This window comes from Heterodontus francisci, chromosome 3 (genome assembly GCF_036365525.1).
Source record: "Heterodontus francisci isolate sHetFra1 chromosome 3, sHetFra1.hap1, whole genome shotgun sequence".
In the NCBI taxonomy this organism is placed as follows: Eukaryota; Metazoa; Chordata; class Chondrichthyes; order Heterodontiformes; family Heterodontidae; genus Heterodontus; species Heterodontus francisci.
The window spans coordinates 104,512,520-104,652,291 of record NC_090373.1 but is presented as its reverse complement, the minus strand read 5'-3'; the positions used below and the strand labels follow the sequence as shown (position 1 = coordinate 104,652,291).

General features: G+C 43.8%; 1 protein-coding gene and 1 long non-coding RNA gene across 4 annotated transcripts; one reads left to right on the top strand and one right to left on the bottom strand.

The window, feature by feature from the left end:
- The first annotated feature begins 69,473 nt into the window (after positions 1-69,473).
- LOC137352569 (uncharacterized) lies at positions 69,474-130,814 on the top strand. 3 transcript variants are annotated; one of them, XR_010969735.1, is made up of 3 exons: positions 69,474-69,566; positions 116,069-116,297; positions 130,084-130,814. It is a non-coding gene; the product is annotated as an uncharacterized lncRNA (long non-coding RNA). The 3 variants fall into 3 exon arrangements; XR_010969734.1 differs by having other exon boundaries at positions 116,069-116,461; XR_010969736.1 differs by lacking the exon at positions 130,084-130,814 and adding an exon at positions 127,962-128,399 and having other exon boundaries at positions 116,069-116,461.
- On the bottom strand, positions 69,733-83,444 carry LOC137353504 (uncharacterized). Its single transcript, XM_068019884.1, has 5 exons — positions 83,219-83,444; positions 82,460-82,592; positions 82,213-82,349; positions 71,145-71,476; positions 69,733-69,757 (listed from the first exon to the last, which is right to left on the bottom strand). Exons 1-5 carry the CDS (start codon positions 83,441-83,443, stop codon positions 69,733-69,735), a joined length of 852 nt encoding a protein of 283 aa, XP_067875985.1. The 5' UTR covers position 83,444.
- Positions 130,815-139,772: the final 8,958 nt, after the last annotated feature.

Here is a 139,772-nt window from a genome sequence, read left to right as displayed (position 1 = left end):
AGTGATATTATCACTGGACTAGTAACCCAGAGACCCGGGGTATTGATAGGGGGCCATGGGTTCGAATCCCACCACAACAGAAATTGGAGTTTGAATTTCATTAATAAATCTGGAATTAAAAGCTAGTCTTATGATGGCCATGAAACCATTGTCGATTGTTGTAAAAACCCATCTGGTTCACTATTGTCCTTTAGGGACTTACCTGGTCTGGCCCACATGTGACTCCAGACCCACAGCAATGTGATTAACTCTTACATGCCCTCTGAAATGGCCTAGCAAGCCACTCAGTTGTACATAACCGCTACGAAGTCAATAAGAAAGGAATGAAACCAGACGGACCACCCAGCATCGACCAAGGCACCAGAAATGACAACGGCAAACCCAGCCCTGTCGATTCTGCAAAGTCCTCCTCACTAACATCTGGGGGCTTGTGCCAAAGTTGGGAGAGCTGTCCCACAGACTAGACAAGCAACAGCCTGACATAGTCAAACTCGTGGGATCATACCTTACAGACAATGTCCCAGACACTGCAATCACTATCCCACCAGGTTGACACCTCATTTTGAGGTATGCTTGGTGCTGCTCCTGGCATGCCCTCCTGCACTCTTCATTGAACCAGGGTTGGTCTCCTGGCTTTATGGTAATGGTAGAGTGGGGGATATGCCGGGCCATGAGGTCTGGCAGGACAGACCCAGCAGAGGTGGCGGGACAGTGGTCTACAGTAGGGAGGGAGTTGCCCTGGGAGTCCTCAACATTGACTCCTGACCACATGAAGTCTCATGGCATCAGGTCAAACATGGGCAAGATAACCTCCTACTGATTACCACCTACCGCCCTCCCTTAGCTATGAGTCAGTACTCCTCCATGTTGAACAGCACTTGGAGGAAGCACTGAGGGTGGCAAGGGCACAAAATGTACTCTGGGTGGGGGACTTCAATGTCCATCGCTAAGAGTGGCTCGGTAGCACCACGACTGACCGAGCTGGCCGAGTATTAAAGGATATAGCTGCTAGACTGGGTCTGCGGCAGGTGGTGGGGGAACCAACACGAGGGAAAAACATACTTGACCTTATCCTCACCAATCTGCCTGCCGCAGATGCTTCTGTCCATGACTGTATTGGTAGGAGTGACCACTGCACAGTCCTTGTGGAGATGAAGTCTCGCCTTCACATTGAGGATACCGTCCATTGTGTTGTGTGGCACTATCACCGTGCTAAATGGGATAGATTTCGAACAGATCTAGCAATGCAAAACTGGGCATCCATGAGGCGCTGTGGGCCATCAGCAGCAGCAAAATTGTACTCAACCACAATCTGTAACCTCCTGGACCGGCATATCCCCCACTCTACCATTACCATCAAGCCAGGAGACCAACCCTGGTTCAATGAAGAGTGCAGGAGGGCATGCCAGGAGCAGCACCAGGCATACCTCAAAATGAGGTGTCAACCTGGAGAAGCTACAACCCAGGACTACTTGCATGCCAAGCTGCGTAAGCAGCATGCAATAGACAGAGCTAAGCAATCCCAGAACCAATGGATCAGATCTAAGCTCAGCAGTCCTGCCACATCCAGTCATGAATGGTGGTGGACAATTAAACAACTAACTGGAGGAGGTGGCTCCACAAATATCCCCATCCTCAATGATGGGGGAACCCAGCATATCAGTGCGAAAGATAAGGCTGAAGCATTTGCAACAATCTTCAGCCAGAAGTGCCGAATTGATGATCCATCTCGGCCCCCTTCTGAAGTCCCCAGCATTACAGATGCCAGACTTCAGCCAATTCGATTCACTCCGCATGATATCAAGAAACGACTGAAGGCACTGGATGCTGCAAAGGCTATGGGTCCTGACAATATTCTGGCAATAGTACAGAAGACCTGTTCTCCAGAACTTGCCACACCCCAAGCCAAGCTGTTCCAGTATAGCTACAACACTGGCATCTACCCAGCAATGTGGAAAATTGCCCAGGTATGTCCTGTACACAAAAAGCAGGACAAGTCCAACCCGGCCAATTACCGCCCCATCACTCTACTCTCAATCATCAGTAAAGTGATGGAAGGTGTCATCAACAGTGCCATCAAGCAGCACTTGCTTAGCAATAACCTGCTCAGTGATGCTCAGTTTGGGTTCCGCCAGGGCCACTCAGCTCCTGACCTCATTAGAGCCTTGGTTTAAACATGGACAAAAGAGCTGAACTCAAGAGGTGAGGTGAGAGTGACTGCCCTTGACATCAAGGCAGCATTTGACCGAGTATGGCATCAAGGAGCCCTAGCAAAACTGAGGTCAATGGGAATCAGGGGGAAACCTCTCTACTGGTTGGAGTCATACCTAGCACAAAGGAAGGTGGCTGTGGTTTTTGGAGGTCAGTCATCTGAGCTCCAGGATATCACTGCAGGAGTTCCTCAGGGTAGTGTCCTCGTCCCAACCATCTTCAGCTGCTTCATCAATGACCTTCCTTCAATCATAAGGTCAGAAGTGGGGATGTTCGCTGTTGATTGCACAATGTTCAGCACCATTCGTGACTCCTCAAATACTGAAGCAGTCCGTGTAGAAATGCAGCAAGACCTGGACAATATCCAGGCTTGGGCTGATAAGTGGCAAGTAACATTCGCACCACACAAGTGCCAGGCAATGACCATCTCCAACAAGAGAGAATCTAACCATCTCCCCTTGACATTCAATGGCATTACCATCGCTGAATCTCCCACTATCAACATCCTAGGGGCTACCATTGACCAGAAACTGAACTGGAGTAGCCATATAAATACCATGGCTACAAGAGCAGGTCAGAGGCTAGGAATCCTGCGGCGAGTAACTCACCTCCTGACTTCCCAAAGCCTGTCCACCATCTACAAGGCACAAGTCAGGAGTGTGATGGAATACTCTCCACTTGCCTGGATGGGTGCAGCTCCAACAACACTCAAGAAGCTCGACACCATCCAGGACAAAGCAGCCCGTTTGATTGGCACACCATGCACAGACATTCACTCCCTCCACCACTGACACACAGTGGCAGCAGTGTGTACCATCTACAAGATGCAGCAAGGCACCAAGGCTCCTTAAACAGCACCTTCTAAACCCGCGACCTCAACCACCTCGAAGGACAAGAGCAGCAGATGCATGGGAACATCACCACCTGCAAGTTCCCCTCCAAGTCACACACCATCCTGACTTGGAACTATATCGCCATTTCTTCATTGTCACTGGGTCAAAATCCTGGAACTCCCTTCCTAACAGCACTGTGTACCTACCTCACATGGACTGCAGCGGTTCAAGAAGGCAGCTCACCACCACCTTCTCAAGGGCAATTAGGGATGGGCAATAAATGCCGGCATAGCCAGTGACGCCCACATCCCATGAATGAATAAAAAAAAAATTAGGGCCTTCATGTCACGCTTGCAAACATCCTCAAAGCGGAGCTTTGGACACCCCACTGGTCGTCCGGCCCCAGCTACCTCACAATACAGAAAGGTCCTTGGGTCTGCAACTGTCTTCCGTCCTGTGGATGTGTCTGATCCAGCGAAGCCACCTCTGTTTGATTAGTGCCAACACGTATGGGAGCTCTGCCTTTATGCTACTATATGTTACCATATGTAACTGGTAGTAATAGATGTTACAATCTAATATCCTACCTGTAACTAGTATTAATCCAGTAATCTGCTTATATTCACCTTGTAACTCCAGCCAAAATCCCCCTGCACTGCTCAAGTTGCGGTCAGGCTCACCAGTCAATGCCACTTTTAATAAGACCCATCTCCTTGGACCCATATTGTGAGAACTGGGAGCTTCATTCAAAGCTTATCTGTACTTGGAGCTCACACATCAAAACTGGCTGGTACAAATCAACCTGAACTAAACCAAAAGACTGCACAAAGGAGTGCAAGCTTGGTGTTTCGGGAAGTTTGCACAGGGGATGTTGTCCTAAACTCAGCTCAGCACAACATTTCTAAACCACTCCCTTGGCTCAATTTCAATGAAGGAAAATGTTCATACAATAGTAATGACAGCAGAGGAGGAGCCCATTCTACAGCTGCTGCCTGCACCACTGCTAACTCTCTCTCCTGGAGCTGCATTGTCCCCAGATTTTTTTATATTCCTCCGTTTCAGCTACTTATCCCATTCCCTTTTAAATCATGCTTTAATCTTGTCTTAATGACCACATCTAGTGAAGCATCCTATGGTGTAATAGCCCTCAGTTCAAAAACTGACATGTCCCTTCTCCATTGCTTCTTTCAATGAGAATCCTTGGTCTTTGCCCCTAGTTCCCTATTTATCCAACACTCTCACTACTTACCTAGAATAAAGTCCCCAGATTATCTCAGCCCTTTATTTGCCCAATCCCCAATCCCAGCTCCCAGTCTCTTCACCCTGCCTGAGTGCCAATTCCTCAAACATTCAGTCCCCAGTCTCCATCTTTCTTCCGGAGCCCTGATCTACTGACTCTATTCCGCATTCCTCTCTTCCCTGTCTATGTTCCCCGGTCACCCTCTCCCCTCCCTTCCCTTCCCCCAGCCCAAGCCCCAATTCCTCAACACCCCCAGTCCCTGGTCACCCACACTTCCACCCCCCCACAACCCCCCCACCCCCACCCCCGCACTCACCATTTAAGGATCATAACTATAGTGTTATAGAAGGAAAGAAGGATTGCAAAAGAAGAGAATACTCCCTGCAGTAACATTAGCTACCTGTGTGAAAGGTTTTTCAGATGCATTTCTGGGAAATGCATCCATCTGAAATTTGTCCATAGTTTCTAAATCCTCTGGTAAAGAAATCAGAACAAGAATATCTGGCTTAATTAATCAGGTGCAAATTGAAACTATTAATTTCTTGGTGACTACTAATAGTAAGTATACTATCTACCAACAAGCAATGATTCAGCCAAATCCCAAATATTCAGTAAAATAAATTGGTTAAATTGGTTCACCACTTCTGAGATCTTAATTAATCAGTAGTTTGGAATACTAAATTGAATTGGCCTGGATTTATTTGACGTGGGATTGGTTTAATGATATGCCACAATTTGGCTGACTTATGACCATAATTTTCAGCAACATTGATAAAGTATCTAGCTTTAACCAAGCAAATCATATGGACTGTTTTTTTGTTTTCAAACTGATTGCATCTTATTCTGTCTTCGGGGAGGCGAATTTTGAGATACTGCTTCAGACTTTTTTAAGTGCATTCCTTTGCTTCACAACAACTGATTGATGTTGAGTGGGAGGTCTTAAACTTTGGTTTTCAGAGCACAATAAACTTAATGAAATTCTTATTCATAATATTTTTAATTAAGACCTTTATGCCAGATTAATTTGTGATGTCATCCCAATGTAAAGCACCAATAACTTTTAAGATAAAGATTAAACCTTCTGTATTATTTGCTTATGAATCCTGAAATCATAGTGACTATATGAGATATTAAAGTACAAGCAATTTGTTCACACTAAGGGCTGAATTTTAACAGCCCCTTGATGTCGGGTGTCGTGGCGGGGGGCCCGTATAATTCTGCCGGGAGAGGCCTGCCTCGACCCCCGACACCGAGAATGCCCCGCCGCATTTTGCCGGCGGTGGCAAGACCTCAGTTCGGCCCCCCCTTCACCCCCCCACCCCACCACACGCCACCACCCCACCCCACCCAACCACACCTCCCCCCCCAACTGCTGCTTGGTGGTGGGGCCTTCATTTAACTATTAAAATTAATTAAAACAAGATGCAAGTAAACCTACCTGGTCCGGGTGGCTGTCCCACTCTGATATTACAGGTGCCAGCTGCAACTCACACACCTTTGGAACTCTGAACGGAGTTCCGAGGCGAGACACTGGTGGGGAGAAGGGAGGACTGAAATTATCAAGGTGGGTGGGGGGGGGGGGGGGGGTGGTGGTGGGGGGGTGAAGTGGGGAAAACGTTTTTTATTGGCTGTGAGGATTTTGGGAAGGGGTTGAAGGGCAAATGTGATGAGCTTGGGGTGGAAAGTTCAGGGTGGAAATAAAGTTGATGTTCGGTATATGGGCCAATTAACAAAACATTGGTGGTTGTGGAAAAGGGCCACCAGTGTTCATTTAATTTTTTAACGCCAATGCAAAACACTGTCGCTTTAAAAATTCAAATGTCTTCTCAGGGCTTGAAGCCCTTTAAAAATGGCTCTGGCACAATGGCGCCAGACGCTGTTGCCGGGGACGGTGCAGGCGGCCCCTCTACATCATCGGGGGCAGCTGCTGCATCCCCTCCATTTAAATGAGCCACCGCACGTAATATCGTGGGGGCTCCGCAGCGGCCGATGGGCGCGGGCACACCGCAGACATCAGAGTGCGCTGCCGCGATGTGAGGGACACTGATAAAATTCAGCCTTAAATGTGTAAACTATCATAGCAAATTTTTTTGTTTTATTCTAAATCATTTAATAGATTAATCTGTTTCATCTAGCGTTTTGAAATCCTGAGCCTTAGTTATTCAATTGTTGGTTAGGGAACAGTTTAGTGTAAAATATTTTGCACTTATGCGAAAATCACATTCTGATTCCGATGTTCTGATGTCGGTACACAGATGGGTTTTGATCTTTTTCTTTTCATGTGATAAACTGACAGCACTTGCAAAAATCCAAGATGTCCTCTGAAAAAACGAAGACACATTGTGATTCCTACAGCTATAATATCGGGGGGAAAAATCCCCCAGTGATGTTGGAAGACCTGAATGGATTTTAAGGATCAAAATTTTGAATCAAAATTAACCGATTTCTGAAATTCTCAGAGAAAGTTGAATTGACTGAATACTGCTGACAGCACCAAAAGAGCACAGAGATTTTCACCTGGGACACTTAAAGAAAGCTGAATTTTTCAGCCCTGTAGCGATTCTTGTGCTGGCGCAGTGGAAGCCCGTAATTACAAAAATGTCAGCCGGACTGCTTCCAGGTGGGAGCTGGTAATATTGCCAACGTATCACACTTCGCCATGTATTGCTGCATCAGGGAGAGAACAGAGTCTCTGTATGCCAGGAGAGGGGACTTCATAGACTCTCTTACCAAAAAGAAGCAGGAGGTGCAAGCATGTTGCTTTGCCAGGCTAGTGGGATTCCCAATGGTGTAGGGTGCCATCGACTGCATATACATGGCTCTATGGACCCCAAATATTAATGGGGAGATCTACCACAATCGCAAGGGCTACCACTCCATTAGCGTGCAGTTGGTGTGCGATCATGCATGGAATATCCTGTCGGTGAATGCCAGCTAATCCTGGCAGCATTCATCTTGTGCCAGTCAGCCATACCTGCCATCTTCAGGCCACCACAACGAACCAGAGGCCAGTTGCTTGGTGACAATGGCTACTCGCTCTACACTTAGCTCATGACTCCCATATACCACCTGACCATTAGTGGACACCTACAATGAGAGCCATGCTACCTCCAGAAATGTCGTGGAGCAAATTATTAACATTCTGAAACACCACTACCTGGACTGCACGGGGGAAGGCCTCCAGTATTCACCAAAGTGTGTATCGATGTTCCTAATGATCTGTTGCATCCTCTGTAATCTCACTGTCATGAAGTCACAGCCCTTACCACCAGGTCTATGGAGGGCAGCTCAGGAGGAAGAGGAGGAAGAGAGGAGGCAACCAGGATCCCTTCCCTCCAGATGAGCTAATCAGAATCTGGTTCCCCAGAAATCTCTTCCCCAGATCAACATTGCTCCACAATTCTCCATATTTTCATCTCCCTGCTATGGACTCTATAGCAACTGCTTGGCTAAAATCCTGAAATAAAAGATACCAGCAAAAACCATTCCATAATAACTTTATCCAACAACACTTACAATGACACATACTAAACTGAATTATTCACCTTTATGCATTCCCTTAGTGGCCTTGCAGTTGTCTTTGCCTGGTCTATAGCTCCTATGCAGTGCTACCCCAGTGGCTGCAGCATGGCTGGTCGAAGGCTGCTGACTCACTGGGTAGAGACTGCTGATGGAAGAATGGCAGTATGGGAGCATGGATGCTGTCATCCTGAGAGTGGGCAGCAGGTTTGTGCTTCGCGGTGCTACTGTCACTCCCCCTGTGTGGGGCCTCTGCAATCCTAGTGATCTGTTGGAGGACAGGTTGCTGGACTGCTGTGTGAGGCTACATGCCCTTTGGAGCACTAGTATCTGCAGTCATGATGGCAGTAGTCTGAGCTGCATGGTATAAGCATGGATCTCATGACCTCCGTCTGAGCTTCCACTGAGACGTTGGGTGGCTTCAGCCTGTGCTGCAATGGAAGCTGAGACAGCAGCCACCAGACATTACATCACGGCTGGGTCCAAAAGTGCTGTCATAGAGTTACCCACCACTTCCATGATGGAAAGGATGGGCTCCAGCCTCTGCACAAAGCCCTCTGCCACATTGGAGGCGGACTCTTCCATGCTCCTTGACAGTGACAGGATGCTGCCTGGAAGGCATGTCAATGCATCAAGCCTCGTGGTTTGCCTGCTCAACAGCATTCTCCTATATGCTGCCCATCGATGTCCTTATCTGAGGCCCTGTAGCAGAGCTCATCTGTAACCTTGCCCTCCGGGGTACTGACACACAAACAGTCCTTTCCCCCCGCCTGGCTGCAGCCCACTTATGCCCGGTGACTCACCAGCCGGGATTTTGTGTGGCCCCCTGAGTTGGGGTCAGAGGCAGGGGGTCACAGAGTATGGCGACGGGTGGCAGAGGGGGCTGGTAGAAGGCTGCATGCAGCATTTGCATCACTGCCAAAGAGGCTGAGGCTCCGTCGTAAATGCAAGAAGCGCCTTGAGCAGAGTCCCCAGAGCCTTCAGGCATATGCTCCTTGACCCTTTCAAGGTCCACCTGCACTCCCCTGCTTACCTGAAGTGGGACAACTGCTGGCAACGGGTCCATGTGTTTCTAAGTCATAATGCCTACTGAGCACTCAGCACTGTTCTATGACGAAGCCATACTGTGGAGGCCAATGTGCACCTCCTGCATCCATTCAGTGTTCTGCTCCATGTGGCTCTCCATGAGTGTCAGCACTCTCTCAATGGAGAAGGCCATGCACTCATACACCAGTGAATGGTGCCATTCATGGTATTGATGGACTCCTCCATTGACTGTGCAAACGGCCTCTGGGAACTCTGACAGATAGAATCATGGAATCAAATAACGTTTGCAGCACAGAAAGAGGCCACTTGGCCTATCGTGTCTAAGCCGTCCGAAAAATGAGCCACCCAGCCTAAACCCACCTTCCAGCATTTGGTCCGTAACCCTGCAGGTTACAGTAGTTGAGGTGCATATCCAGACACCTTTTAAAAGAGTTGAAGGTTTCTGCCTCTATTACCCTTTCGGGCAGTGAGTTCCAGACGCCCACCACCCTCTGGGTGAAAAAGTTTTTCCTTATCTCCCCTCTAAACATTTCTACTAATCCCTTTAAATCTATGCCTCCTAGTCACTGACCTCAGACATTTCACATTGCTGCTCCAGTATCTGCCGCTTCGCTGAGGACTACCTGCTGGCACTAGCTCCCACCTGCCACCTGTTATTGGCCAGCTCCTCCGTCAGCTCCACTCTAATTGGCTACATATCAGAAGATGGCCAATGAAGTCCCACCACCTACCCAACCCACAAATGATCCCAGTGCGGGATGTCGACTGGTTCGGTAAAATCCAGCCCATTGTTTCTATGGTTTACAGATGTGAGATTCACAGTCAATTATGAAATTATCAGTTCAATGGACAAAGGTCTATAACAGAAACTGGGTGGACACATTTTTTCTGCAAAACTGACTTGTTTTTTGTTCAAGGGATGTGGGATGCTGGCTGTGCTAGCATTTATTGCCCATCCCTAATTGCCCTTGAGGAGGTGATGGTGAGCAGCCTTCTTGAACAGCTGCAGAAGATAGTTCCGCAGTGCTGTTAGGTAGGGAGTTCTAGGATTTTAACCCAGTAATAGTGAAGGAATGGCAATATTTTTCATAGTCAGGATGGTGTGTGACATGGAGGGGAACTTGCAACTGGTGGTGTTCCTATGCTCCTGCTACCCTTATCCTTGTAGAGGTTGTGGGTTTGGGAAATACTGCCCAAGAAGCCTTGGCGTGTTGCTGTAGTGCATCCTGTATATGATACACACTGCTGCAACTGTGCACCAGTGGTGGTGGGAGTGAAGTTGAAGGTGCTGAATGGGGTATCAATCAAATGGGCTGCTTTGTTCTGGATGGTGTCGAACTTCTTGAGTGTTGTTGGAGCTGCACCCATCCAGGCAAGTGGGAAGTATTCCATCACAGCTGATTGTTTATTATTGCTGAGAAAGTTATGTACAACTACTATGAGAGAGTATGCAAAATAGTTCTTTTATTCATAATTCCCTTTCCTCAAAGGCCACCTTGATGATATTGGTCCTGTTGTCAATAATTACTTTGTCCCTGGTGGGACAACAGAATGGCTACATGTATCCCATATCCTAATACAAAATTTTAATAGCTGTTGAAAGCCCATATCTGCAGCCATTCAACAGGGTTGTAGGCATTAGAAAATTGTTTCCTCATTAAATATGTATTTCCATAGCAGGATGCTGTCTCTAACAGGAAGTTCAAGCATTTCAGGCTTTTCATGTTACAATTTGTTTTCTTTTCGGAGATAATTGAAGAATTACTGAAAGATCAAATAGGCCAAACGCTTGAAGTGACTCAGCAAAAATCTGACTCAAATCACTGCTTGTTATGGAATAAAATAATACCTTTGCGCCACCTTTGCCCATAAATGGCAGTGGTCCACTAACAGAAAGTTCAGAGATGTTCATAGAATTACTCTCTTCCCCTGCTACTCCTTTAGACGTATAAACTGCTGAGCAATAGACAGTCTTACCAACTGCCAATGCATATTGGATATTTGTGGGCATATTGCCTGCAATCTTCCATTCAAATGGACAGTAAATCCTGCAATTTGCCTGCTATTACCAATCTGCACTGGCAGTTGGGGAGATTCCCCACATCACCAGTGTATAATCTGAAAATTATACCAAGGACTGCAGCAATTCAAGAAGGCAGCTTCTCAAGGGCAATTACGGATGGGAAATAAATGCTGGCCTAGCCAGCAATGCCCACATCCCATGAACGAATAAAAAAAATTCACTGATATGATCCATTTGAATTTTCTGGGCCAGGAGTTTTGGAAAGAATTGTTCTTAGTGTTGTAACTTATTGGTTGATAAAATCAGAACATAAGAATTTATTAGCATCAGCAACTTAAAATACATAACAATTAATAGAAACATGGATTTAAACTTTGTGAGGTACATTTTCGGTTGCTACTCATCCTTTATAGAAACCATCCCATTTTCATGCCATTTGTTTAGCAGATTCCCTTCCATGTCACACACCATCCTGACTTGGAATTATATTGCCGTTCCTTCACTGTTTCTGCGTCAAAATGCTGGAACTCCCTCCCTTACAGTACTGTGGGCGTACCTGCACCACGTGGACTGCAGTGGTTCAAGAAGGCAGCTCATCACCACCTTCACAAGAGCAATTAAGGATGGGCGATAAATGCTGGCCTTGCCAGCAACACCCACATCCTGTTATGATCCTGTATTTTTTTTTTTCCAAGAAGAATGCAGTGTGCCTATAAGGCTGGAAAAGGAGCAGTACTGCTTTAAGGCAACAAGCTCTAGAGACTGAGTCAAAGAATGCATTCTCATTGCCCCATCATTCAGCCACTCAGAGACTATGATTCAAAGAGTGCATTCTCATTGCCCTGGGATACAGCCACTCAGAGATTGAGGATCGAGAGATAGACTTGCAGGTTGATAGGTAAATTGGCCATTATAAATTGTCACTAGTATAGGTAGGTGGTAGGGAAATATAGGGACAGGTGGGGATGTTTGGTAGGAATATGGGATTAGTGTAGGATTGGTATAAATGGGTGGTTGATGTTCGGCACAGACTCGGTGGCATTATAAATTGTCACTAGTATAGGTAGGTGGTAGGGAAATATAGGGACAGGTGGGGATGTTTGGTAGGAATATGGGATTAGTGTAGGATTGGTATAAATGGGTGGTTGATGTTCGGCACAGACTCGGTGGGCCGAAGGGCCTGTTTCAGTGCTGTATCTCTAATCTAATCTAATCTAATCTACATTGTTGCCGATTGACAATTGAAACTAGTTGTAAAACAGGATTTTGAAACACAGTTAACAGAGACAGACACAGACTGTCAGCCAGCATATACTGAAGGAAAAGAGAGCTCTCTCTTGGTTTATTTAAACCCTATTTATTATACTCTCAGAATTCTGATGTCAAACCAGATTAATTTCTTAAAAGACAATAACCAATTCTTTTAACTACTGAACCTAATTGTTGAAATTCATCGCTGGAAAAGAAGAGCATCAATTCAACTGCTGAATTAGACTACAGACTGTTCTACTGTTGAAGAACCTTTTCTCCCCCCATCGGAAGGCTGTGAGGAATTCAAGCAACCTTGGACTATCCTACATTGGAAGATTTCACTTCGACAGGAGTGTAATTATGCAAAGACACTAATTTTTCTATTTTAAATGTTGTTTATATCTAGTAGTGTTTAAGAATTTAGTTTTTCTAATTAAACAGTTAATTTGTTGATCTAAAGACACCTGGTTTAGTTTGCCTAATTTGGGGGTTAACAGATGGTACAATTTGGCTGGGTTTTTCTTTAATTTGGAAAGTTTAAAAATGATATGTTAGGTGATCTGTGGAAGGACTGGACTGAATCAACAGTGCATTTCTCCCACCACGATCAGAATCGTATATTTGAATGGGGGCTTTGACTTGAGCCGTCAGTTGTAACAATCCCATGATTGAATAAAAAAGAGGTTCTATAAAGAACAGAGGATCCACTCTGCCTGTTTACTATCCAGGCAGTGAAAACAAAATCTACCTTATAACATGTGGCTCAGAGGCATGATACACACGTATATGACAAAAGCTTTGGCACTCTTGGTTTAAGGACACACATGAAGCATGACTATCTAGGTGACTTACCAGAGGGCCACCAGCACTAGTAAAATAGTACTAGAGCAACACTGTACAACATCAGAGGAGCACAAGAAAACAAGAGGTGTTTAAATATAAAATGATTTGGAATTTTGAATGAATGATAGCATTTTGATTATCAGATGTTCACAGAGTGGAGTTGACTCTGCTACTAATGTTCCCTAGGCAGAGACATTGGGCAGATTTTCAACTTCATTTTCTGGGCGGTGATCTAGCAAAGCAGGTCACCTGCCCATATGGAATCCATCTGATTTTCATTCCACAAAAGAATGGAAATGGGCGATCTGCTCTGTCAGCACACCACCCAGGCAGTGATGACGAAAATCTACCATCATAACTTAACATGGGAATTGCCACATTTTTCAGTAAAATTCAGGTGTCTGAATTTTTGCAATTTCACCGAATTTTGGACCAACTACAAGACAATGGGAAGGGGGAGATTGCTGGTGTCGGGGGAAATTGTGGGTCTGGGAGGGAGATTGCAGGCAAGTGGGAGATTACAGGCTGAGGGGAGATCACTGGTCAGCGAGGAGATTGCAGCACAGAAGTTGGAAGGAAGATCAGTGGGGAGTGATCGGAACGTGGTTTACCTGAGGGCAGGGAGACCTGATGGATCTGGCTCTTATTGCTTCCCTTCAGCTGCCGCTTGTTTAAGACTATTAAAATTAGAGGCAGGCAGCCTCATTAACATATTTTAATAATGGATCGCCTCTCAAGACCTCCAATGCTCCTCCGTCAAAATTGAAAGTTGTTGCGTTGAAGATGGTTTGGGGACGGATTTCAGATTTTTGAAATTTCAACCAACACCCCACACATCTCCCGCCCATTGTAGGGGTTAAAATGATCCCCATTGTTTATGTTGGATAGCATCCGGAGGGGGTAATTTTGGTCTATTCATTGCCCGGTTTGCACCTTTTTTTTATTCATTCATGGGATGTGGGCTTCACTGGCTATGCCAGCATTTATTGCCCATCCCTAACTGCCCTTGAGAAGGTGGTGGTGAGCTGCTTTCTTGAACCGCTGCAGTCCATCTGGTGTAGGTACACCCACTGTGCTGTTAGGAAGGGAGTTCCAGGATTTTGACCCAGCGACAATGAAGGAATGGCGATATAGTTCCAAGTCAGGATGGTGTGTGACTTGGAGGGGAACTTGCAGGTGGTGATGTTTCCATGTATCTGCTGCCCTTGTCCTTCTAGTTGGTAGAGGTCGTGAGTTTGGAAGGTGCTGTTAAAGGAGCCTTGGTGAGTCACTACAGTGCATCGTGTAGATGGTACACACTGCTGCCACTGTGCATCGGTGATGGAGGAAGTGAATGTCTGTGGATGGGGTGCCATTCAAGTGGGCTGCTTTGTCCTGAATGGTGTCGAGTTTCTTGAGTGTTGTTGAAGCTGCAGCCATCTTGGCAAGTGGAAAGTATTCCATCACACTCCTGACTTGTGTCCTGTAGATGGTGGACAGGCTTTGGGGAGTCAGGAGGTGAGTTACTCACCGCAGATTCCTAGCCTCTGACCTACTCTTGTATGGCTACTCCAGTTCAGTTTCTAGTCAATGGTAATCCCCAGGATGTTGATAGTGGGCGAGTCAGTGATTGTAATGCCATTGAATGTCAAGGGGATCTGGTTAGATTCTCTCTTGTTGAAGATGATCATTGCCTGGCACTTGTGTGGCATGAATATTACTTGCCACTTATCAACCCAAGCCTGGATAACCTGTAAAGGGAACAATTTTAGTTGGGAAACGGAGTGTAATTTGGTTCATCTTTGTAATGGATGCAGTGACCTCTCATCTGAATCAGCTGGAAGTATATATAAGAGGTGGGGCATTGTTCTGTTCCATTGTCTAACTGTCATGCTAGGTCCCCACCTGCCAAGAATGAGGCACATTAATTTTGTCATGAACATTGATTTTAAACTGTTACTGGAGTGAAGAAGGAACTTGTTAAACAGATCAACCATGACTGGAAAAGGCATTTGCATATTGACAGTGTTTGGAAGGCCAAAGCAACCATCCCCTGACACATTCAACCCACAATGGACATTTGATCACCAGACGTTGAAGGTGGGGGAGCTCACATTGCAGGTTGACTGCTAAGATGGCCGAATACACAAATGGATATGGTCAAACCAGCTAGCCAGATCACTAAAAATATTTCAAGACTCTGCTTCCACTACCTTTTGAGGAAAGAGTTCCAAAGTCTCACAACCCTCTGAGAGAAAAAAATTCCCCTCATCTCTGTCTTAAATGGGCGACCCCTTTAGAATATTTTTTGTGTGGCAGCCCGAGCCCTCCAAAGGGTCACTCACTATCTTTTATACAGCTCATAATCTAGCCATAGTGTTTTAATATGTAATCATGATCCAATGATTTAATTGCTGAACACACTGAATACTGTCATTCCAGCACATCAATCACCTGTCAGAGATGAGCAATGTATTATAAAAGATGATATTTCTGTTGATAACGTGGTTAATGTACATTCAATAGCAACCGTGAATTATTTTGTGGGTTCAGATACTAACATTATAAGTTCATTAACAGTTTTTTATTATTAGTAATCCACAGAAATCTTAATCCAAACATTACATTTATCATCAAACTAATTCATTCAAATTCTCTTGGATCAGATATACATTTGGGAAACATTCTTCAGTTATAAAAGTAGCAAACTATGGTTAAGAAACAAATATACAATAAATGCTATTGATAACTTTTATAAATGTCTAATTTGATGTAGAATCAGGAGAATTTAGCATGTTTGCACTAACATTATTTTTATATATGTGTAGGTCACAGAGTATTGTAGGATCTATACATGAACAGTAGGTGGTAGTATGCACCAACTGGGATAAGAGTTTGAAGCAATGTGGTTATGCTTCACTTGAGTACTATTGTCCGCAAACTAGCGTGTGTGTTAAATGATCATAATGTGCATGACAATACAGAGAAAATAATTATTTATATACTGTGTACAGTGGTTATGTTGTTGGACTAATAATTCATAGTTCAAATCCCACCAGGGCAGTTTGAGAACTTAAATTCAGTTTTTAAGAAAAACTGGAAATAAAATGTTGAAATCAGTAAAAGTGGCTATGATATTGTTGATTTCTTGTAAAAACCCAACTGATTCACTCATGTCCTTTAGGAAAGGAAACCTTCCAGTCTTACCCAGATATGTGACTACAGTTCCACACCCATGTGTTTAACTCTGAACTGCCCTCTGAAGTAATCCAGCGAGCAACTCAGCTTTGGCAAACTGCTATCAGGGCAACTAGGGATCTGCAATACAAATATTACCAACAAATCCTGTGAATTAAAAAAAACCTATTTTAAGTTTACAATCTAGTGTGTGTCTGCATGCGTAATTTTGGTATTGGATTTGTGAAGGGATGTTAGTGTGTAATCCTGCAAACAGGTTTCTCATTGTGAAGAGTTTTGTTAATACAGGTACATATGGAATTGTTTGATCACGTGCTTGTCAATGTGCTTATGTTTGCACCTGTGAGTACTCATATATGTTAATGTGTGATAGTAATTTCTTACAGTGCATATTAGGTATTGCTAGCACACTGGTGGAGATATTAGATGGTTGCTTAAGACCTGGGGGTGTACATACACAAGTCTTTGAAGGTGGCAGGACAAGTTGAGAAGGCTGTTCAAAAGGTGTATGGGATTCTTGGCTTTATAAATAGAGGCACAATGTACAAAAGCAAGGAAGTTATGCTAAACCTTTATCAAACACTGGTTAGAAATATTGTGTTCAATTGTGGATGCTATACTTATAGGAAGGATGTCTAGGCCTTAGAGAGGGTGAGATGAAATTTACTGGGAATGTATTAGGAATGAAAGACTACAGTTACATGAAGAGACTGGAGAAACTGGGATAAAACCAAAATACTGCAGATGCTGGAATTCTGAAATAAAAACAGAAAGTGCTGGAAATACTCCACAGGTCAGGCAGCATCTGCAGAGAGAAGCTGAGTATTTCCAGCATTTTCTGTTTTTATTTTATACTAGAGAAATTGGGGTATTTCTTCTTAGAGCAGAAAAGGTAAAGAGAGATTTGGTCATGTTGTTCAAAATCATGAAGTTTTTCAATAAAATCAGCAAGGAAAAACTGTTTCCATTGTTAGAAATGTTGGTAAGCAATGGACACAGATTTTAGGGTAATTGCAAAAGAACCAAAGGCGACAAGAGGAAAAGCATTTTTACTCAGTGAGTTGTTATGATCTGGCATGCAGTGCCTCAAAGGGTGGTTGAAGCAGTTTCAATAATAGTTTTAGAAAGGGAATTGGATACATACTTAAAAGGAAAAATCTGCAGAGTTTTAGGGAAAGAACGGAGGAGTGGGACTAAATTGCTTTCAATGTGCTGGCACAGGCATTATAGGCCAACTCTTTTCCTTCTGCACTGTATCATTCTATGATTCTATGCTAATTCATACAATGTTCTTCTGTTTGTTAGTTCAGTGCTGGCATTAATCTGATTACTTTAAATAGGCTAACACTTTCACTAAAATTGTGGACAGAAAAAATTATACTACAGCCTTTAACGTTAATCCGCTAACATCACCAACAATAAATTGTAGGCTATGGTGTGTGGGTTTATTATGGCTTTGAAATTATGCTAGGGATACAAATATACTAATGTAGAATATACCAATATTCAGATGTATTCAGTTGAAACTTCCTCTCTCCCTCTATCTGTAGTATATTAAAATCTTGTACCTGCACGTGCTCTGTCCATTGTAAATCCTTATATCCACATTTGTAATGGAAATCGCCCGTGTAAACTTGTCACACTGTAATTACATCCTTCTACTCGTGGAGGTGCTGTAGTGGCATATGGACATAGGAATTTGTAACAAAATTACAAAATAACAATGTATGACTTTGAAATGGAGACAGAATTACATCTGTGTGCCCTGATCCAATTATTTTCTGCCCTGATTAACCACTTCACTTGAAGACTACACTTGGTCTTGGCTTCCATCATGCAATATTACGGGAGAATGGCTTGTACATTTCAAATGTATAAACTCCTTCACTTAAAAAGTGGGAAAGAAATTTCAGATGAATGTGCCATGCATTAAATAGTCAATGCTGCAACATTACAGTCCGTGTTAGTATGCATTTGTTGGTTGATGTGTTAATACACATGTCTTCAGAATCATAATATTTTATAAATACAGTGGAGGGTAAAATACAAATAATGATATAATATTTTACGAAGCTGAGAGGTGATCTGGCGAAAGTGGACTGGATACAGCTACTTGCAGGAAAATCAGTGGCAAACCAGTGGGAAACATTCAAAAGCGAGATTCTACAGGCACAGTGTAGGCAAGTCCCCACAAAGATAAAGGGTGGTACGTCCAAATCTAGAGCCCCCTGGTTATCTAGAAGCTTACAGGGTAAGTTAAAGCAGAAAAAGAAAGCTTATGACGATCACAAAAAAACTTAATACTTTAGAAAGTCTAGAGGAGTATAGAAAGAATTAAAAAAGGAAGTTAGAAAAGCAAAGAGAGGACATGAAAAATTATTGGCAGGTAAAAATCAAGGAAAACCCAAAGATGTTTTATCAGTACATTAAGAGCAAAAGGATAACTAAGGAAAGGGTAGGGCCTATCAGAGATGTACAAGGGAACTTATACTTGGATGCAGAAGATGTGGGCAGGGTTCTTAATGAGTTTTTTTTCTCTGTCTTCACAAAGGAGAGGGATGATGCAGACATTGTAGTAAAAGAGAGGTGTGAAATATTAGATATGATTAGCATAATGAGCGAGGAAGTACTACAGGGTCTGACGTCCTTGAATGTGGATAAATCGCCAGAGCTGGTTGGATTGTATCCCAGATTGTTAAAGGAAGCCACGGAGGAAATAGTGGATGTACTGAGGATCATCTTCAAATCCGCATTGGATGCAGGCAATGTGCCAGAGGATTGGAGGTCTGCTAACGTTACACCATTGTTTAAAAAGGGTGCGAGGGATAGGCCAAATAATTATAGGCAGGTCAGTCTGACCTCTGTGTTGGGTAAATTATTAGAATCAATTCTGAGCGCCAGGATAAAGTGCCACTTAGAAAGTCACGGATTAATAAGGGATAGTCAGCGTGGATTTGTTAAGGGAAGGCCATGTCTTACTAAAATAAAAGCAAAATACTGCGGATGCTGGAAATCTGAAACAAAAACAAGAAATGCTGGAATCACTCAGCAGGTCTGGCAGCATCTGTGGAAAGAGAAGCAGAGTTAACGTTTCGGGTCAGTGACCCTTCTTCGGAACTGACAAATATTAGAAAAGTCACAGATTATAAGCAAGTGAGGTGGGGGTGGGGCAAGAGATAACAAAGGAGAAGGTGCAGATTGGACCAGGCCACATAGCTGACCAAAAGGTCACGGAGCAAAGGCAAACAATATGTTAATGGTGTGTTGAAAGACAAAGCATTAGTACAGATTAGGTGTGAATACACTGAATATTGAACAGCAGCAAGTGCAAACCTGAAAAAAGACCTGAAAAAAACAGTGGGTAAGCAAACTGAACAAACTAAGATGAAATGAAATAAATGCAAAAAAAAGATAGTAAAAAATGTAAAAAAGAATGTAAAAAAAAGGAAGAAAAAATAACTAAAAATGAAAGTAAAATGGGGAGCTGTCATGCTCTGAAATTATTGAACTCAATGTTCAGTCCGGCAGGCTGTAGTGTGCCTAATCGGTAGATGAGATGCTGTTCCTCGAGCTTGCGTTGATGTTCACTGGAACACTGCAGCAATCCCAGGACAGAGATGTGAGCATGAGAGCAGGGGGGAGTGTTGAAATGGCAAGCAACCGGAAGCTCAGGGTCCTGCTTGCGGACTGAGCGGAGATGTTCCGCAAAGCGGTCACCCAGTCTGCGCTTGGTCTCCCCAATGTAGAGGAGACCACACTGTGAGCAGCGAATACAGTATACTACATTGAAAGAAGTACAATTAAATCGCTGCTTCACCTGAAAAGAGTGTTTGGGGCCTGGGATAGTGAGGAGAGAGGAGGTAAATGGGCAGGTATTACACCTCCTGCGATTGCAGGGGAAGGTGCCCTGGGACGGGGACGAGGTGGTGGGGGTAATGGAGGAGTGGACCAGGGGGAAGCAGCGATTTAATTGTACTTCTTTCAATGTAGTATACTGTATTCGCTGCTCACAGTGTGGTCTCCTCTACATTGGGGAGACCAAGCGCAGACTGGGTGACCGCTTTGCGGAACATCTCCGCTCAGTCCGCAAGCAGGACCCTGAGCTTCCGGTTGCTTGCCATTTCAACACTCCCCCCTGCTCTCATGCTCACATCTCTGTCCTGGGATTGCTGCAGTGTTCCAGTGAACATCAACGCAAGCTCGAGGAACAGCATCTCATCTACCGATTAGGCACACTACAGCCTGCCGGACTGAACATTGAGTTCAATAATTTCAGAGCATGACAGCTCCCCATTTTACTTTCATTTTTAGTTATTTTTTCTTCCTTTTTTTTACATTCTTTTTTACATTTTTTACTATCTTTTTTTTGCATTTATTTCATTTCATCTTAGTTTGTTCAGTTTGCTTACCCACTGTTTTTTTCAGGTCTTTTTTCAGGTTTGCACTTGCTGCTGTTCAATATTCAGTGTATTCACACCTAATCTGTACTAATGCTTTGTCTTTCAACACACCATTAACATATTGTTTGCCTTTGCTCCGTGACCTTTTGGTCAGCTATGTGGCCTGGTCCAATCTGCACCTTCTCCTTTGTTATCTCTTGCCCCACCCCCACCTCACTTGCTTATAATCTGTGACTTTTCTAATATTTGTCAGTTCCGAAGAAGGGTCACTGACCCGAAACGTTAACTCTGCTTCTCTTTCCACAGATGCTGCCAGACCTGCTGAGTGATTCCAGCATTTCTTGTTTTTGTGCCATGTCTTACTAACTTGATTGAGTTTTTTGAGGAAGTAACATGGAAAATTAATGAGGGTAGTGTAGTGTATGTGGTCTACATAGATTTTAGTAAGGCATTTGACAAGGTCCTGCATGGCAGACTGATCAAAAAAATGAAAGCCCATGTGATACAGGGGAATGTGGCAGGATGGATCCAAAATTGGCTCAGTGACAGGAAACAAAGGGTAGTAGTCGACGGAAGTTTTTGCAAATGGAAAGCGGTTTCCAGTGCTGTTCCACAGTGCTGGGACCCTTGCTATTTGTGGTATATATTAATGATTTGGACTTAAATGTGGGAGGCATGATTGGGAAATTTGCTGATGACACAAAAATTAGCCATGTAGTTAATAGTGAAGAGGATACCTGTAGACTCCAGAATGATATCAATGTTTTGATTGAGTGGGCGGAAAAGTGGCAAATAGAATTCAATCCGGAGAAGTGTGAGGTAATGCATTTGGGGAGGACAAACAAAGTGAGGGAAGATGCAATAAATGGGAGGACATTGAGAGGGGTAGAAGAAGTGAGAGACCTTGGAGTGCATGTCCACAGGTCCCTGAAGGTGGCTGGACAGGTAGATAGAGTGGTGAAGAAGGCATATGGAATGCTTTCCTTTATTGGACGAGGAATAGAATACAAAAGTAGGGATGTAATGCTGGAACTGTATAAAATGCTGGTTAGGCCACAGCTGGAGTATTGCATACAGTTCTGGTCACCACAGTACAGGAAGGATGTAATTGCTCTGGAGAGAGTACAGAGGGGATTTACAAGAATGTTGCCAGGGCTTGAAAGTTGCAGCGATGAGGAAACATTGGATTGGCTAGGGTTGTTTTCCTTGGAGCAGTGGAGGCTGAGGGGTGACTTAATTGAGGTGTACAAAATTATGAGGGGCCTAGATAGAGTAGACAGGAAGGACCTGTTTCCCCTAGCAGAGAGGTCCATTACCAGGGGGTACAGATTTAAGGTGATTGGTAGAAGGATTAGAGGTGACATGAGGAAAAACTTTTTCACCCAGAGGGTGGTGGGTGTCTGGAATTCACTGCCAGGAACGGTGGTGGAGGCAGAAACCCTCAACTCTTTTAAATGTACCTCGACATGCACCTGAAGTGCTGTAAGCTACAAGGCTATGAACCAGCTGCTGGAAGATGGGATTAGATTGGGCGGCTAGATTTCTCGGCCAGCGCAGACATGACCTCCTTCTGTGCCGTAATTTTTCTATGGCTCTATAATGATTCACATATTTTAATGTTCATCGTTTCTACCCTCTTCTGACTCTTGAATTTTGCTGAGATACAGCTCCACTGGCAACTCTCCAATACTTTACCCATTTGGCCATTTTTGTGGGTGAATGTGGACAGTGAGTATTAGCCCCTGAGGACATCACAGCCAAGTCTGATCCTAATCTCACCTCATGACTGCATATGAGTTATCTCCAATAGTGGTTTTAAAATGCTTCTTAAGATCTATCTATTGGATCAATTTTTTTGTCAGCTGTCCTAATATCTCCTGTGGCTCAGTGTCAATTTTCTTTCTGATTACACTCCTGTAAATTTTAAAAAATTCTTTCATGGGATGTGGGCATCAGTGGCAAGGCCAATATTTGGTGCCCATCCCTAATTGCCCTTCACAACTGAATGGCTTGCTAGGCCATTTCAGAGAGCAGTTAAGAGTAAAGGTCTGCTCGGGTCTGCAAACGAAACCTGGCCCGAGCCCTTCCATTTTTCTCATGCCTGACACAACCCGACCATCAGTTAACCTCCCTTCTGTTTTTCACTTTGTTGCTGATCTGCACAAGCTTAAAATAACTGTAACAAAACCACATTTCTAGTCCAAAAATTACATTAACATTGGCCCCACTTACCTGAGGTTGTGATACAGCGTGTCCGCCTCAGCCCGACCCGACCCCAGCCCGAATGCCGGTCCCAGAAGTGCGACCCGACCCGATGCGAACCCGAAACATATTGTCGGGTCCCGTCGGGTTCAGGTCAGGTAGCTGGCCTTTAGTTAAGAGACTACCACATTGCTGTAGGTTTGGAGTCACATATAGGCCAGACCAGGTAAGGATAGCAAAAGTTCCTTCCCTATAGAACATTATTGAACCAGATGGGTTTTTACAACAAACAATGATATCTTCATGGCACCATTACTGAGACTAGGGGCCGAATTTTATGCCGTCCCAGTGGGTCGGATGGTGGGGTGGGGGTGGCATAAAATTGAGCAGGAGGCTCCGGGAGGCCTACCCGCCCCGCTCCTGCCTCCGGGCAACTTTACATCAGTCAGGCGGGGGGAGGGGTGAAACGGCCTGCCCACCCGAAGCCAATCAAGGCCGTTAAGTGGCCATTTAACGGCAACTTAAGGGCCCTCGTCCGCCTCCATGGGTATTTTACCCATGGCAAGCAGGTGTGCTGGGGACATGAAAGGCCGCCCAGCCATAGCTGCTGGACTTTCCGCGTGTCGGGGGTGGGGGGGGGCACAGGATGTCCGATTGAGGGCTGCCCCGCCTCCCAACCCATCCCCAGGATCCAAGATGCCTCCCGAATGACCACTCCAGCCTCACCAGGGAAGGACCGGTCTCCCTGGTGAGGCATGCCCAACTTACCTTCACTTATGGCTCCATTTGGTCAGCTGGGCTGCAGTCCCAGCAGTGGCCACCACTTCCAGTGGCATTGCTGGGACCAAGAGCTGCTGGCCCAGTGATTGGCCGGCTTACTCAATGAAGCGGGACTTCCTCCCTCAACCTGGATCCCCAGGCTAGGCGGAAGCAGGTTCGCCACTGACTTTTACATCGGTGGCGAATTTCCGTCCACATACAGTAAATCCAGCCCTAGCTTTCAATTCCAGATTTTTATAAATTAATTGCATTTAAGTTCTACCGGTCACTGTGGTGGGATTTGAACCTCTCTGCCCTAGCCTGGGCTGCTGGATTATTAGCTTAGTGACTTTACAACTACACCATCATCTCCCCTTAGGGCAGGTTTCTATGTTAAAGGTGCTATATCAATGCAAATTGTTGTCACTGGATGGCAATTTGAGCTAGGGCTACCATCTTTTGCTGAGTCCAAAACCCAGGTAGGGCAGGATTGAAGATGTTTAGCAGAACACTGGAGTGATCTATTTAAGTTACAAACTTTGGGCAATCTAAGTGCTCCTGGTTTATTGTGAGTGGCTAAATTCTAAGGAAAACGTCCCTTTCTAAAGTGAACCAGTTATACTACAAAGTGAAAATGTTGCTTCCCACAGCCATTGGGATATATCAAAAGGCAGCCTGTTCAATTGGTTGAACAGGTAATCATTATGAGGTTAGAAATCTGGTTACATTTGTTTTGAGCATTGAATATTTCTGTAGATTACCAATATTGCAATTGTGCTTCAACTGTACATACATAGAACACTTTTTAAAAATCAGATATTCAAAAACTTCATTATTATTTAGTTTTCAAAACTAAGGTCAATTGCGATATCTTGCCTGTTCTTGCAGCTGAGATCAGCTAATATAACACAGACTGGGAATTGAATCTAAGACCTCCTTGTTTATATAACTTACTGCTAGAATGGACATTGCCTTCACCCACTAGGCTACTATTACCCCCAGCTATGTACTTGATGCCACACCTAAAATATGTTGAGCATTTGTGTCTTTTCTCATCAGTTTTCCAAAGCTCTGATGATTCTGTTGATTGCCTGAGGTTGATTTTAACTGTTCTCACTGGACAGAAAACAGGTGACTGTGGGTTAGCCACCCATTTCACATCCTGCCTGGAATTGTGCGAGGTGTAAAATGGACAACCAGCCCACTGCCACTTTGCAAGAACAATTTAAATCAAACCCCATGTCAGAGTATGGATTTATAGACACCAATATTCATGTGTGAGCCTTAGTAAGCTGTTTAATTACAGTAGGCTTCACAGTTGAAGCTGATCCTGTCCTCCACCAAATTCTATCCTCATGTGCCTTCCACTGCGGTCACTGATGAGGCATCGATTGCAGACTACTCAATCTAATCCAACAATCTTCCTCCATCCTCCTGAGGTCATCTAGCTCAGCATCAAACAGGAATTGAATCTTGGCTTTCCTGACCTGTATGACGCAGCTCTTCATCGTATAAACTCACTGGATCATCCAGGGAGCAGATGTTGAAAATTTAATAACAATATGTTGAACATTAGAACTGTGAAAAGACAAGCTGTGACTTTCCATTGGACCGTGAGGTGTCCTGTATTAGAGTTTATTGAGTCAGTACATCATGGGAGGTACCAACTGATGTGCTTTGACAAATTACCAGTGCTTACCTTTATCTACCATGTATTTTTTAATTGAGGAAGGTAAACCTCAAGTGATAGAAATACAATTGCGCCCAACAATGGGGACACAGGGGCATGGGTGCACTGCGCATGCTTGTTCACATGGTTTATGAGACATGTAATTGGTGCTGGGACCTCATTATAATGATTCTGGCATTCAGCTAACACTACCTGTGCTTTTTATTGGTTACACACCTCTTTTGGGGGTTGGTGGGGAAGGAATTTGGGATTCACTGATGCTACTTCAAGGCAGTCAACCCCTCTTAAAGGGGAGGTGCACTCAGGCTGCAAACAGGAGGGAACTGCTCTGAAGAGAAAACTGGCAGCTAGAGGTTCAAACAGGCCACCTAGGTTGTCCTTGTGGAATAGAATGTGTTTTATACTCTTCCATGTTAAATAACCTTTCTGCATGTTTAACAATGTTTCTTACTCAGCCAAAGCTCAAAAATTCGGTTTTGTCATTGATGCTCTTTTAAAAAAAAAGTATAGTAATTTCCCTGATTGATTTTGCACTGCCTTGTGTGCAATGGAGTCAAATAGACCTGAAATGTCCCAGGTTCAATCGTTGTTCTGTGTTGAGTGAACTAATCTCTACCAGGAGCAGGGAAGCACTACAATTGATCTTAGTCTCTGGGACGAACAGTTATCAGCTGTGGCTCTGTGTTAGTACTCTCTGTGAGTCAGAAGGTTATGGGTTTAAACCTTACTCCAGAGACTTAAGCACATCATCTGACATTTCAATGCAGCACTGAGGGAGCACTGCACTGTCGGATGTGTTGTCTTTCAGATGAGACATTAAACTGAGTCTGCTTTCTCAAATGCGTGAAAAGAATCCCATAACACTATTTGTAGAAACAGGATAGTTCTCCCCGGTATCCTAGCTAGTAGTTATTCCTCAATCAAAATCACTGAAAACAGATGGTTTGGTCATTATTTCATTGCTGTTTGTGGGACCTCACTCTGTGCAAGTGGCCTGCTGTGTTTCCTACATTACAACAGTGGCTATGTTTCAAATGTATTTTATCATCTGTAAAGCAGTTTGAGATGATCTGAGGCTGTGAAAGGCTCTATATAAGTGTAAGTTTTTAAATTTTGCAATGCTACATAATAATACCTGAAACGTGTCAGGGCATTTCAGTCCTGAAAATCATTGGGGAAATGATTGCCGCAATTATGCACCCATTGTTGACCTCTGCACAAACCAATGGCGTCAGTGGAAGATTGCCATATTTAAATATTACCGTTAGGTGCCTGCGTGCTCCAGCATTCGCAAAAGGTCTTGCCACTCAGGGCTGGAGAACAGGATAGGATCTCGAGTCCTCTCTGAAAACATTCTGATGTATTCAGATCTCAGTCTGTCTTCTGTCCTCTGCCAGAGTTACAGTAAGCAGGTGCTGGAAGGGCTAACGGATTTTGGACCCTCAATTTCTAGCTCATACATGAAAAATGACCAGTTGGATCAAGTGCTGGAGGGTGGCTGTCACTTGTGAATCTATATTATGAGTCCTTTAGGAAAGGGTGGGGAATGCAGGAGGGGCCAGGGAATACAATTCCCACAACCTTTTATTTGGCTTCATTTTTGCTGCCATCTGCAAAAACAAAACACTGCTAAAAATAATGTGTACAAGAGTTCAAGAAGCAGAATTGTTTGAATGTGGTAAGATAACTTTAATAGACATGTGCTGCTAATTCATAGGGGATCTGAAATTACACTGTAGATAATAGCTGACCATTGCTTCATGCAATGATCTGAAATTCCATTCTCCTACTATATGAGCCTAAACAAGTGTTAACTCACTTTAGATAAATGGGTGACAAGCTCTACTAAAATAGCAGAGGAATTTCAGAGGCAACATTAAATGCTTGTATGCTAGTATTGCCATAGTGTTGTTTCAGTGCCAGGGCTTTTATTTGGCTTTACACCATGGTTGTGTACTCTGGCATGGTATAATACCATCATTTTGTGACACTAGTGCAGAGCTAGAGAACATAGAAACTGCTGATAGGAAGAATTCCCACAGTGTGGTGACTATGTAGAACAGAATCCCAGTAAAAGCAATTAATTATATCAATTAACTTCTTCAAAAAACCAAACAGCTGGGTAAATATCTGGTTGGAATCAGGATTGAAGGAGATAGGGATAAATATAAACTGAAGTGTCAAATTATCCACAGGACATGATGGTTCTTGTGCTTTAGGGCCAGAAGGGGAATGTTCTCTATGGATGGCAGCCTGCCAGGGTTAAATAATGAAAATTTGGGAATAGATGAATATTTTAGTTTATTATATTTGGGTATCATGAGTATTTACACAGGGCTTTTCCTCAAGAGATTAAAATGAACAGGTTGAAAGAAAGATTGTGCAGAAATCTGTTGTGAACCTGCACCACTGACTTCATCACTACATTCTGGGTCAAGGAGAGGCTCCCTCATCTTAATGAAACTGGCAAGCACATGTGCCATTATGGGAACATCTTGGGAACTGCTGGAGCAGAAGGGCAGGGAAAGCAGTGCTGACCAACCATTCAACGGGTCAGTGCCTTCCCGGCCTGTGGTGTAATTCACAAAATACCTTCCAGCCCCCTTGTAGAGGGAACCAATCAGGCCAGATGGCAGGCCAAAGTCCTCGGAAACATAGGCCTAAATGTTCTAAAATAAAACGCCATAGCTTGAACATCGCAACTAACTACAAGATATGAGAAAACAGGAAAAGTGTCAAAACATCTAATGTGAGATTTTAACTCATTTATCCTTGGAACAAATGAAAACTGCTGTTACACCATTGTCAGAGATGGTGATTCAAGCCTTATCATAGTTTTCTGATTTCTAATTTTACTCCTTCTTTCCCATTTTCTTTACTAGCTGCATGGCCGTGTACCATTCCCTGTCTGAGAAGATGGACGGGAAACAGCTCCTGGCTCTCTGGCAATGGTATGAGGACAGTAGATGAGATTAGACCAATAAAACTTCCCTTTGATTTTCCTCCATACTTTTTTATAGAGAAACAGTTTGTCTCTTGGCACTCCTTCCTCCTGATGACAAGGCTGAGAATTTATCACATGGATAATCTTAAGTACAAACATGGCTTCTACTGCTTGGTGGTACAGATCAATGCTGCTCACAGTATTATAACTTCTAACATATAATGTGATCATTTCGATGAAACATCATTCTACCACAGCATTTCTACCAGGAATTAGAATGATACTATTGGAATCTTTCTTCCTTTGGTGAGAATCTATACTTTGGGCATAGTGAAGGATATTCTGGAAACTGACAAAAGCATATTGGACAAAACAGTGGACAAGAGAAAGTTAGGTTTATTTAAAATTTAAAAGCTTCCCATGAATCAAAATGATGAAATAAAATGACAGCTGAAATTTTTTATCAGGTTACTAATACAGACGTAATAATTTGCTAGTACCCTATGTTAACGGTAACAGAATACTGCTGCATACTAGCTTATCAAAGAAAGCCTTGTACTGAGCGCTGTTACTTCTTAGTATGCACAAACTGTACCATGTCTGGGCAAAATTTAGACTGCTTGTGTGTAAATACAGTAAAGTTATCTGTTTTCATCTTCTTTCATGATTAATGCCAACCAACAAAAACTAGCTGTTGCTTTTAAAATGGCAAAGTGCACTCAACAGTACCCTTCACCACATAAAACACAAGGTGAAACTTAAAGCAATGTGTACAGCAAGAATCTCTGTTTAAATAGCAACAGCTTCTTTGATCAGTCATCAGTCATTTTGAAAATGAGTTTTATGGCCACACAATACACTGGGAGGAACATTTGCTTCAGAATTCAGAAGCTATACATTTGATTAAGTGAGTTACACCATGGTACCTGATATTGTAATCCTTGCCTGTGTTGGGATTCACAGGTTTCATTATGATGGTGTATACCCCATTGGGGAGGATAGAAAACTTCACTAATTTATGCTGCCATGTTTTGCCGTTTTACAAGTGAATCTCATTGTTGGTTGTTGGCTGATTAGAGAGCAGTTTTTGAGCAGCTGTACAAAAGTACCTGAACTGCTTTGATCTCTTGACTAAACAAGTTTAAAGTAGGGGAGCAGCTACATTGGGGAAACTGAGGCATGGGGAAGCATATAAAACAAAAAACAAAAACACCTATCTATTTCTGAAAATCAAATAATTTTCCTTAACTTACAGTAAATCTCCTTTTGAACATTTTGTATTGTATTCCTGGCAGTTATTTATTAAAAATGCTGTTCTTAATTTTTGATGGTCCAACCATAATCTGGAAATTGCCTCATGAAGTACAATGCCTTAAGTGTCTGGGCAACATTATGTTCGTTGAAAGCTAATCCTTTAGATAAGTACAGATATGGTACAATAATTGGCAAAGTGGGCCAGCTGATGGGGTTTCACTGAATGAATGTTCACTCAAATGATCCCTGCAGCCACAGGAAAGCTCTTTGTCAAACACTAGAATTTCATGAGGTTTGTAGTCCTAACCCTTTCCTCTCATGGGAACATAGGAACAGGAGTAGGCCACTTAGTCCCTTAAGCCTGTTCCTCGTGCCTGTCTAGGTGAACATAAAAATTGATCCACATTCAGTGATCTTATCATTGATGGGCAGTGAATTATAGAGTAGTGTCCAGGCTGAATTGAAATATGTACATTCTGCATTTTCACAACTTCTGTCCCACTTGAAATCTGTTGCGTTCTGTATAGCCTTGCACCATATGTCACCTATTAAATAAGGTCATACAATTATAAACAGAATTTTTTTTTAATTCTTCCGATTTTGGGATGTGTGCATTGCTGGCAAGGCCAGAATTTGTTGCTCATCCCTAACTGCCCTTGAGAAGGTGGTGGTAGGCAGCCTTCTTGAAGTGCTGCATGCAATGTGGTGTAGGTACACAACAGTGCTATTAGGGAGGGAGTTCCAGGTTTTTGACCCAGGGACAGTAAAGGAACGGCGATATAGTTCCAAGTCAGGATGGTGTGTGGCTCGGAGGGGAAATTGCAAGTGGTGGTGTTCACATGCATCTGCATCCTTCTAGGTGGTAGAGGTCACAGATTTGGAAAATGCTGTTGAAGGAGCCTTGACAAAGTGCATCTTGCAGATGATACACATTGCCACCACAGTGCGCTGATGGTAGATGGAGTGAATGTTTAAGGCGGTGGATGGGTTGCTAATCAAGCGGGCTGCTTTGTCCTGGATGGTGTCAAGCTTCTTGAGTGTTGTTGGAGCTGCACTGATCCAGGCAAGTGGAGGGTATTCCACAGCACTCCTGACTTGTGCCTTGTAGATGGTTGACAGGCTTTGGGGAGTCAGGAGGTGAGTTACTCGCGCAGAATTCCCAGCCTCTGACCTGCTGTTGTAGCCATAGTATTTAATTGTCTGGTCCAGTTAAGTTTCTGGTCAAAGGATGTTGATAGTGGGGGAGTCAGCCATGGTAATGCCATTGAATGTCGATGGAAGATGGTTAGATTCTCTCTTGTTGTAGATGGTGATTGTCTGGCCCTTGTGTAGCCTGCAAGGAAAGGGAAAGAAAACACATTCAACCTTATGAAATGCTAAGAAGCTTTCTTTTACAATTACTGGAAATTAGATAATAAATCAGTAATAATTTATCACAAAATTGATAACCATACATGAACTGTGGCTGAATTTGTACAGTTTCATAATCACTCCTTTTGTATTAAGTGCTGCTATTTATAAAACCCTGAATTTCTTTTGCCTTTTTTATGTGTTTTCCAACTGCAATCTAGCTTCTAGCTTTTAACAACAAGAACAACAACTTGCATCTATATAAATAGCTGTGCATCTGCTCTGCTACATCACTCCCTGCAATTGGTTAAATGACCAGATAATCTGTTTTTACTGATGTTGGTTGAGCGATAAATGTTGGGCAGGACAACGGCACCTTTTTGAAGAGGTGCCATGGAATGGAATCTTTTACATCCACCTGAAAAATCAGACAGGACGTCACTTTAACATCTCATCTAAAATGCAGCACTCCCTTAACACTGGACTGGATTGTTAGCCTAAATTATGTGCTCAAGTCTGTGTTGGGGTTTTGAACTCACAGGCTTTTGACTCAGATGAGAGTGCTTTCACTGAACCAAGGGTTGACACCACTGGGAAATGGTTTCAGGGAGTGAGCCTTGAGGAAAATTCAACTTTTCTTTACCAAACTCCCAAGATGAGAACATGGATTAAGCACTGGTGGCAAGTAAACCTGGAATGCAGCATTGTACTTGGATAGCTAGCCAAACAATCGAAAAGCTTGCCAGTGCACTGCTCTGGTGAGCTCTAGTTTTTTAGCTGGTTAAACTCTAGTGGCATCCTTGTGTTCGTCTAGGGGTTTCCAAGCTTTGGCTCAACCAATCAATATTCAGGGCATGATCAAGAAGTTTGCAGATGACACAAAGATTGGCTGTGGGGTAGATAGGGAGGAGGATAGCTGTAGGCTGCAGGAAGATATTGATGGTCTGGTCAGAAGGGCAGAAAAGTGGCAAATGGAATTCAACCTGGAGAAGTGTGAGGTGATACATTTGGGGAGGTCAAACAAGGCAATGGAATACACGATTAATGGGAAACTACTGAGAAGTGTAGAGGAAATGAGGGGCCTTGGAGTGAATGTCCACAGATCCCTGAAGGTAGCAGGAGAGGTCGATGAGGTGGTTAAGAAGGCATATGGAATCCTTTCCTTTATTAGCCAAGGTATAGAATATAACAGCAGGGAGGTTATGCTGGAACTGTATAATTCATTGGTTAGGCCACAGCTTGAGTATGGTGTGCAGTTCTGGTCACCTCATTACAGAAAGGATGTAATTGCACTCGAGGAGTTTTACGAGGATGTTGCCAGGACTGGAAAAATGCAGCTATGAGGAAAGATTGGATAGGCTGCGGTTGTTCTCGTTGGAACAGAGAAAGCTGAGGGGAGATCTGATTGAAAAGTACAAAATTTTGAGGGGCCTGGATAGAGTGGAAGTGAAGGGTCTATTCACTTTAGCAGAGAGGTCAGTGATTTGAAGTGATTGGTAGAAAAATTAAAGGGGAGATGAGGAAAAACTTTTTCACCCAGAGGGTGGTGGAGGTCTGGAGCTCACTGCCTGAAAGGGTAGATGATGCAGAGACCCTCAACTCCTTCAAAAGGAGTCTGGATATGCACCTCAAGTGCCATAATCTGCAGGGCTACGGACCAAATGCTGGAAGGTGGGAGTAGAATGGGTGGATCATTTTTCGGCTGGCACAAACACGATGAGCCAATTGGCCTCTTTCTGTGCCTTAAACTTTCTATGATTACAACAACAAAGAACAACAGCACAGGAACAGACCATTCGGCCCTCCAAGCCTGCGCCGATCTTGATGCCTGCCTGAACTAAAACCTTCTGCACTTCTGGGGACTGTATCCCTCTATTCCCATCCTATTCATGTATTTGTCAAGATGCCTCTTAAACATCGCTATCATACCTGCTTCCACCACTTCCCCCGGCAGCAAGTTCCAGGCACTCACCACCCTTTGTGTAAAGAACTTGCCTCGCACATCCCCTCTAAACTTTGCCCCTCACACCTTAAACCTATGTCCCCTAGTAACTGACTCTTTCACCCTGGGAAAAAGCTTCTGACTATCCACTCTGTCCATGCCACTCATAACTTTGTAAACCTCTATCATGTCGCCCCTCCACCTCCGTCGTTCCAGTGAAAACAATCCGAGTTTATCCAACCTCTCCTCATAGCTAATGCCCTCCAGACCAGGCAACATCCTGGTAAATCTCTTCTGTACCCTCTCCAAAGCCTCCACGTCCTTCTGGTAGAGTGGCAACCAGAATTGCACGCAATATTCTAAGTGTGGCCTAACTAAGGTTCTGTACAGCTGCAGCATGACTTGCCAATTTTTATACTCTATGCCCCAACCGATGAAGGCAAGCATGCCGTATGCCTTCTTGACTACCTTATCCACCTGCGTTGCCATTTTCAGTGACCTGTGGACCTGTACGCCCAGATCTCTCTGCCTGTCAATACTCCTAAGGGTTCTGCCATTTACTGTATACTTCCCACCTGCATTAGATCTTCCAAAATGCATTACCAAACTCCATCTGCCATTTCTCCGCCCAAGTCTCCAACTGATCTATATCCTGCTGTATCCTCTGACAATCCTCATCACGATCCGCAACTCAACTAACCTTTGTGTCGTCCGCAAACTTACTAATCAGACCAGCTACATTTTCCTCCAAATCATTTATATATACTACAAACAGCAAAGGTCCCAGCACTGATCCCTGCAAAACACCACTAGTCACATCCCTCCATTCAAAAAAGCACCCTTCCACTGCTACCCTTTGTCTTCTATGACCGAGCCAGTTCTGTATCCATCTTGCCAGCTCACCTCTGATCCCGTGTGACTTCACCTTTTGTACCAGTCTGCCATGAGGGTCCTTGTCAAAGGCTTTACTGAAGTCCATTTGGATAACATCCACTGCCCTTCCTTCATCAATCATCCTCGTCACTTCCTCAAAAAACTCAATCAAGTTAGTGAGACACGACCTCCCCTTCACAAAACCATGCTGCCTTCCGCTAATAAGTTCATTTGTTTCCAAATGGGAGTAAATCCTGTCCCGAAGAATCCTCTCTAATAATTTCCCTACCACTGACGTAAGGCTCACCGGCCTATAATTTCCTGGATTATCCTTGCTACCCTTCTTAAACAAAGGAACAACATTGGCTATTCTCCAGTCCTCTGGGACCTCACCTGTAGCCAATGAGGATACAAAGATTTCTGTCAAGACCCCAGCAATTTCTTCCCTTGCCTCCCTCAGTATTCTGGGGTAGATCCCATCAGGCCCTGGGGACTTATCTACCTTAATGCTTTGCATTAGATTCTTTCTATATTCTCCAGGGTTATGTAAGAGGGGTGCATTCCTACTGGGAAAGAGTGTGTATTCCATATCAAACAAAAGAAAATTATACTTACACAGATCTTTCATTCGTTCGGTTTGGTATGGAGACTTAAACTTGATTTTATGATTTTCCACATGTATTCGTCATTCAGCTGATGAAAAAGAATGTTTAAATCATTCTGCTAAATTGGTAATGATCTATGATGTGAAAAAGTAAAATACATTTTTAAATATTTGGAAACAAGGATTTAATTTCACCGTTAAGATAAATCTGTTATTTTTCTGCAGAAATACATTATAATAGTTTATCTAATTGATACATTCTTTGATAATGTCAACTGCAGATCTTCAAACTGTGAAAACAAGATTAAATCTACTTCCTATTGCAAGTATAAACATGCACTGTGCTGGATTGAGGGCTTCATGTAAGTACTCATTTCAAAACACAGCCAGATTCCCTTTGAACAAGGTGGTAGTGATTTGCTCCAAATTTATTTCGACACTCAGGCATGTAACCAGATAAACTATCAAACCTGCTCACAGTAAGCCTCAGGATATGTTTGAGCGTATGTTTGACAAGGAACCTGTCAAAAAATACCTTTTACAAACTTCCCTGGGCTTCCATTGTCCAAACAATTAAGGCTATAATTTTCTTTCTATTTTCAGGAAGCAAACTGTTCCTTCCTAACTCTGCTCTTTTAACAGCATAGTAGAAAATAGACAAATCAGACATTGACCAGAGAACAGATCAGTACCATTCATCTTACAGCAAGCCTGGAAGTTAGTATTGTCTTTTATTATTTTTAGCAATTTTTCTGAAATACAAACAGAATATTTACCTTCTGTATTTGACCAGTGCTATAAATGACTCTGACATCTATAAATAGCCTGGGAAATAATCTTTTGCAGGATTTGGAGCAATACTCTGTGCTGAGATTCCATCCTGCTCTCTAAATACACAGATACGTTCAGTCTGCAGAGTTTCTCATGAGAGCAGACTCTACTGTAACCTCACTTCACAACAGTTATATATGGAGTTGTATTATGGGATGTGAAATTTGTACCAAGTATTCAATCTTTAGATGGTGGTGGAACTTTTCAAATTTTAAAAAGCGCTGTTCAACATTACTGTCTGTGGAGCAAAATTGATATTTTTTGGAGTCAATAGGCTAAGGGAAAACAAGACGGCAGTAACAATTTTATGATACAATATTTGTGCAATATGTTTGATAGCCTGCCAGACAAGTTAGATGTCTTTCCATTCAGTGCAATATCTTCTACAATTGCACACGTGTATTATCCTTCAGTAATCTATTATTCTGATATTATTTAGACTAACGTGAAAATAAAATCAGCTAATCATAGTTTGTTTTTCAGGCTGTTAGGTAGATAACAAATTTACAAATTATTTAATTTTTTGGAGGGTTATATGTTCTGCTTTTCCCTCATTTTCTCTATAGGTACTATTATTACTCCTCAGCTCACAGAGCAGGCAAAGAACCAGCTTTCAGCTGCAGGCCTCTACTAATAATGTTCCATAATCAATCACTGGGAGCTCCATGAGAACCATAAAATTTAACAAACAGAAGAAAGCCATTCACTCCCTCCTGCCTATTTTAGTGCTTGCACTTCAAATGGAGCCCTTCCCTTGCCCTTGATCCATACGAAAAGTCCATTGTGACTCCCCCTCCAAATTTTCTTCTCATCTCTATGCCACTCTCACAAATTCATCCTGTGCAGAATCACAAGCGCCAACCTTCACTCTACCACACCTGGGCACATAATACTGATGTTACAATGCATTATATCATAACAGTGGTCATTGTCACTCTTATGATGCACCATTACTGCATTTTCATTTGCCTGTTGAAAATAAAGCAATTTGTTCTCACTTCTGTTTAGAACAATGAGGGATTGAAGATGGACCAGTACAGAAGCATTCTGTACTCTTGCACCACATGACTGCCTTGACTACTTATATTTAAAGAATCTTTTTGTCATAAAGCTTGCCCCAGGGCAAAACTAGCCATCTAGACCGACAGCTACTGGTGGTACCTAGCAGCTTACTTTCATGGTCATTTTCCAATCCTTGATACTACCAAGTAGATTTACATAGAACATTGAACATCAGATTAAACTACTGATTGAAGAGAATGTGTGCATTGAAATGATCTAGGATTGTTATGGCTACCCAAGCTGTATGACTTAGAAAATCGCAAAGCTGCTTTTAATAGAGTGGCACAGAATTGGCATTACTCGTACCAGAGTCACATTGTGCCCAAAAGCCATGGGGGAGAGCATTAACAGAAAGAATTATGACAGCTCAGTCTACAATTAGTAAACTTTAAGGGAACATAAAGCATTTTCAAAATATATAAAAATATAATTACTGATAAATATCAAATGATTAAACTTCACTTTGTATTACTTTAAATTGCGGTGTCATTACTATATACATTATCAGTTGTTACATACAACTATGCTGCTGATTGATTTTAACAGTGTATTAATAGTTCTCAACAATTTTCAGACAATAAATAAATAAACCTTACAACTTGTGTGTTGCTAGGAGAACAAGTAATTGATATTACTGTCTGGAATCTTCCCAGCTGCTTGTTTTTGATGCCACAGCATGCTATTTGCTGGGGGCTATGTTTCAGTGCTGATACCGTGGAAATTGTAGCAAACAAATAGGCATCACTTGCACTCTCATGTCAATCTATTGTGTCAAGTCGCTGTCAAACACCAGAGGTTTCTTTCTTTTCTTCTGTGTGAATTGGGTGAGGTTAGGCTAGGGAAGGTGAAACAAGAGGCTCTGCATGGTGGGAGAACACAGACTACCTAACCAGGAGTACATAATACTCTGGACAGAGGTCAGAAAGAGATGGTAGATCAAGAATATAGTGTAGTTTTACTGAGGCAAAAGAGCTTCAAACATAGGAAGAGGGACTGTTCATATCTACTGAAAATTCAAGTCCACTACAACATGCCTTAACAGTACTACTGCTTTCTATTTAAAAAAATGCTATCTCTGCTTTAATGTCCGATATGCATTTTATATATCTTTCATTAATTGCAACCTATCTAAGTTAAGAAAAGAGTAATTGCATTTTAAAAGAAATTTGAATCAAAAATGCTTTAAAAATCAGTCATACAGGTACTTTTTTGGTTAATGTAGACTGGATTGAATAATTATACATTTTGTATATAGAAAACATTTTCTTTGAAATTCAATATCTTATTATTACAATTAAAGCACTCAAAAGAAACTTCTGGTACATATTATACTTTCTGACAGTGAGACGACGTTACCATTTGTAGATTTGTTTGACAACACTGACTAAATGTTGTGTGCAATACAAAAAGGATGCAGCTACCTCCTTTTCTAATTTTGTTGGTGTTTTGAGTCTGAGAGATTTAATTCAGTGCTATTAAGTGCAAGAATTTCTAGCAACTAGTGCTCTGTGTAGAAATCCTAACCCTTATTGATGTTAGTGGCACATGTTCATTTACCTCCAGCAGTTGGCAGTGACCTTTTTGAAGCATTGACTGATTAAAAACAAACGAAAGGGGGAAAGGGGAGGCTCACAGCAGGCAGTTGCCCTCTCAAGGTCTACTCCCACGGCTTCATTACTTATAGATCTCTACATTCCCAGTATGGTGCCAGCCCACAAGTCTGAAACCCAGCCCAGGGTCACAAGTCTTCCAGCCCCACAATAACAGCATAATCCCCTCCCCACTTCCTGCAAAGTGCCAAAGAGGGCCATTGCATGCCAGCTCACTTGGCCTGTGCTGCCAGTTTGCATAAAGCATTGGATATATGGAGGAGTAGTTGGATGATAGGCCAACAATTCACAAGGAAAAAAGTAGGCAGAACCACAGCCTCAGAAAAAGAGAAGGAAAAGATAGATATGTTCTCTGAAAGGTCCTTGAGATTTTATGAGAAACAAAAATAGCTTGAAGGCTTTCCTGGGAAAAAACACTTGCAATTTTTCTAAATGAACTTATAGTAGTTCCCTTGTAAGATTAAATTGTTTATGCTTCAGCAGAGTTTATTTTCCAACACATGATGTGCAGCACCTTATCTGTCAAATGGAGTCATCTGCATAAGGTCGTTCAGAATAAGGCAGAAGGTTGATAGGAAGAGATGTGCGATACTACAAAACATGAGAATGACCTTGTTTGCTTTAAAATCCAAACAGCCTGAGATAATCACATCACATTTTTTCTTGCCTTCTCTTACCATCTTTGCTCAATGCAAAGCCTATAATTTTACTCTCAGTTGTTAGTTCTCTGCATTCCTTTGTAATGACTGCAGACATAAATGTAACAAGAAAGACACCTGGCAGCCACTTCAAACAATGTCCCTCAACTAATTGGTTGTCTTTTTGATATCAGACACTGCACTGAGTCAGAAGAAAATATGCTTACAAATTTAAACGTACGTTCGTTCAACAAGACACAAAACAACTAAAGGACCGCAAACAAATATTCACTGGAGTTTTTTGTTTGAATTCATCAAGAAATGAAATAGTAGACCCACAACATAAATTCTATAATTGAAAGCAGAAAAGAGTTTAATTTTAAAGAATGAACTAGTAATTAAAAATAGTTTTGTGGTTATGTCCATTTTTATTTCATTATGAACAGCAATATTCAAGAAGAGAAATGTTTGGGTAAAATTTTTGTAAAGTGTAACACTGGATTTGTTAAATAATATAAACAGAAAATGCTGGAAATACTCAGCAGGTCTGGCAGCATCTGGGGAGAGAGAAACAGAGTTAATGTTTCAGGCTGATGACCTTTCATCAGATCCTGAACCTTTCATCAAACTGAAACTTCAACTCTGTTTCTCTCTCCACAGATACTGTCTAACCTGTTGAGGATTTCAGCATTTTTTGTTTTTATTTCAGATAGCTAGAAGCTGCAGTTTTTTGCTTTTGTATTATATTTATTATTGTTGCTTCGTCATTAGTATCATTTATTTTGGAATTTCTACTTTTCAGTAACATAGAATTGTTACCACAGATTTACCCCAGTTGACACTTTACTGGCATTTTCTTGTCACACCAGTTGGTTCGAATGGCAATGTAATCTGTATTTTAGCTTTATATAACAGCTTATTTTATGTTAATGTGGTTACAAAATGCTTCTGCTTGAATCAATGACACACACAGGGAGCTGAATTTTTCCGTGCACGGTGAAGTCCCTCTTCAGCGGGCGGCAGGACCCTGGGGCGGTATTTTGCTGGCAGCGGCCAATTAACTGTTCCACAAGACCTGCTGGCCCAATCAGAGAGCCAGCAGCTCAGCAGCCACTGCTAGGGGTGGCCACTGCTGAGGATGCATCACCAGAGGGAGGGCACCTCAACAGTAGGGCACCCTCGAAGAGATCAGTTTTTGTGGGGAAGCTAGGTCCAGGCAGGCAGGCACTGGCTTTTGGCGTGGGGGTTGGTCGCAGTTCACCAGTGGCGCCATTGCCACGGGGCAACCATTGCCCCTGGGGGGCCCTTCATGGGTCATAAAGGAGGGTGTACCCCTCTCCCCAGGAATCTGCTGGGATGTCATTAATTTGATCTCCTCCCCCCACCCCACCTCCGCATTGAGAAAATTACCTCCTCCCACCTCCCCACCAGTGTTGCGCCTCTTTTCCCCGGATGGGGATCCAAAGGCGCGGCAGTGCCAGCCCACCGGGGTGAAGATCACAGCGGGACTTTAGGAGGTGACAGGAGAGTCATTAATGCAGGTAATATAATTTATTTAAATATTTAAGTTGTGCTCCCATCGCCGAACAGGCGTGGGGGCTGCCACAAGACCTCGCTGCCGCCAGCAATATCGGTCTGGGCCCTGCTGGCTTCGAGGTCTGTGGCGAGTCTTTTCGTGGCATTTTCAGCCTCCCACCCCCCCCTCCCCCATCATGGATCCTGACATCGAGGGCTCTATAGAATCCAGTCCACATTAATGTGGTTGACTCTTAACTGCCCTCTGAAATGGCCTAGCAGGCAACTCAGTTGTATCAAACTGCTGCGAAAATGTCTAGGAAGAATAAAACTGGACGGACCACCCGGCATCAACTCAGGCAATGTGATTGACTCTTAAAATGTCTTCTGAAATGCCTAGCAAGCCACTCAGTTCAAGGGCAATTAGGGATGAGCAATAAATGCTGGCCCAGCCAGCGACGCCCATATCCCACAAAAATAAAAAAAGGCACCAGACATGACGAAGGCACAATCAACTCAGTCAATCCTGAAAAATCCTCCTCACTAACATCTAAGCACTGGTGTCAAAATGGGGAGAATTGTCCCACAGATTAGTCAAGCAACAGCCTGACATAGTCATACAGAATCATACCTTTTATCCAACGTTTCAAACTCCTCAATCATCACCCCAGAATATGTCCAGTCCCACCAGCAGGGGCAGACCCGCCATCGTGGCAGCACAGGAGTATACCGTCAGAAGCAGGGCCCTGAAGGCCTCAAAATTGACTCTAGACCCCATGAAGTCTCATGAGGTCAGGTCAAACATGGGCAAGGAAACCTCCTGCTGATTACCACCTACCGCCAACCCCCCCCCCCCCCCACCCCCACTCAGCTGATGAATCAATACTCCTCCATGTTGAACACCAGTAGGAAGGGCACTGAATGTACTCTGAGTGGGCAACTTCAGTGTCCATCAGCATGAGTGGCTCGATAGCACCTTTACTGACTGAGCTGGCTGAGTCGTGAAGGACATTGCTGCCTGCCTGGCAAGTGGTGAGAGAACCAACAGGAGGGAAAAAAACCTACTTGACTTTGTTCTCACCAACCAACCTGTGACAGTCTTGATAGGAGTGACCATTGTGTCCTTGTGGAGATGGCACCCTTCATCATGTTGTGTAGCACTACCACTAAGCTAAATGGGATAGATTCAGAACAGATCTATCAGCGCAAAATCCAGCATCCATGAGGTGCTGTGGGACATCAGCAGCAGAAGAATTTCATTCAATCTCAGGCCCGGCATATCCCCCACTCTACCATTACCATAAAGCCAGAGGATCACCCTGGTTCAATGAGAACTGTAGGAAAGCATGCCAGAAGCAGTACCAGGCATACCTAAAAATGTGTCAACCTGGTGAAGCTACTACAGAGAACTACATGCATGGTAAACAATGGAAGCAGCATGTGATAGACAGAGCTAAGTGATCTCACAACCAACAGGTCAGATCAAAGCTCTGCAGTCCTGCCACATCCAGTCATAAATGGTGCTGAACAATTAATCAACCAACAGGAGGATCCATGGACATCCTCATCCTCAATGATGGCAGAGTCCAGCATGTGAATATAAAAGACAAGGCTGAAAGGTTTGCAACCATCTTCAGCCAGAATTGCCGTGTGGATGATATATCTCAGTCTTCTCCTGTGATCCCTGCCATCACAGATGCCAGACTTCAGCCAATTCAATTCACTCCAAGTAATACCAAGAATGTCTGAGCGCACTGGATACAGTAGAGGCTATTGGTCCTGACAACATCCCAGCTGCTGTGCTGAAGACCTGTGCTCCAGAACTAGCCGTACATCCAGCCAAGCTGTTCAAATACAGCTACAGCACAGGCATCTACTGAACAATGTGGAAAATTGCCCAGGAATGTCCTGTACACAAAAAGCAGGACAAATCAACCCAGCCAATTACCAGCCCATGAGTCTACTTTCAATCATCAGTGAAGTGATGGAAGGTGATGTCAACAGTTCTATCAAATGGCATTTACTTAGCAATAACCTGCTCACTGATACTCAGTTTAGGTTCTGCCAGGACCACCGGGCTCCTGAGTACTGTGACTACAAAGCAGGTCAGCGGCTGGAAATTCTGCAGGGAGTAACTCAACTCCTGACTCCCCAAAGCCTGTCCACCATCTCCAAGACACAAGCCAGGTGTTACGACCAGGTGAGAAGGGGTTCTGGGTTCCCTCTCAGCCTTTGCCTGGTTCAACCGTAACAGGGTTTATTTTTAGAAACACCGTCATTTTAGCTTCCCCTCAGTGAATCCTTTTTCACTGCTCCAATTGTAAGGCAAAAAAATCAGAAAGGTTTCCTTAGATTTAAACAAGAAAGGCAGAAGTTTATTAATCTTAAACTCTAATCCAGTTAACAACTGCGAATATGCGATGTGACCACGCTAGCATGCAGACACGATAAACACACATGCAGGTAGAGACAGAGAAAGTAGAAGGAATAAAGGGGAAATGTTTGAGGCAATATCTGTTAGTTACAGTCCTTTAAGTTCAATGTGGAGTCTTTGGTTGCCGGTAAGTCTTGAAATTCATTGGGACCCAGTTCACGCTTCAACTTGTTCCGATGTAGGAGTCTTTTCTCTCTTGAGGTTTAAGTGTCTTCCGTGGGTCCGTTGGCATGGGAGAAAGCGAGAGAGAGAGAGAGACAGAGACTTCCTTGTTCCAGCATCAGTTTCAAACTGTCCTGTGGCTAGTTCATAAAACCTGGATCAGCCGGTCAGACATGTAACCAGCTGGTTTAACCAGTCCTGCCTTTGTAGATTTCAAAGCTCTCAGTGGAGGTGGGGGGTGGGGGGGGAGGGTGCGTGTAGGGCTGTCTCTTACCCCGACAGGATGTGGATCACCATTGCCCAGCCCAATCTTTGTTAATTGAATCAATGAGCAATTCCTTTGTCTCCACAAGCACCGTCTCTTAGTATGCAAATATCCTTCCAGCCCAAATGTCTGGTGATCTCTTTAACAAGTCATTTTTTCACTCCAGCAAAAGTTTAAAATCAATGTGCATATGACAAAATTAATATGCCTCATTCTTGGCAGGCGGGGGTCTGCATGACACCTCCACACCCAGTGGAATGAAATGCGATTTTTTAAAAGAGCATTTAATTAAACAGGACTAGAGAGAAGATAAGGACAGGAAAACACACATGCATCTCTCTCATTCATTCAGAACCCTAACAATTGTTACCACCTGTCTTTTCTTGGTAGCAGTGCTGCTTTAAACGGCCCTTTTGGCATCCCAATAAACATGTGGTTTTTGGGGAAGTTTTTTCAGTTTGCACATTTCCATGACTGCCTAGGATCGCTTTGTTCTTGTTGAGATCTGCAGGGGGAGGGTTAGATTTAATTAGCCTGAGGTTGGATTTCTGCTCAGGGGCAGCAGCAGTGGACAGTTCCACCCTGAACTCTCTTTCAGTGCTTTGATGAGTCATGCAAGGGCTTTTCACCATAGTGGATGGCTGGTTCCCTTTTTTCCTGACTGTGGAGGAGGATTCTTTGCTAATCTTCCTTTTGTTCTCTGGGACACTCCTGCTTGCAGGTATTTGTCCAGATTCTGCTGAACTCCACTGCGGCACTTTGACTAGGTGAGGCATCACCTTCACAGTTTCTCTGCCCTCTTGAGGACTTTCTTTGCCTCTGCAGGTTCCTTTAAATTCATAGAATCATAGAGAGATACAGCACCGAAAACAGGCCCTTCGGCCCACCGAGTCCGTGCTGACCATCAACGACCCAATTATACTAATCCTATATTAATCCCATTTTTCCCTCTCACATCCCCACCTTCCCTCAAATATCCTACCACCTACCTACACTAGGGGCAATTTTTTACGATGGCCAATTTAACCGCAAGTCTTTCAGTTGGCCACTCTGGAAGGGTGCTTCTAGTGTCTGCATTTACATAGGAGGATGTGGGGTCTAACTTTTCAAATATTTCAGTGTTGCCTCACCAGACAGTAGGGGTTTCCATCCAGGATTTCACCCAGACTTCCTTTAAACTGCCCTTTTGGTCGCATTTTCCCCATTCCTTTCTAACTTGTTGCCAGGCTTATGCCTGCCTGGCCCCTTTTGTTCTCGGCAGGTGTCCCTTACAGTTCACCAGCCCTCTGCTGGAAGCTCCTCCAAATACCGATGCAGGACTTAGGGGTGCAGACTTCACTGTAGGGTGGGGTTTCCCCTCAACCTCGCACCTGTGGCAACTCCTGCAGTACTCCACCACATCTTTCTGGAGTTTTGGCCAGTTAAACTGCTGTCTTATGCAGGTTTCGATTTTTCGTATACCAACATGTACAGCCACTGCAATCTCATGGGCCATTCTTAAAATTTCTCTCCAGTACCTCTGCGGCACTACTAACTGGTGAACCCTGTCCACTCTTTGCTCTCAGGTCTGTGAGGAGAACTCCATTTCCTCATCAGTACCTCATTCAGTAGCAATTATGGACTTCCTCTGCTTCAATTTCAGACTGGGCAGCCTATGCTAACTCTTTCAATACTGGGTCAGCTTGCTGAGCCTCAGCTAGGGAAGATTTATTTAACTGATTCCCTTGGTGATCTAACTTTCCAAAGAAAATCTCGGTCAGACAGACCTCATGGTCATCTGCCTGCAGTTCCAATTCAGTCTCCTCTGGGGGAGCTGGTTTGATCATGCCTCACTCATTACACATTCAGGGAAACTGCAGGGGACCATCTCCTGCCACTGCCCTGTCTCTCTGACTTCCTGCGGTCTCTCTTTCACTACTGGGGGAGCTACCACCTTCATCCCTGCCAGATCATTACCTAGGAGCAGGTCAACCCCACCCACAGGCAAACTAGGGACAATCCCTATGGTCACCGGTCCCGAAACTGGGGCACACTCCAGGTGCACCCGGTGTACAGGTACAGGCATACACTGCCCTCCAATACCATTCACCACCATTTTGGTGTTCACAGCACTCTCTGGGGGAAAGATCAGGCCTTTTCCCAGTAAAAAGGATCTCGTGGCCCTTATGGCCCTAAGCATCACTATGGGCTTGCTTGTCCCACTCGAGTGGTATGGGGTTAGTCTCCCTTCAGACACAAAACGATGATAACCCTCAGGAATCCTATTAAGTCTTCCTGCACTTGCAGCTTTCTGCTGTGCTTTTCATCAGGGTCCCTTCTTCACAGAGCGAGCTTGCCCTGATTAACCCTACAGGTTTTCCTTTCAGTTTCCAGCAGTCGGCTCTTAGATGACCTGCTTTATTACAATGGAAGTACACAAGTCTCTGGGTCTCAATCCTACTTACAGCACCTTTCTTTTTCGCTGGAGGAAGGCCCTCTGTGTCTCTTTCTTTTCTTTCCCTCCCTGGACTACTTGGGCTTCTATCACCTTCCCATCCTTTGTCCTTTTTGGTTTTGTGGAGATGACTAGGAAAGGTTTTCCCCGGGAAACTGACTTATAAATGAGAGCAAACTCATCAGCCAGGACTGCAGCCTGCCGGGCTCTATGAGCCTTTTGCTCCTCCACATGTGTCTTTATGGAGAGTGGGAGACAGTTTTTAAATTCCTCTAACAAAATTACCTCTCTGAGATTTTCATAGCTGGGCTGCACTTTAAGAGCCCTCAGCCACTGGTCAAAAGCCAGCTGCTTACTTCTCTTAAACTCCAGGTAAGTTTGATCAGCTTGCTTCTTGAGGGTTCTAAACCTTTGCCAATAGACTTCCGGTGCTAACTCATATGCCCCAAAGATATCATTTTTTTGTCAGTTCATAATCTGATGAACTCTCATCTAGCAACATGGAATAAACCTCATGGGCTTTTCCTACTAATTTGCTCTGTATCAGCAGAGTCCAAGCCTCAGCTGGCTACTTTAATTGCCTTACTAGTTTTTCAAAAGACACAAAAAACACTTCCACGTCTCCCTCATTGAATTTTGTGTTCAGTTGAGATAGTTCTGACAATTCTGTACCCAGCCCTGAATTACGCTGCTCCATATTGGCCATGCTTTCACTGGGGTTACTCTTTCGGCCCTTAGTTAACTCAAGTCGTCTCAGCTGTCTTTCTTCGCATTCTTTCTCTTTCTCTCTCCTCCCTTTTTTTGGCTTCCTGCCTTCTGAAAGGCTCTTTCTTTCTCTCACCTGTCTCTCTCTTTCTTTCTCCTCAAATTCAAGTTTCCTCTGTTCCAATTGTAGACCCCTGTCGGGGTCTACTTCTAACCCTGCTTCTGCTTCTTCAGATTCAAGGGAAAAATGGTTGGCCACTAGTTTTACGAGTTCAGACTTCCTTGCCTTTCCACGTGCAGTGGTACAGCCACTGCCCAGTCATTTTCCTCAACCCCTCCATTTTTAACTTTTAACTTATACCAAGTTACTTCACCCTGGCTTGGGGAGCTACTGGCTTCAGTCGCAGACATGTTAGTATTCTAGTACACACAACCACAAGAAAACCTGTATTGAAATCTTTTCTCTTTTGTTCAGGATGAATTTTTTGTTTGGCAGCAAATACATGGGAACACCACCACCTGCAAGTTCCCCTCCAAGTCACGCACCATCCTGACTTGGAACTATATCGCCGTTCCTTCACTATCGCTGGGTCAAAATCCTGGAACTCTCTTCCTAACAGCACTGTGGGTATACCTACCCCAAATGGACTGCAGCGGTTCAAGAAGGCAGCTCACCACCACCTTCTCAAGGGCAATTAGGGATGGGCAATAAATGCTGGTTTGGCCAGCACCACCCACATCCTATGAATGAATAAAAATAAATTTGACTTCCCACTTCCAATTTCTCTCATTTGTCTGTGGGTCAAATCCCAGACGAGCACCCAAATTTCTGTTACAACCAGGTGAGAAGGGGTCTAGGATTCCCTCTCAAACTTTGCCTGGTTCAACCGTAACAGGGTTTAATTTTAGAAACACCATGTTTTTAGCTCCCCCTCAGTGAATCCTTGTTCACTGCTCCAATTGTAAGGCAAAGAAATCGGACAGGTTTCCTTAGATTTAAACAATAAAGGCAGAAGTTTATTAATCTTAAACTCTAATCCGGTTAACAACTATGAATATGCGACATGACCATGCTAGCATGCAGACGCGATAAACACACATGCAGATAGAAACAGAGAAAGTAGAAGGAATAAAGGGGAAAAGTTTGAGGCAATGTCTGTTAGTTACAGTCCTTTAAGTTCAATGTGGAGTCTTTGGTTGCCAGTAAGTCTTCCCCACAGTCAGAGGAAAAGGGAACCACCCATCCCCTGAAGTCAAAAGTCTTTGCATGACTCAGAGTTCAGGATAGACCTGCCCACTACTAACTCTCCTGAGAAAAAAAAGAGAAAATTAAAGCAGCACTGGCACCCAGAAAATACCATTCTAATAGGCTTTAAGATTGATGAATGAATGGAAATGAATGAAGGAAATGCATGGTTTTTCTTTCTGTATCTTATATTTCTCTCAACCCCTGTAATAAATTGCACCATTTTTTTTCAAACTAAATTTCATTCCCCTGGGTGTGGAGGTGTCAGGCAAGCCTCCCACCTGCCAAAAATGAGGAAAATTAATTTTGCCGCATGAACATTGATTTTAAACTATTGTTGGTGAAAAAATAACTTGCTTTAAAAAAAACATTTAGAGCCCATGACTGGAAAGACATTTACATCGTAACAGACAGTGTTGGAACAAGGGACCCAGTCCTTGCTTTCCCAATACACAGAAGTAGTGGTTGGACCAGTTTGGTCATTTGACTAGCTGACTGTTGGAGTTTTTTGAATTTGAACTTCCAACAGGGAATTGGAAATCAGAAAGCTGTTTTCTTCCAGACTGAGAACTCCTCTCTCCTGTCTGCTCTCATCTCACTCTCACCAGCTTTGGAAACCATTGAAGACACATAAACCCCAAGAGAGAAAAGTCTCCTACAGTGAACAAGGTTTAAGAAGAATACTGGCCCCCAACAAAAAGCAAGACTACTTACTAAAGGACTACAGTTAGCTTGAAGCACAGTAAACAAGAAACTCTTCTGATATTGCCTGAAACTTCTCCATTTTATTTTTCTTTTGCTATGTTCTGTTCCTATTTGCATGTGTGTATCGCGTGTGCATGCTAGCATGGGTGCGTTGTATATCCGTAGGCGTAAACTTTATTAGAGTTTAAGTTGAAAGTTTAATAAATCTCACTTTTCTTCTTTAAACCTAAGAAAGCTTGTTTGTGCTCATTTCTTTGCCTTATAATTGGCAAGTGATGAACAAGGATTGACCAAAGGGGGAGCTCAAAACACAGTGTGTTTAAAATTAAACCCTGTTACAATAAAACCAGGTGAAGACAGTAACAGACCCCTAGACACCTTTCTCACCTGGTTGTAATAATGTTCATATGACAAAATTAATATGCCTCATTCTTGGCAGGTGGGGATCTGCATGAGACAGGAATGTGATGGAATACTCTCCATTTGACCGGATCAATGCAGCTCTAACAACACTCAAGAAGCTCAACATCATCAAGGACAAAGCAGCCCGCTTGATTGGCATTCCATACAGCACTTTAAACATTCACTTCCTCCACCACCAACGGACAGTGGCAGCAGTGTGTGCCATCTGCAAGATGCACTGCAGCAATTTGCCAAGCCTCCTTCAACAGCATCTTCCAACCCCTCACCTCTACCACATAGAAGGACAAGGGTAGCAAGTGCATAGGAACACCACAACCTGCAAGTTCCCTTCCAAGCCACAAACCATCCTGACTCGGAAATATATCGCCGTTCCTTCACTGTCGCTGGGTCAAAATCCTGGAACTCCCTTCCTAGCAGCACTGTGGGTGTACCCACACCACACAGACTGCAGGGTCCAAGAAGGTTACTCACCACCCCTTCTCAGGAGCAATTGGGGATGGGCAATAAATGCTGGCCTTGCCAGTGACGCTCAATTCCCATGAACAAATAGAAAATAATGAGAATTGAACGTGAGAGGTCTGGTCTGTATTATTCAGTTATATGTTGGTGTTATGAATTGAGCCATCGGGGAGCATTTTTTGTAATTAAGATGCAAAACTACTGATCCTTGATGAGTCAGTCACCAAATACACTATAAGATCTAGTACGGAATGATTCTTTTTTCTTTTGGGCCTCCTTATCTCGAGAGACAATGGATATGCGCCTGGAGGTGGTCAGTGGTTTGTGAAGCAGCGCCTGGAGTGGCTATAAAGGCCAATTCTAGAGTGACAGGCTCTTCCACAGGTGCTGCAGAGAAATTTGTTTGTCGGGGCTGTTGCACAGTTGGCTCTCTCCTTGCGCCTCTGTCTTTTTTCCTGCCAACTACTAAGTCTCTTCGACTCGCCACAATTTAGCCCTGTCTTTATGGCTGCCCGCCAACTCTGCCGAATGCTGGCAACTGACTCCCACGACTTGTGATCAATGTCACACGATTTCATGTCGCGTTTGCAGACGTCTTTGAAGCGGAGACATGGACGGCCGGTGGGTCTGATACCAGTGGCGAGCTCGCTGTACAATGTGTCTTTGGGGATCCTGCCATCTTCCATGCGGCTCACATGGCCAAGCCATCTCAAGCGCCGCTGACTCAGTAGTGTGTATAAGCTGGATATGTTGGCCGCTTCAAGGCCTTCTGTGTTGGAGATATCGTCCTATAAGATCTAGTACGGAATGATATAGACCAGGAAAGTCCCAAATTCTGTCAAAGCTCTTTCATTTCTGGAATTGTGCCTTTGGATTGGAAAATTGCAACTGCCATTCCATTTTTTAAGAAGTGAGGGAGAAATAAATTAGGTAACTATAGACGCATCAGCTAAATAAACATCAATTATGGGGAAGTTGCTAGAATCTATCATCAGAAACAGAGGGGAAAATTTTAAACCCAAGGATGTGCGAGTAAGGGAAGGGTTAAAAATTAAAAAGTGGGAAACCCAACCCCAACCCGCTTCCAATGCAGCAACTTCTGGTTTTAATGGAGGCAAGTTTGAGGGCAGGCGACTTATCTGCTCTCTGAAGGTGGGCCCATCATTAAAATATTTTAAAGAGGCTGTGTGCTGAAGATTTTTATCTCTGTTTAAGATTTAACGCTGGACAGCTAGGTTTCCCAGGCTGTGGGAAGCCAGCCAGCTGAAGGGAGAGAAGAACCGCTGAATGGAATGTGTAGGTGCCTTTCCAGAATTGCTTGTGCGTCAAGAGGAGCCGGAGTGCTTCCGTCCCCCCAGTCCACCAAAGGTACCTGCTTATATTGCCTCGATCGGACCCGCGCGATTGGACCCCACACCCCCATGATCGAAGGCCTCCCTCCTGCACGACCGAATCCCCTAATCTCTGACTCCTTATTCGTCCGATGTTTGACTCCCCCACTGATGTCTGACTTCAATTTCAGACTCTCCCCCCGCCACCCTGTTATTACTGGGTCCAAAGTGACTAAGCACTTGGACGAGTATCAGGTGATCAAAGTGTGTCGGCATTGATTTATGAAATGTAGGCCATGGCTGACGAGCCTAGCTCAATTTTTTTGTGAAGGTCGATAGTATGGAGGATAGGAGAGTGTCTCTGGATGTTGCCCATATGGACTTCCAGACAGCATTTGTTAAGGTCCACAAAATGCATGATTTTCAAAAATGAGAGCCAATTGAATTGGGCGTAACCTTGTGACATGGGTAGGTAATTCGTTGGGAAGGAAGAGGCAGAGAGTAGCGATAAGGATTGGAGGGTTGTGACTGGTAGTATTTCCCAGGAATCTATACTAAGACCTCAATTATTCACCATATATATTAATGATTTGGATGAACAGAGTTGTATAGCAATAACAACAAATTGCATTTATATAATGTAGTAAAACATCCTAAGGTATTCTACAGTAGCGTATTCAGATGAAATTCCACATAAAGAGATATTAGGACAGATGACCAAAAGCTTGGTCAAAGAGTTCACAAAGGAGGAGAGAGTGGTAGGAAGGCAGAGAGGTTTAGGGAGGGAGTACCAGAACCCAGACAGCTGACGGCACAGCCACCACGGAGGGGTGATGAACATTGGGGATGTGTATGAGGCCAGAATTGGAGGAGCACAGTAATCTCGGAGAATTGTAGGACTGAAGGAAGTTACAGAGATAGGGAAGGGCAAGGCCAAGGAGTGAACTAACAAAAGGAAGAGAGTTTTAAATGCAAAACATTGTTGGACCGGGAGCCAAGTAGGTCAGCGAGTCCAGAGAAGATGGATGTATATCCAAGTTTGCAGATGATACGAGGTTTGGAGACACAGTAAGTTGTGTGGATGGAAGCAGAAAATTGTAAAGAGACATAGACTGAGTGGGCTAGATTTTGGTCCCAGCCCGAAGTTAGATTCCATGGCAGCGGTGCCAGAAAATTGGAGCGACAGCGGCCGCCACGGAACCCGATGCCAGGATTGTCGGGCCCGATCTTCCTGGCAGTGGGGAAGCTCTGTGGCGGCCCCTCCACTGCTCTGCGATGGGATCTGACTTCGCATATTTAAATAAGACATTTGCATGAATTAAAATATAAACCGTAGCAATCTTACCTTCAGTTCCCGATCCTCAGTGCGACGAGCGACATTCACACACCTTCACGTTCCTGTCCAGGGAAAGCTGGCGCCACCGAGATGGGGAAGGGTGAACGCTGCACCCTGATGAGTGAGGGGGGGGGGGGGGGAAGGGATGAACTCTGCACTCTGATGGGTGAGGGGGGGGAAGGGATGAACACTGCACTCTGATGGGTGAGGGGGGGGTGGAAGGGATGAGCTCTGCACTCTGATGGGTGAGGTGGGGGGGGAAGGGGTGAACTCTGCACTCTGACGGATGAGGGGGGGGGGAAGGGGTGAACTCTGCACACTGACAGTAGAGGGGGGGGAAGGGGTGAACTCTGCACTCTGATGGGTGAGGTGGGGGGGGAAGGGGTGAACTCTGCACTCTGACGGATGAGGGGGGGGGGAAGGGGTGAACTCTGCACACTGACAGTAGAGGGGGGGGAAGGGGTGAACTCTGCACTCTGATGGGTGACGGGGGGGGGGGGGGTGGAAGGGGTGAACTCTGCACTGACGGATGAGGTGGGGGGAAGGGGTGAACTCTGCACTCTGATGGGTGAAGGGGGAAGGGGTAAACGCTGCACTCTGACGGATGAGGGGGGGGGGAAGGGGTGAACTCTGCACACTGACAGTAGAGGGGGGGGAAGGGGTGAACTCTGCACTCTGATGGGTGACGGGGGGGGGGGGTGGAAGGGGTGAACTCTGCACTGACGGATGAGGTGGGGGGAAGGGGTGAACTCTGCACTCTGATGGGTGAAGGGGGAAGGGGTGAACGCTGCACTCTGACAGGTGGGAGGGAGGAACGGGTGAACTCTGAATTGATGGGTGAGGGGTGGGAAGGGGTGAACTCTGCACTCTGATGGGTGAGGGGGGAAGGGGTGAACTCTGCACTCTGATGGGTGAGGGGGGAAGGGGTGAACTCTGCACTCTGATGGGTGAGGGGGGAAGGGGTGAACTCTGCACTCTGATGGGTGAGGGGGAAGGGGTGAACTCTGCACTGATGGGTGAGGGGTGGGAAGGGGTGAACTCTGCACTCTGACGGATAGGGGGGGTGGGGAAGGGGTGAACTCTGCACTCTGACGGGTAAGGGGGGAAGGGGTGAATTCTGCACTTTGTTGAACTGTTTGCAGGGCTGGCAGCCTTTTAAAAATGGCACTAGCACCTGCTCCTTCAACAGATGATACCATGAACAGCGTCGCAGAGGCTATCCCCGCCATGTGATTGGGGGGCGGGGGTAGTGGTGGTGGCCACTATGAATATGTAAAATTGCCCCTGCCACATAATAGCATCAGCACGGGTCCTGTGGGGGTCGGCCACCATGTTCCACACCCGTCACCACTCCCGGTGGAATGAATACAAAATCCAGCCCAGTGACTGGCCAAAACTATGGCAGACGCTGTTCAATGTGGGGAAAACATTTTGGATCTGAGAAAGAATTATTGGAATATTTTCTTCATGGTGAGAGGCTAGGACCTGTGGAGGAGCAAAGGGATTTAGGTGTCCATGTACATTTTCTCTTTCTTTTACATAGAGTCAACGAAAGTGTTTGGAGTACTTCGCATGAAATAGAACAAGAACAAATCACCAATCAATGGTTCAAAACTAGATGTTACTGGTTTAGGCAGGAGAAATTTGTGTATGTGACGGGATGACATCCTGTGAATATGTTGTGTACATTAAGATAATGCATAGGCAACAACAACAACCTGCATTTATGAAAAACATTCAGATTCCATTAATATCTCTACTTCAGATGGCCTGCCTGATATTATTATCTGAAAACTTAAACATGTTTCTATGTAGCATCTAGCTTAGTAAAATGTATTGCCTCAACATTAATATGCTTTTCAGAATTACAAATGGATTTATTTTATAAGTGGTTTTGAATGAAAAAACACTTTATTGTAGATCGCCTCACGAGTGGGTGGTATATTAACTTGGAATACTGTCATTTTATTTCTGGGATTTGGTTCCAGTTCATTTCCAGACAGTTGTGGCAGGCAGTCTCAGTCTAGGTCCCATAGGATGCATTCCGTAGTTCACCAGTAACTGGGCAATCTCACTTAGGGAAGTTATAAGGATATTAAGTGTGGGAAGTGAAAATGTCACTCTGGTAGTGCACAGGGGGTTCGAGGTTGGACTTAAGGCTTTGGGTGCGGTTAAGAAAGAGTGTTCTGAACTGCATGTTTATTGCCAGGTTTGGTGGTGGCACTTAGTGCACTGAGAAAAAAATCATAAAGTTCTCCTTCAAGTTGATGAGTATAAAGAGTCATCAAAAAAGCTAAAAATAAATGTCGTTGGTTTTGGTCTACATAAAGACTAATATATCTTTTATAAAGCTCATAAATATTCCAAGGAATCATATAACAGCAACGGCTATCTATTTCAGATCCCTCCTCTCCTTTTCTCACAATGACTTATGTGCAGGTGTAATCACAGTGACTATTTGTTTAGCCTGTTTCTCCCAGGCTATTTTCACTAGACTATTATCTTTCGGGAATAATATGTCTAAAAATATTATCCTGCTGTGTTTTTGTTCTATTTTTTAGTTTTTCTTTACCTGAAAATCTTTACAAACACATCTCCTCCTTAATCTTCTCTGTAGACTTGATGGGGGATAAGGAGGCTTTAAAATTATTCTAGCCACTATAAATGGTCTCTTCTTTTCATGCTTTGTATTGTTAGAAGCTCAGGTCCTCAAGGGAGTGTTCACTGTTTATCTGTAGTGAATGTGCCCATAAGCTAAAATTAACAGTGCCATCACCAGCTGTATTAGCCGTCTGACTTTACTAGAGCCTGGGGATTTAGGGAACATGTAAAATAACAGGGTTACTGCTGTAAGGTGTTCATGGAGGAACCAAAAGGCTTTACAAGAGAGCACCTTTGTAGTTTCTTTCAACAGAACCTATTTTGCTTGCATGTTTCAACATTTCTCAATTTTGATTTCATGCTTAAACATTTGAGGAACGCAAACATTTTTCTGGCAAAATAAATGTCTCAATCGGTTTGTAGTATTTAAATAGGCTAAAAATAATGAGCAAATGCTCCGTGTAAAGTCTGCTAGTTTTTTGTTATTTGGTGTTAGGAATTCAGTAGCTATTACCTCTACAAATGTTATGTAGTACAAAATGAGAGTGCTTTGAAAATTGTACTGAAAATTTCAAGCTCAAAGATTTACAGGTCGTTGCACAGAGCTATTTCATACTTTAGAAGTTAAGCATTAATCAAAAGTTCATCTTTTAGCCCCACGGCATCACTTCCTCAAAAATCCACTTGCAGCCATTCTAATCTTGCAAACTATTGCCTATCTCCAACCTCCCTTTCAACAACAACAAACTTGCATACTTGCATGTCTTTATTATAAGAAAAGAAATCCCAATGTGCTTCACAGGGGCATCATCAGCCAAAATGGACATGGAATCATAGAATCACAGCATGGTTACAGCACAGAAGGAGGTCATTTGGCCCATCGAGCCTCTGCAAGAGCAATTTAGCTAGTCGCATTCCCCCGCTGTTTCCCATAGCCCCCGCAAATTTATTCCCTTCAGATGCTTATCTAATTCTCTTTTGAAAGCCATGATTGAATCTGCCTCCACCATAAAGGCCTGCTACCCGACCCGAACCCAAAGGGACTCGACGACATGTGTCAGGTTTGAGTCGGGTCGGGTCGCACTTCCAGGTCCGGCTTTCGGGTCGGGTCGGGCTGGATCGGACACACTCTATCACCACCTTAAGTGACTCTAATGTTAATTTACTTTTTGGACTTTAAAGGTGGTTTTGTTACTGTTATTTTAAGCTTGAGCGGGTAAGGAACAAAGTGAAAAACGCAAGATAAGTTAACTGATGGTTGGGTCGGGTCAGGTCAGGTCGGGTCAGGCGCAGGAAAAAATGGAAGGACTCAGGCCGGCTCGGGCTTGGGCTCGGGCTCGGGTCAGATCACATTTGCAGACCCGAGCAGGCCTTTACTCCACCACCTTTGCAAGCAGTGCATTCCAAATCATAACCACTTGTTGCATAAAAATTATTTTTCTCATATTGCTTTAGGTTCTTTTGCTATACACCTTAAATCAGTATCCCATGGTTCTCAATCCTTCTGCTAATGGGAACTGTTTTCCTCTATCTACTTTGTCTAGACCCCTCATTTTGAACACCTCTATCAAATCTCCTCTCAATCTTCTTGTCTCTAAGGAGAACAACCTCATCTTCTCCAATCTATCGACATCACTGAAGATCACATCCTTGCAAACATTCTCATAAATCTTTCTGCATCCTCTCCAATCCTCTTCCTATGTTGTGGTGCCCAGAATTGGACACAATACTCCAGTTGAGGCCAATCCAGTGATTTATAAAGGTTCATTGAGCCAAAGAGGAAGAGTTACTAAGAAGCTTGGTTAAAGAAATGGGTTTTAAGGTGAAGATGTGGTGTGGTTTAGTGAGCGAATTTCAGAGTATGAGGCCTAAGCGGCTGAAGGCACAGCCACCAGTAGTGAGAGAAAAGGTGCAGAGTGAGAATGGAAAGCTCTGGATGGGCTGTAAGGCTGGAGGTGGATGAGTTAATATTTTCTCAAAGGTCCTTGAATGAGTTGAATGCCTTCAAGATCTGTAACTACCTTGCAACTCTGTATTTGAATCCCTCTAATCAGGTTTCCAACCCTCCTACACCACCAAAATGATGCTAACGAAAGTCACAAAAGACATTTTCTGTGACTGTGACCTTGGTGTATTATCCCACCTTGTCTCCCTCAATCTTCCTGCAGCCTTTGGCACAGGCATCACACTATCCTCCTCCAGCACGTCTCCTCCATTGTCCAGCTTGGTGACACTGGTCTCATTTGGTTTGACTCTTACACATCTGATCACAGCCAGGACAGGACATCACTACCAATGGCTTCTCTTCCCACCACCACACTGTCACATCAGGAGTCCCCCAAGTATCCACTCTTAGTCCCCTCCTCTTCCTCATCAACATGCTGCCCTTTGGGAACATCTTTCGCAGACATAGGAACAGCTACCATACGAACACTGATGACATGCAGTTCTACCTCTCCACCGCCTTTCCAATGTTGGATGAGCTGCAATTTCCTCCAGATGAATATTTTCTTCACCCCAATTTCCTTAAGAAAGAAAAGAAGAAAGAAAGACTTTCATTTATATAGCGCCTTTCATGATAACAGGACATCACATTGCATTTTATAGCCAATGAAGTGTGGTCATTGTTGTAATGTAGGAATATCCTTACCATTGTTTTCATCTCCCTCCTTGGCCACTGTCTAATACTAAACCAGACTGTTTGCAACCTGGTCGCCCCATTCAACCTCAAGCTAAGATTCAAACATCTCTTTCTCTCCTTCGCAAAGACCACCTCCTCTCACCTCCATAACACTCTCCACCTCTGCCCCTACCTCAGCCCATCATCCACCCTATATCACCTCTAGACCTGATTATTCCAATCTCTCCTGGTGGTTTTTCATTGCCCATTTTCCATAAACTTCAGCTTATCCAAAACTCTGCTACTCAGCTCCTGTCCCATTCACCTATCACCCAGTCTTCATTGAAATGCATTGGTTCCCAGTCCCCAACACCTCAAATTAAAAATTCTCATCCTTGTGTTTAAATCACTAAATGGCCTCACCTTCCCTATCTTTTATCTCCTCCATCACCACAACTCACCCCCCGTAAACTTGCCATTCCTCTTACTCTGATCTCTTGTGCAATCCCATGCCTATGCCTTCTTTTGTCGAGATGCTCTGGAATTCTGTCCCTAATCACCTCTGCCTCTCCTATCTATCTCTCCTCCTTTAAGGCCATGCTCAAATCCGGCCTCTTCAATTAAGCTTTTGGTTAACCCCTCCTAACTTCTTTCTTGGCTCAGGATCCATTTTTCTTTATGCCTTTAGGAATCACCTTCTATATGAAAAGTGTTATATCAATGCAAGTTATTATAGTTGTAGTCATAGTGATAGTTATGGCAATTAATAGATCCCCACCAGATGTCAAAACTCCAGCCCTGTGTATTCACTATCACTACTTCTTCAAACAACAATGCCTCTCAGTTGCAAACAGGCAGACCCATGAGAGAAAGGGGTTAAAACATGAATTAAACTTTTCACTTCCAAACTAGGCCAAAAGCAGCAAATTAAGTCACATCATAAATGGAATAAATTCATTAAATCCTTAAAATGTAAGTATAGGAGCAGCAAAACAGTGCATCACTTTGGAACTGAATGTGTTACACTTTGGAATAGATGACCTGGGTTCACACCTACCATCTTCTACACAATGAGTTACCAGTCTCAATCTGTGGTTAGAAGCTGAACCCTGAAACCATAAAATTAGTTTACAAGAAAAAAATTGAATAATTCACTTTCCTCAGAAAACACCTGTAATTTCACTGTATTGCATAAGGATGATGGGCTGCATTTTAAGGGACCGTTGGGAATGGAGGGGTGGGCATAAAATCGGAACAGAAGACATTGGACAGGAAGTCCCATGTCTTTACGTCCCTTCCGCATTTTACTGTCGGTGGCTGACATGGAGGACGGACTTTGCACGAGGGCGGGAAGGCAATTAAGGTATTTAAGAGCCCAATTGACAGCAGTTTTACTCACTGGGTCCAATTTAACTGATGCCGAATGGCAACTAAGGGGCTCGCCTGGTTAAAGCAGGTGACAAAGCAGGGTGGCACAGTGGCGCAGTGGTTAGCACCGCAGCCTCACAGCTCCAGGGACCTGGGTTCGATTCCGGGTACTGCCTGTGTGGAGTTTGCAAGTTCTCCCTGTGTCTGCGTGGGTTTTCTCCGGGTGCTCCGGTTTCCTCCCACAAGCCAAAAGACTTGCAGGTTGATAGGTAAATTGGCCATTATAAATTGTCACTAGTATAGGTAGGTGGTAGGGAAATATAGGGACAGGTGGGGATGTTTGGTAGGAATATGGGATTAGTGTAGGATTAGTATAAATGGGTGGTTGATGTTTGGCACAGACTCGATGGGCCGAAGGGCCTGTTTCAGTGCTGTATCTCTAATCTAAACAAGGAAGTTGTTCAGTGTTGGCATCACTGGGAAGCCATCAGGGGTGGTGGCAGCGAGGGTACAGGAGGAAGGGTATTGGGAATCACTGTCAGGAGTGGGGGAAAAAAGTGACAGCTTGGCAGAGGAGCCATACCAGGGTGCCATTGGGGCCGTGCCACCTCATCGGACATGTCAAGAGAGGGGAAGCAGAGGGTGCCGTTTGCTGTTGAGAGCCTTGCATTCAGGGAGAACCAACCTGTCATGGGCCTCATTCACCCTGGCTTCGGGGCCCACATTGAGGAGGAGGAGCAGCATAGAGGGAGGGAGGTTCAGGCAAGGGCAGGAGCATGCCAGCAACTTGGGGACCAACAGGAGGGCCAGCCTTTGGAATGGGAGGCTGGAGAAGGATGCAGAGGGGAACGCCATCAGCCTCCTGCCTCAGGGAGGGTGTACCAGCGAGGTCTCAACTATCTGCAGATGTCCGAGCGGCAGTGTCTCCATAGACTCCATCTCTCCAGGGAGGCCATCACTGATCTGTATGCCATGATGCAGGATGAGCTGAGCCCCATAGGACTTGGTGGGCATCTGATGCCAGTGTCGCTGAAGGTCACTGTGGCACTGAACTCCAACGCCACTGGATCATTCCTGGGATCAACTGGAGGTATGTGCAGAATCTCACAGTCTGCGGTGTATTGCTGCATGTGTTCTTCTGCACCGATCCAAACAGTCAAGTCGAGAGGGCAATAGGGTTTGGGGCCATCGCTGGATTCCCCCAGGTGCAGGGTGTCACCGACTGCAGGCATGTTGCCATCAAGGCTCCCATAGATCAGACAGCAGCCTTCATCAACAGGAAGGGCTTCCACTCTCTCAATGTACAACTGGTCTGCAACCACCCCAGAAGGATCCTGCAGGTCTGTGCAAGGATCCCAGGAAACAGCCACAAAACCTACATACTTTGTCAGTCCCAGGTGCCAGAACTTTTCCTTCCCCTGCGTGCCTTCAAAGTTATATACTAGGAGACAAGGGTTACCCACTGAGGACATGGCTACTGCTGCCTGTGAGGAACCCATGCCTGAATGCAGAGGAGAGGTACAACACCTACCAGGGGTCAACCCGAGTGACCAAGTAGGTGTGCTCGAGATGAGATTCAGATTGATCTGGCGGAGCCCTTCAGTATGCCCCAGTGAAGGTCTCACACATCATGTGGTCTGCTGTGCATTGCACAACCTGGAACTACGGAGTGGGGAGGTGCTGACCACTGAGGATATCGTGGAGTGCGATGCCTCCCTCGATGATGAGGATGCAGAGGAGAATGCCGCCCAGGTATTGCAAGACGAAGGACCCCAGGGACAGCAGGAAAGGTGCCATGAAATATGCGCCGGGGGACTGGAGATGCCCTTATACATTCATGTGTCCTATGGCCCTTATCATCTTCTGGAACTGCACAAATAAAGCCTTCTCTTCAAGCAGCCCTGTAATCGCCTCTTTCCTTCTGCACTCCAGCATCCAGGTACACATTGCACAGTAACCAGGTGGAAGTGTGGAGCACTCGTGCCTAGGGCACTCACGCCCAGCCCCTTGAGAGGCAGGGTCTACATGAAGCCACAATGGACCTCAACAATAGGAAGGAGATGTAGTGAGAACAACACATATCTTTATTCCCGTTGACACCAAAAATGCAATCCCTGCCTTCTGGAATGTCCCTTTACCCGTGAACTCCTAAGTGTATCTAGGTGATCTTTTAAAATCTTTTCCAGGTGTTCCTACTTGGTGTTCTCCTGCTCTGTCAGCTGAGGTGGAGGCAGGCTGCTGACCTCACTGTTCCATAGCTTGGAATGACCTTAGCGGCCTGAGGCCTGGAGTGCCATGGCATACTGAAGGGCTCTTGCACAGGTGCTGGACCCTCCTCCATCATTCGTGAAGATGATGGCACGGGCGTCACTGGCAGAGTGGCTGAGGAGCTGCTGTGCATACCGGGAGCACCCTGAAAGGAGCCCCCAGATGCGGGAGCCAATCACTCCTCATCCCTTGAAAGGCACCATTGCACCCCTCTGCTAACCTGAGAGGGATGAGGAGCTCGTGGAAATTCCAGGTGCCTTGTCCCCCTTTTTCTGCATCAAGCTCATGGACAAGGTGAGGGTATGCAGGTCTGCATGCATCTTCAGCAGCCACTAAGTGGTCTGCTGGAGCAGGCACTCCATGAGAGTCGTTAATCTCTCGATAGAGGAAGCCACGCTGTTGTGGAACAACGTTAAGAGTGGACCACCTTACAAAGCTGTAAGTGAAGGTCGCCAGAGGAAGTGATGTCACATCACACATGACCAAGGAGTTGTGGGTGTAGTCCAACACAGTGAGATGTGTTTAGATGTGGCTCATGCAATATCTGTTTTTATGTATATATATATGTTCCAGTTAAGTTATAATAAATACCCACATTTTCTTTGGATATTACTTGTGATCCTATGAGTTTTACAATAGTTCACATTCCAAAAGGAAGAGATAATATTATATGGTGGCAGTGATGCAATCTATTTTTCTGAAGACCACTACATATTACATCGTGGCAATATTTGATTTTTCTGAAGAACACACTAAGTGAAAACCAAGAACAGACGATTGCCTACCTGGAGTTGCTGAAGACCCTTGCCAGCAGCTGGCAAGAGACCCCACAACAGTGTAGTGAGATAGGCTACAGGGAGGTCTTGAAATTCTGTGAGTATATAAGGCAATTTGCCAGGGGATCAGAGCTTTCAACTGGTCTGGCAGTGGGTCAAAAAATTTGAAAAGCAGCAGCTGAAGCCATTACCAATATAATTTTCCCATTTTTTGCTTTGTGGGCAGGGACTAAGCCAAAAAGAGTGGGAGCAACCCTACAAAGCCACTGGAAGTCCACAGCACAGTGAGAAAGGCTGGTTGTGACAGCTGCCAGTACTGCAAGCTGCAACCCTCTAAAAAAACTCCTCTGTTTTAAAAAAAAGCTCACAGTTTAAAAAAAAAGAACCAGCCTGTGTAAGCAAAGAACTGCTGTCTCTGTTTAAAAATAACTGGTGTGGTCTCACTCTTAAAGGGACAGGCTTGCAGAAAATGAATCTGACTAAACAAGAAAAAAGTAAATGTGCCTGTGAAAAGGAAAACCTGTAAAAAGTCATATATTTAGATAAAAAGCAGGATCATTAAGTCAATGGCTATCAGATATCCTGTTATAGATTGGAAGCTGTCAGACATAGCATCTGAATTTAAACTGTTTTAACAGCGAATGGAACTGTGTTTCCTGGATCAAGAAGTGAGTGAACCAGAGAAACAAGCTATCAAAATTAGATTGCACTGGGAAATGAGGGCCTGCAACAGATTAATACATCAGGATTGTCAATTGAGGATCAGAAGGACCTTAGCAAGCTATGGACATTCTTGGAGCAGCAACTCACGGTGAAGGTAAATTTCCGAGTGCATAGGCTTGAGCTTATGACCTACCAGCAAAGGCAAGATGAGTCCATTGACCAGTTTGTTGCAAGGTGCCGTGACAAAGCTGAAGAATGGGACTTTGTAGTATAGAGCTAGTAACCACATCTACCCCACGAGTGGTGTTTCAAGAAGATCTGCTAGAAAAGATGAAAGGGCACACCATAGATGCTCTATATAACGATGGAAGGAAATTTGAAGCCATCATGGCTGGGCACCAACAGTTACAACCATTGGGACCGGCTGCCACAATTGGTATGGTAACCAAGGCTCAGAAGTCTGCTTAGCCTTGTTGCAAATATGGCCTGATGCACCCAATTTGCCATTGTGGCATGTGAGGACATTGGGTAATGCAGGGCAGAAGGCTGAATTCAGATATTGCACACAGGAATGGTGACAAATCACATGCAGATAGAACGTCTGCAAGATAGGATGGCAAATGCAACAAAAGGTGTGGCAACACATACCAAAATCCCAAGCAGGTACATCAGGTTGGCAGACAGATTGTCAGGTTGACATGGATGAAGAATACACTCGTGCGAACATCAAGCAAGCATTTCACATAGTCCGTTTGGATCAACATGTCAATGCTATTACGCAATCTGAGGCATTTGCCATGATTGGGATTGTATGTCCGCAGAAGAGTGGCAAGTGTAAGCTCAGAGTGAAAATCAACACTGAAGTAAGTACAAATATTCTCCCAATCCATACACTGAAGGACATGTAGAATCTATGGTGCAACCCACCACAGCTAGGCTGACTGGTTACAATGGTTCTCCAATCAAGTGCATTAGAATAATAACCTTACAGTGCAGCTATGGGAGCTCTGAATAGCTACCACAAATGTTTTATATTGTAGACACAACTGGACCAGCTGTCGCAGGCCTTCCATTATGCCAAGATTTATGAATTGTCACAATACATGAAGTCAGTAATGCACCAAAGATGGTAGAAAATATCCAGGTCAAGCGTATTGGGTCGGTCCATGTAAAGGTTGACTCAAAGACTGGGAGTCTTGACATGAAGAGGTGATATGACCGTATGTCTCTCCTCAGGCTTCAGTTCATTTCAGCAAGTATCCGGAGACTCGAGGGATTGCCAGTGATGTTGCCAGTCATAATTTTTCTAAGCTTTCTAAACAAGGGAAGATGAAAGTATCATAAGGCGCAAGAAGGACCAGAATTAGCTCGGCTGCGTGTAGGACAGAAGGTCAGAGTCCTCAATCATGTGTCAGGAAATGGGTATCCTGCAAAGGTTGCAAGGATATGCAACCAGCCCAGATCCTATGAGGCCCAGACACCTAATGGTGAGATTCGCAGATGGAACCAAAGTCAACTAAGAGCGCTGTACGACAATACTACATGCGACAACCCTATGGTATCACTGACGCATTCAAAGACAAAGTCTGAAGATGAACGTACAGACGCTACAAGCATAGAGGAAGAGCATGCTAACCAGAGTTTTGAGTCACTAGTGTCTCAGAAGAGTCATCAAGAAGAGCTCAGCTCTGGGAAGAGGTTCACGATAACAAGCTCAGGACGAATAAACAAACCTCTTCTATATTTTAGGAAATGTTAAGCTTACTTGTAAATAGTATTTTGTTTTAATCATGTATAATTGGTCCAAACTGCAACACCATTGTACACTGTACATAAGTTTTTATCTTTAGAAAAAAGGGGGATATTGTGGTTCAACTTTAAGAGCCGACCACCTTAAGAAGTTGTAAGTGAAGGTCACCGGAAGAAGTGATATCATGTCACACATGACTAGGGAGCTGTGGGTGTAGCCCGACAGTGTGAGATGTGTTTAGATGTGGCTCGTGCAGCAACTGTTATATATATATATATATAAGGAACGAGTAACATTACACATGCGTGCATCAGTACATGGCATAATTCAAGGTCTGGATGGACTCCTCCATTGTCCGTGTCTCAGCACACATAGCTTCTGGCATCTCTGCCAGACGTTGCCTTGTCTCTCACTGGAGCTGCAGCATTTCCTGTGTTGCCAACGACTCCAGAGACACATCATCAGACTGTCAGTGGCCTCGGCTGTCACAGCCTTCAGCTACTGCTCACACGTGTCTGTGATGTGCTCACCAGGTTGTGTGCCTGAATCTAGCTGCATCCAGATACCCACTGGCATGAATGTATCTGTGCTGGGGAAGGGTGCTGTTGAATGTTGTGATGGTGCATGCTGTGAGGCTCCCTCTTCCTCAGAGGCGGCCAGATGTCCCCCAGACTTTCCAGCTGTTTGTTGCTGTCCATGCGATGATGGACTCAGATTTGCGGCAATCCTTCAATAAGATGTCAACCGTATAGTCTTTGGCTTTGTCCAAAAGATCTTTTCGGTAGAGTTCCATTTATATGGATGCAATTACATGTTCAATGATGTGATCTTCCAGTTTGGAGTCGGTACAACCACATTCTCATCCATTGGCATGACAACGACTGACGAACTGGTCTATGGACTTGCTAGGCTGTTGTCTGAAAGACATGAATTGGAGTCAGTGTACTCGAAAATTGAGCTTGAGGCATAGTTGGTCTTCCAGAGTGGACCAAATTTTTGCAGAGTCCTACTGTTCTTCTTCATTGAGACCAGATATGTTGAGACGATGTAGTCCTTCATTGCCAGTAGCTATGTGAATCTTTACTGTTCGCTTCTATGGATCAGTAATGGCTAGGTCGTCGAAACAAAGCTTGACTCTCTGCTTGAAAAGAAGAAATTCTGAAAGAAGGTGTTACGACCAGGCAAGAAAGGTGGCTAGGGGTCTGTTACTATCTTCACCTGGTCTTATGGTAACAGGGTTTAATTTTAAACACACTGTGTTTTGAGCTCCTCCCTTTGTGAATTCTTGTTCACTGCTTTCCAATTATAAGGCAAAAGAAATGAGCACAAACAGGCTTTCTTTGGTTTAAAGAAGAAAGTGAAATTTATTAAACTTACTTAAACTCTAATACGATTCATGCCTACGGATATAGGACGCGCCCAAGCTAGTATACAGACGCGATATACACATGCAGTTAGGGACAGAAAAGAGAAGAAAAATAAAGCAGAACAGTTTCAGGCAATATCTTGTTACTGTGCTTCGAGCTTGCTGTAGTCCTTGATTGAAGATATTGTCTTGCGTTTCGTTGAGGCCCAGTATTCTTCTTAAACCTTGTTCACGTAGGAGACTTTTCTCTGAGATTATGCATCTTCAATGGTTTCCGAAGCTGGTGAGAGCAAGATGAGGGCAGACAGGAGAGGAGGTAATTCTTGCTTCAGTCCCAGGAGCACATGGCATTCTGAGTTCAAATTCTGTTTTTCCAGTTTAGTTGGCCAGCAGGTGGTCACGTGACCATCTGATTAGATTAGATTAGAGATACAGCACTGAAACAGGCCCTTCGGCCCACCGGGTCTGTGCCGAACATCAACCACCCATTTATACTAATCCTACACTAATCCCATATTCCTACCAAACATCCCCACCTGTCCCTATATTTCCCTACCACCTACCTATACTAGTGACAATTTATAATGGCCAATTTACCTATCAACCTGCAAGTCTTTTGGCTTATGGGAGGAAACCGGAGCACCCGGAGAAAACCCATGCAGACACAGGGAGAACTTGCAAACTCCACACAGGCAGTACCCGGAATCGAACCCGGGTCCCTGGAGCTGTGAGGCTGCAGTGCTAACCACTGCGCCACTGTGCCGCCCCTATGGTTTGACCAGGTCTCTTCTGTGTATTGGGGTGGGGACTGGTTCCTTTGTTTCAACTCCCGGTCTGGTACTGTGCAAATGCCCTTCCAGCCAGGGGCTTGTAATTTTAAGTTTTAATGTTCATGTGGCGAAATCATGTGTGCCTCAGTCTTGGCAGGTTGGGGGGGGGGGGGGGGGGGGGGTTTGCCTGACACAGGTTAGATGCTTTCCAATTAATAGCCATAAAAATGCAACAACTCTGTGTCATTGCAGCTACAGAAGAAAATATAAGCTTTGAAGGCAAATACTAGAAAGACTTGCAGTACCAGTTCTGATAAGACTTGAATGGTGTGGTGCTGTCTTCTGCAATGAAAAAAGTAGTTGCAGTTCCACTGGTGAACTGGTTTGGAGGTTGTGGCGCTGTCTCTTGCTGTGGAAACTGTTGTAGTACCACAAATGAACAGGCTTGGAGGTTGTGGCACTTTTGGATTAGCCCTGCCCATGAAGGGTGGATTTGGCGTAAAGAAAAATCAAAGGCTCAAAACTGTAATGGCAATTTGCCTTGAAAAATAGCAATAGTAATTGCTCCTCCTGAACCACAAAGAAGAAACTCTCCTCCGTTCTATGTCTTGACTGTCGCCCGTTCCACTGTTCACTGACAGATCGTAGCACTCCTCTTACTGAAAATATGCTGATTCTGTGCTTGATTCAATGCCATGATGGCGCTGAACCATCCAACACACCTCGCAAAAGTAACAGGGTCTGTTACCTCTGTATAGCGTTCACTCGTCCAGACTTCCTCAAGTTGCTCCTGATGAGAAACTGACCTCAGAATCATTGTGTTAATCGTGTCAACAGGAGTCTGCATACCTTTAAGAGGTGCAGCTCCAAGATCATGTTCGTCATATAAGAGCTATGATGTAACACACCACGTGCACTGCTTTGAAGATGAGAAAGTTTGAAGGGTTTGGGGTGTTGGAGATCCAGATCTTTGCTGTCACGGCTGATCTTCCAAGAGGAAAAAAGTGTGCTCTCTTCAGAATCGCCTGTTTCTTCCAGGATCTCACCGCTGCCAACATGTTGCATGTTCCTTGAACCTCTGTGCTACTATGAATTGTGCACAAAGACTGACCATTCCAGATGGGATCAGTAATACAATATGGTGAGTTCTTTATTGAATACTGAGAAAGCAGCTACACATGGAGGTGTTGACTGTACAGGTACATCTTCAAGACAGCTTAACACTTAGAATCACGTAGTGTGTTACATCGTAGCTCTTACATGACCAACATGATCTTGGAGACACACCTCTTAAAGGTGTACACACACAACAATGTGGATGATCCTGCTCAAGGCAGCAATGTCCTTTTCTAAACAGGCCCTACAAAATCAGAATCCCTAGGAACTGCAGCAGTGGCATAAACCATGGTAACCCTTTTGCCAGCAGGAGATTTATTTTCAACTGCCGCCACCACTTGCTTTTTCTTACCTGTACATTGTAACTTCCTCAACTTCACCATCTACATCTTTTGGTAATACGTGTCACTGTGCTGGTCCCTTATAAAGGTAGGAATAGTGACACAAAGTGTGAGAGATGCTGCCTTACTTGGGGACACTGGCTGTGATGTCATTTTTTTCTTCCAGATCAATGAAATCAGGAAGAGATAACATGTCAAAATGTTGCTTCAAATAAGTCCCTACAAACAATCCTTTCACTGTGGCATCACTGAAGTCAAAAACATACCTGAGTGTCAGTAAGAAGGGGACAAAACACGAGAATGTAATGCTATTAGCCCTGATTTGGGGAAGGCCTTCCACTTCACTGTCCCCCACAAAATCAATGCTCTTACACCCTATCCAGACTAAGTTCTTGAAAAGCGTTATGGGCTTGTACTACCTCAACCCCCTCCAGTTCTTATCTGTTCCATTCTATGTGCCATCTTATCCTGCAAGTGGATAAGTAGAGTTGAGATTATGCAAGGTAGCACAGACAGTGTTATTCAGCTTCCCATGCTCCATGCCATTCTGTTTCACATCAAGTGAACATGCATCATGCGGCTAGGTTTACTTACAAAGAATTCTTGTGCAAATCCCCTTTAAGAACTTTTACCGCCCACAGTTTGTTTTATATGGTTACTCATTATATGTCACCATGCTGCAGTATCACTGTGCATGGTAAGCATTCAACCTCATAACTGTTCTATTAATGTTCATCACATTTCAACAAAATAACTTACAGTCTTTGAAAGTATATTTTGTGCCATGGCTACTTGTAGCATTCCGAACATTACTTTAGCCTTACCTTAACTGCTTTCTTGAGATCAGCCATCTTCGTCCTCACATCTCTCCAAGGCTGTTGGGTTCTTGAGACTGTTGCAAAAGAAACTTCTGAGGAGGTTTGCCCATCACTTCAATACTGCATAGCTCTCCCCTCCTTGACTAATGCAGGGGTTTAAGTGCCCTTTAATGTAGTTAACAGATGCTGTGCCTCATTATTACTGCTGTTTCTCTTTTGATCAGACTGTTGTACAGCATTTTTTTGCATAATTTACAGCAATATGGGGGTTAATTTGCAGGCTGTAATTCGCACCAAAGCTGTTTGTAACCCACTGTTAACCCCGAATAGCATAGCAACAGCACTTTCTAAGCTCACGAATTTAAACCTTTTGAAGACAAAAGGGTCTCTTTTAGTTATTGAGATACAAATTTCCTTCCCATTAGATTTGCTCTTTCCCAGAATGATGACTTCAAAAATATTAAATATTATAGAACAGTATGGGAGCAAAGAATATGCACATGGGACACATAACTATGTGCAGTGAAGTTTGACAAAAAATGTATTAGTTTTGGATCTGGTTTTGAAATGTAACCGCAGTTTCCAAAAAGTAAGAGAGAGTGAGTGAGTGAGTGAGTGTTAGGGAATTAAATCAACTTATAGAGATAATATTTTAAAGCTCAGTTTTATTAACTACGCAATATAAGACATTTTCTAAGTAAATTAAAATGTTTTGATATTTGACTTGTTCATTTGAATAAGCAGTGAAAGGGGGAATGGAAGGGCCTTTGAGTTAGTAGGGAAAGCAGTCTTTTGATAGATGGCATGTTTTAGGGCAGCTGCAAGTTCCTTACAGTAAGTGGTTGTTAATTATTCTGATTCAATGTGTGAAACTTAAGTGCACATTCAACTTTCGCCTGCTGCAGATGAATGGATTATGACTATTTCCAGTGCTTCTGGAGTTGCTCAAAGTATCCGCACTTCTCATTAGGATGCTCTTATGAGCTGAGAAAGGCTTGAAGTGGCACCTGTTCAAATACCAAAGGCAATCCTGTGGGCAGTGGGTCAAGTTCTTTCTTGGGATCAAATGGGAAGGCGGCAAACAAGCTTAGAGTTTCTGTAAAAACACATATCTCTGTGATGTTCATAAGATGTTATCTCATTTGATGTTGGTTCTTGAACCCCGGAATTCAAAGCCATGAGAACAAGCCTGTGAAAAGTGCTTGTTGGAGTGAAGCCAGTAGAGTCAGCTCTTTTCACAGGCCCCCTCACTTCCACTGCTAACCCACAAGTAGCTCCAAATACAGGCACTGTTTCACAGTCTTTGCTGTGTTCCTCTTCACATGTCAGAGCTGGCAGCTGCTCAGCGGCGTGTTGTTCTGCCAAACTACAAACCCGCTGACACAAAGAAAAAAATTGGGGAAGGGTGTTAAAAAAAAAACAAAAACATAAAACCTGGATAAAAAACAAACCGATTCTGTAAAACTGCTGTTTTGTCTCCTCAAGCTACGTCTTCTCATGTTATATGAGGATTTATTTCCACAGTAGCATAAACTTGTACTCATAGCCTATGTTCTGTTTCTCAGAGGCTTGTAGCTATTTTGCCCCAGCCACGTTGTTTCATGTCACTGGGTGGACTTTGACTTCACAATTTCAATTACTCATTATAGGTTCAATTCTTGTTGCCTTGCTATGTTTCATAACAGATTGTTGAAATAGTTTCTGCACCAGCAATGTAAATTTTCTCTGGACAAATCCAAACTTATTCTATATGTTGCAGACCAGCATAAAGATATTCTTCAGACACAACCTGTAAGTGCTATATATGTACTAGTTATATTTAAATTAATAATTCTTCAACACCAGTATTGCTCTTAGACCTTTAATGTACATTAACTGATGTGGACACAGATATATCAACAGTTTAGTAATCTGGGAAAGGGATTTAGACTGTACAACGACAGAGGCTCTTGGGAGTTTATCTGGAGGAGAGCCCACTCCAACTAAGTTTGCAACAAAGCCAAAAGAACACAATTTAAGTTTGCACATTGATATTTGTACTCTCTACAAATCTTAAACTGAACATTCCCTCAGACTTCCCCGAATTGTCTTGAGAAAAGGGGGAAGGGGTTACTTAGATGTATTTGGTCCTGACCCAGTTAAAATAGTGGTGTTGGCTCAGTGGGGAATTTTCAGACAAGGTCAGTTCCTGAACACTGGGGAGAGGCTGCTTTTCAGCAGATGGTGTTTGGGCTACAGTGGAAACCTTTGTGACACAAATTTGGCTTTTAACCATCAGGATTTTCATTATTAAACTGATAATACATGATAATGTAAATTTCTTTGGCCTCCTTATCTCGAGAGACAATGGGTAAGCGCCTGGAGGTGGTCAGTGGTTTGTGAAGCAGCGCCTGGAGTGGCTATAAAGGCCAATTCTAGAGTGACAGGCTCTTCCACAGGTGCTGCAGAGAAATTTGTTTGTCGGGGCTGTTACACAGTTGGCTCTCCCCTTGCGCTTCTGTCTTTTTTCCTGCCAACTACTAAGTCTCTTCAACTCGCCACACTTTAGCCCCGTCTTTATGGCTGCCCGCCAGCTCTGGCGAACGCTGGCAACTGACTCCCACGACTTGTGATCAATGTCACAGGATTTCATGTCGCGTTTGCAGACGTCTTTATAACGGAGACATGGACGGCCGATGGGTCTGATACCAGTGGCGAGCTCGCTGTACAATGTGTCTTTGGGGATCCTGCCATCTTCCATGCGGCTCACATGGCCAAGCCATCTCAAGCGCCGCTGACTCAGTAGTGTGTATAAGCTGGGGATGTTGGCTGCCTTGAACATCTGTGTTGGAGATATGGTCCTGCCACCTGATGCCAAGTATTCTCCGGAGGCAGCGAAGATGGAATGAATTGAGACGTCGCTCTTGGCTGACATACGTTGTCCAGGCCTCGCTGCCATAGAGCAAGGTACTGAGGACACAGGCCTGATACACTCGGACTTTTGAGTTCCGTGTCAGTGCGCCATTTTCCCACACTCTTGGCCAGTCTGGACATAGCAATGGAAGCCTTTTCCGCTTGTTGATTTCTGCATCTCAAGACAGGTTACTGGTGATAGTTGAGCCTAGGTAGGTGAACTCTTGAACCACTTCCAGAGCATGGTCGCCAATATTGATGGATGGAGCATTTCTGACGTCCTGCCCCATGATGTTCGTTTTCTTGAGGCTGATGGTTAGGCCAAATTCATTGCAGGCAGCTGCAAACCTGTCGATGAGACTCTGCAGGCACTCTTCAGTGTGAGATGTTAAAGCAGCATCGTCAGCAAAGAGGAGTTCCCTGATGAGGACTTTCCGTACTTTGGACTTCGCTCTTAGAAGGGCAAGGTTGAACAACCTGCCCCCTGATCTTGTGTGGAGGAAAATTCCTTCTTCAGAGGACTGGAACGCATGTGTAAGCAGCAGAGAGAAGAAAATCCCAAAAAGTGTGGGTGCGTGAACACAGCCCTGTTTCACGCCACTCAGGATAGGAAAGGGGTCTGATGAGGGGCCACCATGTTGAATTGTGCCTTTCATATTGTCATGGAATGAGGTGATACTTAGTAGCTTTGGTGGGCATCCAATCTTTTCTAGTAGTCTGACGAGACCACGTCTGCTGACGAGGTCAAAGGCTTTGGTGAGATCAATGAAAGCAATGTAGAGGTGCATCTGTTGTTCACGGCATTTCTCCTGTATTTGATGAAGGGAGAACAGCATGTCAACGGTCGATCTCTCTGCACGAAAGCCACACTGTGCCTCAGGGCACTGATAACAAATGATAATGTAAATTATAACAAATATATTACCAATTGCATTCTCCTCCATTTTCTAACTGGATAAATTGTCTTATAACATTGCAAGGCACTATAGTAAAAATGTATGCCCCTTTCATTAACTCCAGAGTGAATAGTTAACAATGACACAATAAATAAAACAATGAATAGGTGAAAGCAAAATAACAGGGATTTGATGCAACTTTTTATCGTGGGGCTTTACTGGCTACTTTGAGGTTATATCAAAAATATTTTTTTAAATTCACATAAAAATCTGGTAAAAAATATCTCACCAAGTGACTGAAAAATTTGTGTCACTGCTAATTATGACTGAATCAAAAAAAATATTTGTACAGATGGAAGAAATTTTTAAAATGACAAATGGATAGCTCAGTGATAATAAGGTAGACAAGCGAGGAAAGCTACAAGTTAGAATCCTGGGGGACGATTTTAACTCTATCCGCCCAGTGGAAATGAAGTTACATCCCGCCCTGTAGTTATCGGGTGCCTCCTTGACCAAGAAGGCATCAAGGACACCTACCCAAAGCCTGTGGCTTCCTTTTTTTAAAAAAATATATGCATGATGGGGTCATAATGAGGCCATCAAGACCAGACTGCAATTTTAACTTGGCAGTGGGAAATAGCAGTGAGTTTCCCGCCAGGCCAACCAAACAGATTGGGGCTAGAAAAAGTAATTAATTTAACTTTTTTAAAACTTTTCCTGTGAGGCCAAGAGCTGGGTGCTCCGCTGGGCCACACAAGGAAATCTTAGACTTTCCCTTCCACGAACTTGCACCCACCTTCCCCCACACCCACTCCACCTGATCGCAAGTTCCCTGCAGGAAATCATCCGATCTCACCACTTACATGGACATAGCTGACAGCCTCAGAGTCTGACAATTTTCCACCACTTCCTGCTTGGAATGGATATGGAAAGTTGTCCAGCAGGGTTTGAAGAACGCCTGATAGTTCATATACCCCAAGCCTCATTTCCAGAGCAGCAGGTGAGTTTCTAATTCACAGCACTGCACACTCACCCAAAATCAGCCTGGAGTTAAAATAGAGGCCCGACTCTTTGTTGAGTTAGTTGATTTCAGTCAGAACAATAATGGGGACACCAAGTGTCCTCAGTCCAGGCATTAAAAAAAAGTTATCGTCACCGCTCCTTATTTGTATCACTGGTTACTCCTCCTTCGAATGTAAGTTGCAGACATTGATTGTGATGGTCCCCATGGTTGATCAGCTGGCCAGTATTCACTACACAGTCTCACACATGTAAAATGATAATTTGGGTGAGGAGCTGTGAACTGCCAACACTCATGCAGCATATTCCAGCATGAGTCACTGGCCTAGAATTTCCACTAGCTATTATTTGATCCATTAAAATAAATGGTTTAAAACTGATATTGACATAATGCTTTTCTGAAAATCTAGCCCAAGCACTAAAGGGAGAAAATTGCAGGGGGAAGTTGGGAAGAACACGTAACAAGTTAAAGCATAAAAAAGGTAATACTCCACAGCTGCTTTGGAAAGAGAAACATTTAAGTTCCAGCTATTGCTAATTCCTAGAACTGTTACAGGATTTTCCCTTTGCTTTCTATCAGAGGTGCAAAATAGAGAGCTTGTGACAATGTCTGTGATAGTCTCAGCCCATTTCCCATCCATCAGCTCCACAGTGATACAGGGATGTACTGGTAGAGACTAGAGACACACTTCAAGCCTTCCAGCCAGTATTGAACCTTTGACTTGCTCGTACAAACATACACTTTAAAAAAAAAAAAAAAAAAAATCGCAAAAAAAGCAAATGGAAAGTAAGTTTTAAAATGTAATGTGCACTTTCATCAGTAAAAGATGGAAAAAATATTTATTCAAATTGGACTCTTAGGGGTGAATTTTATGGGCCATGCAAGTGAGGCTTTTGTGCCGGGTGGGGTTATTTAATTAGGTGTGGGTTGTATTATTGGATTTCCGACGACGGTCTTTTTTTTTTTAATCGCAACTAAGTCAGCAGCATGTTTGCGGCAGTCCAGGGTTCCACGCACAGTGGCAGATTGAAGATTTGCATGCATTTCCATACCATGAATACCCATTACCCTATACTTAGTTCAAATTAAGTCCCAACTGCCAGATTATGTTGGCAGCAATCGGCAATCTACCTGGCAATGTGGAAAATTGCCCAAGTATGTCCTGTGCACAAAAAGCAGGACAAATCCAACCCGGCCAATTACTGCCCCATCAGTCTACTCTCGATTATCAGCAAAGTTATGGAAGGTGTCATCAATAGTGCCATCAAGCGACGTTTGCACAGCAATAACCTGCTCACTGACGCTCAGTTTGGGTTCCACCAGGGCCACTCAGCTCCTGACCTCATTATAGCCTTGGTTCAAACATGGACGAAAGAGCTGAACTCAAGAGGTGAGGTGAGTGTGATTGCCCTTGACAAGGCAGCATTTGATCAAGTGTGGCATCAATGAGCCCTAGCAAAATTGGAGCAAATAGGAATCAGGGGGAAAACTCTCCGCTGGTTGAAGTTATACCTAGCAAAGGAAGATGGTTGTGATAGTTGAAGGTCAATCATCTCAGTCCCAGGACATCACTGCAAGTGTTCCTCAGGGTAGTGTCCTGGGCCCAACCATCTTCAGCTGCTCCATCAATGACCTTCCCTCCATCATAAGGTCAGCAGTGGGGATGTTCGCTGATGATTGCACAATGTTCAGCACCATTTGCGACTCCTCAGATATTGAAGCAGCCCATGTCCAGATGCAGCAAGACCTGGACAACATCCAGGCTTGGGCTGATAAGTGGCAAGTAACATTCACACCACACAAATGCCAGGCAATGACCATCTCCAACGAGAGAATCTAACCATCTCCCCTTAATGTTCAATGCCATTACCATTGCTGAATCCCCACCATCAACATGTTGACTTGACCCTTGATCCTCCTCAAATCCACCATTGACCAGAAACTGAACTGGACCAGCCACATAAATACTGTGGTTACAAGAGCAGGTCAGAGGCTAGGAATTGTGTGACGAGTAGTTCACCTCCTGTCTCCCCAAAGCCTGTCTGCCATCTACAAGATACTCTCCACTTGCCTGGATGGGTGCAGCTCCAACAACACTCAAGAAGTTTGACACCATCCAAGAGAAAGCAACCCTCTTGAAAGGGGAGATCAAAGAATCCTCCCCCGACAGTCAGAAAAAAAAAAAAGAGAACCATGCATCCCCTGAAGTCCAAAGCCTTTGCATGACTCAGCAAAGCACTGAAAGAGTTCAGGATAGACCCACTCACTACTGACTCTCTTGAAAAAAATATTCCAACTCAGGGCTAATTAAACCTAACTATCTCAAAGAACCTAAGCAGCCACGGAACTGGACAAACTGAAGAACAACTTACCCCAAAAAACACGTTTATTGGGATGCCAAAAAAGGGACAATTAAAGCCGCACTGCCACTAAGAAAAGACAGGCTGTAATAAGTTTTTAGGAACTATGAATGGGAATGAATGAGAGAAATGCATGTTTTTTTCTGTATCTTATATTTTCCCTTGACACTTTTAATGAAATGTCCTTTTCTAAAATCACATTTCATTCTGCTGGGTGTGGAGGTGTCATGCTAGACCCCCACCTGCCAAGAATGAGGCATATTAATTTTGCCATATGGACATTAAATTTCAAACTGTTGCTGAAGTGAAGAAAGGACTTGCTTAAAAAAATCACCAGGCCTTTGGCTGGAAAAATATTTCTGCATACCAACAGCCAGTGCTTGGGAGGACAAAGGAGCTATTCCCTGCTCCAATTTAACCCACAACAGACTTTGAGCACCAGGTATTGTGTGTAAGAAGAGACATTCCATCCAGGGTCAGCTAAGACCAGAGAATCCACAGACGTGGTCAGACCAGCTAGTCACATGACTATAATAAAAGCAAAATACTGCGGATGCTGGAAATCTGAAATAAAAACAAGAAATGCTGGAACCACTCAGCAGGTCTGGCAGCATCTGTGGAAAGAGAAGCAGAGTTAACGTTTCGGGTCAGTGACCCTTCACATGACTAACCTGCTTGGCAACCTGAGTTTTTCTGAATTGTACAAACAGTTTGAACTGTCTGTTTGCTGCTGGACTGAAAAGATCTCTCCTGGCTGGCTCACCACAGCCTCCCCTGTCTGCTCCCAGATTTTTCTCTCAGAACTCCAAATCCACTGAAGACACGTGAACCCCAAGAGAGAAAAGTCTCCTACAGTGAACAAGGTTTAAAAAGAATACTGGGCCCCAACGAAAAGCAAGATCTAAATACAATCAAGTACTCCACAGTGAGCTCGAAGATACGTAACAAAAACCCTCTTCAGAGATTGCCTCAAACCTTTCCTTTATTTTTCTGCTCTGTTCTGTCTCTATCCACATGTGTGTATCGCATATGCATGCTAGGGGGGCACATTGTGTATCCATAGGCATTAACCAAATTAGAGTTTAAGCTTAAATTTAATAAATTTCAACCTTTCTTCTTTAAACCTAAGAAAACCTGTTTGTGCTGGATTCTTTGCCTTATAATTGGAAAGCAGTGAACAAGGGTTCACCAAGGGGGAGCTAAAAACACTGATAGTTTAAAATTAAACCCTGTTACAGTAAGACCAGGTGAAGGCGGAGAGGGAACCCTAGACCCCTTTCTCACCTGGTCGTAACAAATGCAAAAACAATAGGGCAGTAATAGTATGGGATTTTAACTACCTCAGTAGTAACTTGGATAGTTTTAGTGAGAATGAAATTGAGGGAGCTGAATTGAGGTACATTCAGGAGAACTTTTTTGGCCAGTATATAGCAAGTCCAACAAGAAAGGGTGCAGTTTAAACTTAGTTTCGGAAATGAAGATGGGCAGTTGAAGGAGTGGCAGTGGGAGAGTATGTTGGTGGTAGTGATCATAATTCAGTCAGTTTTAACATAATTATGGAAAAGGACAATGATAGAACAGGAGTTAGCGTTCTCAATTGGGGCAAGGCCAATTTTACTAAGCTGAGAAGTGATTTAGCAGAAGACTGGAAACAGCTACTTGAAAGTAAATCAGTGTCAGAGCAGTGGGAGGCATTCATAGGGGAGATTCAAGGGGTTCAGAGTAAACATATGCCCACAAAGAAAAAGGGTGGGATGGCCAAATCTGGAGCCCCATGGATGTCAAGGAGCTTACAGGGCAAGATAAGGCAGAAAAGGAAAGCTTATGTCCGACACTGAGAACTCAATACAACAGAAAGCAGAGAGGAGTATAGAAAGTGGAAGGGTGAAATCAAAAAGGAAATTAGGATATCTAAGACAGGGCATGAAAGAATATTGGCAAGCAAAATCAAGGTGAACCCAAAGATGTTTTATCAATACATTAAAAATAAGAGGATAACTAAGGGTAGAGTTGAGCCCATAAAAGACCAAAAAGGTAACCTATGTGTAGGGGCAGAAGATGTTGGTATTGTTCTTAATGAATGCTTTGTGTCTGTCTTCACAAAAGAGGGAGACAATGCAGATATTGTAGTTCAGGAAGAGAGGTGTGAAGTATTGGATGTGATAAACATAAGGAGAGAGGAAGTATTAATGGGATTAGCATTCTTGAAAGTTGATAAGTCAACAGGGCCGGATGAAATGTACCCCTGGCTGGTAAAAGGAGGAGGGTCTGACCATCATTTTCCAGTCCTCACTGGACATAGGTGTGGTACTGGAGGATTGCAAATGTTGTACCTCTGTTTAGAAAGGGAATGAGGGATAGACCAAATGATTACAAGCCAGTCAGTCTAAAGTCAGTAGTGGGCATATTATTGGATCAATTCTGAGAGACAGGATAAACTGTCACTTGGAAGGGCACAGATTAATCAAGGATAGTCAGCATGGATTTGTTAAGGGAAGATCTTGTTTGACTAACTTGATCAAATTTTTTGAGGAAGTAACCAGGAAGATAGACAAGGGTAGTGCAGTTGATGTGGTCCACATGGATTTTAGCAAGGCTTTTGACAAGGTCCCACATAGCAGACTGGTTAGAAAAATAAAAGCCCATGGGATCCAGGGAAATGCAGCAAGGTGGATACAAAGTTAGCTCAGTGGCAGGAAACAAAGGGTAATTTTGACGGGTGTTTTTGCAACTAGAGGGCTGTTTCCAGTGGCATTCCGCAGGGCTCAGTACTGGGTCCCCTGCTTCTTGTGGTATATTTTAAAGTTTTGGACATAAATGTAGGCGGCATGATCAAGAAGTTTGCAGATGACACAAAGATTGGCCATGTGGTTGATAGCAATAAGGATAGCTTTAGGCTGCAGCATGAAAGGTTGCAGAAGGTTATCCGGGGTAGATAGAAATGTGGAGCCATGAAATTATTGAATGGCGGAGCTGGCATGAAGGGCCGACTGGCCTATTCCTGCTCCCAATTCATATGTATGTTCGTATGTAAGATACCGATGGACTGGTCAGGTGGGCAGAAAAGTGGCAAATGGAATTCAACCGAGAGAAGTGTGAGGTGATGCAATTGGAGAGGTCAAACAAGGCAAAGGAATACATGATTAATGGGTGAATACTGAGAAGCATAAATGAAATGAGGGATCTTGGAGTGAATGTCCACAGGTCCCTGAAGGTAGCAGGACAGGCCGATAAGGTGGTTAAGGCGGCATATGGAATCCTTTCCTTTATTAGCTGAGGTATAGAATACAAGATCAGGGAGGTTATGCTGGAATGGTATAACAGTGGTTAGGCCATAACTTCACAGAATCACAGAATAATACAATGCAGAAGAGGCCCTTCGGCCCATCGAGTCTGCACCGATGCATTACAACAGCCGACCTGTCTACCTAATCCCATTTGCCAGCACTTGGCCCATAGCCTTGTAGGTTATGACGTGCCAACTGCTCATCCAGGTACTTTTTAAAAGGATGTGAGGCAACCTGCCTCTACCACCCTCCCAGGCAGGGCATTCCAGACCGTCACCACCCTCTGGGTAAAAAAGTTCTTCCTCAAATCCCTCTTAAACCTCCTGCCCCTCACCTTAAACTTGTGACCCCTTATAACTGACCCTTCAACTAAGGGAAACAGCTTCTCCCTATCCACCCTGTCCATGCCCCTCATAATCTTGTACACCTCGATCAGGTCACCCTTCAGTCTTCTCTGCTCCAGTGAAAACAACCCAAACCTATCCAACCTCCCTTCATAGCTTAAATGTTCCATCCCAGGCAACATCCTGGTGAATCGCCTCTGCGCCCCCTCCAATGCAATCACATCCTTCCTAGAATGTAGTGACCAGAATTGCACACAGTACTCGAACTATGGTAAGGCCACAGCTGTATACAACTCCAACATGACCTCATTGCTTTTGTAATCTATGCCTCGATTGATAAATGCAAGTGTCCCATATGCCTTTTTCACCACCCTATTAACCTGCCCTTCTGCCTTCACAGAGCTATGGACAAACACGCCAAGGTCCCTTTGTTCCTCGGAACCTCTAGTGTCAGGCCATTCATTGAATACTTCCGTGTCACATTACTCCTTCCAAAGTGTATCACCTCACACTTTTCAGGGTTAAATTCCATCTGCCACTTTTCTGCCCATTTGACCATCCCGTCTGTATCTTCCTGTAACCCAAGACACTCCACCTCACTGTTAACCACTCGGCCAATCTTTGTGTCATCCACGAACATACTGATCCTACCCCCCACAGTCATCTATGTCGTTTATATAAAGGACAAACAATAGGGGACCCAGCACAGATCCCTGTGGTATGCTACTGGACACTGGCTTCGAGTCACTAAAACAGCCGTCTGTCATCACTCTCTATCTCCGACAGCTAAGCCAATTTTGAATCCATCTTATCAAATTATCTTGTATCCCATGTGCATTTGCTTTCTTGACAAGTCTCCCATGTGGGACCTCGTCAAAGGCTTTGCTGAAATCCATGTAAATTACATCAACTACTACACCTGGTCACATACTCAAAAAATTCAATCAAATTTGTTAGGCATGACCTCCCTCTGACAAAGCTATGCTGACTATTCCTAATCAAATTTTGCCTCTCCAAGTGGTGATAGATTCTCTCCTTCAGAATTTTCTCCAATAGTTTCCCTACCACTGACGTGAGACTCACTCACTGGTCTGTAGTTCCCTGGCTTATCTCTACAACCTTTCTTAAATAGTGGGACCACATTAGCTGTTCTCCAGTCCGCTGCCACCTCCCCCGTGGCCAGAGAGGAATTAAAAATTTAGGTCAGAGCCCCTGCTATCTCCACCCTTGCCTCCCATAGCATCCTGGGACACAAATCGTCCAGACCTGGAGATTTGTCCACTTTTAAGCCTTCCAAAACCTCCAATACCTTGTCACTCCCTATGACAATTTGCTCAAGAACCTCACAGTCTCTCTCTCCAAGTTCCATATCTACATCCTCTTTCTCTTGGGTGAAGACCGATGTGAAGTATTTGTTCAACACCCTATCAATGTCCTCTGGCTCCACCCACAAATTTCCCCCTTGGTCCCTAATGGGTCCTACTCTTTCCCTGGTTATCCTCTTCCCATTGATATACTAGAATATCTTGGGATTTTCCCTACTTTTACCAGCCAGAGCTTTCTCATATCCCCTCTTTGCTCTCCTAATTGCTTTCTTAAGCTCCATCCTACACTTTCTGTACTCCACGAATGCTTCTGTTGATTTGCTCTCCTTGTATTTGCCAAAAGCCTCTCTTTTCTTTCTCATCGTACCCTGAATGTTTCTGGTCATCCATGGTTCTCTGGGCTTGTTGCTCCTACCTATTACCCTAGAGGGAACATGTTGGGTCTGTACCCTCCCCATTTCTTTTTTGAATGCCCCCAACTGCTCTTCTGTAGATTTCCCGACAAGTAACTCTTTCCAATCTACCTTGGCCAGATCCTGCCTTATTTTACTAAAATTCGCTCTCCCCCAATCCAAAACCTTTTTTTGCAACTTGTCTATTTGTTTCTCCATAACAAAATTAAATTGTACCATGTTGTGGTCGCTATCACCAAAATGCTCCCCCACCAACACATCAACCACCTGTCCGGCTTCATTCCCCAGAATTAGGTCCAGCACTGCACCCTCCCTTGTTGGATCCTCTACATATTGAGCTAAAGAGTTCTCCTGTATACATTTTAAGAACTCCTCTCCATCTAAGCCCTTAACACGATGACTATCCCAATTAATGTTGGGAAAGTTGAAATCACCTCATATAATTACCCTATTATTTTTACACCTCTGCAAATTGCGCACATATTTGCTCCTCAATTTCCTGCTGACTATCTGGGGGTCTATAATAAACACCTAGCAATGTGGCTGTCCATTTTTTATTCCTAAACTCTACCCATAAAGCTTCATTTGATGCCCCCTCCAAGATATCATCTCTCCTTACTGCAGTAACTGACTCCTTAACTAATATTGCAATGCCCCCTCCTCTGTCTCGCCTGAAGATTCGATATCCCAGGATATTGAGCTGCCAATCCTGCCCCTCCCTCAACCATGTCTCCGTGATGGCTACTAGATCACAATTCCACGTGTCAATCATTGCCCTTAACTCATCCGTTTTACCTGCAATACTCTTGGCATTAAAGTAGAGGCCTTCCATACTGGTCTTACTCCCTTGAAACTTACTTCTGCTGTATTCCCTCTGACTTGTTCACTTTCTTGTGTTTAGCTGTGCCCCTATTCTGCTAGGAGTCTGCATCCCCTCCCCCTGCCAAATTAGTTTGAGTCCTGTGTGCAGTTCATTATTTTTTTTTTTTTTAACAGAAAGGATGTAATTGTACCAGAAAGGTTACACAGGAGATTTATGAGGATGTTGCCAGCACTGGAAAAATGTAGTTATGAAGAAAGATTGGAAAATGCTGGGGTTCTCCTTGGAACAAAAGGAGGCTGAGGGGAGATTTGACTGAAATGTATAAAAATGTGAGGGGCATGAATAGAGTGAAACTGAAGGGCTCATTTACCTTAGCATAGAGTGACTAGGGGGCTTAGATTTAAAGTGATTATTAGAAAGATTAGAGGGGAGATGAGGAAAAACTTGTTTTTACCCAGAGGGTGGTGGGGGTCAGGAACTCACTGCCTGAAAGGGTAGTTGTGGCAGAAACCCTCAACTCATTTAAAGGGTGTCTGGATATGCACCTCAAGTACAGTAACCTGCAGGGCTACAGACCAAATGCTGGACATTGGGATTAGGCTGGGTGGCTCGTTTTTCGGCCAGCGCAGACACGATGGGCCAAGTGGCCTCTTTCTGTGCCACAAACTTTGTGATTCTATGATTGTATGATATAATGGAGTGCAGGTCAGAACGCGTATGGCTCAAGTGCTCAGCCAGACTTGTCAGAGCTTGCCAAACTCTTGACTGAGGAAGCCACACGCCCAAATGCCTAGGACATGGCAGACATCATGGCTTGCATGGACTCCTCCATGGCCTGACAAAGCCACGCATAACCTCAGGCATCTCCGATATATTTTCCACATGGCTTTGCTGCACATCCAGCAGTCTTCTCGTAACAGAGGATCATCATGAGCGTGGGGCTAAGCAGGGACCTGGTCCCCAGCAGTCCTCCGATTGTCAGGGAACCTGACTGGCATATGCTCCCTCAGGTCCTGGAACATGTCTGTGTCGTGCACACCGGCTTGTGACCCAAATTCTAATCTAAATCCGCTCACAGACCGTGAGAATGTATCCGCACTGGAGGAAGTGGAAGAGGAGGCAGGTGATAGTGCACTATCTGGGGCATTGGCATCTTCCTCCCCAGAGGTGGAGTCTTGGGCCTCGCAGCATTCAATCACTCGAGTGTAGGCACCTGCAGTGGCGACACAAACAGAGGCACATTAAGCATCAGCTGAACATGAGGTCACACACTTTGCTTTGGTGTGCACATATGGCTGCAAGATTATGCCTTGAGGATCCTACCTTGCCATCTGTGACGGCTCTGCCTCCCTCCTCTGTGTTTCTGCCTCCTCCTCTCAACTGGTGTCAAGACTCTGATGTCTGGGACACCTCCACTTGTCTTTTCCCACTTGCACTGGTTATGGGTGCTTTTATCCTGCAGGAGACAATGCAGATTTAATGACATGTCAAAAGGTGCATCACACCCATTGTATACATGCATCATCACTCATTCCAGACTTGCTTTTGCACGACACATCCAAGCACATAGAAAATGTCAGACATCAACTTTCCCCACAATCATTTACTGTATGACACCAAGACTGCTTATGCAATCCATTGCAAGCCTAGTCTGTCCTCTGTCTTAAACACACGGAGCCAGGCAGAAAAACAATGGAACAGTTTCGGCAAGACCACACCCTCGCCGATCTGAGCAAGTCATTTATACGCTTCTGACACTGAATCCAGGGTTGTTGCATAATCCTACGGTTTGATATCTCCTCCGCGACCTTCATCCAGGCCCTCTTAGTGAGGTGGGAGGGTCTTTTGAGTGCATCTGCAGGGAAGAGGGCCTCCTGCCTTTCCCTGATGACCTGGAGGAGAACCTGCAGAGAGGCATCACTGAACTGTGGGGTGGGACGCTACCTGCTGGCTGATGTATTTATTGCTCGTGCTGTGGTCAAAAAAAAAATGGAGTTGGTGCTGGGTTTGAAAACTCAATGAAGGAAAAAGCAGTTAAAACTAAGCAAGTGATTTAATTGCAGTAAATCTGAGGACACTTACATACCAAGGCTGATGCTCCTTAAGGTTTGGAATGCAGAATGATTTACAGCTGTGGCGCACATGGTGCTTGACAGAGTGACGACGGGTTCCAATGAAAGTCTGTCCCCGCCACAAGATTGCACGTGTCTCCTGTGCCCATCGCCGTACCATTGATTTGCATGTAAAACTGCGTGCTGTAGCTCCATCAACTTCCAGTCTCACCGTCGGGAACGCCGCAGGACTCATAAAATCCCGGCCTCAGAGATTGTCAGATAAGAGATGTGTTAACCATACATTCCTGTGGTTTTATCTACAGAATTCAGTTGCTTTACAGTGGAATAGCGAAAATTCACTCAAAGGAATGTTTTGTGCCTTAGTAAATGATACAGGTGCCAGCTTTGTCTCAGTGGTAACACTCTGCCTGTGAAACAGGGGGCATGAGTTTAAGCCTCAATACATAGGCTCAAATACATAATCCAGGCTGACTTTTCAGGACAGTACTGAGGGAGTGCTACACTGTCAGAGGTGCTACCTTTTTGACGTGGTATTAAACCAAGGCTCCATCTGCTTTCTCAGATGGCTGTAAAGGATCCCATGCCACTATTCAAAGATAAACAAGAAAATTCTCCCAGGGTCCTGCCTAATATTTATTCCTCAAACACAAAAACAGATTATCTGATCATTTATTGCATTGATGTTTGTGGGACCTTGGTGTGCATAAATTGACTGCTGTGTTTGTCTATGAAGTCTTTTCAAGGATGTTTTTGTTGGCAAATTGTTGTGCGAATCAAGGTGAAGGATGTTGTGACTGGAAAACGAGACACTTTCCACTTGGGTACCTTGGACACAAAATTTGAGTGTTGCTACCAGAGAGGGGAAGGGGTGCAGAAAACATAACCAAACCTGATTCACGATTAACCCAATAGAATTTACGTCAGCTGAATCCAGTAACAGCCCCGGAATGCCAGAGGGGAACAGGTGTCAGCTGTGTTTCAGTGGTAGCACTCTCATTCCGAGTCAGAAGATTGTGGGTTCAAATCGTACTCCAGAGAGTTGAGCACACAATTCAGGCTGACAGTCCCTGTGCAGTACTTTACCATCGGAGGTGCTGTCCTACGGAAGAAACATTAAGCCCAGGCCTGGTCTGTCCTCTCAGGTGGGCATAACTGATCTCATGGCACTATTTCAAAGAAGAGCTGGAGAATTCTCCCTGGTATGCTGACCATTTTTTATCCCTCAACCTACATCACTAAAAACAGATTATTGGGTCATTAATGCAGTGCTAGGTGTCGGACCTTGCTGTGCCCACGTTTAATTGGCTGTAAAGTTGTTTGGTCATCCTGAGGTTGCAAATCTTTATCAATCCTGGAGGGAATAGATTGTCTTGCAGGTGTGGACTGCAAGCTCTTTTTGCAGCTCCAGAGTTGGGGGTCAAACTGACCATACTAATGTCCAATCTTTTCAGTTTGGGACAGTGTCAGCAGCCTTCACTTGGTGTGGTCATAGGTTCAATTCAACAATGCTTGCACCGGTGGAGCAGGCCCATTGGAATTTCAGCCACCTAATTTCAGGATCAAGCACTACAAGATTATTGTAGTATTGGAAGGTTTTTGTTTTTAACACAAACTTAGAATGCTGTGTGTTTTAAAAAATCCTCTCAGTTTCAGTGGACATTGACACCTGCAAATAGCTGAAAGTTTTGGAGGTTTTGAAAGGAAACTGACTTTGTATACAAGGATGGGAAAGCAGGCAATTTCAAAGAAACCAGCAAGGGGTTTGACCTCCTCAGAACAACTCTGAATAACAAGGGAGACTCTATGTCTGGACATGTGACCTGTTTAGGAAGGTTTTGCTTTCAATTTGGACCCTTTAAAAAAAAAAGTGTCACGAGTTTTTGTTTTAATTTGAAAGCTTAGAATTCTGTGTGTTTTTAAAAGACTAAGAAAAAGGATTTTCTGTGAACATTGAATGCTGAAGCTTGGTGTTTGAACTGAGTGGGGCAGACTGCAAGACACCTGTTCCAAACAATAGCAAGGGAAATGATAGATCACATGACTTGATTGTTAGAGTTTTAGTTTCACTTCTGCATTGTAAGACCAGTGAACTGTACAGGCAGGAAGCAGAACAAGTGGGCTGGAACCTTTATTTTGCAGACCAGAGAAAAAGACATCTCCCTGAACAAAGGTTTGCCTCTTCTAAAAAAGAAATTCTGCATTTGAGGTGGTAGCTGTGGTCTACCTAGAGAGAGGAAAAAACCCAGGAAAAGAGGTGTTGCTGCTCTGTGGAGAAAGGCTCCTTTTTGCTGGGAGGAGGCCCTGCATTTTAAAAGGTAGCAGTCCCTGAAAAATCTCTCCATCAGGAGTGATTCCTGTTGCCTCTTAGGTTGTGAGTGATCCTGAAAGCTCAAGAAATCTTCTATTGCTGGACTGCTATTTAAAAACCCTAGTACACCTGTTGCTACACCCTTTGCTGAAAGATCTGTGTAATGCCTGCTGCAGACAAAGTGCTGTGAATGCCTACCCATCAACCTCAGCTGGAGAGATTTCAAGTGGCATCTATTTGAATCTGGGACACCTCACTGACCCAAAAATATCCTACCAGAACATAGCAACCTAATTAATTTAGTATGCTGAAGCAACAGTTGTAAACCAAAACATCCTTTTCTCCTGGTTAACTTTTTTTTTTTAAAATGTATGTGTGCACATAAGAAGTTTGAAAGGAATCCTTTCTCAGAGTTCTCACTATTGTATACGACTTAGTTTATTAATAAATAGTAAGTTTTGTTGTTGTGGTTTGGTGTGCTTTATTCTGGGGGGGGGGGGGCAAATAGTGTTAAATTTGGCTATTTTCCAGTAGGTGGGAAACTTTACAAATATGCTATGACCTGTGGAGTAGTGGGACTAAATTAACAGTACATTACTCCCACCTTGGTCATAACAATAGGCAGTAAGTTGGACAAAGAGCAGGCATTTGAAATTTGATTTTTGATCTGCCTGGAGATCAGAGAGGAAGACCCAGAAAAAGTGTTACCGCTCTCTGTAAAGGAATCCTGCATCTCTTGAGAATTTCAAAAGGTGACATTACTATTACCTCCTTTTTTTCATTCATTCATGGGACGTGGGCATCGCTGGTTAGGCCAGCATTTATTGCCCATCCCTAATTTCCCTTGAGAAAGTGGTGGTGAGCTGGCTTCTTGAACCACTGCAGTCTCTGGGGTGTAGGTACACCCACAGTGGTGTTAGGAAGGGAGTTCCAGGATTTTGACCCAGCGACAGTGAATGAATGGTGATGGTTCAAAGTCAGAATGGTGTGGCTTGGATGGAAACTTGTAGGTGGTTGTGTTCCCATGCATCTGCTGCCCTTGTAGGTGGTAGAGGTCACAGGTTTGGAAGGTGCTGTCGAAGGAGTCTTAGTGAGTTGCTGCAGCGTATCTTGTAGATGGTACACATTGCTGCCACACTGCATCAGCAATGGAGGGAGTGAATGTTTGTGGATGGGGTGTCAATCAAGTGTACTGCTTTGTCTTGGATGGTGTCGAGCTACTTGAGTTAAGAAATCTGAAGAAATCGGCCACTGCTATCCTACTGCTGTAAAACCTAAGACAACATGTTACTGCACCCCTTATGAAAGACCTATGTGAAGCCTGTTGCAGTTGAATTGCCTTGAACACCTACCCATCACAGACTGTTCATCAACCTTGCCTGAAGAGTGAGTGGCATCTCACTATTTAACTCTGGGACACTTCACCAAACTGAAGAACATCCTACCAGAATGTGACAACCCAAGTTATTTTACTATTCCTTTCATTCTTACGAAAGAGCCATGTTTGCATCTTGCACTCTATATAACTAAGGGATCTTTAATGACATGTTATTTTTATAGCATTTACTTTGCCCTTACCAAGAGGTGAGGTGAGGAGAGAGTGACCACCCTTGACATCAAGGCAGCATTTGACAGAGTATGGCATCAAATAGCCCTAGCAAAACTGGAGTCAATAGGACTCATGGGAAAACTCTCCACTGGTTGGAGTCATACCTAGCGCAAAGAAAGATGGTTGTGGTTGTTGGAGGTCAATCATCTGAGCTCCAGGACATCACTGCAGGAGTTCCTCGGGGTAGTGTCCAAGGCCCAACCATCTTCAGATGCTTCATCAAGGACCTTCCTTCAAATCATAAAGGGCAGAAGTGGGGATGTTCGCTGATAATTACACAATGTTCAGCATCATTCGCAAGTCCCCAGATACTGAAGCAGTCTGTAGAAATGCAGCAACACCTGGACAATATCCAGGCTTGGGCTGAGAAGTGGCAAATAATATTCACGCAACTCAAGCACCAGGCAACGACTATCTCAGACAAGAGAGAATCTGAACATCTTCCCTCGACACTCAATGGCATTATGATCGCTGAATCCCCCACTATCAACATCCTGGGGTGACCACTGACCAGAAACTGAAGTGGAGTAGCCATATAAAATACTATTGCTACAAGAACAGGTCAGAGGTTAGGAATCCTGCGGCGAATAACTCACCTCCTGACTCCCCAAAGTATGTCCACAATCTACAAGGCACAAGTCAAGAGTGTGATGGAGTACTCTCACTTGCCTGGATGGGTACAGCTCCAACAACACTCAAGTAGCTCGACACCATTCAGGACAAAGTACCCGCTTGATTGGCACCCCATCACCATACACACCCTTCACCACCGAATCAGTTGCAGCAGTGTGTACCATCTACAAGATGCACTGCAGCAATGCACCAAGGCTCCTTAGACAGCACCTTCCAAACCAGTGACCCCTACCACCCAAGGACAAGAGCAGCAGATGCATGGGAATACCAGCACCTGCAAGTTCCCCTCCAAGTCACACACCATCCTGACTTGGAATTATATCGCCTTTCCTTCACTGTCGCTGGGTCAAAATCCTGGAACTCCCTTCCTAACAGCACTGTAGGTGTACCTATCCCACATGGACTGCAGGGGTTCAAGAAGGCAGCTCACCACCACCTTCTCAAAGGAAATTAGGGATGGGCAATAAATGCTGGCTAAGCCAGCGATGCCCACATTCCATGAATGAATCCAAAAAAAAAAAACTATGCCTCATTCTTGGAAAGTAAAGAAAAAATAGAAAATACAAAGAAACAAATGAAAGTCAAGAAATATTAAACTCAAGTTGTCTGTATGATTTAACATAATGTGCTGAAAGAACAAAATCAATTATTGATCTGAAAGGGGACCTGGGAATTTTCTAAAGGTCAATTGAACATCAGAAACCTCAAGCAATGGTACTTTTAATCCATTCTACGGCATTTTTGATTGACTTAGAATATTGCACAACTGCCCTTATAAGATGCTGACAGTCCACTTGATTACCAGTTCAATAATCAAGAAGCTTTGGTGTTGTGCTCTTCTTCTGCTGTTAGTCAGGTCATTATCCATAGAATTAGGGGATACACCTCATCAGCCCTGAGCCATCTGTTGACATCGTTCTCCTCCTTGAACTATTCAGGAAGGGCCTAATTCCACAGGATGAACGGGTTGTGGAAAAATTCAACTAATCTCATTGTGTAGGATTCTTTGCATGTTATCAAGCACAGTCTTGACAGTCAGCCTGTGGTAGTGCAAGTTGATGGGGTTAACTGTAGGAACTAGCAAGCAACATGGGAGCCATATATTGCCCTGTAGATATTGGAAAAAACAGCAAACCCATAAAATTGATAACCCTATCTCATTACTTCCTTGCTGGGATGCCAAACTGCATGAATTCTCCAGCTCTGCGAAAGAGTTTAGTCACTGGACAGATACCTGCCCACACTACACCCTGGCTGATATTAGAGATGGCTTCCTGAAATGACCTGATGCCATAAAAGTTGAGTGAGGGTCTAACCTTCATAGCCACAGAAAGCAGTGTGTAGGCAGATGATAGTGACTCTACATACTCTTGCAGTAGCTGGCACAGTTCCTCTCTTGCCTCATTGGTGAAGCACACTATTTTAATACACTTCTTCTCACTAAGGCCTCCATTGGATACATTGGAGAGACCAAACAGAGACTGGGTGACCGCTTTGTGGATCACCTCTGCTCAGTCCTAAAGCATGATCCGAGCTTCCGGTTCCTGGCCATTTCAACACACCCCCCCCCCTGCTCTCATCCCTGTCCTGGGATTGCTGCAGTGTTTCAGTGAACATTAACGCAAGCTCGAGAAACAGCATCTCATTTACCAATTAGGCACACTACAGTTTGCCAGACTGAACATTGAGTTCAATAATTTCAGAGCATGACGGACACCGCCAACCCCCCCCCCACCCCCACCCATTTTACTTTTATCTTTAGTTATCTTTTGCTTGTTCAGTTTGTTTCTACTGTGCCTACCCACGTTTTTTTCATGTTTGTGCTTGTGGCTGTTCAGTTTTCAGTCCATTAACACCCTATTTGTACGAAAGCTTTATCTTTCAGCACACCATTAATATATTATTTGCCTTTGTTCTATGATCTTCTGGTCAGCTATTCTGTGACCTTGTTCTATCCATACCTTCTCTTTTGTTAGCTGTTGCCCCACCCCCACTTCACTTGATTAAAATCTTTACATTTCTTATACTTGCCAGTTCTGAAGGAGGGTCACTGACCTGAAATGTTAACTCTGCTTCCCTCTCCACAGATTCTGCCAGACCTGCTGAGTTTTTCCAGCACTTTGTTTTCACTCCATTGGATCTTGTTGCTTTATACTCTTTGGGAATATTTGGTGGGGTCCATGCTCCTTAAATCTTCCCTCACTCTCCTTTCCTTGGAATATCAACCTGTGCCTTTTCCTCCTGTCTGATAATGGCATACCCATTCCTGAGAAGCTCTTACTGTGAAGAGATGTTAAAATCTCCCAGTGGTGTCACTCTCCAACAGGTAATTAGGAACAAGTTAAGGTCTGTCCATGCTTAAAGAAAAAAAAAAGTTCAAAAAGTAATTCACTGTTTAAATAACCTCTGCTCAAACTTTCAGCAGTTTTCAGCCTAAAAAACCCCTCACTTCTGTCAGCTACAGTCCTCACAAAGATTCTGCCTTGGATTTCACATTCTAATTTCCCCCTCATGCATTTTGAATGCAAATACCAGAATGTTGGTTCTGCAGTGCCACTGACCCTCAGCTAAATGCATTCAAATGTTTGGGGAGTCAGTGGTCGGGTCGCAGGAAAGATCAAATCCCATTTGGAAATTTATTTTTTTTGGGGGGGGGGGATGGAAAAAAAAAAAAAGGAAAACTGGCAGAAACAGCCTCAATTTTTTCACTTAATTTGTTCAGCTGAAACATGCGCAATGTTAGTACATATTCTGTCTGCAAAGATCAGGGCCCTGTGTATTAATATATAACTTCCAGTATGCACAAATGCACCACACTGCAAGCCCTACTGAATCTTAAATTGGTTGTCAGCATAATTCTTAGCACATAGAGGATTATTTAATAATCACATCTAATGTTGGACACTGTTTTGAGTTTTGCAAGCATGGGCTGGTTGGGTACAGCCTGTACCTTGCCCGTTGCGAATAGCAGAAGGGATATGTTGTTTGATACGATCTGCCAGTTTTTGGGACGTATGGCCTATAATCCTGTTTCAACTGAACAAAATAAGTGACAGCCATTCCTCAGGGCAATGTTTTAACTGGAGTCAAGCTGCCTGGTTGAAATTTCAAACAAAGCTTGGCTGTTAACTGTCACCATAAACTGGTGCATTCTCTATGGCAACGCCTCTACCAGAGTTCACTTCCCAACCAATCAGAACTCTCTTCTCATGCAGTATAAGTTATTTTCCCTTACATTGGTTATTTTTGCAGATTGTCCTGATGAGAGCAAGACGAAAAGCTTCGACAACATGTCTCTAATGTTCAGCAATACTCAAGTTCTATATTACTAAATGACATTTGCCTTTGCTAATCTTTTCCTTTTTACATACCGTTACAAGTTTTTACAGTCTGTTTTCATGTTTCTTGCTAGTTTACTTTCATATTGTATTTTCTCTTTCTTTATCAGTTTCTTGGTCCTCCTTTGCTGAATTCTAAAAATGTTCCCAATCATCAGGCTTATTACTTTTTTGGCAAATTTACAAGCCTCTTCCTTTGATCTAATATATTCTTTAACTTCTCTTGTTAGCCATGGTTGGATCACCCTTCCTGTTGGGTTTTTGTGCCTCAAACCATGTATTAATTCTTTAAATGCTAGCTATTGCCCATCTACCATCATACCTTTTAATGTAGTTTCCTGATCTACCACAACAAACTTGCTCCTCATACCTTTGTAGTTTCTGTTGTTTAGATTTAAGATCCTAGTTTCAGACTTAACATCACCGTCAAATTTCATGTAAAATTCTATCATATTATGGTCACTTTTCCCTCAATGCTCCTTTACAATTAGATCAACCCTTTCTCATTGCACAATACCAGATTTAAAATAGTCCATTATCTAGTTGGTTCCTCAACATACTGTTCTAGAAAAGCATCTTGTATACATTCCAGGAATTCGTCCTCCACAGCATTAGTGTTAATTAAGTTTATCCAGTCAACTGGTGAGGTACAGGTGCAGATTGCCATGTGGAAATATGATGTTGTGGCTATAACAGAGACCTGGCTTAAAGAAGGGCAGGGCTGGATGTTAAATATTACTGGATACAAAGTGTTCAGGAAAGATAGGAAAGGGAAAAAAGGGGGAGGGGTGGTGGTATTGATTAAGGAGAGCATTGCAGTGCTGGAGGAAAAAAAAGTCCCAGAGGGGTTGAGGACAGAATCAATTTGGCTAGAGCTAAAGGAACAAAAAAGGTGCAGTTACATTCCTCAGTGTTGTCTATAGGCCACCAGCTAGTGGGAAGGACGTAGAGGAACAAATGTGCAAGGAAATTCCTGAGAGGTGCAAAATTTATAGGGTAGTTTTAATGGGGGACTTTAATTATCCAAACATAGACTGCGATAATAGTCGTGTAAAGGGCAGTGAGGGGCAAGAGTTCCTAGAATGTGTTCAGGAACATTTTCTACAACAGTTCTATGTTCTAGTATATTGCTAGAAAGGAGGCACTGCTAGACCTGGTTCTTGGGAATGAGATGGGCCAAGTGCATTAAGCATCAGCAGACGACCATTTAGGGAACAGTGATCATTGTATCATAAGGTTTAGGATGACCATGGAAAAGGACAAAGAACAATCCAGGGAAAGAATAATTAACTGGGGGAGGGCCAACTTCAATGGGGTAAGAATGGAGCTGGCGTGAATAAATTGGCAGGAAAACCGATAGATGAACAATGGACTACCTTCAAAAGAAGAGATAGTTCGGGCATAGACAAGGTATGTTCCTTTGAAGGGGAAAAGTCGGGCAAACAAATCCAGAGCTCCCTGCATGACAAAAGAGATCAAGATAAAGAAAAATAAGCGACACAGTGGTTAGCACTGCAGCCTCACAGCTCCAGCGACCTGGGTTCAGATCTGGATACTGCCTGTGCGGAGTTTGCAAGTTCTCCGTGACTGTAGGTTTCCACTGGGTGCTCCGGTTTCCTCCCACAGCCAAAGACTTACAGGTTGATAGGTAAATTGGCTATTGTAAATTTCCCCTAGTGTAGGTAGGTGATAGGGAATATGGGATTAATGTAGGATTAGTATAAAATGATGGTTGTTGGTTGGCACAGACTCAGTGGGCTGCAGGGCCTATTTCAGTGCTGTATCTCTCTGACTCTAAGTGTGCTTATGACAGATGCCAGGTAGAAAATACTATTGAGAACCAGACTGAATATAGAAGGCCCAGAGGGGAAGTGAAAAAGCAATGAGAGCACATGAAAAGAGACTGGCAGCTAGAATTAAAAGGAAATCCCAAAGTTTTCTACAGGCATATAAATAGTAAAAGGGGGAAATGGGGCTGATTAGGGACCAGAAAGGGGGTTTAAACATAGAGGCAGAGGGCATTGCTGAGGTATTAAATGAATACATTGCATCTGTCATTACCAAGGAATGTTGAAAGAGGTGGTAAGTCAGACATGAGAGAGGTTTAAAATTGAAGAGGAAATATTAGGTAGGCTGTACTTAAAGTGGATAAAGCACCAGGACTAGATGAGATGCATCCAAGGATACGAAGCAAAGTGAGGGTGGAAATCAGAGGCACTGGCCATAATTTTTCAGTCTTCCTTAGACTTGGGGGTGGTGCCAGAGGACTGGGGAATTGCAAATGTTACATCCTTGTTCAAAAAAGGGTGTAAGGGTAAGCCCAGCAACTACAGGTCAGTCACTAACTTCGGTGGTGGGAAAACTTGTAGAAAAAAATAATTTGGGACAAAAATCAATAGTCACATGGACAAATGCAAGTGAATTAAGGAAAGCCAACATGGATTTCTTAAGGGAAAATCACGTTTAACTAACTTGCTGGATTTTTTTTTTTGAGGTGGTAACAGAGGGCTGAGGAGGGCAATGCTGTTGATGGACTTTCTAAAGGTTTTTGATACAGTGCCACACAATAGACTTGTGTGCAAACTTGTAGCTCATGGAATAAAAGGGATGGGAGGAACATGGATATAAAATTGGCTAATTGACAGGAAACAATGAGTAGTGGTTAATAGATGTTTATCGGGCTGGAGGAAGGTTTGTAGTGGAGTTCCCCAGGGATCAGTGTTGGGACCCTTGCTATTCTTAATATACATCAATGACCTCGACCTTGGTATACAGCCGCAATTTCAAAGTTTGCAGATGATACAAAACTTGGAAGCATTGTGAACTGTGAGGAGGATAGTGTAGAACTTCAAAAGGACATAAACAAGTTGGTGGAATGGGCAGACAGGTGGCAGATGAAGTTCAATGCAAAGAAATGTTAAGTGATTCATTTTGGTAGGAAGAACATGGAGACAATATAGAATAAATGGTACAATTCTAAAGGGGGTCCAGGAGCAGAGGGACCGAGGTGTATATGTGCATAAGTCATTGAAGGTGGCAGGACAGGTTGAGAGAGGGGTTAATAACGCATACATTATCCTGGGCTTTATTAATAGGGGCATAGAGTACAAGAGCAAGGAAGTTATGTTGAACCTATACAAGACACTAGCTCGGCTTCAGCTGGAGTGTTGCGTCCAATTCTGGGCGCTGCACTTGAGGAAAGACATGAGGGCATTGGAGAGAGTACAGAAAAGATTCATGAGAATGGTTCCAGGGATGAGGAATTTCAGTTATAAAGATAGATTGGAGAAGTTAGGACTGTTTTCTTTGGAGAAGAGAAGGCTGAGAGGTGGTTTGATACAGATATTCAAAATCATGAAGGGTCTGGACAGAGAAGATAGAGAGAGTTGTTCCCAATGGTAAAAGGATTGAGGATAAGAGCGCACAGTTTTAAAGTATTTGGTAAGAGAAGCAAAAGTGACATGAGGAAAATCTTAAGGTCTGGAATTTGCTGCCTGAGAGAGAGTGTGGTGGAGGCAGGTTCAATTGAAGCATTCAAAAGGGAATGAGTTATATGAAAAAGAATGTGCAGGGTTACAGGGAGAAGGCGGGGGAATGGAACTGAGGGAATTGCTCTTAGAGAGACAGTGCAGACACAATGGGACAAATGGCCTTCTTCTACACTCAAACGATTCTGTGATTTGTAGATTGAAGCACCCCCCCCCATGATTACTGTATTACCCTTGTTGCCTGCACCTCTGATTTCCTGCTTTATACCGTGCCCTGCATTACCACTACTGTTTGATGGCCTATAAGCAATTCCTACCAGTGTTTGCTGATGCCCATCATGATGCCTCATTTGGAAATGTTGTACCTTGTTAAAAGAATACTGCTGCTTCTATTATATCAAAAAAAAATCATAATCCAGACAGTCATCCAATAAAATTAACTGGCAGGCTAGTTGCTCGGGTTGTCAGGTGCTTTGCAAAAATGGAGTCAATTTCTCAAACCCTGGGCAATAAATGTTAGTTGTGAGCCTTACGTTGCTATTATTGATCGTTACTTTGTAGCTGGGCATTTTCCTCCATTTTTCATCTTTGGAAAGCTACCTGCAGCTATTCAGACAAGGCTACATTTTTGGTGATCTTACTCTTTATCAACTAGCTTGGTTCCACTAGCTTTTTCCGTTTACCTCTAATCTAAGCCAAGAGGGACACTGCAGCTTTTAGTATTTAGGAGATTTTAGATAAGTTAATGTGAGTAATGTGTGCTACACTGATTGCCATAATTGCTGACACATTCCTGTGGTACACTTGACCATCACAACAGTGGCATTAAAACAATATTTCTTTTCAAAAAAAGGAAGTCAGTAATCGAGTTGTTATGCTTCCATGCCCTTCATTTCACAGCAGTGATTATATTTTGGCATATTTGTTCGTTGCTTAACAGAGCATGTTGACTCAAAATTTACAAACTAGTCGTTGAAAGGCCCTTACCCGTTAATGAAATACTGTCTTAAGACTGAGAAGAAGTCAGTCAGTACACGCCTCAGTGTTTTGCCAGGTGTACCGTGCAAAACTGCGCCATAATTTCAACACTGGAGACAATAAATTGAGAACATTTCTCAAAGATTTTAACTGAAAAATTTTTGCCAATGAAGGCCTGAAAGCAAAATGTACAAGTCAATTTCCAGGCCTGAGTGCACTGAACTTTATCAGTGTATTGGCTCAATGTCAAGAGAAACTGAAAATGGAATTTTAATGGGAAAGCAATCAGCTGATCTATAAAAGGAAGAGGTCACAGGGAAATTTCTCACACCTACATACTTACTTAACTGCAATTTTTTGTGCATGAAGATCATTGCAAAATAAAGTTGCAGCAGTAGAATAAGACAACTTGACGAGTGTTGTAAAAGGGTAATAGTCTGGGAATTGGCTGTGTCTTGACTTACTACTCCTGATATTGAGAATGTATCAGAACAGTAATTTAGAATAAAAGCTTTGCTAATCCAATCAGTGATTAATTAACTTAGCACAGACCAGAATGAATACATCAGGCCCTTACTTCATCACAATAACACATCATGTGGTGTCTTTACCCACTAAGCACCAGGGCTCAATTTTCTGCCTATCCTTCATCTCCTGAAGGTGTTGACTTACAGTTCCAGTATACTTCCTCAGATGTTGGTCATCCCTCAGTACCTCAGCCAAATGACCATTGCTCCTGTTTGAGCCGAGACAATAAGGGCTAGAAATTGATTAGCGCAGTTAATTTGGTGCAGGAGTTACAAACATGCAAATTTTGTGTATCCAACTCATCTGTACGAGTGTAACATTGGCCCATGCGGCTCCTGCACTGCTGTCTGTGCTTCCAAGCTGCCTGCAGCCTCTGCATTCCACAGGGGTGCGAGCAGCATTGTTTGCAGAGCACGTGGTACAACCAGCCTGTACTACTTAAAGGCAGGCTGTGTCTCAAAGGCAAGCTGCATAAAAATATTGCTGATGTAAGTTATTGCAAAGTGACACCAGGGCAGAGAGAGGGTTCCAGTGACAAATGCAGTACTAGAGGCATTAGGGGTGCAGGTAGGCAGGAAGAGAGGACCATCCTCAGAAGGAAGTGTCAGAAGGTGTCAACTCCGAGCGTGTGGAGATGAGGACCTGGCAGCAATGCCACAAGGAGATCTAGTGAATGTATCTTCAATGACAGCTCTACTCATTACACCACCAGCCTCTCATACTATTTTTATTATTCGCTCATAGCCTAGCATTGCTGGCTAGGCCAGCATTTATTGCCCATTCCCAATTGTCCTTGCCCTATGCAGCACACCCCCACCTAGCAACACTCCCTGGCACTCAGGACTCACCTAATATATTCCAGATATTCCACCTCACCCTCACACAAGTATCAATGCTGCCAGCTTCACCAACCTCTTGCCTCCACATACCTCCAGCAGTGGTAGATACATCACCCAAACAGTGCAACATGATCACTGACATTCTACCCTCACTCTTGCAGAATAAGGTGGCACACAATATGAGGGAGCATAACAAAACAGGTAAGGGACAAAGACACCTGCATCTCCTGAACCCTATGGAGGAGATGGTTCACTGAATCATGGGGCTGGCTGCAATGAATCCATGGATGAGAATATTCAGGATGATGGTATGTTCCTGTCTCATGCCCCTTCTCAACTCGCAGCTCATGCTCAGCCTGTTATCTGGCATGATGAGCAAGCTGCTGTTGTGACCATGGACGTGTTGCTTCCCACCCCAACACCTTCCTTCACATCAACCATCCCCTTCTGAGTTGCTGCTTCCAGGCACCCATGGCTGAATTTTACCAGCCCTCCGACATCAGGGGTCATGGTGGAGGGGCCTGGAAAATATTTCCGGGAGAGGCCCGCTATGACTCCCGATGCCAGGAAAGCCCCGCTGCATTTTACTGGCAACAGCAAGGCCTCGGTGCCACTCCCCCCACTGCTTGGCGGCAGAGCCTTCATCTGAATATGCAAATGATATTACAATTAAATAATAATGACTTACCTGGTAGCGATGGCTGTCCCATACCGATATTCCAGCCACTGGCCGGAACTCTCGTGCCTTCAGATCTCCATTTGAAGATCCAAGGCATGACACTGGTAGGGAGGGGGAAAAAAAAAGTGAAATTTTCAAAGCGGGTTGGGGGAGGAAGCCAGGAAAACTGTTTCTATTGGCTGAGAAGATGGTGGGAAGGGGTTGAAGGGCAAAGATTATAAAGTTTGAGGGTGAAAGGTTGTGACTGGCAAAAATGGTTTATCGGTGGGGGAAGAGGGAAATAAATATCTTGTTTGATCATTGGGGCGGGGGAAGTAGGAGGAGGGGCTTTGATGTTTAATTGACTTATTTAAATTAAAAGTGCTGTTCTCTTAATCTGTCAGGGCTTGAAGGCCTTTACAAATGGCACTGGTGCCTGCGCGGTGGCGCCATTGCCGGCGACAGAGCGCCTGACCCCTTTACATCAGGAGCAGACGCTCCGCCCCCTCCATACTAATGAGCTGCTGTGTGTAATACCGTGGCAGCTCCACAGTGCACATCTTGTGCGTGCACCGTGGTCATTTTCAAGCTTGCCGTTGTTCTTGGCGGTGAGCCTATAAAGTGCAGCTGCCCAGCCACAGAAGCCCAGGAGGAGGAAAGAAGAAATAGAACAGAATTGATGAACAGCCCAGTCACTTAATCTGACATTTGCAGACACCAGCTGAGATATCAGCACTGCATGTACCTTGGAGGCTGGCAAAGAGTTGGGATCAGCATGTGAGAGTCATCTGGGCATGAGTAACCTGTAGCCCAGTCAGGGTAAAGGATGGTTCATTTGCCAGCTCACTGGAGGGCAAGGTTACAGATGAGTACTGCTGCAGAGGACTTAGATGAGGACTTCAATAGGGCAACATACAGAAGACCGCTGAATAAGCATGTGAACTTAGATGCTCAGCGCATGGGCTGATCTACCAGACAGCCTCCTGTCACTGTCAAGTGTCATAGAGAAAAGTCTGTCCAGAACCAGGCAGAGGCTGGTGCAGAGCTTGCCCTCTCCACAACCTCTGCTCCATCTCTATTGTGCTGCAGCCCCAGAGGCACTGCCACTGCCATTGCTGCTCCCTTACCTGTTGCAGCCTTTGTTTGGACAGGTCACATACTCCTCTGCCCCCTCCACCCCCACTCCTAACCTTGTGAGGATACAGGAAAACAGTCTGGAAAATCCAGGAACTCAACAAAACACATCCAAGAACACTCCAAAAAGTACTTCCAGATATTTAGCAATGGAAAACCTCCAAAAAAAAAAAAGAAAAAAAATCAACTTACCTGCAGGTTGGGTGCCTGGCCCTTTACGTAACACCAGTGCAGAGCCCATCTTGCAGTTTCACGCTTGCGTGCATTCATTGACCATATTTGGAATCTGGCATCACCTCAGCAGTTGTGATGTGTGACGTCAGGATAGTGTTTATTCAGGGTCTACTGGCGTATGCAGGGAACACCCCTACATGTGGCTCTTATCCAGCAATGCCATGCAGACTGTGCAGGAAGCAGCTGATGGCATGGGGCGAACAGGTAGATCAGTGCAAGGCCTCCATAACTCCGCTTGTAGTGGCACTACAATTATATGTCCCAAGTATTAGCAAATTCTTACCGGTTGTTGATATCGCAGTCAAGCTGGATCGTGATCACACCCCTTGCCCATACAAGCACACTTCCACTGGTGACAGGATCGCTATCAAGAGTAGAAACCCTGGTCAGGTTTCCCCTCCCAAGGTTGCTGAGGTTGATAACATCCCAACTGAGATCAGCTAACTTAGCAATTATAGAATCACACAGCACAGAAGGAGGATATTGGCCCACTGTGCTTATGTCAGCTCAGAAAGAGCAGTTTCAGATGGTAAGCCACCTCCAGATAACTTTGTGTAGAGTACATTGACAGAATATTTGTTATCTGCCAGGGTTCCTACTTCTGATCCCTATCCAAAATGAATGTGTGGAGATTGGGTGAAGAAAAGTTTATGCTTGGCTATGATCTCTCCTGTAGAGAGATGACTTGCTGCAATTCACTGTCTCGGCAAGGGGTGCCATTCCTGATGTTGCACATAGAGAAACTTTCAAGCTTGCTTGTGAAGACGACGCCGAGACTAGGATGCTTAGGTAGAGACTGTTCACCCTATTACCTTCAACTACCAGTTATTTAACATGCTGTCTATTCCCCATTGTTTTAAAAAAATAAATAAATAAATAAATAAATAAATAAAAAATTGTTTAAAGAATTTCAAAAGCAATCTTATAAAAAAAAAGTCCATGTTTCCTAACTTATCATAACACAATACGGCCCTCTTAGAGGACATTCAACAATTTCTTCGAACAAGCACCTCTGTAAAACAATCTGACAACTGAAAACTTGCATCGACACATTCTATTTTACAAATTTATTTTCTTTCCAACATTTCCTTTATACTCAAAATCAATCCTCAACCTCTCACTTTTTGTCGAATGGACTTTGTCCCAGAGAGAATGGTTATCTATATAGCATTCTATAGGAACATTTTTCTCTGATTGCCCCTTATATAAAAGAGTTGCTTTAAAATAGTCGATAAATACATACCCATATCTATCGCTTCTATCAGTACAAGTATCTCAGCAGCTCAGGTGCTTTTAACTATCCTCTATCTTAGATTCCCAGGCTATTGGATAACATTTATCATTTCTTCCCACCAAAAATATAATGAACCCTGCTGCACTTGAATAACCATTGGGAAAATTAGCATGTGAGGAGTCATTAAAAATTACCAATTTCATCTCTTCTGGGTCACCCAGTGCTGGAAACTTGTGTACATTTATCAAAACTCAATCTCTTCAATGTTTTATTTGCTTTCAACACCTCCCCAACAGTAGCATGTTTCAGCATGGTGCTCAATTCTAATACATCATAGCAAGATCCGGCCGAGTTTGTGTGCACAACTAGTTTAATTGCCCAACTAAGCTCCTTAATTGGTCTGCTTCATCTTTGGTTGCAGTGTCTTCTTTTTGTGAGGATCCGGCCAGATTTATTGGGATCCTATTAAGATTCTTTAGCCAAGACGTTTGATTCATGGTTGCCCCCAACTTAGTCTGCCTAATATTCAACCCTACATATTTAAAGGCTCCAGAATCCTGACTTCCAATTTTAAATTCCTGCAGAACTTTATCTACCACAAATTTCTCAAATGCCGCAGATCCTCCCCACAGAAAATCACTTATATGCATCAAAAATTGCCTGCTAGTTTTTCTTCTTGGTACTCAGAAAACATTGTCAGATCCGCTGTTAGCTGAATACAACCAGCTTTTAGCAGGACGGACTTAACTGAAAGATACCACACCCCAGATGCATTTTTTTTAGCCCATAAAAACATGTTTTACTTCCATAATTTCTCCTCTATATCTCCAGCTTCTTTTGGTGGCTTTAAAAATACTTCCCTTTGAAGTTTCTCCCCTTGCAAAAATGCTGCTTTGATGTCAATGGACTTACATTCCCATGAGTGTATCAAGGCGGCTAGGAAAATCCTCAGACTTGCTTTTCCTGCTGTTGGGGAGTCCACTCTAACTTCCTGGTTGCCTAGTCTTTCCTCAAATCCCTGAGCTACAAGTCTGGCCTTCGTTTTATACATACTATCAGGAAGTACTTTCTCTGTACAGATCCATCTATGGGCCAATGCTGGTTGTCCTCTATCTGGCACCTCTGTATATGCCAAACTCTCCAACTGTCAAGCTCTTTACTTAGCATCCTTTACCAACTTACCATGTAACTGATTAGTAGCCACTAGATCTTCTCGATCATAAGGGCTCCTACTTCTCGTCGTGCTCCTCGCCTGCTCTCTGGTCTTTGCTCTTGTGAAACCATGTCCCTTACTAGATTTCATACCCATTTCTGGACTGCTACTACTCGACCTGTACCTCCTACAACCAAACTTCCTTTTACAGGTTAGTGACCTTTTCCTTAGACTACGATCATCTTCAGGCCCACTCTCTGAACTTACACCACATTTTCTGGTCTTCCACATTTTCACTTCTTTCTGCCAATCTATAGGTCTGATATCCTGTCCCTTGTCTTGCACATTCAGCCAATGTTTGTATTTCCCTGTGTCCTTTCCTGCCCTTCCTTGAATGGTGGCTCCCCTCCATTCCCTAGCCCCTTCTGGCATATACATCACTAGTCCCAACTTTTGGTAGTTGACCTTTGGTATAAATGGCCTTATCTGGATCTTCACGATCACTTGGTCCACTCTCGGTCAGCCCATTACCTGCCACAATCTGTTGCTCGCTAAGGTCCGATATATACGCATGCAAAGTACATGGTGCATCATCAATGTCCATCATTTGTTCAGATTCCAACATATTATCAGTGCCAATAAGCAGCAAGGAATGTACTCTAATGGTTTGATTGCCATGTTACAAAATCACCATTTTGCCATCAGTGCGTATAACATTTCCTGGGCCTCTCCATTCTTTCTGCCCTTCTCTTTTGTAATATACCATATCCCCTGTATTAAAATTCTTTTCTGATGGCCTGATCCAATACCTTAAAGCTCTCCTGATTTTTTTCTGAAACCTCCGCCTTAATAAATGCTCTTCTCCCTGCATGCATCGCATTTAAATGTTCCGCAAAATTTGACCTAATCATAGTCCCCTCTAAAGCCGGGTTATGATCCCACAGAACCGAAGGTATTTTTGGATTCCTGCCATAAACTAATTGATATGGGCTGTAGCCCCCAACCATTTAAAATGGTGTTTTTTTGCATGTACTGCCCACGCCACAGCCATAGTCAATTTACAATTTGGTCGGTTAAACTGTTTCGAAGCATTTTGTCAATCACGGTGTGATTTTTCCCCACAAATCCATTAATAAAAAAAAAAAAAAAGGACTTTCTGCTGCCCTGTGCATTGCTACAATATTCATATTTTCACATATTCCTGAAATCATTGGCAAATTCTCCTCCATTGTCAGTTAAGATTCTAGCCGGTGCTCCCAATTGCATTCCTATCCACCTTTCCATTATCTTGTCCCCTATTACTTTTGTCTTCACTATAAATTACTGTTGACAGACTGAATCTAGTTGCTGTGTCTATAAAATGTAGACTAAATATGTTTTTGTCTTTATCCCATACCTTCAAGTCCATGACTACGGTTTCATTAAAGTCCCTTGCTAATGGGAGATTCACTAGGAGTCACGATGGCATCCTCCTGTATTTTTTTTTTTTTAAAAAAAAACAGATATCACATTTTCCACAGATACCCTTGATAAGTTTAGTGTAGTCCTCATCTATTACCCCTGCATCTTTTAACAGAATCTTCAACCTATGACAAGATGGATGTGAAAACTGTCGATGTAGTTTTGAAATAATTTGCCTTTTCTCCTTTAACTCCCTACCCCCAGATGCCATTAATACTTCCTTAACATCCTGCTTAGAGGAGTTAGGTCTCGCTAAAGGAATACAATAATGTTCCGACTGTGTAAATCACAAAGCTACAGATTTCCCCAAAGACAATTAGTCTCATCATGTTCCATATCCAATTTCATCCAAGCCTTTTTAACTTAATAGCAAAGGTATTTCACTGGATACTTCATCCGTACTAATAAAATGGTTTACCCCTGCTATTTTACACAGAATTACCACTATTTTAGTGATTTTAACATGTGGTCATCCCCAAACCTGAAACAGATAGAACTTGCATATTTTTTGACCTTACATTGGTCTTCCTTACTTACAGGATCTGTACAACACCTTAACTAGTCCACTCCACAGACTGGACGTACACCCACTGTCTAGAACTGCGCAATTGAACAAATTTGCGACTAGGACACTCATTACTGGACTGAAGCTTCTTGTGACCAGTACAATTCCTTCTGATTAATCAGTGGAGTCATCTTTGCTTTCCAAACCTTCCACGTCTTGTGTCATCTCAAAAGCCCTGTTATTCCTTTTGGACAATGCAACGCGTAGTGATACTTTGAGTCACATTGGAAACACCTGTTGACCACCCTTTGGTTATTCCTGGGGTTCATCCTTCCACTATAATTGTCCAATTCCTGCTGTTTGTTGTAGCTGCAAAAGAGCCTCTATCCTCATTTGTTTTATGCATGATTCTCCTTTTGTACTGATGTTTGGACCCATTTTTCAATGGCCTCGAAATGCTGCTAGCATTTGATGTCACTGCTGAAAATCCACTTGCACCATGAAAGTGGCCAGAAAGGAATGTTTACCCAGAAAATGTCAGGCCGTCAGACATCTAATCAAAAAGTGTATCTTTCTTTGAATCTAACTCCAGTTAATACCAAGAGCCTATCCATGTTCAAATATCCGAACACAATCCAAAAATTTGAAGGCAAGTACTGATCTATGAATTTCCAAGTAGAACCGCTGCAACCTTGCATATAGTCAGCTAAACTCCACAATATATCTTCTATGGAAGAACCATCCATTTTTCTAAATTTATCAAAGTCCAACCATGCCTCATAGGCACTCTAAGTCATCATGCATATAAATTTTATGAGATTGTCCAAACCTTCATTGTCCAAATGATGAGCCTCTAGCTCCAGAACACTTTTCCCCAATCTTGCTTCTGGCAGGAAGTGAAAGTGCAAGGGCTATGCCTTGCTTCTTTTTTTGGGTGAAGACATAACTTCATTCTTCCATTGATCATAAGGTTCGGTTTCACAAAACAGTAGTGGAAAGTCATATCCCGACACCTTACACCTGGTTTTAGTTATCTTGCTTCAAAAACAAAACTCCAATTCTAATCGCCTGTCTGAAAACAAATCTTAGTGTCCAATCTTCACTTCCAAGCAACCATCCTCTGCTGCCAATGTTAGAAAAACTTCCAAGCCTGTTTGTAAAGAAGATACTGAGACTAGGATGCTAAGGTAGAGACTGTTTATTGCTTGTCATGAAGCTTACTTCTCCACTCCTAACAACACATAACCAGCACTGGCTGGCTCTTCTTTATATATTCACATTTGAGTACAATTAACTAATCAACACCCAACACCTGTTCACCCTATTACGTTCAACTACCTGGTATTTAACATCCATTAACATAACTTTAGACTGTAATAGCACAGGACCCCTGCCATTTTGTCCAGGGCGGGGAAGGCCAATGACAGCCTTCCTGCCCCAGGTCAATTGAGGCCATTATTTGACCACCTAAGGGTCTCTTTCCACCTCCACTCCATTTTTGTGGAGGATGGAGGGGCCCGCTGTTGTGTGGAGTCACTGCCAGGTGAGACCTGGTGGCCTCCTCGCGGGGTTGGAGGGGGGGGTCCCTCCCTTCGAGGCAATCGAGGGCCCCCAGAGGACCATCCTGGTGGCGATGGCTGCCCCCCCAGGGCCCCAGGAAGACTAAGCCCACCCACCTTCACCCTCCACCCCAACCCCCTACCCCATCGCTAGGGCCTGATTGACTGGCCCTTGCAAACTCAACCCCACTTACCTCTCCCACAGTCCCCGATGTCCTCGGTACTGCAGAGCTGCTGGCCTTCCAATTGGCCTGCAGCTCTAGAGGTGGGAGCTTGTCTCTTCGAGGGATGGTGTCCCCGATGTGGACTGTTAATTGGCTGCCTGCCGTTAAATAGCAACGGGGCTCCGGCAGAAGCTGAGGTGGTTTCTCCCCCCGCCTTCCAGCCCGCCGTCGGAATCCCGGTCGCCAGAATAAAATCCGGCCCAGTGACTCCAAGATGGAGGTAGTATTTAAAAACAAGGAAAAAATGTTGGCTTATGAATACTATGGACTATTGGTGATACTCTCAATAAAAATAAATACTATAATATTTTAAATATGAAAATAATTTAATTCACTTGACCTCTTGCATTAGTTCTCCAAGTTTTTTTCCCCACAAAGTCTCAATCTATCTGCTTGTGCACGGGTCCATATCACAAAGCAGTTCATAATTCAGTGCAACACTGTCAGTCTTACTCACAGGCCATAGTTTGTATGGAAAATGCTTAACCAGAAAAAGAGCCACGTCACTTTTACCTACAGCATTGCCAATGATTTGGGGAAATGCCACTCTTTTGTTTACATTGTCTTGTGTGGATAATGCTCCTGCACATTTACTGCAGATTGTTTGGTGTTCCCACAATTATAATCCAACACTTACAATAATTACTGTCATTCCACATCATTCAGCAATAAACACAATTTATATTTAATAGTTTAAGTCAATTGACTAAAACAGCAATTAAGACAATTATTCACAGGCATCTCACTTAACAAGTAAAGCTAGTATTGTCCTATTGTTTCTGTTGCTAAAATGTGATAAGTTAAATTTGAAGCTGAGTTTGATGCTTCCAGTTGCCTTACACTATTAATTGCTTAGAAATCAAATTTATTTATCAATATGAATCTATACAATGAGACACAAAACATAGAAACTCAAATTGGTGTAACCCCCGATACATTTAAGTAGATCATTTGATTTGTGGTTGATTGCAGAAAATAATGATGACTACATTAAATTAGTCACTTCATTTAAAGGAACGATACCAATATTAATGATGCCAATACAGTGTTAAAGAGCAGTGCACTGTATGAAAAATCCAATTATTTTAATATACTTAGTGCTGTTCTAAACCAAGTAAAAGAGAGCCCAACGTGTTAGAATGTAGTGAAATCTGAAAGTCCAGTGTACAAGAGACAGGGGTATTAATTTGTATGGAGCTCTTGCTGTGTTTTAATATGAAATAGCAACTGCCCATCTGCCTTTCTTCATAAAACAATAAAGGAACTGATTTTTCTCCTCCCAACACCTCATGTGTGCCAGTTTTCAGGGAGTTAGGAAGATGAAAAAGGGTGGAAAGCTATAATGCTGGATTTCTCCCCTGTTTGTACGTACAATGGTATTCTGATGCGGGTGAGGGGAAAAGTCTCACCTGAAACAGGTGGCTGCTTCATTATAATGTATGCTAATGACAGTCAGTCTACTTCTTCACCACTTCTCTTGACCACTCGAGTGCCTCCATGCTATCAGACTACTTGTCCAAAATCTAATCCTGGATGAGCCACACTTCATGCAGTTCCATATCAGGAAGAACAAAGTCATTAGGAGGTAAACCTTCAAGCTTGGCAGGGGCATCAAACTTGCAGTATTGGATCAGTATTGGATTAGCACTCTGTTATACATCCCACTGACCTGTTAATGCAGGTTTTACACGCCCACTGAAGTCGAAAGTTCCCAATGTCTCCAGCCTCCACACAAACTCTGTTTCCTTGTCACTGACTTCATCCTCCTCCCCAAACACTCACAGAAACTGAACCAGACTATTTGCAATTCTTCCAACCTGTTTGACCTTGAGCTGAACTTCAAGCACAATATTCTATCTATTCCACTTACTTTTATATTAACAGTATAAACTGTCTCAACTCAGCTCTCTGCTACTAAAACCTTTAAACATGCCTTTGTCACCTTCAAATAAGACTATTACTACACTCTCCAGCTGAGCTCCAATCTCCACCTTCATTAGCTCCAACTTATCTAAACCTCTTCCACTTGCCCATCACCCCTGTCTTTGCTGACCCACATTAACACCCCAACCCCAAAGCATTACATTTTTAATCCTTACCTTTGTTTATTAATCCTACATGGCAACATCTCACCCTATTTCTGTAATCTCCTCCTGCCTTATATCTCTCCAAAATTATTCCTTCCACCTCCCCCTTTCAGCCCACCACTGGTAGTAGAGCTTTCAAACACCTCAATCTTACGGTCGGAACTCTCTCCGCAAACGCCTCTGCTTCTCTTCCTTTCTCCACCTTCAAGAACTTATCTAAAACCCATCTCTTTGACAAAACTTTTAGTCATCCCTCCTCCTGTCTCCCTTCCTGACTAGTCATCCATTACCCTTACACCTAGTTGTGAAGGACCTTAGGACATTTCTTTACGTTAATGAAAGTAATGTCACTGAAGTGCTGTTCTAATGTTTCCTGTATCGAGTGTAATTCAAATATGTTTCAGCTCCCCCTGGCCGAAGCCCCCACCCTTTGCCCCCACCACCCCCTTAACAACCCCATAGGATAATTTTAAAGTTAGGGGCCTTCTGGATGCTCCTCTTCAGTTGCAAATATACTTCATCATTTGGTTGCACAAGGCTGCCTGGATGTAAACCTGGGATTGTCTCCAGGCCACTTTAACAGTCTAGGATAGGAAATACTGTTGCTCCTAGCCTGCAGCAGAGGAAGGACTAAACATTAGCTCCATCTTCTTCCTTGTCGGTCATCTGGACTCTATCCTGCTCCTTGGAAGTTGGCTTTAAAGAATTTTCAGATTCTGTCTGATTCTCAGTGTGCTTCTTCTTAGGCTCCTTAGAAATCTTAATGGACTAATCATCTAAATAAGGAGTAAATATTTGTCTTCACTGCATGGGTGTTAATCTGATGAAATGGATTTCTCACCCATTGTAGAACATGACCATAGAATCATAGAATGGATACAGCACAGACAGAAGCCATTTGGCTTGTCGTGTCTGTGCTGGCTCTCTGCAAGAGCAACTCACTTTGACCCACTCCCCCACCTTTTCCTCATAGCCCTGCAAATCTTTTCTCTTCGGATAATTATCCACTTCTCTTTTGAATGCCTTGATTGAACATGCCTCCGCTACACTCTCAGGCAGTGCATTCCAGATCCTAACCACTTACTGCGTAAAAATGTTTTTCCTCATGTCGCCATTGCTTCTTTTGCCAATCACCTTAAATCGGTGTCTTCTGGTTCTCGACCCTTCCGCCAATGGGAACAGTTTCTCTCTATCTACTCTATCCAAACCTCTCATGATTTTGAACAACCTCTATCAAATCTCATCTTAATCTTCCCTTCTCCAAGGAGCACAGACCCAGCTTCTCCAATCTATCCACGTAACTGAAGTTTCTCATCCCCGGAACCATTCTCGTGAATCTTTTCTGCACCCTCTCTATACTTTAACATCCTTCCTAAAGTGTGGTGCCCAGAACTGGACACAATACTGCAGTTGAGGCCAAACCAGTGTTTTAATCATGTTTATCATAGCTTCCTTGTTCTTGTAATCTATGCCCCTATTTATAAAAGCCAGGATTCCATATGTTTTATTTATTGCTTTCTCAACCTGCCGTGCCACCTTAAATAATTTATGCATATATACTCCCCAGGACTCTCCACTCTGCACCCCCTTTAGAGTTGTACCCTTTATTTTATATTGCCTTTCTTCATTCTTCCTACCAAAATAAATCACTTCACATTTCTCTGCATTAAATTTCATCTGCTACTTGTCTGCCCATTCCACTACCCTGCCTATGTCCTCACAGTTCCAGATTTTGTGCCATCCGCAAATTTTGAAAGTGTGCCCTGTACACCCAAGTCTAGGTTATTAATATATATCAAGAAAAGCATGGGTCCGAACACCGACCCCTGGGAACCCCACAGTATACCTTCCTCCAGTCCAAAATATAATTAAATAAAATCGGGTGGGTTCTGTACTAGGCAAGCAATCTGTTCCACCAGATTATGCCCACGTGGTAAAGATAAATCAATATCATGGGACAGGACATCAGAAATGCTCCATCCATCAATATGGACGACCACACTCTGGAAGTGGTTCAAGAGTTCACCTACCTGGGCTCAACTGTCACCAGCAACCTGTCTCTCGATGCAGAAGTCAACAAGCGCATGGGAAAGGCATCTGTTGCTATGTCCAGACTGGCCAAGAAGGTGTGGGAAAATGGCGCACTGATACTGAACACAAAAATCCGAGTGTTTCAAGCTTGTGTCCTCAATACCTTACTCTACGGCAGCGAGTCCTGGACAACGTATGTCAGCCTAGAGCGAAGACAACGCATTCCATTATCGCTGTCTCCGGAGAATCCTTGGCATCAGGTGGCAGGACCGTATCTCCAATGCAGAAGTCCTCGAGGCAGCCAACATCCCCAGCATGTACGCCCTACTGAGCCAGCGGCGCTTGAGATGGCTTGGCCAATGTGAGCCACATGGAAGATGGCAGGATCCCCAAGGAGGTATTGTACAGCGAGCTCCTCACTGGTATCAGAGCCACCGACCGTCCATGTCTCCACTTTAAAGACATTTGCAAATGCGACACAACGTCTTGCAACATTGACCACAAGTCGTGGGAGCCAGTTGCCAGCGATCGCCAGAGCTGGTGGACAGCTATAAAGGCGGGGCTGAAGAGAGGCGAGTCGAAGAGACTCAGCGGTTGGCAGGAAAAGAAACAGCAGTGTAAGGAGAGAGCCAACTGTGTAACAGCCCCAACAACCAACTTTACCTGCAGTGCCTGAGGAAGAGTCTGTCACTCTAGAATTGGCCTTTATAGCCACTCCAGGCGCTGCTCCACAAACCACTGACCACCTCTAGGCACTTACCCATTGTCTCTCGAGACAAGGAGGCCAAAAATGAAGGAAGATAAAGACAAAGATTTACCCCCAGTATCTATAGTTTGGAATGTTGATTAATAAACTATGAAGGTACAAAGTAAATTATGTGTACTTACAAATCAGCATCAGTGATTTTGTACTTTCGAAAGATAAATGGATTAGATTGGAAAGATTAATGGATTTTTTTTTTAAATTACATCAAGTAATAATGTCACCAAATCCACTTAACTTCTATTAATTGTTTGATATCTGTATATGATGAATAATGTAATATTATGAACATATTGTAAGTAAATTTACCAAAATAACATTTAGTCAATTGGGTCTTCTTCGCATTCTAAACATGGGTGCTGATTATCATTTTCTGCTCCAGTGCTGTCAAATGTTGTTTAAGGAAACAGTTCTGTTTTTTGACTCTTCCTCTCTTTTCTGGAGATCACTTGAGTGTAACCACCTTTTAACACCAAACAATCTGTTTTTTCACTCCACTGCATCGCTAGTGAGACTGGAAAACCTGTTAAAGTAGGTAGTGGATTTTTAGTTGTTAAAGTGGTAACTTAATATCATTCTACAAAAGTGTCACTGGACTACTCAAGCTATCACAAGCATATTGTGGCATACAGACAACATGGGGCTTACATCTCTGTGATAAAATATGATCTTCTTGAGGATGTTTGTCTTGCAAACTGCACCCTTATAAGAAGGTTTCCAATGTACATTTATTTCTAAAGGTATTTTGATCATAAATAGTGAATCAATAGATTTTGTAACTTTTTTGTGTTCATCAAGATAAGCGATACCAGTGGTGGAACATTTTGCCACATTTTCACATATCGTCATTTATATCAGGGACCATTCTCAACACTTCCTCCCTTTATAGCGTTTCAGAGACGTCCAACTTAACGCCAACCAGTTTAGATATATAGACACACTTATATTATGAAATGTTGCACATTTGGAACAGGATTGAGGTTATAAAAAATTATTTAGGATATTTGCAACCATCAGAGAGAGAGAGAGAAATCAGACCTATCCAACAGCTTCCTTGGCCGGAATTTTACCAGCCCTCTGGAGACAGGCTGGGAGGTGGGAGCACTCATAAAATGGTGGCAGAAGGCGTTGAGATGGAAACGCGACATCTTCCCGCCACCACAGGATATTCCCAGAAGTGGAATGGCAGCAGCGTTGTCACCTACCAACCAGAGGCCGGCAGTCAACTAATTCAATTAACTGGCCAATTCAGCCCACCTTCTGCCCCTGCCAGCATTTTACCAGTGTCGGGATGGGGCCTCGCCACGTGGGGAGACCACCAGGTACATTGAAGCAGCCTCCCAATGGCTTCCCAGGGGAGTGGGGGCCCTTCTTTCTGGGTGCTGTATGGCCCATGGAGGGGCTCCACAGCAGCAATGGCCACCTCCACAGCTCCAACACCACTGCTGGAGGGTTCACACTTCTGATCGCCTGGGACCTGCTTGCCTGGCCCCAGTACTTCAAAAAAGAATTCTTACCTGCCCTTCAAGGGCACTTCAACATGGAAGCACACTCTCCTCCCTGCAGCCTCAGCACAGGTCACTTCTATTGGTGGCGCTTGGCACTGCTAAGGCTGCCAAGCTGCAAGCCCTCTGATTGGGCCAACAGCTCTGACAGGCAGGCTGCCATCCTTAATTGGATGCTGGTTCTGGCAGTAGTGTCCTAATTGGCCGCCGCCGATTAAGTAGCTCCTGGGATCCCACTGTCTGCTCACGTGGGCTCGGGACCTACTTTCGTTCCGGGTGGTGGGACTTCACTCTTGCCAGTAAAGTTCTGACCTTTGTTTCTGCCTGCAATGCCTTTGTCTACTTCAAGTTATTCAGGGTCTCCCATCCCACTTTCCTCTGTATAGTCCTAACTTCCCTATCTTCAAATTTGAAGGCCGCATAAGGAAATGCACCAGGTATAGGCTTAGTCTGGTTGTCCTCTGCCAGATCTGACTTGACCATGTCAAGCAATGCCACTCCATGGCCAAACTCTCCTCCTACATTACAGTCATCCACAAAGGCCAGGAAAATCGCAGACTCCTCTTCTCAAAGATCAGCTGCCTGCATCGACATTGACTGTCTCCAAAGGAAGGTACAAAGACACCTCTGGATCTTTCCATAAGTTTATGGCCTACGTCCTCACCCATTTGTGTAGTGTCTGCTCACGCATGCCTTTCATACTGTTGTCATTGTACATCCAAGAGACAACGGCACGCAACACCAAGGAACATCAAGCCACAGAGGTGGGCAAACGTTCCTCAGATCTCTGACACCCATGAGGAAGGGTGGATCTTCTTGGAGTCCAGCAGCTGAAAAAATGGGAAGCAGAGGGAGACAAATCAGAGGCCATGCAGCAGCTGTCAATGAGTGACATTATGCTGCAGTTACATGTTTCCTGAAGGAGTACACATGACCTTCTTAAGACAGACTGCTGCTCTGCTTCCTGTGCAAATGTGTATGGAGTTTTGTTTCCCTGCCATCCACTATGAACTATTTTTCTTTACTCCTTCTGTAGATGTCTCACAATATGAAGAAGAATAAGTCTAAGAAGAAAATGAGTTAAGACTCTGCTTCCAGTCCTGCAAGCATACCCTCTTTCACACCATCAAACATCCTGGGCAGGATTTTCCCTGTGGGTTCTGGACCCCACCATCGGGCTGACATGTGGGTCAGAAACCCGCACTGTGTGGAAAACACTCACTCTTTGTAATCTTCCCCAGGGGCGGGCTCGCTGTATAATCAAGGACAGTGGCCATGCTCTCAAAGCTGCAGGGCCAATCAAAGATCTTCCAGCTTGAAAAGATCAGCAGATTGCTATGGAAATCAGGAGTGTGATGGAACAGTCTCCACTTGCCTGGACGGGTGCAGCTCCAACAACACTCAAGAAGCTCAACACCATCCAGAACAAAGCAGACCGCTTGATTGGCACTCCATCCACCACCTTCAACATTTCAACATTCACTCCCTCCACCACTGACGCACAGTGGCAGCAGTGTGTACCATAAAAGCTATGAGTGCTATTTCGGTACCAAAATGGCATCCGAGCCAAATGCACACTCTTCTGGTCCAGGCTGCACCTGATGCCACTTTGGGTAGGTTGTTAGTGTGGGTGCTGGGACCTTGTGCCAGAAATATACAGAGTAGGCAGATCATATGAACATACGAACATACAAATATACGAATTAGGAGCAGAAGTAGGCCGTTCGGCCCCTCTCGCCTGCTCCGCCATTCAATAGGATCATGGCTGATCTGTTTGCAGGGATCATTAAAGGCCTATTAAGGGCAATTAAAGGAGGCCAACTGGGATTTTCCAGTTGGCCTCCAGGTTCCCACAGGTGGTGGGGGCCAGTTTAACTGCTTGGAGGCAGAGTAGGGGCCAGCACTCCAGGCAGGACTAGAGGCCCTTCCTGCCTCCCTGGGTGCTACAGCAGCTGCAGGCCACCCTGTAGAGGAGCTCCCGCCATACCCCCACCACATGGTGTCCTGGCTGCAAAAGCCGTTTTTTAGTTTAAATTTAGAAAAGTTGGCGAGAGGATGCCTCCATTTTGAAGCACCTCACTTACCTTTTTTTTTCATTCATGGGATGCAGGCATCACTGGCCAGGCCAGCATTTATTGCCCATCCCTAATTGCCCTTGAGAAGGTGGTGGTGAGCTGCCTTCTTGAACCGCTGCAGTCCATGTGGGGTAGGTACACCCACAGTGCTGTTAGGAAGGGAGTTCCAGGATTTTGACCCAACGACAGTGAAAGAACGGCGATATAGTTCCAAGTCAGGATGGTGTGTGACTTGGAGGGGATCTTGCAGGTGGTGATGTTCCCATGCATTTGCTGCCCTTGTCCTTTGAGGTGGTTGTGGTCGTGGGTTTGGAAGGTGCTGTCTAAGGAGCCTTGGTGCGTTGCTGCAGTGCATCTTGAGCTTTTATAGCTTCGAAAATACAGTATCTAAGCAACTGAGTTTTGTGGCATTAACATTTTAATGGCTGGGAAACAGCTCTGCACATGTGTGAATTCAGGCAGGTGCAAAGCTGTTTTCAGCAAAAGTTTGAGCCAGGCAGGAGTCAAGCAATGTGTACATGGTACTACCTGGCTAGGTCCCAATCTGGTAGCCAGTGTACATGCACCCTACATTTCACTGCAACAAGCAGATAGCCCAGGTTTACAGAAATTTCAACCAGAATAAAAGTTGTAAGATGCTTATAATGATCAATGCCAACGTGTTACAGTTTGGGAAGTAAGTACTTGTGAGGGCAACACACAGTCAAAGATTTACTGACCTCCCAGTTTTGTTAAGAGGTCCAAAGAACACAGCGTCAGTTTCAATTATTGTAATCTTGAATTAGAGAACTGGCCTGGGGTGCTGGGACGAATGGAGTAGGGTGGTAATTTCATCAGACTTTTCACTTCCTCACATGATGGGCAGTCTCCCTGAGAGGATAAAATAAACCAACTATTGTAAAACAGCATGATTTCAGCAAAAACAACACTGCTATTTTCACTCTGGAAAAAGCGGACAAAAAGATCAAAGGACACACATCAAAGACCTTCACTGAAAGGGAAAATCAAGGAGCTATTCACTCATTGTTCTTTTGTTTTGGAAGGTTTTTTTGATAACTCCCCTCTCCCACTCCATTTTGTTCCCCAGTTAGTGTCCAACATTTAGAGCTATTCTTCCTGGTCAGCAGAGCAAGATGGTTCATCCCACGTACAGCATGAAGAAACTGGAATGGAAAGAGTTGTGAGGCAACTCACCTTTTGTATCGAAAGAAACTGATTTCTTTTGCACTTTCAGAATGTTAAATTGGAATTGGTTTGTAATGTATTTTTAACAGATTTTCATGAATAAAGTATATTTTGGGGAAAAAATGTACAACATTGATATAGCACGTGATATAATGGCACCAAGCCCCTTGCCCATGCCCCTCATCCCAAGCCAGACATTCCTTCCTTAAGTGACCTGACCTGAGACTAACTAGTAAGACTGCTCACACTTCAGGACTGATTTTAACCCCCCTGCTCTACCCATTGTGAACGAGGTGAGCAAAGGGCTAAAATCACAGCAGCACCATGCACAGTTAATCCTCAATGACTTTGTGCAATTTTAACAGCTGCATTTTGGCCTGTGTGCGAAGGACTCATTGAGATTCACAGGTTGGATCTGATGATGTCGATCAGACCACAACACTATTTTAATTAGTTTCAGTGAGGTCATCACCTGGTGCTGCCCTTGCCAGGGAAATCTAGCATCAAGGAGTAGCAGGCCTAAAAGAACGCCAGGAAGGTTAATGATGTTTATTTTTTAAAGCTTTCCTTGTAGGGTCCTCCGGGCCCCACAAAGAAGCGTAGGACCTCCCACGCCCAGGCTTTCCTCTTCCAATGATCACCTCAAGAAACCACCTCTCATCTTACATCCAGTGAGGCCCATTCTCGCTTGTCCCTGTGTGACAGCCTCCTGCCTGCTCAACCATTCCTGCCCACCAGCGCTGTCAGGTTTAGGAAGTATTGAACCTAACTCATTTAAATGAGGCCTGGAGGTTAAGTTGGCCCAGGCTTCACATTTGCAAGTCAGGGAAAGCCTAATGGTGGCTCTACACTCGTCCCTTGCCCCCAGTTAAACTTCAGTCTATAGTCTCCAGCCCATTGCTGAACAACAACCAAAGCTGAGGTTCAGATTGATGGGTTTTAGTTCAGAACCTAACACTACAGTTTTGGTGTTTTTGAGCTACATCTGTTCACTTGCTCTTAATTTTAAATGTATTATCATAAATAAATAAAATCAACTACAGTTAGCACTGAAATATTATAGAACTAGGATAACTAATATTTTCACTTTATTTTCTAGAAGTTCACACCTACTGCTAAACAATTTCAAATGTGCCTTAAATAACATACACTGTATGGATTTGTCTCGATATTCATTGTGTTCTCTGAAACACAAGGGGAGAACGCTCACTTTAATTGCCAGATGTATTGCATCACTGTGATAAAAGTTGTAAAACAGCAAGTCCAAGTAAACGGATTGTACAGCGACTGCATTCCCAGTGCCTCATTTCGCTGTTTGTAACCAACAGGTGGCTTTCCAAAACGGCTCTCATTCATAATATGTTTGATGTGCTTGTTTACACCACAACCTCCTGAGACTTCCTCTTCAAAAACCCGTCTGACTCTGACCATTGCAGGAAGACGGATCTGCTTATTCTCCACTGTGCAGGGAATCAGAATCACTGTGAACCGGAAAGTTACTGTAATTATATCTATAATTAAATCAGTTCAAAGCAGAATGCTCCAAATCACTCTAAGGTGTGTGTACGGTCTAAGATATGTAAGTTATTATTCAGCCTCTTTGTTGATGTGGCATTTTCCGACCTGTGTTTTTAATAAGACTGGAACACCCACAACGAAAATGTGGAAAGAAATGTCATCACCGTCTAGGTGATAAACTCTGGGAGTGTGTGGGAAGAATGGTAAGTGGATACATTCACATGAATCCTGGCACGGAGCAAAGATTCTTAGTTCAATATTTGTGGTAAATAGCACATGCTCTTAAAACTTTAAAACTAAGCCGCATACAATTAAAGAGGGTGTATTTTTGCATTCATCGCAGTTCCTAGACTCGTGCTGTGCTCTGGTGGTTTTAATTTTTCAGGGGAAAGGAAGAACAGATAACAAAACAAGGCTTTGAGTGCATTTTATTTTTCTAAATCTTTTAGTGCTTAATCAGATGAAGGATGTAACTTCTGCGGAAGCGAATTTTGAGCTACCATGTACACACATGGTAGGCACAGGGCGGCACAGTGGCGCAGTGGTTAGCACCACAGCCTCACAGCTCCAGCGACCCAGGTTCAATTCTGGGTACTGCCTGTGTGGAGTTTGCAAGTTCTCCCTGTGTCTGCGTGGGTTTCCTCTGGGTGCTCCGGTTTCCTCCCACATGTCAAAGACTTGCAGGTTGATCAGTAAATTGCCCATTATAAATTGCCCCTAGTATAGGTAGGTGGTAGGGAAATATAGGGACAGGTGGGGATGTGGTAGGAATATGGAATTAGTGTAGGATTAGTATAAATGGGTGGTTGATGGTCGGCACAGACTCGGTGGGCTGAAGGGCCTGTTTCAGTGCTGTATCTCTAAACTAAACTAAACATGTCAGAATACAATTTTACTTCAAGAGGGAAGCACGCTGAATGCTTGAACTACATCAGAGTGTTCAGCAACACAAAGTGAGCAGAAGCTATGTAAATTGAATCTGTTCTGCCACCAGATCTCAGCAGATTATAACAGGGCTCATTTCCTTTCCCTGCAGGTGCTATACCTGCGGCCGACCGTTAGACAACCCGTTTCCCTCAATTTCAGTTCGATTAAAGTCAATGGAAAGGAAAATCAAGCAGAGTGTATAATAGACAATTGTGATCCACAACTGCCAGCTTAACACCCTCAGTTGACTGTGGAAGACTCACTCACGTGTCAGCAGTCAATGACTCTCAAGTAACATAAAAGCAGCTGCGGATTGAGAGTAAAACTTGCTCTGCTCACCCCCAAAATTTGCCTTCTCCACAACCACAGAAGTACAATTCTTCCTGCACTAGTGTGACATTTCCTGTTCAAAGATGCACTTTAAAACTTACAAACTGTAAAATGAAACGTACAACATAATACCACCCAAGTCAAAAGATCTATCCAACTTTGAAAGGAGAAAACAGGTTAGTTGTATGTTCGTGTTCATTTTTAAGACAGCTAACAAAAGCCTGCAGCCAGCAGATTCTTATATAACTATAACAGTACCTCTCAGTGACCAGGGCTCATCTAATATTGGGCCTTAGAGCTCATTTGTTTAATTCCAAAGACACCAATGTGGGCTGGCTATGACGCTAACAGCAGCTGTCAGATAGGTCCTGGAAGGCAGAGAGAGGAGAATGGGGGCTGGGAGGGTGGTTTGCAACATGGGCCTGCAAAGGTCCACAGTAGTGTTGTGGAGCCAGGAGTTAAAGTTCAAAAACTTGACTTTTTGTTGGTGGTATCCAGTGGGTCTTTTAAGGTTAGTCCAAGGCCCCAAACACTCTTTCCAAGTGTAACAGTGATTTACTTGCACATCTTTCAATTTAGTATACTCTATTCACTGATCACAATGTGGTCTCCTATACATTGGGGAAACTAAACGCAGACTGGGTGACTGCTTTGCGGAACACCTCCATTCAGTCCACAAGCGTGACCCCTAGCTTCCAGTCGCCTGTCATTTTAATTCTCCACCTTGCTCCCACTCTGACCTTTCTGTCCGTGGCCTGCTGCAGGGTTCCAATGAAGCCCAACACAAGCTCGAGGAACAGCAGATCATCTTCCGACTGGGCACTTTACTGCCTTCTGGACTCAACACTGAGTTCAACAATTTTAGATCATTAATTCTGCCCCCATTTTGTTTCATGTTTCTTTACTGCTTTGTTTTTTTCTCTCATTTCTCTCTTGTTTCCTTCTCTTTGCTTTCAGATGGCAGCTATCCTGCCATTCACACCTCCTCTAGACATTTCTTTTGTTTCTTTACTTGACCTATTACCATTCTATTTAGCCTTACAACACGAAACCTTTAATCCTTTGTCCTTTAATCTTTCCTGCCCTCCACCCTATCACAGTCCATCTATTTTGTTCTTCTTCCCACCCTCCCACCTTTCACTTGCTCAAAACCTATTACATTTCTAACTTCTCCCAGTTCTGATAAAAGGTCACAGACCTGAAACGTTAACTTTGTTTCTCTCTCCACAGATACTGCCTGACCTGCTGCGTATTTCGAGATGAACAGGGACATGTGGAAGGAATTATACATGTGGTAATTGGGAAGTAGTGATTTGCATTGTGGTCAGGATTGGCCAAGGTGAACGCTGGGAATTAGTTTCTGAGAAAGTTAAGTTGGAACTGTGGGTGTTTTTGAAAAACCTTTAAAACTGGTGAATTGGATGCAGGAGTTGAAAGGCCTTGAATGCTGTAGTATGCTCCTTGCATCATGGGAATATTGCACATATTGCATTTCTGGTGGGCTGAGTACACCATCAGGAAGATAAACTTTTAAATCCAGCATGTGTTAGATTTTTTAAAAATTGAATATCAACAAGGATGTATTCCACTTATTGGTGAACTCACAGTTGTCCACTGAGTATATGCGACAAAAATTGAAGCAAACCCATGCAGACTAGGAAGTTTGCAGATTTGATCCATGATCTGTTTCAGCTAAGATTGCTCTAGGAGTACCACTATCAGCCTCAGATCCCTAGATTAAACAGGGGAATATCAACCAGAATTCCAGGACCTGATTGCTACCAGTCATCTCTGCTGGGTACGAATAGAATTGGACACAGCTGTTATACCCTTTACAGTTGAATAGTTCATCAACATGCACTACTAAAGCTCAAGTATAAATAATGTCACCTGGACATAGTACTAGAGGGTGTCTGGTACCTGTGGAACATTATGCCAGCGAAGAATCAATGCCTGCAGGCCAAGAGAAAATTGGAATGGGAAAAATAACTGTGATAAGCTAGTTGAGTGCTGTTGTTGTCGTCAGTTTTTTAATGACACATTTCAGAGGCCAAAACAGGACAGTACTTCCAAAGACACCACTAAATAGCATTATATCCTCCATTCCTTTCCATTAATGCCAATGAGAAAGAAAGAATTCAGAACCAAGACATTACTTTTGAAGTGCAGTCACTTGGGCCAAAACTCTTAGTGTGATGCATTGGATCAAATGGAAGGCCACAGACCTTGTCCCACATTCTTGGGATGAGGTCATTTATATGGTTAGGGTGGGTGCAGCAGACCTAATAAGGGTGTAGAAGAAGGAAATTCCAGACAGCTTTAGAACAGGCCCGGACATGCCACTTTGATGTTGATGGAGAGGTTGGAAGGCTTGCTTGCACCCAACCTCCCCCAACCCACTCCTTAACTGCCACTGCAATCTAAGGCAGCAATTTGGTCTGGACACCTGGCAAAGCTTACCAACCAACCTGGTAATATAAATCTCCTATTTTGTTCCCTCCCTTGTCCACTCCACCATTTACCATTATCTGATCAAGAGAAGAGACAAGCAACCTATTCCTATTCCTAAACCTCTGTTCTCTGGTTCGAATGTGTGTGAGAGTTGACTGGAGTAATTCAGCTCCTGACATTTTTCCCACTCCTCCCTGTCATAGGAAAATGGGTAATCAGTTGTTATTTGACTTCTAAAGAGTTAATCAGTTAATATATGGCTCAGTTTTGGCAATGCAGTTAGAGCTACTCATCAACATCTGTTACTTTAAATTACAGACATCATTCTTAAAAATACCAGCACCTCTTACAAAGCCTTATCTCATAACAAAATTTTAATCTAAAGCTTAATTATACCTTTCCCCATGTGCCAAACACATCCATTTCATGTTCTACTTCCTCCAAAATAATCCTCTGAGACACTCAGAGGCAGGCATTTTGTTTTTAATAGTTTTACATGTCTGGGTCCCAGTGTAAGCCATTCCATCACATTTGTTGCTTATCGAACTCTCCCTGGGGCAGCATGCAGGAATGCCGTGGAAGGGTCCAAAGTTCCCAGACAAGGAGCAAGTCTCCCCAGAGAGCAAAAGTGAGTAAGTCTTTGATTAAATGAATTCAAGGGCTTAGCTAAGGGACCAATGTTTATCCCTGTTTATGGACATCTCATTCTTGCACTTTACGATTCCCATGGCCAGCATAAGTCTTTGCACCACACCCCGCTGTCTGAGAATAGGCATATTGGTTACATGGTGGGAAAACACAGTCAAATCAGATTAAATGTCTTTCACACTGATATTTCCAATGTCCGAAGTACAATGAGTTCTGAAAGATGCAGCAAGCATAGACAGCAGCTTTACAATAAAAACATAATTTGTAATTGATTACGCCTGCTTAGGAAAGATGTGTATTTGTGCAATCAACATGGCCCTTCACCAGTTTGTTATCACAATTTGTGGGACAGCAATACATTTTATCAACTCTCCATAACAGCAGCTTACATAAAATTACGTAGAATCTACAGCACAGAAACATGCCTTTCAGCTCAACTGGTCTATGCTGGTGTGTTGCTCGACACAGTCTCCTCCCACCTTACTGAATTCCATCGGGTACAACATTCACCAGCACAAAAGTTAGCACTCACACTTAAAAAATGCAACTCATTTAAAAGAAAAGCCTTAATTATTTTTTAAAAACCAAATGTATTTACAAAAGATATATTTTATTTAACTAAAAATTCATTAGCATTTCTAAGCATTTCCACTGAAGCGGCACATTATTTATATAACTAATGGGCCCAATTGGAAAAACACAATTGTCGCTTTGTCGCTCGACTGCAGATGATGCAGTTGATTGCACGGACTGTATAAATACTGTATCAAAGCGGCAGCACACATTGTTCTTTGTTTATATTCAGCAGCATTGTGCAGAGGACTGGACAAGTGTGACGGGTGGCTGTCAGCAGTGTGGAAAGAGGGCATAGGGTGAACTTATCTTGCACATCTGACCATTTTTTTAAAGTTCTTTCCTTATCATAGTTATAAAGTGCACAGATAATTAGGCATGCATTCACCAAGCTTTACATGAGCACATTTTCTGCTAGGCAGCAGTTGCCAGAGATTTGAGTATCTCACTGATCTGTATCTTGCTTTTCTAAAGATGTGGGAATGTGTACTTGCAAGGTTGAATAAAATGCCAATTTTTAAAAAAGAAAAATATACATATTTGTCAAGAATTAAAAAGATTAAAACTGTAAAGTCTGGAGGGAATATTTTCCTATATATGCTCGTTTTGACATAGAGTAGGCAAAGATAAAAATGTGAGTGCATGTTCCATTGGTGTTGCTCATGGTGATAATAGTGAGCCATGGGAGGGATGTTTGAGTTTGGGAGGAGTGGGCATCACTACTGAGAGATTTAGAAAGATATTTGTAAGAGATCTGCTAAGGCAGAGTAAATTAAATATTTATAGTCATAGAGTGATACAGCACTGAAACAAGCCCTTCAGCCCACCCATTTATACTCATCCTACATTAATCCCATATTCCCTACCATATTCCCCCAATTCTCCTACCACATACCTATACTAGGGGAAATTTACAATGGGCAATTTACCTATCAACCTGTAAGTCTTTGGAGGTGGGAGGAAACTGGAGCACCTGGCAGAACCCTATGTGGTCACAGAGGAGAACTTGCAAACTCCACACAGGCAGTACCCAGAATTGAACCTGGGTTGCTGAAGCTGTGAGGCTGCGGTGCTAACCACTGCGCCACTGTGCCACCCTGTAAGAGGAAGGTGGGCAGAAGCAGTGTGCACCTACACTCCTCCTGGATTGCAAGGATATTAAAAGGGTAAAATGTCCCATCTGTTTATGGTGTCAGTTTTTATAGTGAAGACCAAGAAATATAATGCATAAAATTGAGTCTTTTGCATCTTCTCTTCTATGCCAAATATATCTGTCCTACTAAAAGAGTGTTTAAATTGAATAGACACCAAACGTTTGTGATCCTGCTCCACCACCATCACAATATCAGAGTGGGATCTTGTCCTACTGATAACATCGGAGGCGGATCATTCCAATTGTGCTGTCAATTCTGGTTAACATATTATGGGAGGTTTTGCCACGTGACCTCCTACCTCCAACTGCCCTGCCGCCATGCTCCCGCTATTGGTCAACCAACACATCCATCCTCATGATGCACTACCTTTCCCCCACCAACTGGAAAGCGAATAGACTTTTTGCTAACCAATTGGATGATCCTTGACTATCAATCATGCAGCCTTTCCTTCATCGCCAATTTTTATTTAATGAGCCTATGATTTTTCTCCTGGGTTTCTCGCAGCAGTGTCTGGGAGATTAAGTTTCAATTCCTGGAAATTCTCAATCATAGAGTCAAAGAGTCATGGAGTCATTAGGGCACAGAAGGAGGCCATTTGTCCCATTGGATCTGTGCTGGCTCCCCGTAGAGCAATCCAATCAATCCCATTCCCCAGCTCTATCTCCTTAGCCCTGTAAATTTATTGCCCTCAAGTGCCCATCGAATTTCCTTTTGAAATCATTAATCGTCTCCACTTCCAGCACCATCGTAGGCAGCAACTTCCAGGTCATTACCGATCACTGTGTAAAAAAGTTCTTCCTCACATCCCCCTTGCATTTCTTAAAACCTTAAATCTGTGTCCCCAGTCCTCTACCATCAGCTAATGGGAACAGAATTTCTTTGCCTACCTATCTAAACCTGTCATAATCTTGTACACCTCTATCAAATCTCCCCTCAATCTCCTTTGTTCCAAGGAGAACAACCCCAGCTTCTCCAACCTAAGCTTGAAGCTAAAATCCCTCATCTCTGGAACCATTCTAGTAAATCTCCTCTGCACCCTCTCAAGGACCCTCATATCCTTCCTAAAGTGTGGTGAGCAGAACTGGACGATATACTCTAGTTGTGACCTAACCAGAGCTTTATAAAGGTTCAGCATAACTTACTTGTTTTTGTACTCAATACCTCTATTCATGAATCCCAAGATCCCATATACTTTGCTAACTACTCTCTCAATATGTCCTGCCACCTTCAAGGATTTGTGCCCATGAACCCCAAGGTCCGTCTGTTCCTGCACACCCTTTCGAACTGGCCATTAAGTCTATGTTGCTTCATGATATCCCTTCTGCCAAAAGCATCACCTCACACTTTTCCATATTAAATCCCATTTGCCGCTTGTCTGCCCATTCCGCTAGCCTAATTATGTCCTGTTGAAGTTGATTGGTATCATCCTCAATGTTTGCCACACCCCCAAGTTTGGGATCATCAGCAAATTTTGCAATTTTACTCTGTCTTCCAATATCCATGTCACTTATACATATCAAAAAAGCAGCTATCCTAGGACTGACCCTTGGGGAACACCATTGTCTACCATCCTCCAGTCTGAAAAACAACTATTTACCATGACTCACAGTTACTTTGACCCACCTATTCCATGATTTTCAATTTTGTTAACCAACCTCTTATGTGGCACTTTGTCAAACACTTCCTTAAAATCCATATAGACAACATCCATCACATTCCCTTCATCAACCTTCTCTGTTACTTCATCAAAAAATGAAGTTAATTAGTCAAGCATGATCGGCCTTTTGCAAATCCGTGCTGGCTTGCCTTAATTAACTCAAATCTCTCCAAGTGCCTGTTGATTTTCTTCCATGATGATTGTTTCTAAAACCTTACCCACCACTGATGTTAAACTGACTGGTCTGTAGTTGATTGGAATGTTCTTGCATCCTTTTTTGTATAAGGGTGTCATATTTGCTATCAATCCTGAAGAGTTGGTGACCCAACCTGTCAGACTTTCCTGGGCTAGGGTATTTGCATAAATCACTTGAGTGCCTGTGACAGTATTGTCACAGTGTGTGGAGCAAAAGCAGTACTTGCAAACTGTGTGTGGGAAAAGCCCATAAGACATGAAGTCTGAGCTTGACCTTTATCAGGGGAGGATCACACAAATGCCATTTCTGGTTGCCAATATTTTGCCAGCATCCATTTTGTTCAAGCGAAAGGAGGTAAGAGCAGGAATTGGAGCAGGTGACACCATCCTGCTGGCCCCAGTTCCATTTCAAGCTGCAAGTTTTACAGGGGCCTGGCAAAACAGGGGAACAGTCAGGGCTTGCTCTTTGGGGCAGATGCCTGCATTACCAGATCCTGCCCCATTTCCTTTCATGCTAATATTTGCCAATTGGAATAACACCTCAGGTACACCACAGGTCCTGAGGAAATTCATGACCAGGATTTTTATTCAGAAACGCCCTCCAAACCTGAATAATGATAAAGTACCTCTGCCCCTGCCCCCACCACCAACCTCCACACCACCCTCCAGAATTTGGCTGCAAAATTCCTTTTTTTATTTTTGCTTTGACTTCTCCCAAACATACAAGTACAAAATGTAACTGATATAACCACTCAGAACACATTACAAAATAGTAATAAAAATTGAAGAATGGAAAAATTTCAAAATACAATGTGATGTTCGTCACGCATGTTATGTGCTCTATTTGCTGAATAAGCATGTTTTTCCTGCAAAGTTCTCAAGAAAGGTTGCAATGTTCATGCTTTATCTTACTTTGATATTTTAAATAAGGCACAAAAGAATCTTGATTGTTTTCTGTGCTTTTCCTTCCCTCAGCCTTTGCACTAAGCGACTTCTCCTCAGTAATTTTGACCTCCATCTCAATTCATTATGTTTTTCCCCTTTGAGTTCACTGCCCTCGTAACCTACCTTAATTTCTCCCTCCATATTAATGGCCACCTTGCCATGTCACGTGACCTCACCAATCCCTTTGTATCAATCACAGATAAGGCCATCTCTGATCTCTTCCTTGTATTGCTTTCCACCCACATCTAACTTTCATCTCCAAACCCTACTTCCTTCTTTATCCGCCCCTGGAAAAACCTCTCTCCTAATTCACTGACAACTGCACTTCCATTCACCATGAAATTTCTGCAGCTACCAATCTGCTCAAGCACACCCTCACTTCAACCTATGATCCCTTAGTCCCCATGAAAACCATTACTCTCTCTCAGTCTGGCCTTTCCCCCAGTACAACCTTCATTTCCACTGCCTTTAATCCAAGGAACATAGATTTGAACGGAAATGGCAGACAACTGGTTTAGCCAGTCACTGCCAGATCTGGCTGGACCACATAAAGCAGTATCAGGTCCTGCTCTTGTCTACAAAAACTGCTCACTGTTCCAGGATCATCCTGGAATACAAAGATTACCCCTGGCTTCTTTTCTCTACTGCAAACCATCTTCTTAAACCCTCTCCCCTGTCCCCTCTATTCTCACCTCCAACCATAAGTGCGAGGAGCTCATGGACATCTTTATCACTAAGATTGAGACTATCTAATTATCTGCTTCTGTGACTTCTCTCCCTTCCCCTCACCCACTGGGCCAATCTCTCTGCTGCCCTAAACCTGAACTCGCATCTTTCTCTAGTTTCTCTGCTATCTCCCCTCATGCCCTGTTGGAGCTCATCTTATCCATGAAACCCACCTCCTGCTCCCTCAACCCTATTCTCACTAAGATGATGATGACCTAACTTCCCATCCTGGCTCCCATGTTAGCTGATACTGTTAACAGTTCTCTCATCTTAGATACTGTCTCCTTCAAATCTGCTGTCTTCACCGCTTTTCTCAAAAAAAACCTTTGGCCCCTCTATCCTTGCAAACTATTGCCCTATCTCCAACCTCCCTTTCCTTTCCAAAGTCTTAAACGAGTTGTTGCCTCCCAAATCTGTTCCCATCTTTCCTGTAACTCCATGTTTGAATCCCTCCAATCAGATTACCACACTTGCCACAGTACCAAAACAGATCTTATCAAAGTCACAAATGAGATCCGATGTGACTGTGACAAAGGTAAACTTTCCATCCTCAGCCTTCTCAACCTGTCTGCAGCCTTTGACATGGTTGACCCGTACCATCCTCCTCCAATGCCTCTCCACTGTCATCCAGCTGGGTGGGACTGCTCTCACCTGGTTCCATTCTTATCTATCTAATTGTAGCCTGAGAATTGCCTCCAATGGCTTCTCTTTCTGCTCCAACACCATTACCTCTGGTGTCGCTCTAAGGGTCTATCCTTGACTCCTTCCTATTTCCCATCTACATACTGCCCCAAGGCGACATCATTGGAAAGCACAGCATAAGTTTTCAATAAACATTAATGACACCCAGCTCTACTTCATCACCATCTCTGTCTCTAAATTTCTCCAGTTAAATATTGGGAAGTTCAAAGCCATTGTCTTTGGTCCCCACCACAAACTCCCTAGCCACCAGCTCCAACCCTCTCCCTGGCAACTTTCAGACTGAACTAGACTGCTCACAACCTTGTTATCAGATTTGACCCCGAGATGAGCTTCCGGCCATTTTTTCCATGCTGTCACTAAGGCCGCCTTTGTAACTCCATCCAACTCCTCCCTTGCCTCAGCTCCTCTGCTACTGAGACCCTCATCCATGCCTTTGTTACCTCTAAACTTGATTATTCCAACATGCTGCTTCCCAGCTTCTCATGTTCTACCCTCCAGAAACACGAGATCATCCAAAACTCTGCTGCTTGTGTCCTTACTTGCACCAAGTCCCATTCACCCATTCACCCATCACTCCTGTCCTCGCAGATCTGCATTGGGTCCCTCAATTTAAAATTCTCATCCTTGTTTTCAAATTGCTCCATGGCCTCAGCTCTCCATATCTCTGCAATCTACTCCAGCCCCACTAGCCTCCAACATATCTGTGTTCCTTTAACTCTAACCTCTTCAGCATCACTGATTTCAATGGCTCCACCATTGGTGGGCACACCTTCAGCTCCCGAGGCTCTAAGTTCTGAAATTTCCTCTCTAAACCTCTCTGCCTGTCTACATCTCTTTCCTCCTTTAAGACACTCCTTAAAACCTACTTCTTTGACCACGCTTTTGGTCATCTGCCCTAATACCTCCTTATGTGCCTTGGTGTCAAATTTTGTCGTAACACCTTCCTGTGTTGTGCCCACGTTAAAGGCACTATATAAATAGAGGTTGTTATTATTGTTACCACGCTCACAGGAAGTGCAGCAATGGAAATACAAAAACAAACCGAAGAGGTTTATATTTAAAAAAATTTAAAAAGACTGATACACTTGCCTTCAACAAAATGGAAGGCAAAGTCACATGACACATACCTTCTCCTGCACTGAATTACACACTCTTGTCTGCTAAAACTGAAACTCATTAGCCCCATTTGCATTGAAATTAAACAGCTCATCACACACAGAGGTGAGCTATCCACAAAGTGAGCTAAAACAAAGGCATTAGCAGACATTCCGTCTCCAGCTACAATCACTACAGTAAGGTGTGAACATCCCTAATATCATCAAAATGGGCTGAAATCAGAAGCCATTGTGTAGCCCACATGGGCAAAACTAACACTTTATGAATTTACCTTTAAAGGTAACTGTTTTGGAGAACATGAGCACGTCAGTCTGAGATCCCCGGCCACAGAGAGAACATTGAAAGCCATCTTGAATTCCAGCGCAAGGTTGTGTGTGAGAGAGAGATCAACTCCAGCTAAGACTGTTGAACCCGGCTGAGACGAGCTGGCAACGAACTGCAGCAGAGAAATAAGAGAGTGCCTTTTGAACAACTCCTCCACCTGCAAAAATTCAATTAAGAATTTGAGTATGCTACCCCACATGAACTGCAACTGGTTCAAGAAGGCAGCTCACCACCACCTTCTCAAGGGCAATTAGGGATGGGCAATAAATGTTGGCCTAGCCAGTGATGCCTACATCCCATGAATGAATTTTTAAAAAAGACTTCAGCACCCCAGCAAGGGCAAGACAGCCAGCAAACAGGCCTGCAACTTTAAAAACTTCCTTTCCAAGAGGATCCCACAGGTTTTTCCAAAAAACAGCAGACTTTTTCACCTTGAACACTTAATTCTTCTTACCCTTTACCTTCTATCTATCTTTTCTTGAGTGTGCATGAGAGAGTAAATGCATGCATGGGTGGTGTAGCGAACATTTTGGGTGACTAGTGTTCAATAAATATTTAATCCTCTGTTTTAAACTGTCAGGATAACACAATATGCCAAATGAGGGATTTTTAATTCATTGGTTGGAAACTTACATTACACTTGCAATGTAAAAAATCCTGCAGTTAACTTTTTAAAAAAACTAGCAGCCTAGATGCATCTGAAACACCTCTTCACATTCCAAAGGCCAACTCAGAGTCAGAGGTCTGGGCAGTATGGACCCAGAACAATAGCTTGCTCTAAGTGATTGAATTACCTAAGATTGCTTCATTAGCAATGTTATGTTATTAGCAGTGTTATGACCAGGTGAGAAAGGTGTCTAGGGGTTCCCTCTCAGCCTTCACCTGGTCTTACCGTAACAGGGTTTAATTTTAAACATACCGTGTTTTTAGCTCTCACTTGGTGAATCCTTGTTCACCGCTTTCCAATTATAAGGCATCGAAACCAGCACAAACAGGCTTTCTTAGGTTTAAAGAAGAAAAGTTGAAATTTATTAATTTTGAACTTAAACTCTAATTCAGTTAATGCCTACAGATACACGACGCGCTCCACACTAGCACGGATATGTGATACACACATGCAAATAGAGACAGAAAAGAGCAGAAGAAAAATAAAGTGGAAAAGTTTGAGGCAATATTTGAAGAGTTGTTGTTCTGGTTCTTCAAGCTCACTGTAGAGTCCTTGATTGTAGATAGATCTTGCTTTTTGTTGGGGCCCAGTATTCTTCTTAAACCTTGTTTACTGTAGGAGATTTTTCTCTCTTGGGGTACATGTGTCTTCAGTGGATTCAGAGGCTTGTGAGAAAGAGATGGGAGCAGACAGGAGAGAGATCTTCTCAGTCCAGGAGCAAATAGACACTCTGCCTTCAACGTCTTTGTGGCCAGTTCAAAAGAAAACCCTGGAACAGCCAGGTAGTCATGTAACCATAAAATAAAAACAAGAAATGCTGGAACCACTCAGCAGGTCTGGCAGCATCTGTGGAAAGAGAAGCAGAGTTAACGTTTCGGGTCAGTGACCCTTCTTCGGAACTTATTTTATTTTATTTTATTTTATTTAAATTTATTAGTCATGTAACCAGCTGGTCTAACCAGTCCTGACCCTTGTGGATTGTATCCTCCCTAGCAGGCCCTGGAATGCACTCCCTCACCTTCGATGTCTGTTAACATGTAAATGTGTTATTCCAGCCTTTAACAAGTCATTTCCTCGCTCCAACAACAGTTAAAAATCAATGTTCATGACAAAACCGATGCCTCATTCTTGGCAGGTGGGGCCTAGCATGACACAGCAATCACAGCAATCCTAACACCTTGACTTTGAACGAGCCATCCCCTCCAAGTGTAAATATTGGAATCCTGGGGCCTGGGGAGCTAATTCCGAACTTTGAATCTCATTAGAAGTTTCCAGTGAATACATGGAGGCAGTCATATGACCATCTGACCATCTTTGTGAGAGCCAAAACATTTCCTTGAACAAAGACAGGCAGTAGCTCAAACTGTGCAACACGAGAAAGGCTGTGTGACTCTCTCTCTTTCTCTCCAGATAACAGAAGTTTGAACCTCATCTGCGACTGTTCACCCTCCAAATCTACAGATTGCTATAGTCAGAGACCAGGGGAGGAGAGCCACCTACAAGTCTGCCTCCAAGAAAGCCTTGAGCCAAGTGGATCAGCCACAAGGGGCACTTTGACCAGCCAAGGAGGTCAAGAATACAACTTCATCCAATTTCACAGACTGTGTAGTTAATTTCCATTTATTCTGGACAGCTTTTAGAGGGCAGCTTCCCTAAGTGGTGAAGAGCCTCCCTGCCATTGGTAAAATACCATTGGAGATGGGAAGAGGCTCTTAAGTGACCCTTAATTGGCTACTTAAGGGCCTCAGTTGGCCCCTGAGTGGAAGGCCATCCTTGACCTTCCCCACTCCTGGTAAAATTCCATGATGTTGGGAAGCGGATGGGCAGTCCGCAACCCCCCCCCCCCCCCCCGCCATCCCTTGTCATTTTATGCCCCCCCCCCCCCCACTGCCTCCCAGCTTGGCCCTCGAGGGCTGATAAAATCCAGCCCCTTATTTCTAAATCTAAGCCCTCAGGTTAGAGCCGAAAGCAGGTGGTCTCTAAAAGAGTTTTCAAAAGATATTTTGAGTGATTTAATTGTTCCAACTTTTTCACCTTGATGTCAGCAGCTATTTTTAACTGTCCATTTCCATTTGTCGTTATCAACGATGTGATTCATAGTTTTCATTCTTGTTTTTCCCGTTTTGATATTTGCGTCTTTACCTGTTCAAAAATGTCTTATTAAAATGTTACGAAATTTTAGCCAATCACATGCGTATCAAGTGTGTAGTTTGAGACTGCTACCTGAAATATAACAAACAGAAACTTGTGAGAAAAGGGAGATTCTAAGGAATGTGGGGGGCGGTTGGTGGAGGCAACAACATGTACTGAAAATGGGACAGTAAAAGATTGTGAAGGGTTGGTTGGCATTGATGCAAGCCCAACGTAGTTCCAGTATTTTCTACTTTTGTTTCAGATCTCCAGCATTTGCACATTTTCTTTGCATTCACTGATTTTCATTTTGCTGTTTACTTTTTAACAGCTAAACCTTTTTGACTTTATGTATGTCTGTATGTGTGTGTGTTTGTGTATGTCTGTATGTGTGTGCGTGTGTTAGTGTGTATGTGTGTGTGTGTGTCGACACTGTGTGTTTACAAACTGGGTTCGAGCACATCTCATTAAGAAATCAAGTGTAACACAAACAACTGGCTGTTGCAGAACATTTATCTTATGGTCCAGAACTCTTCATGCCCACAGATCAAAGACTGTGGGAACAGGCGCCACTACTCTGCACAGCAGCTGCACTAAAATCCTGTCCACACCCTTCCTGTTTGTAATGTCCTACCCTGGGGTTATTATTTCCCATCATGCTGCTGATTGTGCGGTCGCTCCCTGGCTGCCATTGGTATTCTCTCTGGGGAGTCTGAAGTAGCACTTTTCAATTTATATTCTGGTTTGTCAGTTTTTGAGTACTCACTTAATATTCAGGTTGCATGATTCTTGAAATTTTGCTAATGGTATAACAGCTAGGTGAATTTGAAAGTATTTACAAATTAAGAGATGTCAAGGAAAAGCACAAAAGCACAGAACCAAATGTTGGTCATCAGTTTCTTATTGCACTGTGGTATGGGAATGGTGAAGAGTGGGAGATGAACAGCAGTTTAGGTTCTCAACAAATAAAGGAATGATAATTTTTCAATGGCAGTTAGAGGTGAATGATTTTGAACCAGTTTCTGCAGTGCTGAATGGACCATAAAGTAAACTTTTTAAAATGTTTTCATGGGATGTGAGTGTCATTGGCTAGGCCAGCATTGATTGCCCATCCCTAATCGCCTTTGAGAAGGTAGTGGTGAGCTGCCTTCTTGAAATGCTGCAGTCCATCTGGTATAGGTACACCCACAGTGCTGTTAGGAAGTGGGGTCCTGGTTTTTGACCCAATGGCAATAAAGAAACGGCGATATAGTTCCAAGTCAGGATGGTGAGTGACTTGGAGGGAAATTTCCAGCTGGTAGTGTTCCCATACACCTGCTATCTTTATCCTTCTAGCTGGTAGAGATAGTGGGTTTGGAGGGTGCTGTTGAAGGAGCCTTGGCGAGTTGTTGTAGTGCGTCTTGTAGATGGTACACGTTGCTGCCACGTGCGTCGGTGGTGGAGGGAGTGAATGTTTAAGTTGGTGGATGGGGTGCTGATCAAGCGGGCTGCTTTGTACTGAATGGTGTCGAGCTTCCTAAGTGTTGTTGGAGCTGCACCTATCCAGGCAAGTGGAGATTATTCCATCACACTTGCAGCTGGTGGACAGGTTTTGGGGAGTCAGGAGGTGGGTTGCTTGGCACAGAATTCCCAGCTTCTGACCTGCTTTATAGCCACAGTATTTATATGGCTGGTCCAGTTCAATTTATGGTCAATGGTAACCCCCAGGATGTTGATAGTGTGGGATTCAGTGATGGTAATGCCGTTGAATGTCAAGAGGAGATAGTCAGAGTCTCTCTTGTTGGAGGTAGTCATTGCCTGGCACTTGTTTGGCATGAATGTTACTTGTCACTTGTCAGCCCAAACCTGGATATTGTCCAGGTCTTGCTGCATTTCTACACAGGCTGCTTCAGTATCTGAGGAGTTGCGAATAGTACTGAACATTGTGCGATCATCAGCGAACATTCCCACTTCTGACTTTATGATGGAGGAAAGGTCATTGATGAAGCAGCTGAAGATGTTTGGGCCTAGGATACTACCCTGAGGAACTCCTGCAGTGATATCCTGGGGCTGAGATGATTGGCCTCCACTGACTTCAATTTTGCTAGGGCTCCTTGATGCCACACTCGGACAAATGCTATCTTGATGTCAAGGGCAATCACTCTCACCTCATCTCTTAAATTCAGCTCTTTTGTCCACATTTGGATCAAGGCTGTAATGATGTCTGGAGCCAGGTGACCCTGGCAGAATCCAAACTGTGCATTTGTGAGCAGATTATTGCTATGTCACTGCCGCTTGATAGCACCTTCGATGCACCTTCAATCACTTTGCTTATGATCGTGAGGAGACTGATGGGGCAGTAATTGGCCAGATTGGATTTTTCCTCCTTTTTGTGAACAGGACATAGCTGGGCAATTTTCCGCATCGTCGGGTAGATGCCAGTATTGTAGCTGTACTGGAACAGCTTGGCTAGGGGTGCGGCCAGTTCTGGAGCACAAGTCTTGGGGATGTTTGTGGAGCCTCCTCCTCTGGTTAGTTGCTTTATTGTCCACCACCATTCCCAATGAGATGTGGCAATGATTTGATGTGAGATTTTACAATGTATCCATGAGAGTGTAGTAGGGGCTACAAACAGATTGAAAGTTCTGGGGTGGCTTAGAGAAATAATAACTGCTTGAATTGTATCAGTAAAAATTCATTGTGAGCCATTCCCACAGGTCCCTAGAAATAGCTACCTTAAGTAGGCTATATGCTAGGAAAATTTGTCCGAGATCCCAGCCCATCATTTCCATATGGCGGGTTGTGGAAGAAACAGCCTGCAGTGGCCCTGGGTCGGGCTGATGGGGAGAAATTCAAGTCAGCTTGGTGAGACAGCAATAAGCCTCACCATTCAAATGTCTTCTCAAGTCCTCCACCAACATGCACTGTTCCATGATCCCACCTGAAACAGAAATTAGCTCATCATATCTGATTTACAGTGTGGTCTGAGTGTGCTGAACTCAAAGAGCATGTAGAACACAAACACTCACACATGTACACGCACATTCAAGGTGGACTGGCGGCACAACACACTAGTAGACATAACATGTGGCTCTACAGCATGGCAGAAGGTGGTTTTATGTCTGCCATCCCACACCCCACACTAGTTAACATCATTCTTCATTCAAGGCACCAAGCAGACGACAAACAGCGAAAGAGATAATGGGTAAAACAGAGCATATCCATGACCTGGTTAAAGAGTGGGATTGGCAGATTCCTTGGAACCCTTTCTGACAAGAGGATTGTGCTTGGAGCAAGCCCCAGGAGGGAAGGGTTGGCAGAGATAGTAAAACGTTGGAAAGACAAAACAAAAACAAAGAGGGAAAAACATTTTTAAAATATGCATTAATTGCAACCTTTTTGCATGAAGTTTGTGCTTATAAGTATGGGATGTGAGCAAATGGAATATTTTCCATCTCAGGATCCCAGTATCAGCAACAAACACTCAGATATAGCACGGCTCAAAGAGACACTGCACAAATGATTTGTCTCAGCTCTAACCACAGAAGCACTTGTCCAATGCACCAATGTGATATTTTTCCACTGCCCATGCCAGCCTCACTAGGTAAAATTTCCAAAGTTAGGAACAGTTTTATGCTGTTAATCCTGTCCACAAGTAACTGGATTGAGAGTGTCCAACCTCATTTAACATAGTACTCTTGCAGCCTGTAGACAAGAGGGTTTCATTTGATCAATTAGGCTGAACTCAGGCCCCAGAAGGGAAAGGTCAATGTTTAGCCTGTCTCCTTAGCATCCCATAGTATGATAAGCACATGATTCACACAAAACAATGTAATTAAAAAAATGTAAAACTTGCAAAGTCCATTATTTCTGCACAATGTTTGAAGACATGTCTGTTAAAGAGCAGAGGTTCTGTCCCTTACGAGGCCAGCCAGCAAATCACAGAAACAGCAGGGACTTGGCACAATTACGTCCTTGCCATTTTTCCCATGGGTTCCACTAGATTCTTGCTGCAGTTATACTGGGAATCTGGCAGAATCCCCAAGGAAATTCAGGGTCATCATTTCTATTAACGGCAGATAAACCAGAACAGACATTGTCATCACTAAGGCATAATGAGCAAACACTTTTCAATTAAGACATTGTCCCTTTAAGTGAAAAGCTGTGCAAATGCTGTTTCGAACTGATGATGGTATTACATGTACTACATGCAAAAACACATCAAGGGGTTTTGACTATCATGAACAGTGTGAGCAATGTGTCAATGTCATCTGAGCCTCAAGATGTGTTCATTCCTGGACGCACACTCCAAGCTGTGTTATTCTAATTGACTGGTGGGGCTCATGAGGGATGTTAATTCTACTTTGTCAGTCTTGTTTATTTTTTTTTTATCAGGAGCAGGTGTCATGGTAGCCAGCAATGGGTGATAAATAATTGTGATCGAATCAAATGACATGAGAACTCAAGCGTTATTGTACCTTCTGACCTGAACTACAGCGATACTGGGATTTACTGCCAGGCATGTTTACAGGAACTTGGTGTATATTATAGGATTTTATCAATCTGACAGACTGCTCCACCAGGTAGCAGTATGGTACTAAACAAAGGACCCATCAAAGCTTCTGTGCACACGTGGCAGTTAATAATTTATTACATCAGCCAATTTAATGATGTGTACTTGCATTTAAGAAGCTTCAGTAGAGTTGCCAGTTAAGAGACTAGAGAACATTTTTTCTATACTTTGAAACAAGTTTAGTCTGTTGAGAGATACTCCGGACTAAAGTCGAATACAGTGCACTGTGAGGCTTCTAAACCCTAGTGAATACAAGCCTAGTTGACCCAATCTCTCTTTATACATCAGTCCTGCCATCCCAGGAATCAGTCTGGTGAACCTTTGCTGCACTCCCTTCATAGCAAGAACATCCTTCCTCAGATAAGGAGTCCAAAACTGCACACAATACTCCAGATGTGGTCTCACCAAGGCCTTGTATAATTGCAGCAAGGCATCCTTGCTCCTGTACTCGAATCCTCTCGCTGTGAAGGCATCTTTAACTTTGTGCTCTACCTCAGAGTTAACATTTTCAAGCAGTGGTTTGCTTTATTTATTTTAACAAAAACAAAGAAAAATATCCTTACTGTTAGCCAGCTGGAGTGACAGTGTGATAACAAACCTAGTGAAGCTGTCCTTTGGCTGCCTGGGAAAGGCAGGCAAGAACAGGCAGCTATAGTCTGTTCAGCCCACTGACATTCAACTTGATAACCCTGGAGGTAATTTTGGCTTTGGGCAATAGTGTAAAAATTCAACAGAAATTGTGAGAGGTGACTAATTTCATATCGGCCTTTTTACACTCTGTGCCAAAATCAAAATTATGCCCTCACCCACCTCCTCGAATGGATATCAGGGGGTTGCTCTGTTCAGCTTTATTTCTGTTACTTTGGAATATTTTAAAAACAGAAAATGCTCAGCATCTGTGGTGAGAGAAACAAAGTTAACATTTCAGATAAAAGACTGGAAAAACTTAGAGATGCAACAGGTTTCAAGCAAGTGAAATAACAAAAGGGAAGGTCTATGATAGGGTGGACGACAGTAGAGATTAAATGGCAAAAGGGATAATGATGCAAAATGGAATGGTAATGGGAAAAGCAAGGAAACAAAAGGTGGGTCTAGAAAAGATGGATCTAGCCAGTGGCAGAGATCAGTAATTCTATAATTTGTTCTTTGGGGTCCAGAGGAGACATTCTTGATTGTCATTATTTTACACAATAGTTTCAAAATGGAACAACACAAAATTATATTTGCAATGCTGAGAAAACCTTTTGCCAAGATATTTTGTTACAATTTTGGTGTCTTGCCTGCCCCTCTTGCTCAAGATACTTTGGCTTCTGCATGATAGATTATGTTCAAAAGTATTTTTGTCTAGTTATAGTCAGTAATAACTTCTAGTCATATGCATAACTGAGCAAATCACACAACATAGGGGGAATTTTAACCAGCAAAGGTGGCAGGTTAAAACACCAGAAACTGCAAGCGTGTTGGCTACAAGAGCAGGTCAGAGACTCGGAATTCTGCAGCGAGTAGCTCACCTCCTGTCTCCTCAATGACTGTCCACCAAGTCAGGAGTGTGATGAAATACTCTCCACTTGCCTGGATGGGTGCAGCTCCAACAACACTCAAGAAGCTCGACACCATCAAGCCTGCTTGATTGGCACCCCATCCACCACCTTCAACATTCACTCCCTCCACCACCGATGCACAGTGGCCGCAGTGTGTACCATCTACAAGATGCACTGCAGCAACGCACCAAGGCTCCTTCGACAGCACCTTCTAAACCCACAACCCCTATCACCTAGAAGGACAAGGGCAGCAGATAAATGTGAATGCCACCACCTGCAAGTTCCCCTCCAAGCCACACACCATTCTGACTTGGAACTCTATTGGTATTCCTTCACTTTTGCTGGGTCAAAATTCTGGAACTCCCTTCCTAACAGCACTGTGAGCATACCTACATCCCAAAGACTGCAGTGGTTCAAGAAGGCGGCCCACCACTAGCTTCTCAAGGGCAATTAGGGATGGGCAATAAATGCTGGCCTGGGCAGTGACGCCCACATCCCATGAACGAATAGAAAAAAGGTGGACAGGAACCCACTGACTCCCACCTTTAACCCAAGCACATTCTTCAGTACCAGGAAACCCCCATGGGACAGGTGGGTCTGCCACTTAAATATGTTAAGTGGTCATTAACTGCAGCTTTAACCGAGAATGCTGATTTTCACTCTGTATGCATGGGTTTCCCAGGCTTCCTGGAACTCACCAGGTAAAACAAGGTGGGAGGAAAGCAGGAATTGGTGTGGCTGAGCAATTGACAGGCAAGAAAGGCAGCTGCATCCTTGCCTAATTGAAAGGTTTTTGCTCAAAGGACTTTTTCTGAGAGTGTACTTTCACTGCTTTGGAGGTGATTTCCAATATTTGGAGGTCATTTCTGCTACCTTGGAGTTTTTGCCTTTGATCTGCACTTCCCACTGTCAGCTTTCACAGCAGTATGGAAGCCATTTATGCAGATTTACCTTGGATCTCAGATGAGGAACAAGAGGAGCAACACCAGCAGCACCAGCAGGAGCAGTAAGAGCCTTCTCCTCAACCACCTGCCACTGCACAGGACAGGGAGAATGAGCACAGAGCACCAGTGTCTCAGGAGGCTTATATGTAGCCGTCAGGAGATTGCTGTCATTTGCATGCTCTTTGAAGAAGAATTTCTTCCAAGTGGACCAGTGGTAGACAAAGTCTTAATTTCTTCGCCTCCAACTCCTTCCATTTTGTCGAATTTCACAATCTGCTGCCCGCAAGTGCATCTCAGAAATGACGAATGTCATGTTTGGCAGGGCCGACACTTATGTGCACTTTGCTACTGATGAGGCCAGTCTGAATGAGAGGGCCCTGGGATTTGTTGCTCTGGCTGGATTCCCACAGCTACAGAGAGATATAGATGGTACAAATGTGGCAATCAAGGTGCCCTCAGATCACCCAGGATTCCACGCCACAAATGCTCAGCTGGTATGCAACCACCAAAAGATCATCAGGCATGTATGTGCAAGATACCCAGGAAGTCACCATGATGTGTTCATCCTGCACTAGTCACGTCTCCCACGGATATTCATACCTCCAAGCACAGTCAGCAGATGGTGCCTTCGAGACCTCTAAGGACATGGCTGCTGAGACCTGTGAAGACCCCCAAAACTGACGCCCAGGAAACGTATAATCAAAGCCACATGAGCACCTGAATTGTAATTGAACAAGCAATGCTGAAGATACGATTCAAGTGCCTGGACGGATCAAGGGAAACCCTTCAGAATGCACCAGCCAGGATTTTCAGAATGGTGGTGTTCGCTGTGCCTTGCACAACATTGCACAACAGTGAGACTGGAACTCCAAGAGGAGGAAGGTGAGGAGTGTTCTGCATCTGTGGAGGAGGAGGAGGAGCCTGATGTACTGAGGGCACATGTAGCCGCTCACTTAGCTGTCAGGAATGCTTGGGATACTGATTCAGGCACGTTTCAGCTAATCTGAGGCAGTGCAACCATCTGACACACTAATGTGAACCCACTGTGTCCCCGCAACTCCCAGCATAAAGCAGCCCCACAAGCAACAATTCATCCCTCTTACAGACACCCATTGCTCACCTTTAATTCTTATCATACCATTTTTCACAAGGAAGATGGCCACTTGGCTGGCGGCAGGCAAAAATGGACAGAATGGGACAATGGTGCTTTGAAATAAAGTTGATGCTTCATAAACATTAAACAGAAATGTAACAATGTAACATTGTGTTACACATCCAAGTGAATAACCTTGTGCAATTACAAATCTTTTTCTTCCTTTTTCTATGACTCTGACATGGTACAACCCCTGTGCCTTAAGCAGCACTAGAGGCAGGCTGCTCATATTCCTGCTGTGACTACTCAGATGCTCATGGTCAACGTCCTCTGAGTTTTGGAGCCAAAGAGAGCCATGCCAAAGACTGCTCCACCTGCACCTGTGCAGGCTTAGACACAGCCATCGGGACAGGAGGTAGCATGTGGAGCTCTGACTGAGGAGGAGTGAGGGCGGGGGCTGGGGGGAGGGAGGTGAGGAGTAAGAGTGCTTTGAGCAGAGTCCCTACTTCCCTGTGCCCTTTCTCCATCTTCCCTCTCATGGCCCTCCCACACTTACCTGCCAGCAATGAACTGGAGAGCACTTTGCTGCACTTCAGTGAGTTATTGAATGGCCAAAGCAAATCTTTCCTCAGTTCTGATGAAAGGTCACAGACCTGAAACGTTAACTCTGCTTCTCTCTCCACAGATGCTGCCAGACCTGCTGAGTATTTTCAGCATTTTCTGTTTTTATTTAAGCTTTCTTCAACCCTGCTTAAGATGGCAGCCTGAGTGTGCAGGCCAATGGTGAGGGCCAACATGCACTCTGTTGCCTTTTGTGTCTGATGCCTCATGTGTCCCTG

What these genes read in the sequence shown, in the direction of transcription:
- LOC137353504 (XM_068019884.1), bottom strand. Translation starts at nt 83,443, where the DNA reads ATGAGTCCTGCGGCGTTCCCGACGGTGAGACTGGAAGTTGATGGAGCT. An exon ending in CGGATACATTCTCACGGTCT is followed by an intron (nt 71,477 to 82,212) that starts GTGAGCGGATTT and finishes CATCAAATACAG; the next exon opens with GAGAAATGCCGTGAACAACA. An exon ending in CACACAAGATCAGGGGGCAG is followed by an intron (nt 69,758 to 71,144) that starts GTTGTTCAACCT and finishes TTGCAAACTTAG; the next exon opens with TTGGAGTGGGCTCTCCTCCA.